The 144,179-nt window shown below is 34.6% G+C and overlaps 4 protein-coding genes and 2 pseudogenes across 6 annotated transcripts; 3 read left to right on the forward strand and 3 right to left on the reverse strand.

The window, feature by feature from the left end:
• The first annotated feature begins 38,856 nt into the window (after positions 1–38,856).
• LOC120172919 lies at positions 38,857–48,574 on the forward strand. Its single transcript, XM_039180247.1, has 11 exons — positions 38,857–39,228; positions 39,712–39,755; positions 40,080–40,197; positions 40,317–40,443; positions 40,895–41,538; positions 44,498–44,503; positions 45,564–45,840; positions 45,918–46,197; positions 46,354–46,518; positions 47,407–47,865; positions 48,087–48,574. The coding sequence occupies exons 1-11, from the start codon at positions 39,009–39,011 to the stop codon at positions 48,375–48,377; spliced, it is 2,631 nt and encodes an 876-aa protein (XP_039036178.1). The 5' UTR covers positions 38,857–39,008; the 3' UTR covers positions 48,378–48,574.
• Positions 48,575–66,911: 18,337 nt separating this feature from the next.
• On the reverse strand, positions 66,912–69,261 carry LOC120172958 (annotated as a pseudogene).
• On the forward strand, positions 68,129–89,992 carry LOC120172960 (DNA-binding protein DDB_G0278111-like). 3 transcript variants are annotated; one of them, XM_039180275.1, is made up of 9 exons: positions 68,129–68,132; positions 70,294–70,303; positions 78,023–78,031; positions 88,147–88,212; positions 88,330–88,379; positions 88,493–88,557; positions 89,417–89,508; positions 89,625–89,696; positions 89,804–89,842. In XM_039180275.1, the coding sequence occupies exons 3-9, from the start codon at positions 78,029–78,031 to the stop codon at positions 89,840–89,842; spliced, it is 387 nt and encodes a 128-aa protein (XP_039036206.1). In that variant the 5' UTR covers positions 68,129–68,132; positions 70,294–70,303; positions 78,023–78,028. The 3 variants fall into 3 exon arrangements, with proteins under 3 accessions (XP_039036206.1, XP_039036207.1, XP_039036204.1); XM_039180276.1 differs by lacking the exons at positions 68,129–68,132; positions 70,294–70,303 and adding exons at positions 68,725–68,729; positions 72,946–72,952; XM_039180273.1 differs by lacking the exons at positions 68,129–68,132; positions 70,294–70,303; positions 78,023–78,031 and adding an exon at positions 87,778–87,914 and having other exon boundaries at positions 89,804–89,992.
• LOC120172959 lies at positions 74,837–76,498 on the reverse strand. The gene is made up of 2 exons (XM_039180272.1): positions 75,360–76,498; positions 74,837–74,871 (listed from the first exon to the last, which is right to left on the reverse strand). The coding sequence occupies exon 1, from the start codon at positions 76,496–76,498 to the stop codon at positions 75,389–75,391; it is 1,110 nt and encodes a 369-aa protein (XP_039036203.1). The 3' UTR covers positions 74,837–74,871; positions 75,360–75,388.
• Positions 89,993–129,610: 39,618 nt separating the features above from the next.
• Positions 129,611–130,859, forward strand: LOC120172921 (annotated as a pseudogene).
• An 8,277-nt stretch (positions 130,860–139,136) lies between these two features.
• On the reverse strand, positions 139,137–140,201 carry LOC120172922 (major pollen allergen Ole e 10-like). The gene is made up of 5 exons (XM_039180248.1): positions 140,072–140,201; positions 139,893–139,921; positions 139,703–139,820; positions 139,426–139,560; positions 139,137–139,324 (listed from the first exon to the last, which is right to left on the reverse strand). The coding sequence occupies exons 1-5, from the start codon at positions 140,136–140,138 to the stop codon at positions 139,299–139,301; spliced, it is 375 nt and encodes a 124-aa protein (XP_039036179.1). The 5' UTR covers positions 140,139–140,201; the 3' UTR covers positions 139,137–139,298.
• Positions 140,202–144,179: the final 3,978 nt, after the last annotated feature.

Genomic DNA, 144,179 nt, shown 5'->3' on the forward strand with positions numbered 1-144,179 from the left:
CAATGTCACAATCAACTTATCACTTCACATTTATTCAATTTATCCATAACATTTTATCTAATTTATTCAAACTTCACATAACGTTTTAATTTAAGTTATTCTTAACTTGCTGAACTTTCAAAAGAAGTTAAATTTTGGTTATAATTTACCTGATTTACTGATATATCTAGTGTCCCCGAGGGACATGAGTGACATAATAGGGCAATGATAACATAATTTCTGACAAATAATGGAAGGCGCGCCCCCGGGAACGCGCCTTCAAGTCCCCTGAGAAATAATAGGTACTGATATATCTAGTGTCCCCGAGGGACATGAGTGACATAATAGGGCAATGATAACATATTCTCTGACAAAATAATGGAAGGCGCGCCCCCGGAAACGCGCCTTCATGTGAATAGTGAAATAATATGTACTGATATATCTAGTGTCCCCGAGGGACATGAGTGACATAATAGGGCAATGATAACATATTCTCTGACAAAATAATGGAAGACGCGCCCCCGGGAACGCGCCATCATGTGAATAGTGAAATAATAGGTACTGATATATCTAGTGTCCCCGAGGGACATGAGTGACATAATAGGGCAATGATAACATATTCTCTGACAAAATAATGGAAGACGCGCCCCCGGGAACGCGCCTTCATATGAATAGTACTCCGATTATAGACACTATTATATGCAACATATTATAAACTTTCAAAACAAACTTCAGTTCACAAGCTTTCAAATTCTCAAATTCCCAAACTCTAAATTCTCAAATTCTCTGAAAATGAGTCGTCTTTCTGCTGTTGTTTTGTATGATGGAGAAATTAAGGTAGCTGAAGAGGGGGTTGTTTTGAGTCAGATCATTATATCCCCTTAACCTTGAAGAGAAACATCACAATTGAGGAGTTAATCACAAAAATTTAGTTAAAGATTTGTGTAGCAGGCCAGAGAATACTATCTTCACTTCAGTACAGATTTCCTACTGAACTTTTTCCGCTCACGTATACATCATTTCAGCTTTCAAACGATGATGATGTTTCTATGATGGTTGATGCTCATATGGGGAGTTCACAATCTCTTATTGAAATGTATGCCACTTTTTTTGAGGTTCGTACAACTCATGGTCTCTCATATTCCTCTCACTTTGGCATTGCATATCAAGCTGATCAAGTTGATAGCCCGACACAACTGATCTGTAATGATTTCACATCATTAATGGCAGATCCAACGCCAGATACCATGCCATCAAGTTCAATAGGAAGGCATTCATCTGCAACTGCTTATGATCTCAACCCACGTGGCTTCACCAATAATCCATATGGCAACATCTCTTCTACTTCAAGGGGCAGACATTCATCTGCCAATGTTTTCGACTTACATATGGAAATGCCAGCGAGACGGCAGTCTATTCACATCCCACACGATACAATGGCCTCAAGTTCAAGGGGAGGACACGCAAGCGGGAACTTATTTGACCTCAACATTGGATTATCGGAGGAACCCTCATCTCCACCAGAAGAACCTCTACGAGAGTCAGGTGCCGATGGTGCTGAAACGGGATTATTCGTTGAACCTGACTCACCACAGTTTAACGTACATTCTGATTATGATGAGGATGACGTTCCGATAAATACAACACCAGCCGAACTTCCTGCACATATGTATGAGGCTGATTATGATGCAATGTATGAGGCTGAATTTCCAGATCTTCCTGATGTTGGCAACTATGGACTTCAATCATTAGTCAATGACAGTAATTTACATATTGGAATGGAGTTCGCATCGAAGGAGGAAGAAATGATGGCAATAAAGAGTTACAATATTCGTAACTCAGTTAAGTCCCGAGTTGATCGATCTAACACGGAGAAATATGTCTGCTACTGCATCCAACGTGACAACGAATGTCAATGGATGGTTCGTGTATCAAAGAGGAAGAACAACTTATGGGAACTAACCAGATACAACGGTCCTCATACATGTTGTGCAACAGGTATAAACCAGGATCATCCCAACTTGGACTCCAACATTATTTGTCAAGCAATCATGCCCATTGTGAAGAAAAGCTCTCATATAGCTGTTGCAGTGTTGATTTCTGCTATACAGTCACAATATGGGTACATTGTCTCATATAAAAAAGCGTGGTTGGCAAAACAGAATGCCATTTGCAAACTTCATGGCGAATGGGATTCCTCTTACAACGAGCTGCCCAGTTGGTTTCATGTTGTGCAAAGACTTAATCCCGGGACAATTGTTGAGTTCGAAACTCAACATCATTACGTGAATGATCGAATGGTTCGCGATCACTGCCAATTTTACCGTGTCTTTTGGACTTACCCTCAGTGTATTAATGCAGTCAAGTACTGTAAACCAGTTGTCCAAATTGATGGTACTTTCTTGTATGGGAAATACAAGCAAGTTTTATTATTGGCTGTGGTCCAAGATGGAAACCGCAATATTCTTCCTGTTGCGTTTGCCCTCGTTCAAGGAGAAGATACTGAGTCTTGGGCTTTTTTCCTTAAAAATTTATGTTTACATGTTGTCACCAGGGAACGAGTGTGCATTATTTCAGACCGAGGAGCTGGAATAAAAGCAGCAATGGACTCTTTGGTACAATGTATAGACCTCCACATGTTCAACATCGTTATTGTGTCCGTCATATTGCTGCAAACTATTACAGAAAATACAAGAAGAACGATGAACGTCAGTTAGTCGTGCGGATGGGTATGTTACTTTTTCCTAATTTTTCTATCAATTTCTTATTACTTATTTATACTTTATATTAACTATTACATATTTCTAATGGCTTAGGTTATGAACTCTTACCTCAAAGGTTTGAGTCGATGCTACAAGAGCTGTTTGGCAAAAATAAGAAGAGGTGCGAGTACATTATGGACATCAGCAAAGAAATGTGGACAAATGCTTATGACGGGGGTATCGCTATGGTCATATGACAACAAACTTGGCTGAAGAATAAATTCAACCTTAAAGGGGGTGCGTCATTTACCAGTCACGGCGTTGGTTAAAACGACTTATTTTTGTTTGGGTCAACTCTTTGCAAAGCTCGGTGGACAAGCTCTTACTTGGATGCAAAACGGACATATTTACCACCCAAGACTAGTAGTTGATTTACATAAAAAAGTGGCTGCATCAAATGGGATGTTAGTTACAAATTTTTCTCGCACCCGTGAATTGTTTCGTGTAACCGAAATGCCACGTCCGCTGCAAGGGATTGGAGCTAACTCTTTCAGAGTTAATCTGCAAGAGAGGTGGTGCGATTGTGGTTTCTTTCAAGTACTCAAATATCCATGCTCTCATGTCATTGTGTTTCTCACATTCGCATTTGGACTACAAAAATTATGTTGATCCCGTATACCAACTTTCACAAGTATTCAAGGTATATGAATTTGAGTTTCCGCCCATAGGAAACAAAAGACCCAAATGAGATTCAAACTTGGCTTACAATTGTACCAGATCCATTGCTATTGAGGGACTCAGTCGTCCAAAATCTACTAGAATACATTGTGATATGGATATTCGGGAGAAGTCAACAGAACAAAAACGATGTGGGCATTGTAGAAACATCGGGCACAATAGAAAAAAATGTCCAGCTCTGTTATCATCATATAATCGTTAACTCTTATGTAATTAATATTGTATTTAAATGAATGTTTTTGTTTCTAATAATTTAATGTTATTGCATTTATATAATTTGTCAATGTATGTACACCTAAATAATTTTTTTTAACTTTTAAATACATAAATATTTTAATATATTATTTAATATAATAATTAATATTATTAGTTATAATTTTTTTAAATATAATAATAATTCCACCTTCTAAGTATAGAAAAATATTAAATTAAACAAATTAAAATTTATTAAAAAATTTATGTATACGATGACACATTTCATGTTCTGATTGGAGGATTAAATTTATTAAATTAAATTTTCAATAAGACTAATTTCATAAAATATGTAAGTCTTGAAGATTAAATATGTAATTATACTAATTTATTAACTTATGCATCAATATTTTCGTTAAATATTGATATGAGATGACTAGATTGATAACATTTAAATAATTAACTGATAAAATTAATAGATCGACAATCAAAATAAAAAATAATAATATAACCATATGTGTAATATTATAATTTCATACATTTTTCCTATAACTACAATAAAGTCAAAACTTGTTTTCATATATTGTTATATCATATTAATGTAAATAATTCCCTCCACCTTTAACACACATTAACAAAATATATTTGATAATTCTTACATTATAATCGAAACACTTTACATAATATATTATTAATTTATAATAATAATAAAAATAAAATATTTATTATTAAACAAAATACGTGGCAGTCGAGCTGGCGAAAGACGTGTCCCCGGGGATGCGCCTTCCACACGTGGCATCCAACTCAGCGAAAACACGGATAAAGCGCGTCCCCGGGGACGCGCCTTTCGCAGCTCAGCCGAATGGGTGCCACTTCGAGAAATATATATTAAACGGTACCAAAAAAGTAAATATTCGTTAAAAGCGTGTCAGTTTGGTCAAATAACCCCGCATGCAACGACTGCTAGCGTAATTTCCTCCGAAATCAAATCCACCTTTTCTCTCTCGTCCATATAACAAAAAGCAGAGGAAAGGTGTTTTGTTTTTTTCCTCTTTCCTGTAAACCCAAAATCGGGTATAAAACCCCATCAAGACAGTGTAATAAAAGGGGGAGAAAGTAGCTTGTAACCATTCGGAAAAAAATCAATACACAAAAAAAATCAGATCCATAAGCAGTATTTTCTCAAAGGTATTTTCATTTTTTTTACATGCATGTATAGTTTTGAAAGGATAAAATAAGAATAGCGAGTTCGGTTTACCTGGCTGCTGGTGTGCTCGTCGGAGTAACAACGTTGCCGGGAAAAGGTTTATCGTTCGCCAAGATTGAGTTTAAGTCGTCTGCAATTTGACCTTTGTTTTCTGGCCAATGTTGCGTGAAAAGGGGAGGGGGCAAACTGTTTGGTTTTGCTGGAAACAAATATAGAGAATGCTTTAAAATCAATTTTGGGTTAATTTCACTATGGTCCTCCTTTTCTTGTCATTGTTTTACATTGGATGCTTAAAGTGTTGGGTTATTCACGATGAAACCCTCCTATGTTTAGAGATTTTTACGAAATGGCCACCAAATTTCTGCATAAAATCACATTAAAACCCCTCAAATGTTGCCGTGTTTTTACATTCCAGTCCTAAAGCTTTATATTTTATTTATTTCATTTTAACATTTTAGTTTCATTATTTTTTTATTTAGTCACTAACATGTTATATTTCTTACTTTATTTATTTTTGATTTAGACACTTTTCTTTCTGTTATTTTATTTTAGTTACTTACTAACATTTTATTTTATTGCATAAACTAACCCCCTAACTTTTAAATTTATGCAAATTATCTTTGTTTCTTTTACTTTATTTTATCTATTTTTTAGTACTTTAAATTTCAGCACTTTATTTTTCTACTTTTTAATTTTCCAGCATTTTATTTCAGTCTTTTTTATTTCCAACACTTAGTTTTTAGTATTTGCACTTAGGCATCTTAACTTATTATTTCATTTTTATTTTAGTCATTGATTTTGCTTGTGATATATTTATATTTATGTTTTAGTCTTATTTATTCACACTCTTGTTTATATGGTATTTTAAATCTTGGTGGTTAATTTAGGAAGCTTGTATATTATCCCTTATTTATGTACATATTTGGATTATCATTTACACCCTTGTTATAAATCATCATTGTTTTCTAATATACAAAGATAAAAATAAATTTTAATATGAGGGAAATCTACGAAGATATCTCCCAACTAAAGGGAAGGTATATTTTCAGGGATTTTTCGCATAAATGTTTGTTTTATATCTGATATTTTTCTTTGTTCATTGTTTAGTTATTTCGAGTATTTTTCATCGCTTTTGCACTTTTATTTTGTTTTATTTTATTTTATTATCTTTGCGAAAATTGCGAAATAATGTCTTTCTATGAGGGGAATCCATGGGAAAGTCTCCTAACTACAAAGGAAGTACGTTCCCAAGGATTGTTTACTCAAAAGCGCATTCGTTATCCGAAAGTTGACACTTTTTGAATAAAATCAAATGAATAACATGATCGTATTTTAAATATATTTTCGAGTTTGAAATTCCAAATATTAAAACAACATATAATCGTTTAGGTACCAAAATTTGGGCGTTGTGGGGGTGGTCACCCTTCCCCACACGTAATCGACTCTCGAACTCTTAAAAATAAATTTTTGGTAAAACGCAGATCATTTTTTGTCGTTTAAGGTTTTCAACCTACCTAACTTAAAGGTTGATGGCAACTCCAAAATCAAACTGTTTTCAAAATTGAATTTCACCGCCTTCCCCGAATTTAAATTTATTTCAAGTCTAACGGATCCTCGAGGGAGACGTTATGACAGCTTGGCGACTCCACTGAGGACTTCGAGAGTCAGGCCATGAACGATTATACCCTGTTTTGTATTTAGGAATTACAAACTTAAATTGTATTTAATTTCTAATCCTTATATTTATTTTGAGTTTCAACATTACATGCATTATTTTTATCTTTAACTAATTGGTTTTTTATTTTAGTGGTCTTCAGATTTGAACAGATTTTTGGGACTTGTGAAAGATTGTTTTTGGGTAATCTCTTCACATACAACACGTGCATTTACATAACATTAGTTCACTTTGTCCCTTTAAGTTGAGGTGAAAGCTTAGCCTACGTGAGATAATTTGTTTCTCCGTATGGGTTTTAGCAAGTATTATTTGGGGTTTATATACCTTATGTCTACGCGAGATAAATTGTTTCTCTGCATGGGCATAAGGGAATGTATCCTCTCGAATTGAACTCGATCCGCACGAGCCTATAATGGGCCAAGATTGAGGGTTTGGCAGCCTAAAAAGGCACCAACAAGGACAATTTGAGTACCTTTTTCTCATAGTACCGAAACACTGCATATAGTGAGCCTTAGTAATCCACCCTTATAAATTTCACGTCGAACCTCTGTCCGTCAGTAGGTACCCAAATTAAGTTTACACAAAGGAGAAGCGATTATGAACCTTTCCTTTTTCTTTAAATTTTGTTGAACAAAAGCATGCGAACTAGATACCATGCGGTTAGGATCATTTAATTGAAATTAATCATTTTTGGGTAGAAAACATGTTCGAGTAGGATTTTTATTTATTTAAAGCATGCCCAGGTAGATATCATCATTGAGTAGGTGTTATATTTATCTTTAAATAACATCTTTTAATTTTATTGATTATTTTGCCCACACTAACTTATCTTGTTTCTTTTGCTTGTGATATTTTCCATCCCTTGTTGCATTGCATTTTAGAGGATCATCAATTTTGCATCTACATTTGCATCTTCGCATTCTACATAATGCATTGCATGCCATATGATCATCACTTTTACATATGCATTTGCATCTTCACATTTTGAATGATCGTCATAAATAAAAGAAAGGTGTTGATTAACTAAGTTATCATCATATTAGAAGAGTTGTCTTTGAAATGGAAAAGAATTTTCATAACAAGGAAGAACTCAATCTAATGATTCAAGCTTAGTACGAAGAAACACAAAGGGCAAAAGGAGACAATGTATCACATATGTCCACAAATGTCAACGTCAGTTTCAAACAAAATGATCTTTTCAAGAGTTGATAGATATTTGGAGAATAGTTACCAAAGAAAAATTTCACAAAGAAATATAGAGATATGGTCTATCTCCTTTGTATAAAGATAGATGATCTGTTTCTTAAAGCTCTAGTCCGATGCTGAAATTTCGCATACAACTGCTTCATTTTCAAACAGACAAGATTTGACATCAACAATAGAAGAGTATGTAATTTTATTCAACTTCAAGAACCTCCAGGTAGATAGAATTCATTCCAGACTACCGAAAGTCCAATCCTTTAAAAGCAAGTTGGCGAAGATTACAAATAAAGTTAAAGATTGGATAGAAGAGCACATTCAACAAATGAGAGTGTCTTTCCGGGGCATTGTCTCAAGAAGATTTCTTTAACAGATTAAAGGGGTATAAGTCATGTATTGGCTATCTTTGAAGAGACTTTTTTATCCTTAAATGATTGCCATAGATTGGAGGGAAGATGATTCAGATGCTGCTCTCAACTACCCACCGTTTGGATTTGGAATCATTTCTAGAAAGAAAAGAAAGTTTTTGGGATCATGACTGAAAACATGGAACTAATTAAAAGGGTCGAACCATATTCATAGATTCATCTTTCTTGTAAAGATGAAAGTTCTTTTGGACGAATGGAACTCTTTCTAAGAATGATTACTTTTGGAAATCGATACTTTTTGCATTTGCATTCTGCATTACATTCATTCAAGAATTTTTTCATACATCATTTATGACAACATGTAATTAATATGTGGAAGATTCAATGATGTGGTTCTAACCACGTGATACCACATGAAAAAAAGAAGCTGAAATCAGTACAGTTGAAGTTTGTTCAGCTGATTATAGGACTGAGCCTTCTAGAATGATCTGAGAAAAGAGTCCCCATATCCTGAGGGTTACGATGTTGATCTCATGTACAGTTACCACATAGGAAGCTCCAGACATTCCGTTGAGAATTGTAAGGCACTGAAACACAAGATCCATAACCTGATAGATTCAGGAGCATGGACAATCAAAAAAGGATGGGGCATGGCATCTACCATATTGCATTGCATTGAGGGAATTGTGTTGTTTGTTCTGTCTTTTATATTTGTTTAATCTTTTAAACGAATGAACTTATGCTACCTTCTAAGGTTGAATAATTGAGCAAATTTTAGTCTTTAGTTCTTCGAATATCGAATGAATTGTTGAGTTAATCGATTGACGGAATCAGCCAAGAGGGGGGTGAATTGGTAATAAAAAATTTGGTGAAAGCTTTTGCAGAAAATTGAAAGAAATTGCACAGCGATTTAGAGTTGTTCGACTTTCTCAACCAAAGTCTACGTCCACTACCTTAGCTATCCACACTAAGGATTTTTCACAAATTCACTAATTTGTCTTTCTTTTGAGGACAAAGAGTAACCTTACAAACCCTCAAGAATTATACCCCAAATTCTTGAGAATACTCTCTCCCAAAGAGAACAATACAAATTTGCAAACTTATAAGGAAATCTTCACAAGGTAGATTGTTTGCACAATTCTAGAACAAAGAAAATAACACTAAAAAATGAATACAATTGAGCACAATAAGTGTTCTTGAAAGCAAAATGAATATTGAATGAAAAATAGGCTTGAAATGCTCAAACTTGAGGTTTGATGCTTTCTCTTTGATTCTCTATTGATTCTAGTTGCTTGATGTTTCTTGTTATTCATCAATGGCTTCTAAGCTTGCTTAAATACACCTTGAATCACTTATGAACGTTGGGGATGATTAGTGAAGATAATATAGCCATTTTAGTGTGAAATCAATTAATAAAACGGCTTGGAGTGTGGGGGGAATCGGTACCCCATAAGGGGAATCGGTTCCCTAAGTGTAAAATTCAAATATTTCGACCGTTGAACAGTGAGGGGAATCGGTACCCCCTGGGGGGAATCGGTTCCCTCCGAGCATACTAGAATTCTTGGATCCAAACCATTCAGGGGGGGAATCGGTACCCCCTTGGGGGGAATCGGTTCCCTCTGAGCAATATGGAAGTTTTGGCTTTGAGATGGTTCAAAATATTTTGTTAAATCGTTTTGAAATTGTTTTAAGATTAAAACTTAATTTTACACTTGAGTAAGGATTAAAAATGACTTTTGAAAGATTTAGAGTAATGTTTTGATATTCGAATAATTATATCGAATATACTTAGAAAACTTTTTGGAAAATCTTAAAATTCATTTAACTTAATTTGTTATATCAAAATATCAAAATGTTTTCAACAATCTCCCCCTTTTTGATATAACAAAACATTTTAGTAATTTTAAGATTTTGAAATCAAGTTTTGAAATTACTCCCCCTTACTTTAACACTTCTCCCATTTAAAACATTTAACACTTCTCCCATTTAAAACATTTAACACTTCTCCCCCTTTTTGTTAAATCAAAAAGACATTTTAAAAGAATTTAAACAAGGTTTTCAAATCATTTAGCCAATTTGATTATATATAGTTTAAGCTGCTAGGATCACAATCAAGAGAAACGTTAGCCATTAGTTTCATAATCAATATTCATAATTAATGTGACATGGCAAAATTGGTCATATATCTAACATGATGTAAATGATGCAATAATGAATAAATTTAACCACACCAAATATATAAGTTCAAACATCCAAACAAATCCAAAGTTTAACAATCCACAAAATCAAACATTCCAAAATATTCAAAATGTTGAAACAATAATCTTTTAGTTCAAATTTCTAAAACTAAACACAGAATCAAACATCCGGATCGGGAGGAGGAAAATTGAGCTCGCATAGTGGCCATCTCATGTGAGAGTGCATCAATACGTTCATTCATCGAAGCGTTGTTTGTGCGCATTTCTTGGAGAATTTCTAATTATTGAGATTCCATTGTGGATAAATGAGACTCTATAGAAGTAAAGCATGAATCTATGGTAGCATATTGGAAATCGAATGTCTCCATAAAAGATTGAAAATATGGAGGCATTTGATGCGTTTGTTGTGCTTGCTCCTCAGGCTGTTCAGGCTCATTTTCGGCTTCATCGATGTCTCGCATTAATTGTTCAAGCTTGGGATCGTCGTCAGCTTCTGGTGGAGCTCGTGAAGAACTAGCTCCCGGAGTATTTTCAGACGATCGAACTCATTCACAGGTTTCCTTATCCTTTATCCATCCCGCTCTCGTTAAGGAAAGAAGATTAATTTGTTTCTTTAGAGGAAAAGAGGCATCTAGACCAACTCTAAGCCCGGCTTTTGAAAATAGATTACTCAAAATGCAACCGTAAACTAGAGATGAACAAAGTTTCTTGTTAGAAACAAGATTTACGGTTTCAACAATTTCAACAAAAATGATCTGAGGTAGGTTTATTTTAATATTGTTTTCAAAAAAATGTAACCACCAAAGATCCAAGGCTCTAAGAGTAGAATAACGACCTCCGGATGGTCGAAACCACCAAGAAATCATTAGATGAAGAAAACGTTCATGAAGGTCTAAGACACTCGCACTATCCCTTCTTTTATAACGAGAACCTAAAATTTGTTTTTCATTTGAAATACCATCGTTATCTAATCCTAATGCCTTGGCTATATAAGCTGAGTTAATATGTAAGAATTGTCCTAGGAGGTAGGAACGAACTTCTATGGTCTCAGTTTGAGCTCGGTTTTTGACACAAACGGCATTAGAATAAAAGATACGAATAAGTTGATGGTAAACTATAGGTTCAAGGTCACAAAGTTTATCAAATTTCCACTCTTGTAAAAGAGGAAGATATTTAAAATTAATATCTAACATAGCTTGACGAGAAGGGATATGTTCTTATCTAATTTTGTAAGAGTCGAAATATTGATAATACCAAAAACGATGATTTCTAGGACCAGGATGATTGAAGCAGGAATTTTGGATAGTTATATTGGGATCAATTGGATTAGGATTAAGAATTGGAATTTTAGGAATAGGATGAGGATTTGGAGGTGGATTTGGTTGACGGTGTGAGCGACTAGACGATGACCTAGCACGTTTAGGATTGGACATGATTTAGGAAATCGGAATAGAATGGATAACCTGCAATTTAGAAAACACAGGTATGCAATTCAATCAATCCCAAAACTCAGTTGAGTCCTCAATATTTCAAGGTTCTCTAAATCAATCCTAATAGGAAAAGTTTTTGAAAACTATTGAAAAATAAGATTTTGAAAAACAATATATGTATAGTTTTCATAACACCAACATAATTCAATTAAAACACAATAATTTGAAAAATAATTTTTTTCTCGAAAATTTCAAAATTTTTGGAAAATTCTTGTGTTTTAGATGAAATTATTTGTAATATCTAGTTTCTAATCACTAAACAATCAATGCCCGATCACTATTTCTATCTAGAACTAATTAAAACTAGTCTTATGTTCAAAATCAATGAAATAGAGAGTTTAGAAAAATTTACCTTGAAAGATGAGATTGAGTGGATTTTGATGTTGTTTGCACGATTTTAATGATGGTAGCAAGTTTAGAAGATGATATTTGAAGAGACTTCCGATTAAAAATGTTGTTTTGAGGCAAGAATGGAGATATGGAGAGTAGAGAGGGGAAAAGGCGGAAGAGAAGAGAAGAGAGGTTTTGAGCCAAAACCAAGGGTTCTGCCCGATAAAACCATAACCCCAGGGGGGTATCGATTCCCCTGTGGGGGGAATCGGTTCTCCTTCAAAGGGGGTATCGATTCCCTCTGCACCAAAATGCTAAAATCTGATTTTAAACACACAAAATGTTAAATTAATTTTCTCTAGTGGTATTGGCAACTCATATATTGAAAATTAATCATGTTCAAACAATCAAATTAATCTTTAAACGATATTTGAACATAAAATTAATTTTTCATCAAGAATCATAAACTCCCTCTAACTAATAGCAATGAATGCAATCAAAAATTAACATTTTTCATTTAGTCTTAAAAGTGCTAAAATTATTTTAAACACTAAGTGAAGATAGGTTGGTCAAACCTAATTATCTCCTAAGTGTCCAAAATCTTTCCTTGTCTAAAGGTTTTGTAAAGATATCCGCTAATTGGTGCAAAGTATTAACAAATTCTAGAACTACATCTTCGTTAATGACATGGTCTCTAATGAAGTGATGTCTTATTTCAATGTGCTTAGTTCTAGAGTGTTGGATGGGATTTTTAGTGAGACAAATAGAACTAGTATTGTCACACTTGATAGGAATGATACCAACTTCAATTACATAATAAAAAAGTTGTTGTTTCATCCATAAAACTTGTGCACAACAACTACCAGCTGAAATGTATTCGGCTTCAGTGGTAGATAATGCAACACAATTTTGTTTCTTTGAAAACCAAGAAATTAGCATATTTCCAAGGAATTGGCAAGTACCGGAGGTGTTTTTCCTATCTAATTTGCATCCTCCATAATCCGCATCAGAAAAAGCATGCAAGCTAAAGCTAGAGTCTCTAGGATACCAAAGTCCTAAACTAGGAGTGTCTTTAAGGTATCTAAAGATTCTCTTAACAGCTAGTAAATGTGATTCCTTAGGACATGATTGAAATCTAGCACATAAGCAAACACTAAACATAATGTTCGGTCTACTTGCAGTTAGATAAAGCAAAGAGCCAATCATTGACCTATATAATTTAACATCTACACATTTACCTCCTTCATCTAAGTCAAGCTTTGTTGAAGAGCTCATTGGAATATCGTGAGGTTTGTCATTTTCCAGTCCAAACTTTTTGAGCATATCTTTGACGTACTTAGCTTGATTGATGAAGATGCCATCTTTTCTTTGCTTGATTTGGAGTCCCAAGAAAAATGAGAGCTCTCCCATCATGCTCATCTCAAACTCACTTTGCATTAGCTTAGAAAATTCTTGGCAAAGAACATCATTAGTATAACCAAATATTATATCATCAACATAAATTTGAACTACTAATAAATCTTTACCTTTATGCTTTAAAAACAATGTAGTGTCAATCTTCCCTTTTAAAAAACCTTTTTCAATTAAAAAATTTGATAATCTTTCATACCAAGCTCTAGGAGCTTGTTTTAAACCATAAAGCGCTTTTGTCAATTTAAGAACATGATCCGAAAATTTTGAATCTTCAAAACCTGGAGGTTGTTCCACATAAACTTGTTCCTTTATAAAACCATTTAAAAATACACTTTTAACATCCATTTGATATAATTTAAATTCATGAAAACATGCAAATGCTAATAACATTCTAATTGCTTTCATCCTAGCCACGGGAGCGTATGTTTCATCATAGTCTATGCCCTCTTCTTGAGTATACCCTTGAGCAACAAGTCTAGCCTTGTTTCTCACTATATTACCACTCTCATCAAGCTTATTCCTAAACACCCATCTAGTACCTACAGTAGATTTATTACTAGGCCTTTCAACTAATGTCCATACTTTACTTCTCTCAAATTGATTTAATTCTTCTTACATAGCCATAATCCAATGTTCAACATTTAATGCTTCTTTAATATTCTTAGGTTATATATGCATGAAATAAATGCAACATAATTACAAATATTTCTAAGAGAAGATCGAGTTGTTACCCCTTTGGATGGATCACCTATAATTTCACCATCCTTGACATAGTTGTACTCTCTTGGATAAGATACTTCACTTTCTTCAATGGTTGGATTTTCAAGAGGATCATGAGTTTCCTCATTTTTTGTTTCTTCCTTTGATGATGGTTCTCCAACGTCATTTCTAACGTCATTTGTATTTATAATACCTACATCATCATTCACACAAGAATCCTTCCTCGGAAGGGGATTATCATCGAAAACAACATGTATAGACTCTTCTACAACTAAAGTTCTTTTATTAAATACTCGATAAGCTTTAGAATTTAAGGAATAACCCAGAAAAATTCCTTCATCACTTTTAGCATCAAATTTGCCAAGGTTTTCTTTACCGTTGTTTAAAACAAAACATTTACATCCAAAAGGATGAAAATAGCTAATGTTAGGATTTTTATTTTTAAAAATTTCATATGGATTTTTCTTTAAAATAGGCCTAATCATTACTTGATTTACAACATAACAAGCGGTATTTGTGGCTTCCGCCCAAAAGTATTTTGACAAATTATTTTCACAAAGCATAGTTCTAGTCATTTCTTCTAAAGTTCGATTTTTCCTCTCAACAACTCCATTTTGTTAAGGGGTTCTAGGTGCTGAAAAATTGTGACTAATACCATTAGAATTACAAAACTCAGTAAATCTAAGATTTTTAAATTCAGTGCCATGATCACTCCTAACACTAGTTATAGAGTAACCTTTATCGTTTTGGATTACTTTTGAAAACGTGATGAATTTTTCTAATGCTTCATCTTTAGTAATTAAGAATAGAACCCAAGTATATCTAGAATAGTCATCTACCAAGACAAATGCATATTGTTTTCCACCCAAGCTAGTAGTCCTAGTTGGCCCAAAAAGATCTATATGGATCAATTGTAATACTCTACTAGTTGATACGTCATTAATGGATTTAAAATAAACTCACTTTTGTTTTCCTTTAGCACAAGCATCACAGATTTTATCATTATCAAATTTAAGCTTAGGCAACCCTCGAACTAAATCACCTTGAATTAGCCGTTGCAAAACACTCATACTAGCATGTCCTAGTGTCCTATGCCATAACAAACTATCATGTTCATCCTTAGCAACTAGGCACAAATTAGTCATATCAATAGAATCTAAATACACCATGTATATGTTTCCTATTCTATGACCATCAAGCATAATCTGATTAGATGCAATGTTAATGACTTTACAACCATTAATATCAAACATGACATTGAATCCCTTATCACAAAATTGACTAATACTTAATAGATTATGCTTTAATCCATTCACATATAAAATATTCTTAATTTGTATGGAAGAGGTATTACCAATAGTACCAATACTTCAATGTGACATTGAATCATCACCAAAAGTCACTTCTCCTTCATTTTTGGCGTTAAGCTCAATGGACCGGTTTTTATCTCCGGTCATGTATCTTGAGCATCCACTATCAAGGTACCATGAATTTGGATTTGTTTCCCATAACTTGTAGCAATGCTCCTTTTTCTACAGACATAGATTAATTTCTAATTTTTGGTACCCAAATTCTTTTGGGTCCATATTCATTAGTTTCCAAAATCCTAGTCCCCTTAGGTATCCATTTGTGTAGGATATCCTTATCTTTAGTAGTAATGAGCTCTTTAGGAACTCATATACTTTTAACGATTTATCCATTAGAGGTTCTTTGGGGACCTCTATGATTGTAGTTTTTAAAACTTTTTCTAACAAAGTTGGATTTTGAATTTTCTCCATTTTCAAAACGTTTTGTTCCAACTTTATCAAAAGAAGTTTTAAGATCATCAATTTTCTTTTGATGATCATCATTGACCTTTGAAAGTAAATTTTGCAAATCCAAAATTTTCTTTTCAAACTCTTCTAGTTTGATTTGCAAATCTTTGATTTTACTTTCAAGATCGTTGTTGGTTTTGGATATGAGTTTATTTACATTTTTCAATTTTGAAACATCATTTTTATATTTTAAAAACATTTTCTCATAATCCGAAGCCAACCCATTATATTCCTCTAATAACTCATCATAGGATAAATCATCAAAATTAGATGAGTTAGAGGTTACCTTCGAATCTTCTTCGAATGCCATCAAGCACAAGTTTGCTACTTCTTGTTCCTCTTCATCAGAACCTTCTTCATCGCTCCATGTAGCCACATGAGCCTTGTGCTTATTCTTTGATTGACCATTTTTCTTCAATTTTGGGCAATCGTATTTGACATGCCCCAGCTTTTTGCATTCATAGCAAATGATCGGGTCCTTCTATTTTGGTTTATTTTTGAGGCCTTCATTTCGTTTGAATTTTCTTCCTCGGTAAGGTCTCATTATTTTTCTGAACCGTTTGGAAAACAATGCCATTTCCTCGTCATCATCATCTTTATCCGAATCACTCTCATTTTTTGTGGATTTGAGAGCAACTCCAATGTTTTTCTTCTTCTCCTTCTCCTTTGGTGTCTCTTCAATCTTATCAAGGTCCACCTCATCTTCAAGCTTCATTTCATGAGTGAGGAGTGAACCGATTAGCTCTTCAAGAGTTAAGGACGTTAGATCCTTAGACTCGATGATTGTCGTCTTCTTTGATTGCCACGATTTTGTGAGGGAGTAGACTAACTTCCTCATAAGCTTTTCATTTGAAATGATCTCTCAATATGATTTGAGACCATTGACAATCGTTGAGAATCTATCCGTCATAGCTTTGATATCTTCATTTGGTTTCATCGTGAAATTTTCATAGCTATGCGTTAGAATACTAATTTTAGATTTCTTTACCTCATCGGTACCTTCATGAGTGACTTGAAGTTTGTCCCATATTTCTTTGGTGGTTGTACAAGATGAAACTCTTCTGTATTCATCTGGTCCAAGAGCACAAAATATGATATGGATAGCTTTGGAGTTGAGCTGGAACATTTTTGTCTCTCATTCACTCCATAATCTTGAATGAGTGAGAGGATTGAAGTATCTTTCTTATACGATATTCCATGCTCCCATGTCACTTTCTTGAATGAAGTACATCATCATATTTTTCCAATAGGCATAATTAGCCACATTAAAGAAAGGAGGCTTATTGACGGGTATCGAATCGAGACTGGAGTCGAAGTTTGAAGTAGAGGCCATTGATGACTTTGATTATCGATGTAACTCTTCCCGAATTGACTCAATGGGCGATTAAACCTTCAAATGAGTTAGGCTCTGATGTCAATTGTTGAGTTAATCGATTGACAGAATCGACCAAGAGGGGGGTGAATTGGCAATAAAAAATTTGGTGGAAGCTTTTGCAGAAAATTGAAAGAAATTGCACAACGATTTAGAGTGGTTTGACTTTCTCAAACAAAGTCTACGTCCACTACCTTAGCTATCCACACTAAGGATTTTCCACAAATTCACTAATTTGTCTTTCTTTTGAGGACAAAGAGTAACCTTACAAACCCTCAAGAATTATACCCCAAATTCTTGAGAACACTCTCTCCTAAAGAGAATAATACAAATTTGCAAACTTACAAGGAAATCCTCACAAGGTAGATTGTTTGCACAATTCTAGAACAAAGAAAAGAACACTAAAAAATGAATACAATTGAGCACAATAAGTGTTCTTGAAAGCAAAATGAATATTGAATAAAAAATAGGCTTGAAATGCTCAAACTTGAGGTTTGATGCTTTCTCTTTGATTCTCTCTTGATTCTAGTTGCTTGATGTTTCTTGTTATTGATCAATGGCTTCTAAGCTTGCTTAAATACACCTTGAATCACTTCTGAACGTTGGGGATGATTAGTGAAGATAATATAGCCGTTTTAGTGTGAAATCAATTAATAAAACAGCTTGGAGCGTGGGGGAAATCGGTACCCTATAAGGGGAATCGGTTCCCTAAGTGTAAAATTCAAATATTTTGACCGTTGAACAGTGAGGGGCATCGGTACCCCTGGGGGAATCGGTTCCCTCCGAGCATACTGGAATTCTTGGAGCCAAATCTTTCAGGGGGAATCGGTACCCCCTTGGGGGGGAATTGGTTCCCTCTGAGCAATCTGGAATTTTTGGCTTTGAGATGGTTCGAAATATTTTGTTAAATCGTTTTGAAATTGTTTTAAGATTAAAACTTAATTTTACACTTGAGTAAGGATTAAAAATGACTTTTGAAAGATTTAGAGTAATGTTTTGATATTCGAATAATTATATCGAATATACTTAGAAAATCTTATTGGAAAATCTTAAAATTCATTTAACTTAATTTGTTATATCGAAATATCAAAATGTTTTCAACATGAATTAAGGATTATTTTAATTCTTCAAGAATTATAGATTTTTGACATATGGCAAGATCAAACCTTTCTTATCCTATCTAAAAAAATCCCTCGATTCTTTACCCAGAATAATGCTTGGAGATACAAAGATTCATACCCATACCTTTGAGTCAATTAAGTCACACCATCGTCTTTTTAGTTGTAAAACTGACATTTTTATATCAATAAACCCTAAGCCATTAAGTTATTCACTTGAGCATAAAACCTTCCTACCATAAGAAACAATGTGGGGCATCTGGTATCAACTTCCTGAAGATGAACCTAAACAATTGAGATCTGCTGGTAGCAATAAGAAGAAAAGGAAAATTACTTCGAAATAATTATATCATGCATTAATTATATTTTTTCATGTGAATATAATTAGTCCTGAAAATTTATCCCCCTAGGGATACCTCTTCTGCAAGGACTTTTGTGTATGAGATGATGAACAACTTTGTTTCATTTATCCATATATATATATATATATATCTCTTGTTGTCCCCTTTTGAGCCTATAGTATTTTTCTTCTGATTCAACCCTAACCAATGATCACCCTCCACATTGGGGGGTAAGGTGGAAGAAATATGATCACATTAATGAAGACATCAATCCAGAGTAGATAACGAAAGGTGAAACAAATGCCAAGTTCAGATGTGTGTAGACTACCGAGATCTCAACCGAACAAGCCCTAAAGATAATTTTCCACTGCCACATATTGACACATTAGTTGACAATACAGCTGGTCAAGATCTTTTCTCCTTCATGGATGGTTTTTTCAGGGTACAATCAAACCAAAATGAACACTAAAGATAGGGGAAAGACAACGTTTGTGACAATGTGGGGCACCTTTTATTACAAGGTGATTCCCTTTGGACTTAAGAATGCTGGAGCAACATATCAAAGAGGTATTGTTACTTTGTTGCACGATTTGATGCATAAAGAAATAGAAGTATACGTTGACGATATGATTGCCAAATCACAAACTGAAGAAGAACATGTGAAGGTCTTAAGGAAGCTATTTTTAAGATTGAGAAAATACCAGCTCAAACTTAATCCAACCAAGTGCACTTTCGGAGCTACTTCAAGGAAATTATTGGAATTTGTAATCAGTGAAAATAGAGATTGATCCTGATAAAGTCAAAGCAATCTTGGAATTACCTACCCCTAGAACGCAAAAAGAAGTACGAGGATTTTTGGGGAGGTTAAATTATTTTTCCAGATTCATCTCTCAGTTAACTAAAAAGTGTGATCTAGTCTTCCGATTATTGAGAAATCAAAACCCAAGAGAATGGGATGATAATTGCCAAGAAGGTTTTGATAAAATTAAGAATTACTTGACTAATGCTCTGGTTTTATTGCCACCAATCCCAAACAAACCACTGATCTTATACTTGATTGTCTTTGAGAAGTCAATGGGATATGTGCTGGCACAATATGACGAAACTGGAATAAGAGAACGAGCTATTTACTATCTCAGTAAGAAATTAACTAACTGTGAGAGTCGATATTCCTCAAGTGAAAGTTGTGTTGTGCTACGAAGAGACTGAGCCAGTATTTGTTGTATCACACAACCTGGTTAATATCAATACTGAATCCATTAAAATATCTGATGAAATCAACTACTTTAACCAGAAGAATGGAAAGATGGCAAATGTTGTTGTACGAATTTGACATAGTATATATAAATCAGAAAGTAGTAAAAGGAGGTGTTATATCTGATTTCTTGGCAAGCAGAGCATTAGAAGACTATGAGCTAGTAAAATTTGATTTTCCAAATGAGGACTTAATGAGTATATTTGTGGCGGAAGAAGATGCTCCAAATAATAAAGCCTGGAAAATGAACTTTGATGGTACCTCAAATGTTGTGGGACATGGAATTGGGGCAATACTAGTTTCACCAGAAGGAGATCATTATCTTTTTGCTAATAATCTCGAATTTGAATGAAAAAACAACATGGAAGAATATGAAGCATATATCCTGGGTATTCAAGCTGTAATTGAACGCAAAATTAAAAGTTTATAAGTATTTGGGGATTCTGCTCTGGTTATTTATCAACTTCGAGGGGAATGGATGACTCAAGACTCCAAATTGATAGAATACAAGGACTTGGTGATGAATTTGATCAAAAAGTTTGAAGAAATTTCTTTCACTTATCTTCCCCATGAAGAAAATCAAATGGTGGATGCTCTGGCTACATTAGCAGCCATGTTTAAGGCTGATGATCAGTCTCGAATCATAGCTATTTGAATGAATATAAGAGAAATGCCAGCTCATTGATGTAACATTGAGGAAGAGGAGAAAAGACGGTCTCCCTTGGTATTACGATATTTTTTAGTATGTGAAGTATCGAGCTTATCCAACTGAAGCAACTGAGAATGACAAACGAACTTTGAGAAGATTGGCAATAAAGTATGTTCTCGATGAAGACATTTTGTACAAAAAAGAGCAAAGATCAGGTTCTTTTGAGATGTGTGGATAGAATTGAGGCCAAGAAAAATACTTAAAGAAGTCCATGAAGGGGTTTGTGGAACACATGCAAATGGATTCACAATGGTTAGACAGATCATGAGGTTTAATACTAGTGGTCCACTATGAGATTGATCAAGTACAATCATTCCAGAATCACTTCACTCGAAGATCATGAAGCATCTAGAGAACATCAAGAGAAATACATACGAGCAGATTAAAATTGAGCAAGACAGAATTGAAGGCATTAGAATGAATTGATCCTTGGTTTAATAACCCTTAAACACTTGTTTGGGCCTTTTATCTCTTTCTTTCATAACCATAAACCATGACCTACATTATGTATCTTAAAAAGTCCCTTTTAATCATACATGGATTTCTAAACAGAAGAGACTATTTTCAGATTTCATCCCGCACATCAGGATTAATATTTATTTGCAAAAGGTTTTCTAAAATCTTTAATGCATGATAAAAAATAACAAAAGGGGGGTTCAAGACGTAAATTTTGAATGACGTTTTGAAACCAAATGAGGATTTGACTTAAAAACCTGAAAAGGTGAACTCGAATATAAAAATTGTGCAACTGAGGATGTAATACCCCAAAAATTTAGACAATGACCATAATGAAAATTTGGAAAGTTTGATGGTCAAAGTAGAAAATTTGGGAAAAAGTTTAGGGAATTAAGTGATAATTTCCTAAAAAGAATTTTATTCCATAAATATATGGTTTACTCTTGAGATTGGAGTTTTATGGAAATCATATTGTTGGATTTGGAATTTAGTAAAGAAATAGTTAAAGCCGGTAAGGAATCGGTAAATTCCGATCGAATTGGAATTTTACAAAAATTTGAAGGATGTTATAAAATGGTTGGAAATATTATTATAATATTTTAGATCAGAGAAATTTGGTCTGGAAATGTGCAAATTTTCAGATTTAACCGAAACAGTAAAATTTAATGACTAAAATGCAAGTTTTGAAAATTTCAGGGCATTTTCGTAGGTCAAAGTCAAATTAAATTATATTTGACTTTGTAATATCAGATGACTTGGTTTTATGGTGATTTTGGAGATTCATTAAGGGTGATTTGGTCTTATCACAATTAAATGAATATTATATTCATTTAAGTGGAATATAGAGTAAAATAAGATGAAATGCATCCAACATTTCATTCAAATTTGCTATCTTCTTCTCCAGCCAACGTGGTCTTCTCCTAAGGTAAGAACAAAGCTTCAATTCTATTTTCAAGCCATCTCTTTAGGATTATGAGTATGATGAAAATAGAAAATGGTTATTTGCGAAAAACGCTATCATTCGGTACCAATATTGCATGATTATCTTGCTTGATTTCAAAATCCCCAAATCTGGAAATTTGGGTTTATTCAATGGTTTTTGAAATTGATGATGATTATTGATGATTTTGAGGTTGTATGAATTGATGAAGAACATAAGGATGAGGTTAAAGAAAAACAGTTTAGATTTTGGGAATTACAGTAGGTTCGAAAATTCACCAGAAATTAATAAAAATAATTTGGAGGTTCTTTTTATTTATTGTGTTCATATATGGATCTAGTTTTGTTTAAAATAAACGGGGATCAATTTTAAGTTGTATAAAAATATATATGAATTTTTAACTGAGGAAAGGTCAGAAAGTCGGACAGCAGAATTCTGTACAAAACAGATTCTGTTGGTGAACTTTGAAAATTCACCATAAATTGTACAGAATGAATTAGAAGGAATTCTTTATATGGATAAATTCATATTCGAGTCTAGTTTTAACGGAAAAACGGAATTGAATTCTAGTGTCTATATCAATACAAAATAATGATTCTGTAAGGGTAGTGCGAGTTGGATGAATTCTGGAAATTTATGGGTTGTTGTGTAAGTGTTGTATAATTGATGTACTAGGCTGGAAATTGTTGTTTGAGAATTAAAAAGAGTGTTAGATGTGAAATTGATTATTTTGGGAAGATTGAAATGATTGGTGATTTAAGTACAACAATTGCATAGTTGGGGTACTTAAATGTATTTATGCTTTTGTAAAAGCATTTGAATGGAAATAATTTCAATGTTGGAATTATTGGTATTAAGAAATTAAGTGGTAAAATGGTGAAGACCATTTTTAGTAAATTGGAAAAGTGGGTTCCAATGTTATAAGGAATTATTAAGAGTTAAATATTTTGATAGATGATGAATTTCAAACATAGTATGAAGATATGGTGGAATGTATTTATGTTAGTAAAATACTAACATATGGATTATTATGAATTGATGTTTTATACAGATTGTGATTGATTTGTAATCGAAGCAAATCAAATATAAAAGGGCTTATGGTGGACAATAGTGAGGCTTATATATTTTGAAAGACATAAAGTTTCAAGGTGAGTGCAATACATGCATGAAATTATACATGGATGTTTTATACATCATAAGGAAGACTTGCGATAAGTCGACCTTGTTTATATCGGCATGATTTTATATCATTTTTATAAATTGACATTGAGATGTCAGAGTATGAAATTAAAATGCATTGATCATGAAAACAAAATGTGATATTTTACCATGAATGTTTTCGGGTATGAACTGCCCAATGTTAAATTTGATAATATACTTTACCATGAAGGGATCGAATAAAATAGACTATATGCCCAAGAAAGTCATTGAGCGACAGGGTATAGATGGCATGCCATAGAGTATAGCAGCTGCAGGTTTATAATACACTTCGGTGTATATGGTGGGCACGACCTTATGTGTAATACACTTCCGTGTATATGGTGGGCACGACCTTATGTGTAATACACTTCGGTGTATATGGTGGGCACGACCTTATGTATAATACACTTCGGTGTATATGGTGGGCACGACCTTATGTGTAATACACTTCGGTGTATATGGTGGGCACGACCTTATGTGTAGCACTACGGTGCAAATATTACTCGAATACCTAGGGTCCTCAAGGTTTAATATTGGGCTATTGGCTATGGATTATGTTTTATTGGTTAATAAATGGTAACCATGCAAATAAGCTTATGAGCTTACGGAATAATGGCAAGTATATTGAAAAAAAAATAATAAGCTTACGAGCTTATGGAATTTAAATGGTAAGTATTTTGGTAAAAATAAGCTTATGAGCTTATGGGATGAAAGGTAAGAAATTTTATATTATTTTGATCGTGGTAAAATATTGAAGATACTATTAGCATGGTTTTATGGCATTGGATTTGAAATCTAAATTCATGCATGAATTGTATTGCACTATATATTGTTTAAATTGCCTCACTAAGTTTATACTTAGCGTGTGATGATTTTCACGCGTAGGTAAAAAGCCTGTAATGGAATAAACAGTTCATAACGACAGCAAGCATCGAGAGGTATATTTAAATATCAGTAAGACATCCTACGATGGATTTTGATTTAGATAGTGGCATGTAATTTGATAATGTTAAATTTATTTTGTTGAATAAATTTTGGAAATTTTTATAGTGATGAAAGGTTAATTTTTATGAGATTTATATGAAATTTTCGAAAGTTACTGTAGCATGAACAATAACCCCGTTTTAAACCAAATTTTCCAGATTGTAAAAGGGATATTGATTCCCCTGTTACAGGGAATCGATTCCCCCACTGTTCACTTTTTGGGTACTATTTACTATTCATAAATAAAAATATTTTGAATTAAATTGGTTACAACGAAACGTAATTTTTATGATATGATAATTTTATAATATCATTTACTATTTTAAGAAAATAAATTTTAAATCGCTCTCAAATTATGGAATGGTTTTAGAAAATACAGGTGACATCTATAATCTGTATATGTATAATTATACGGGTTATGGGTGTTACATTTATTGGTATCAGAGCTACAGGTTTAGCCGATTCTAGGACTAAACCGAGGTTGTTTTGAGTTAAAAGTGTATACATGCCACTAGGATGTCAAAAGTTACTGATATTTGTATATATATTGTGATGATGTTTATTGGGAGTAAAGTTACTTTTAATAATGTATGATGATTCTGACTATGTTCAGATGTTGAAATTAAAGACAAAGGTAATAAAGTCGAAATGGTTGAAAAGAATGTCGAGATTGAAATCGACAAAAAGGGAACATATATGACTTATATAAAACACCTTAGAAGGGTGGATGTTATAAAGGATTTTCTCCATTTTGTGGAAGAATTGATTTAAAAGTTTGAATGGCTTACAAGAAAAGTCGAATCGGATGAGGATCCAAAGGAGATTTTTGAATCTGTGATGATTCTGAGGTTTATCCAAGTAAGATTAAATAAGTGAGAAATATTTAAGCTAAGCATTAAATTATTTAAATCATTGATGATTTGAGTAAGAGAAATTGAGTAAGAGGTAAATATGATTTCCGCTTAAAGTTTAAAGAAAGTTGAATTATTAGGGAATCAATAAGAATAAATATCAAGTCCATAAAATTGGATAGAGTTACCTTGTGAAGGCAAATATGTGAAAATGGATTGTCCAACTTTCCACGCTACAATGTATTATTGTTTAGATTGAGATGAATTCTCAAGAACTTTAAAAGTGTCAAGTTCGTAATGATAAGAAAAGGAGTAAATTTGTTTACTAGTGTGATATTAGCATTAACTGCTATGAAGTTATTGCTACAAATTTATCAAGTTTTCTTATTGAACGATGTGAACATTAAGACTTTCCTTGGAGATGGAAAAGGTTTTAATTATTCAAGAATAATTTCTATGGATCTGGAAAAGTTATAAATATTTCCTTAAGAATGAAATAAGGAATTCTAAAGTAGAAATATTCAATTCTACTTGATATCGAGTGATATTATAATGGAAGACCCATAGGTCATGGTCATGGTCATGGTCACAGTCATGATACAAGTGTTAGTCGAACAAATAGTAAATGTCTGATAAAGATTCAGGCTTATGTTACCGGTGAATCTTATGGGATTCAGGAGTGTTATTGATGAATTCGATGGGATTATCATTAACGAGTTTAAGATCATTTTGATAATGAGTTGGTTGTCTCTGCAATAAGGTTGGGTTAATGGTCACAAGAAGTGATTAATTTAGAAAAATGCGGAGAAAACAAAAGTCTTAATGATTGATGAAAAAGTGAAATTGTCACTAATGTGATATCAACAATGGTTATGATTAAGATGATGTAAAAAGGATGAATAGCTTTTCTAGCTAAGTTGATAGATACTTAAGTATCTGAAGTAAGATCATATGATATTTCCATAACTTGGGAATTTCCATAAGTCTTTTTAGATTTATTATTATGGGTTACCTCCAGATTGAGAGGTGGAATTCAATATTGATGGTTATCAAGACATTAATCTTGTATCTATGAGTTCATATTGAATGGTTGCAATTGAGTTAAGAGAATAAAGAACCAATTGCAAGAATTGATAGATTGAGGATGCTTTAGATCGAATATTTTACCTTGGGGTAAATCGGTATTGTTTAAAAAAATGGATATATGTGATTACGCATAGACTATCGATAGTTAAACAGAGTAACTATCAAGAACAAATATCCTATTTTGATGATTGATGACTTGTTTTATCAGCTTAAAAGGAAACCTCCAAAGAAGGTTCAAAGATCCAAAGTTTTTGGGATTTGTTGGTTATTATCGAAGGTTTGTGAAAAACTTTTCGATGGTTGCTTCTCCTTTGATCAAGCTTTGGAGAAAGGATGTTTCATTTGCTTGGACTAAGAAATGTCAAGAGCGTTTTAAAGCTTTAAAAAATATTTTAACGGAAGCACCAGTGTTGGTACAAACGGAATCGGACAAAGAGTATGTGGTGTTTAGTGATGCATCTCATAATGGTTTAGGTTGTGTACTTATGCAAGAAGGTACGGTGATAGCCTATGCTTCTTAATAACTAAAGGCTCATGAGAGCAATTATCCTACTCATGATCTTGAGTTAGCATCGGTTGTTTTTGCTATAAAGATTTGGCGTCATTATTTGTATGGTGAGAGATGCCATATCTACATGGATCATAAGAGTTTGAAATATGGGTTGACTCAAAAAGAGCTCGATTTGAGACAACGAATCTGGATATAATTTTTAAAGGACTATGATTTGATCATTGATTATCATTCAGGTGAGACAAATGTTGTAGCAAATGTACTTAGTCGGAAAACTTTTGCAGCTTTGCGAGCTATGGATGTGAGATTATTGTCGAAAGAAAATGGTGCATTATTGGATGAATTGAAAATAAAACCGATGTTTTTATATCGTATAATAGAGAAAACAAAATGATAGAAAAAAAATGAGACTAACGACTTTGAAGTCAACTCTGATGGGTGTCTATTTTATCGAGGAAGAATTTGTTTCCCTCATAATGATGAAGTGAAGAAAGATATTCTTTCTCATGTATATTATTGTTCACTGACTATGCATACAAGTGGGAACAAAATATATCAGGATGTAAAGAGTCATTTTGGTGGCCAGGTTTGAAAAGAAACATTACGGAGTTTGTTGCTACATATTTGACATGTCAACAAATAAAAGCTTAGCATAAAGTGCTTTCATAACTGTTGCAACTGATTTTTATTCCAAAGTGGAAATAGTAAAGAGTCACTATGGATTTTGTTATTGGACAACCTTTGACATCAAATAAAAAGGATTACATTTGGGTGATGGTGACTGGTTAATTAATTTGGCACATTTCATTCCGATGTGAATGGATTATGCATTGGATAAATATTCAGAGTTATATATCAAAGAGATGGTTCGGCTACATAGAGTGCCAGTATCCATCATATTGGACATGGATCAAAGATTCAATTTAAGATTTTGGAAATAATTGCATAAAGTTTTGGGTACTCGATTTAAATTTCAATACGATTTTTCATCCACAAACGGATGGTAAGTCAGAAAGTACTATTTAGATATTAAAAGATATGCTGAGAGCATGTGTGATTGATTCTAAGGAATCATGGGAAAAGAAAAGTAATTGTTTTTAGTAGAATTTTTCTACAATGACATTATTAAATTAAGCATCAAGATAACTCCGTGTGAAGTTTTATATGGGAGAAAATGTCGAACACCATTGAATGGTTCAAATTAAAAGAGATTGAAATTTCATGAAGGTGATAAAGTTTTCTTAAAGTATCACCTTGGAAAAAGATGTTGCGCCTAAAATGCAAAGAAAAAAACTAAGTCTGAGATTCATTGGAATTTATGAGGTATTACAAAGAGTTGGACTGATGGAGTATCAGTTAACATTAACTCTGGAGGTATTTGGGAGCCAAAGTTGGACAAAGTATACAATATTTTTCATGTGTTGATGCTTAGAAAGTATCGATTGGATATTTCATATGTTTTTATCAGAGGAAATTAAGATACAAACGGATTTGACATATGAAGAAGAACCAGTTCGAATATTAGCTTGAGAAATTAAAGAAATACGTAACAAGATGATTTCTCTAGTTAAAGTGATTCAGAAAAATCATAATGTAGAGGACATTACTTGGGATAGAGAGGATGATATGAAAATGTGTAGATATTTTTAAATCAGATTGAAGAATTTGATTAAACAAGTTCAAAATATAATGATGTGCGTGATCTTTACAAAATTCTCAAAGTAAAGAGGAAAAATTGGAATTCAAGAAGTTGATAGAAGAGGTTTTTGCATAAGACGAGATTATGTCTTACCAGTTCGTATAACCCTAAATTAGGGTTATGAATCTATAATGGAAAGTGCAATCCTCATAAAAGAGGAGTTAGTGTTTTCATAGAAAGTTTTAAAATTCGAGGATGAATTTTCTTAAGGAGAGGAGAATTGTAATACCCCAAAAATTTAGACAATGACCAAAATGAAAATTTGGAAAGTTTGATGGTCAAAGTAGAAAATTTGGGAAAAAGTTTAGGGAATTAAGTGATAATTTCCTAAAAAGAATTTTATTCCATAAATATATGGTTTACTCTTGAGATTGGAGTTTTATGGAAATCATATTGTTGGATTTGGAATTTAGTAAAGAAAGAGTTAAAGCCGGTAAGGAATCGATAAATTCCGATCGAATTGGAATTTTACAAAAATTTGGAGGATGTTATAAAATGGTTGGAAATATTATTATAATATTTTAGATCAGAGAAATTTGGTCTGGAAATGTGCAAATTTTCAGATTTAACCGAAACAGTGAAATTTAATGACTAAAATGCAAGTTTTGAAAATTTCAGGGCATTTTCGTAGTTCAAAGTCAAATTAAATTATATTTGACTTTGTAATATCAGATGACTTGGTTTTATGGTGATTTTGGAGATTCATTAAGGGTGATTTGGTCTTATCACAATTAAATGAATATTATATTCATTTAAGTGGAATATAGAGTAAAATAAGATGAAATGCATCCAACATTTCACTCAAATTTGCTATCTTCTTCTCCAGCCAACGTGGTATTCTCCTAAGGTAAGAACAAAGCTTCAATTCTATTTTCAAGCCATCTCTTTAGGATTATGAGTATGATGAAAATAGAAAATGGTTATTTGCGAAAAACGCTATCATTTGGTACCAATATTGCATGATTATCTTGCTTGATTTCAAAATCCCCAAATCTGGAAATTTGGGTTTATTCAATGGTTTTTGAAATTGATGATGATTATTGATGATTTTGAGGTTGTATGAATTGATGAAGAACATAAGGATGAGGTTAAAGAAAAATAGTTTAGATTTTGGGAATTACAGTAGGTTCGAAAATTCACCAGAAAATATATAAAAATAATTTGGAGGTTATTTTTATATAGTGTGTTCATATATGGATCTAGTTTTGTTTAAAATAAACGGGGATCAATTTCAAGTTGTATACAAATATATATGAATTTTTAACTGAGAAAAGGTCAGAAAAGTCGGACAGCAGAATTCTGTACAAAACAGATTATGTTGGTGAACTTTGAAAATTCACCATAAATTGTACAGAATGAATTATAAGGATTTCATTATATGGATAGATTCATATTCGAGTCTAGTTTTTAACGGAAGAAACGAAATTGAATTCTAGTGTCTATATCAATACATAATAATGATTCTTTAAGGGTAGTGCGAGTTGTCTGAATTCTGGAAATTTATGGGTTGTTGTGTAAGTGTTGTATAATTGATGTACTATGCTGGAAACTGTTGTTTGAGAATTGAAAAGAGTGTTAGATGTGAAATTGATTATTTTGGGAAGATTGAAATGATTGGTGATTTAAGTACAACAATTGCATAGTTGGGGTACTTAAATGTATTTATGCTTTTGTAAAAGCATTTGAATGGAAATAATTTCAATGTTGGAATTATTGGTATTAAGAAATTAAGTGGTAAAATGGTGAAGACCATTTTGAGTAAATTGGAAAAGTGGGTTCCAATGTTATAAGGAATTATTAAGAGTTAAATATTTTGATAGATGATGAATTTCAAATATAGTATGGAGATATGGTGGAATGTATTTATGTTAGTAAAATACTAACATATGTATTATTATGAATTGATGATTTATACAGATTGTGATTGATTTGAAATCGAAGCAAATCAAATATAAAAGGGCTTATGGTGGACAATAGTGAGGCTTATATATTTTGAAAGACATAAAGTGTCAAGGTGAGTGCAATAAATGCTTGAAATTATACATGGATGTTTTATACATCATAAGGAAGACTTGCGATAAGTCGACCTTGTTTATATCAGCATGATTTTATATCATTTTTATAAATTGACATTGAGATGTCAGAGTATGAAATTAAAATGCATTGATCATGAAAACAAAATGTGATATTTTACCATGAATGTTTTCGGGTATGAACTGTCCAATGTTAAATTTGATAATATACTTTGCCATGGATGGATCGAATAAAATAGACTATATGCCCAAGTAAGTCATTGAGGGACAGGGTATAGATGGCATGCCATAGAGTATAACAACTGTAGGTTTATAATACACTTCGGTGTATATGGTGGGCACGACCTTATGTGTAATACACTTCGGTGTATATGGTGGGCACGACCTTATGTGTAGGACTACGGTGCAAATATTACTCGAATACCCAGGGTCCTCAAGGTTTAATATTGGGCTATTGGCTATGGATTATGTTTTATTGGTTAATAAATGGTAACCATGCAAATAAGCTTATGAGCTTACGGAATAATGGCAAGTATATTGAAAAAAATAATAATAAGTTTACGAGCTTATGGAATTTAAATGGTAAGTATTTTGGTAAAAATAAGCTTATGAGCTTATGGGATGAAAGGTACGAAATTTTATATTATTTTGATCATGGTAAAATATTGAAGATACTATTAGCATGGTTTTATGGCATTGGATTTGAAATCTAAATTCATGAATGAATTGTATTGCACTATATATTGTTTTAATTGCCTCACTAAGTTTATACTTAGCGTGTGATGATTTTCACGCATATGTAAAAAGCATGTAATGGAATAAACAGTTCAGAACGACAGCAAGCATCGAGAGGTATATTTAAATATCAGTAAGACATCCTACGATGGATTTTGATTTAGATAGTGGCATGTAATTTGATAATGTTAAATTTATTTTGTTGAATAAATTTTGGAAATTGTTATCGTGATGAAAGGTTAATTTTTATGAGATTTATATGAAATTTTCGAAAGTATTGTAGCATGAACAGTAACCCCGTTTTAAACCAAATTTTCTAGATTATAAAAGGGGTACCGATTCCCCTGCTACAGGGAATCGATTCCCCCACTGTTCACTGTTTGAGTACTATTTACTATTTATAAATAAAAATATTTTGAATTAAATTGGTTACAACGAAACGTAATTTTTATTGTATGATAATTTTATAATATCATTTACTATTTTAAGAAAATAAATTTTAAATCGCTCTCAAATTATGGAATGGTTTTAGAAAAACGGGTGACATCTATAATCTGTAGAGGTATAATTATACGGGTTATGGGTGTTACAGAGGAGATCGCACAAATTCTTTGATATGGCATTGCACAATCCGAGTGTGACCATGAGAGCTGGGAGTCGGAAAACACTTCCAGTAGAGGAGCATACAAGCTACCCCATAAAATCAGTGAACATCAAAAAGGCCAAACCATTGACTAAAAATAATAACCTGAGACATTTTACCATTTCCTCACCTAACCATTTCCCAAAGATAGATTTGATCTTGACACATGTCAAATAGCTATAATTTATTGAAGGATTAACAGTGTAATTAATTCTTTGATATCCAATGAACTCTAGTTTTATGAGTTGTCTCAATTGTTAAACCTAGAAAGAGGTAATATTTTCAAAACTTTTGATTAAATATTTTTCAAAACTCTTCTAATTGATATTTTCATAACTTTTGAAAATAAAAAAAGAAGAAGAAAAATACTTTTCAAACAAGACAATCTCTCTAGAGTGGATCTTGGTAGATGACATGTGGTTCTCAGACATAAATCTCATGTTTAGAATCAGTGCTGAAGTAATAGAGGGCATCTTTAAAGATTCAACAGCAAATGTTGGGGCATATTTGGAGATTCAACATTGAATATTAGGGCATCTTTGGGGATTCAACATCCTGATGCGAACGATTAGATCTTCTAAAGGCATCCGAAGATCATCTCACTTGATTCAGACCCGTTAAGGGGAACTACCTGAAGAATTATGACCGGCTTAGACCAGTGAAGGGGAGTCATTTTTTCGCTTAAAGGAACTATTCACACATACCTCAAGGCGAGAAAGGCTATCTGCCAACCAAGATCTTCGAGTTCGACTACACCCAGCTCAAAGGCATATCAAATTTACATCATAACTCAAGGCGAGAAGGGTTATCTGTCAACCATCCTTCGAGTTTGATTACATTTAGCTCAAGGACATGTCAAATTTACGGCATAACTCAAGACGAGAAGGGTTATCTGTTAAAAAACACCTTCGAGTTTGATTCCATTCAACTTGATGACATATCAACCGCATGGTAGCAATGAGGAACTAATTTCTGGTTGAAGCCGAGGTTTTCAAGTCAAGAAGAAGATCTGAGGCAATCTTTCCGCTCAGTGCAATATAGCTTAAGTTGAGAAAAACTATTTGTCAATGAAAACTTTCGAGTTCGATTCCATTCAGCTCGATGAACTACTTTCCAGTTGAATTTTCAAACCATGGTCTTTAAACCGAAAAGAAGACAGAGGTTGACTACGATCGAGCAACAAGAAGTTACCCACGATTTCAACTTCACGAAGAAGGATATCGTGCCCAATGGATCGACTTAGTGTCACAACAAACAGTGTCAACTCAGATAACCAGTTGTCCCCAACAGAGTGGAACCGTGTTATCATCATTCCTAAAGATAGCATGCCGTCCTTATCACATAGGAATCGTGTCATCCCCGACCAGATCTCCTCATCACATAGGAGTTGTGTCACCTCTAGAAAACCAGTCGTACTCATCACGTAGGAATAGTGTTGTCGTCGCTAAAGATGGCATGTCGTCCTCATCACGTAAGAACCGTGTCATCACCCTCGTATCGTATCACCCTTCGATGAGCAGTGTCGTCCTCAACAACAAACAATTTACCTAAAAAAGGACCAGATCTCTTCAACAAGGATGAGCATCGTCGTCTTCAACATTAAATCATCTCCAGGTTGACTCGATCTCCTCAACACGAAGAATCAACATCATCCTAAGACAATCAGACTTCCTCAACACGAATGAATCGTATTGTCTCCAAATTATCTCCAGATTGACCCGATTTCCTCAACGCGGAGGAACATCGTCATCTTCAACAAACAATTTACCTGAAAATGACCAGATCTCTTCAACACGGATGAGCAGTGTCATCCTAAGACAATCAAACTTTCTCAATACGAAGGAACCATATTGTCTCCAAATTATCTCCAGATTGACCCGATTTCCTCAACGCGAAGGAACATCGTCATCTTCAACAAACAATTTACCTGAAAATGACCAGATCTTTTTAACACGGATAAGTAGCGTCGTCTTCAACATCAAATTATCTCTAGATTGACCCGATCTCCTCAACGCGAAGGAGTAGTGTCATCCACAGACAATCAGACTTCCTCAACGCTAAGGAACCGTGTTATCTCCAAATTATCTCCAGATTAACCCGACTTCCTTAACGAGAATGAACAACATCATCTTCAATAAACAATTTATTTGAAAGTGACCAGATCTCTTCAACACGGATGAGCAGAGTCGTCTTCAACACCAAATTATCTCCATATTGACTTGATTCCCTCAACAAGAAGGAACAACGACATCTTCAAAAGGCCAGACCTCTTCAACATGGATGAACAGTGTCGTCTTTAACACTAAATTATATCCAGATTTACTCGAAGTCCTCAACATGAAGGAACACTGTAGTCTTTAAATTCTCTATTTCCATACAAAGAATTGGAGCTCCAGATACAGAGCTAACATCAGAGCTAGACAAAATTAGGCCATTATTTGTCTTTGCTTCATCATTGTTTACACAACAGACGAGCAAAGAGGGGAAGCTGTAATACTCTAATTTTGTCTAGGGACAAACAGGGGACCACTTCAACTTCCACGCTCGCCTGACATCATCACCAGCGAGATTCGCGCCGATCACTCCTACATGCACTGACTGTTAGCGTGATTTTCGCTGAAATCAAATCCCCCTTTTCTCTCTCGTCCATGTAACAAAAAGCAGAGGAGATGGGTTTTGTTTTTTCCTCTTTCTTGTAAACCCAAAACCGGGTATAAAACCCCATCAAGACAATGTAAAAAAGGGGGAGAAAGCAGCTTGTAACCATTCGGAAAAAAATCAATACACAAAAAAAATCATATCCATAAGCAGTATTTTTCTCAAAGGTATTTTCATTTTTTTACATGCATGTATAGTTTTGAAAGAATAAAATAAGAATAGCGAATTCGGTTTACCTGGCTGCTGGTGTGCTCGTCGGAGTAACAACGTTGCCGGGAAAAAGTTCGTCGTTCGCCAGGATTGAGTTTGAGTGGTCTGCAATTTGACCTTTGTTTTCTGGCCAGTGTTGCGTGAAAAGGGGAGGGGGCAAACTGTTTGGTTTTGCTGGAAACAAAATATAGGGAATGCTTTAAAATCAATTTTGGGTTAATTTCACCTATGGTCCCTCATTTTCTTGTCATTGTTTTACATTGGATGCTTAAAGTGTTGGGTTATTCATGATGAAACCCTCCTATGTTTAGAGATTTTTACGAAATGACCACCAAATTTCTGCATAAAATCACGTTAAACCCCCTCAAATGTTGTCGTGTTTTTACATTCCATTCCCTAAAGCTTTACATTTTATTTATTTCATTTTAACATTTTTGGTTTCATTATTTTTTTATTTAGTCACTAACATGTTATATTTCTTACTTTATTTATTTTTGATTTAGACACTTTACTTTCTGTTATTTTATTTTAGTTACTAACTTACTAATATTTTATTTTATTGCATAAACTAACCCCCTAACTTTTAAATTTATGCAAATTGTTTTTGTTTCTTTTACTTTATTTTATCTATTTTTCAGTACTTTAAATTTCAGCACTTTATTTTTCTACTTTTTAATTTTCCAGCATTTTATTTCAGTCCTTTTTATTTCCAACACTTAGTTTTTAGTATTTGCACTTAGGCATCTTAACTTATTATTTCATTTTTATTTTAGTCATTGATTTTGCTTGTGATATATTTATATTTATGTTTTAGTCTTATTTATTCACACTCTTGTTTATATGGTATTTTAAATCTTGGTGGTTAATTTAGGAAGCTTGTATATTATTCCCTTATTTATGTACATATTTGGATTATCATTTACACCCTTGTTATAAATCATCATTGTTTTCTAATATACAAAAATAAAAAGAAATTTTAATATGAGGGAAATCTACGAAGATATCTCCCAACTAAAGGGAATGTATATTTTCGGGGATTTTTCGCATAAATGTTTGTTTTATATCTGATATTTTTCTTTGTTCATCGTTTAGTTATTTCGAGTATTTTTCATCACTTTTGCAATTTTATTTTATTTTATTATCTTTACGAAAATTGCGAAATAATGTCTTTCTGTGAGGGGAATCCATGTGAAAGTCTCCTAACTACAAAGGAAGTACGTTCCCAAGGATTGTTTACTCAAAAGCGCATTCGTTATCCGAAAGTTGACACTTTTTGAATAAAATCAAATGAATAACATGATCGTAATTTAAATATATTTTCGAGTTTGTAATTCTCAATATTAAAACAATATATAATCGTTTAGGTACCAAAATTTGGGCGTTGTGGGGGTGCTCACCCTTCCCCACACGTAATCGACTCCCGAACTCTTAAAAATAATTTTTTTGGTAAAACGCAGACTATTTTTTGTCGTTTAAGGTTTCCAACCTACCTAACTTAAAGGTTGGCGGCGACTCTAAAATCAAATTGTTTTCAAAATTAAATTTCACCGCCTTCCCCGAATTTAAATTTATTTCAAGTCTAACGGATCCCCGAGGGAGACGTTATGACAAACGACATTACGACATGGCACACGATATGAAAGCGACATTATTTTTAAAAAAAACTAAATTTATACCAAATCAACACCGTTTTTTCATCTATATAAAATCCAAAAAATCCTTCATTTTCCTTTTTTCTTCTCTTCTTCTTTTTATCTCTTTTATTTTCTCTCAACATGGTAGAACTCTGACCACTGTTCGTCGTAGCTGACCACCGCATCGGTCACCGTCGATCATCGTTGATAGTGATCAATTAGCCCCAAAAGTTTTCACCTCGTTTTTCCCTCTTCAACGCAAATCTAGTATCCAATTAACCTAAAAATCTCTTAAATTTCATGGATCTAGCGTTGAATCTTTTGATCTCTTTTTTGCCTCTTTAAATGTTATAGAATTTGAGTTCAAACTTGTAAGCATTTTAAATCTCTTGTGTTCTCCCTTCTTTCATTTCTAAAATTTTTTTTGCTTTTAATTTCTCTTCATTTTTGTTACTTTTGATTTTCTCTTCTGTTTCTTTTAAGTTCTCCCCTTCGTCCAGGGTTACTAAGTTCTCTTTTTCCCCTTTGCTTTTAAGATGCTTACTCTGGTTACCGTGACAAACAGACAATAACATGGTGGGAGTTTGAGAGAGAGGGATGGGTTGTAATTTGGTATTAGGGTTTAAGAATAAATTTTAAGAATTTTTATTTTCTTTTGAATGTTACATGTCATAATTAAATATTAATATATATATTTTTATATATATCATTATATATTAATAAAAAAAATGTCATGTCAACCGATCATTACAAGTTTAACGTCTGAGAGGGTAAAATAATTTAATTTATAAAATTCAGTGAACAAAATATTAAAATTAAAAGTTATGTGAGTAAAATAAAAGAGATAATAAATTTTAATAAGAAACGATATAATTTACCCTATAAAAACAGTAATCGAGTTGTAAGTAATCCAAAACATGTTTAATGACCTAATTCGTATCCACTAACTGTAATCAAAGTTATATGATAATTAATAGGAGAGGAAACAAAAGATATTATTGAGAATGTATGGATCAGAATTTTATATTAAAATATAACTTTTTTAAAATAAATTAAAAATTTAAGCATATAAAATTATAAAAATTTAACTCAGCCATAGGCAGGCTTAGATCAAGTAGTCCAAACCTCAGCTATTTGTAAGTATCGTCTTTCAAGCCTCGGAAGTGATTCAAAAGAGGGTTCAACTATGAATTTATTATAGTAGAAATTAAAATATTTTTTATTTTTATAAATTTAGATTTTTAATTGAGTGATTGGTAAATTTTTTATTTAAAAAATATATTTCTAATGTTAATTAATATTTAAAAATTAATTAACAGGGCAAGGTTCCTTAGCCCATGAAGTTTCGTCACTGAGCTTAAGTTGTTCTTACTCGTATTATTATTGTCAATTGAAGAATATATATATATATATATATTGGGTTGATTTGTTAAGTCTATCGATTATTAAAAGTTACAAAATACTTATTCGATTATTCATTTATTTTAATGTCGCTTTTTTTTATTAAAATATTGATAGTCGTCTGAATTAGACGCTAACATATCAACTAGTATATGATATTATTTTAAGATTATGAGATCATATTTTATCATATCTCAGTTAGTAAGTTAATTTCTAACTTAGATTGTAGACAATTTTTAACCAAAAAATGATGAGTTTGAAACATATGAATAATTTAGTGACTATTTTATATCTTTTAATAGTTACGGACTCAACAAGCAATGTCTTATAATTAGGAAATTATTTTATAATTTTTAACAATTAGAAAATTCAAAATAACATCACCCTATTAGGGGTGTAAACGAGCCGAGTCGAACTCGAGTAATGTTAAGCTCGACTCGATTCGAAAACTCAGAAATAGAGCTCGACTCGACTCGAAAACTCGCGAGCTTTAAATTTTTAAGCTCGACTCGAACTCAAAATCCTGAACTGAAGCTCGTGAGCATCTCGAAAATATTCGAAATGAAAAAAAAAATCTTAAACTTAACAAGATTGAATCCTCAAACTCAAACTCGAACTTGAACTTTAAATACATGAAAGCCTTATTGTATTTTTTTAAAAAAAATCAACACATAAAATGTTAATATTATTAATAATTTTTTTTAAAAAAAATAAAATCTTAACGTATTATATTTTCGAGCTGCTTACGAGCTTTTCGTGTCGAGTATCAATTAGTTCCTTTCGACTCATTAAGAATTCGAGTTGAGCTCAAGTTCGAGTCGAATTCATTCGATCTGAGTATTTATCTGATTTCATTTAAAGTCCTATACCTTATAATTTGGGACCATTTGTGTACTTGTATATTCGTATGTGTAATTAAAAAAAAATAAAGAGCATTTTCTACTTTTTAAAGCGTCGTTTCAAGAATTGTAAATTTGTAATTCCTTGTTGCTATTTGTATCTGGAGCAGCTGCCCTGAGTTTCTCAAAAGAGAAGAAACACACAAAATAACCTAAAACCGTGACACGACATCGTTCCCCGTTCTCAGATCTGACGGAAAGAGCGAACTGAGACTGTTTGTTTGTAGAGGTGTATCCCGGAGAAAGGATGAGCGGGAAAGGAGGCGGAGGCGGCGGTGGCGGTGGCGGAAATAATGGGTTAAGGAAGGGTAATAATAATACTGGACTTTCAGGTATTCCGCCTGGGTCTCGGAAGATGGTCCAGAGCTTGAAAGAGATTGTTAACTGCCCTGAACCCGAGATCTATGCTATGCTTAAAGAGTGTAACATGGACCCTAACGAGGCCTTCAACCGTCTCCTCTCTCAAGGTTCTCCTGCCTTTTCTATTTTATTTTTATTTTTTAGTATTTTCTTCGATTTTAGTGGGTGTTTTGTTGATAAAAACCATGTTTAGTTCTTGTTATGCGAAGGGTGACTGCTGGGTTTCTGGGCTCGGTGTTTAGCTTAGAGTGTAAAGATAAAATCTACTTAATTGCTAGGGTTCTTGGTTGGCTCGGAGGTTTTTAGCTTGAGTGTATTTCCAGTAATAACATTATTATAATATATAAGCATTTGCTGATAGTTTATTTGCGTATTCCATTTCCATGAAATAATGTTATTTATTTCGGAACCGGAAGTAGAAGCCTAAAGACATATATTTCGAGGAGATATCATCACTAATATAATTCTCGATTGAATGCAAAAGTATGAGTTACTTTGCTTCATAACAATGGGGCAGCTGAAGTTTTGCGTTTTAACTCTTCTAATGATACTTTATTTCGTTGCTGATAAGATATTTGCGAAACGTGTAGATCCTTTTAACGAGGTGAAGAGCAAACGGGAAAAGAAAAAAGAGGTGTGTGCCGGTCCAAACTATGCTAAATGGTTGTTTTTTGTGAATCTTGAGTTTGCTTTGAGAACCAATAGACCATACTATATTTGCCGCCTCGTATTCTTCCTGTTGCACCATTTGAGCAAAATATAGGGCTGAGTGTCAATCATATAGGTCATGCATATGTCACAGATTGTCTGTTGCTTTTAGCATTTCAAACTGAGTTTTAATTGAATTCACTTTTCAGAGGACAACCTTTATCTTTGAAAGCTTCTAATATTTTGTAACCATTGCATTTGGTGGTTCTTGTTATCTATGTTGACCTTTTTTTCTTCCCTTTTGTTCCAGAGCAAGGACACGGTCGATCCAAGGCCTCGTGGTGTCAATAACCCTGGGAGTCGTGGTGGTAGGAGTGGTTCAGACCGATATATTGGGGGTGGTGGCTCATCCCATTACTATTCAAATGGTATGACTATGAACATACTCTAATGCTGCTTTGGAGAACTGTTAGTTATACTCCATTAAAGAAATTATTTAGAACACTTATAGATGAATTCTTATTGATTGAGTACTTTTTCTGGTTAGAGTCTGGCCCATCACATGGTAAACCTTCACAGAAGAGAGAAAATGGAACTCATGCAGTTGCAGCCTCTTCATCCTATGCATCCAGTATGCAAGGAAACAGCAAGAATCATCGACCTACATCGCACAGGTATTTACTATTAACAGTCTCAAAAGTGAGAGTTCCACCATGTCTAGTCAACCAAGGAGCTGAAAAGCATCCATAAGTTTTGAATTCTAGTGAGTAATGACTAATGACCTGAATGGGTTGTCTTGCTAGCCTTCTCTTTTTTTCGTTCATGCCATTGTATTATTTATTTTTCTAATATGATACCTATTTATACCAAATCATTCTTAATGAAATTAGTTTACTTCCACCATTAATCCTCTCTGGGTAAGTGTTTGAAATGATCATTGTGTCAAAGATGGCTAGTTTAGGAAGGAAAGATGGGAAATAGTTCCTTATAATTCTCAAAGCATCTTGACAGGAGTTTGGAAATGAGGCACTCAAACATTTGTCAATAACATCTTTTCAGAATTTTAGTTGGCCGAATTTAGTTTTCCTTTCCCTATCTTAACTAGAGTTCTTGCTGGTTTTGCAGTGAAGTTGTGGTTTCAGAACATAAAATGTCCACAGTAGGTTTAGGTGATGTGATTTCTTCTGCATCACAGCCTACTGGATATCAATCTGCCTGGGTGAGGGTTCCAGGTCAGGTATCAATGGCTGATATCGTGAAGATGGGCATTCCACAAAACAAGGCTTCTGCCCTGCCAAACTCTTCTCAACAAAGCACTAATAATAGGCAACATGCGGTACCTCCTTCGGCCGCATTACATTCCAACTTACAGGAACATGTTTCCAAGGTGTCAGATATTACTTATGAGCCTGATGTCAACAAAAACCAGCATGTTTCTCCAAGGGATGAATGGCCCCCCATTGAGAACCCATCTGCTGCTAGTGTGACCTCTGTCATAGAAGCACCTTCAGAATCTGGACTTTATGCTAATGCATCTAACTTGCCTTGGGGTAGAACTAATCAACACTTAAAGTCCCAGTTGGAGGAAGCTCATGCAGTAGATGATGGTCCTCTTGAAACCATCAATAGTGACCATGTTAGGTCCCCTTCTATATCAAGTAGAAATATACAAGAGGATAATTCTAGAGGTTCATCACTTTATGATAACGACTCGTATAAGGATATGGATTCCTATCAGCCTCAAGGACATGCCTTTGAGAATGATGACGGTTAGTGTAGTGCTTTTAATCACTCAATTTTTTTCATTTCATGATGAAGGTAGTATACTGCTGTATACTGATGAAGGCATACACTGATTCCAATTTCTTTGACAACCCATTTCTGATTGTCTTGCCATGTGGGTGTGTATGTTTTATGGCTGCTGAATTATTTATGTTGCCTCTCCCTTCCCAATGACAGTATCATATGTTCCTAGCTTCTGAATTTTATCATTTCCCCTTTATATACTGTATGAATTTGTGAACCTGAACTAAAAAAAGCTATCGGATGGATGATAGAAACAATTGAGTTATTTGGTTTTATTAGGGGGTGGCAGCTAGGGAAGGTTTATGAAATACTTGCACCTTTCTTGGCTCCGTCCTTTTTTATCCCCCCCCACCGTCCTCCCCAAATAATGGATTCATCATGAGTATAGATTTAGTTCATACCTAATTGTTATCTGCTATGAATGTTTTTTGGACTTAACACCCTTCTTTCTTCTTACCTCAGCTGAAGATGGTTCTTCATCGAACTCTAAAGCTGCCATCAAGAAATGGTCAGGGAAGAAGAATCAATTTCCGGGAGTAGCAATATCAGATTTGGAAAAGAAAATTCAGAAGCTTGAGGAAGACGCCCAGCAGCTGAATAACAGCTCTGTTCAGGGGATTGCTAAAGAGCTTAGTGTTTGTAGAGCAGAGTTATGGAGACTTCACAGAATTGAGGAGCAGATTTGGCTTCAAAATTCTAGGAAGAAGTGGCTTAATGATGGGGACCGAAACACAAGATTCTTTCATACTTGTGCTTCAGTTAGGAGGAAACGAAATGCTCTGAATGCTTTAATTGTTGATGGGAATACTACTCACGATCCAATTGTTATTAAAGCCAAGGTCAAAGATCATTTTTTCAAAATTTATAATGATCGGTCTACTTTAGAAGTTGAAGATATTGGTTTGGTCTTCCCCAGAATTTCTTTTGAACAGAATATGCTTTTAGAGAAGGAGTTTTCCGAGGAGGAGGTTTGGGAAACTCTAAAGTCTTGTGATAGTAATAAAGCTCCGGGGCCCGATGGATTGAATTTGGGTTTTTTTAAAAGGTTTTGGTCTGTTCTTAAGGGGAATATTATGCAGTTTTTTCACAGATTTTTTGTAGGGAAAGAATGGGAACATGGTATTAACCATACTTTTATTACCCTTATTCCTAAGGAATCTAACATTGGAAGTCTTGATGATTATAGACCTATAAGCCTAGTAGGAGGAGTGTATAAGATATTATCCAAGTGTCTTTCAAGGAGGCTTAGAAGTTGTATAGAAGATCTTATAAGCCCGACTCAATTCGCTTTTATTCCCGGTAGACAAATTTTGGACTGCTCACTCATTGCTAACGAGGGTATTGATTATTGGAGGAAGAAAGGGCTAAAGGGTTGTGTGTTTAAAGTTGATTTCAAAAAGGCATACGATACGGTTGACTGGCCTATCTTGTTCAAAGTGATGGAAAAAATGGGTTTTGGTTTCACATGGATAAGTTGGATTAGGAGATGTGTTTCTACAGCTTCAATCTCAGTGTTAGTTAATGGGGTTCCATCCGAGGAGTTTCCAATGGCCAAGGGTCTTAGACAGGGATGTTCACTCTCGCCTTTACTTTTTAACTTAGTGGGGGAATTATTGAATCTTTTAATTCGAAGAGCTGTTTCGGAGGGTTTATTTGCTGGTTTGACAGTTGGAAAGGAGGAGGGGTCTTTTAATCTTTCACACTTGCAGTTTGCGGATGACTTAATTATTTTCTGTGGAGCTTCGAAGACTCAAATTATGAATGTGAAGAGGGTGCTTAGAGTATTCGAGGTTATGTCAGGGCTGCAACTAAACCTGAAGAAAAGCAGACTCTTCGGGATTAATATATCCCAACAGGAGGTTAAAACTTGGGCAGATTCTATCGGTTGTTTGGTGGGAAACTTTCCATCTAATTATCTAGGCCTCCCTCTAGGTGCAACTAGGAATTCCTCTGTTATCTGGGAACCAGTGGTACAGAATTTTCACTCTAAATTAGCAGGTTGGAAGGCTGCTACTCTTTCTTTAGCAGGGAGACTGGTTTTGATCAAATCCGTTCTGTCCTCACTACCTACGTATTTTTTGTCTATTTTTAAGATTCCAGCTTCTATCCTCAAGACTCTCAATTCTATTATGTCTAATTTCTTATGGGGAGGGGGCAATGGTATTAAGAAGATACACTGGGTTAAATGGGATGATGTCTGCAAATCAAAGACTGAGGGAGGCTTGGGAGTTCGGAATCTGATTTTTATGAACAGAGCATTGCTAGGGAAATGGTCTTGGAGGTTTGCAAATGAGAGAAATTATGTTTGGAGAAATTTTATTTGTAGCAAATACAATATTGACTCTTCTAGACTGTTGTTTGACAGCAAGATTCCTTCTCAATCCTCCTGGTTGTGGAGATCAGTGGTTAATAACCATTTCAAACAAGACTCATTTGGTTGTAAGTTTCGTAGTTTGTTCAAGTTTTATGTCGGAAATGGTAAGCATGTTCGATTTTGGCAAGATAGTTGGGCTGCTGATTTTCCACTTCAGATTCTATTTTCTAGACTGTTTTCACTGTCAACTAATAAATTCGGTAAACTTTGTGAGTTCGGGGAATTTATTTCTTCGGGTTGGATTTGGGATGTTAAAGTTCGAAGAAATTTAAACGATTGGGAGCTTGAACAATGGTGCAATTTGGTGAGCATCATTTCTTCTTTCTCTATATCTATTGATTCTAGCGATGGATTGATCTGGAAAGGCAGTGGGGATGGGGTTTATACAGTCGGTTCTTGTATTAAGAGTTGTGCTTCAATTTCAGAAGAGACTCATTTCTGGAACAAGATTGTTTGGAGAGGATTGGTTCCCCCTAGAGTTGAAACATTAGTTTGGCAAATTGTGCTTCAAAAAATTGCAGTTAAATCCGAATTGGTTAAAAGAGGAGTTCAAGGTATTGAGGATGGCTTATGTCCTCTTTGTAAAATGGTTGAAGAATCTTCTTCGCATCTGTTCTTCTCCTGTTCGGTTGCGTGGTCTTTGTGGAATAAATTTCTAAATTTCTGGAGATTTAGTTCTGTGTTTTCTGCAGAAGCAAAAAATTTTCTTCTTGCTTGGGATGAGTTGAAATCTAATTCGGTAATTTGGACTTTCATTCCAGGGGCTGTTATTTGGACAATCTGGAAATTCAGGAATTACATAGTTTTTGAAGGGGGGAAGCTCGATCAGACTGAATTATTCTTCTTAACAAGAGTTAGGCTGGCCTCTTGGTATTTAGCAAAGAATAAGGATGTTTCTATTCCTAAGGACTCCTTAATCTCTGATCCTTCTATAGGGGATTCTTACTCGTCCTACAATTTCTTGAAGTCTTCCATAACCCCTTGGTTACCTCCCCCTACGGGTTTCATCAAGTTGAATGTGGATGCAGCAATTAGTTGTGATTGGGAAAAATCAGGTCTGGGTGGTCTTATGAGGGATCATTCTGGTGCAATCCTTGGTTCTTTTCAGGAACCGGATGGTTCTGGACCTCCAACATTGAAGGAACTTAAAGCTATCCAAAGGGGTATCTCTTTCTTTACCTCTGTCCTAGGGAGAGTTCAAGATAGGTTGATCATAGAGAGTGATAGCAGAGTTGCAGTAGACTGGATCAATAAGGTTGTCCCATGTCCAGCTGTTTATGGTTTCATTGTTAGAGATATTGTTGAGTGTCTTAAAACCGTCGGGGGGGTTGTTAGATGGATTGCAAGGACAGCTAATGTGGATGCCGATGCTCTAGCAAAGGCTGGTATAGGTTGATTATTATGTTGTTCACTTCTATAGTTCGGTTTTAAGGCTCAAGAATTGTTGTAAGGGTATTTCTTGGATTTTTCTTTCCAAGGTTGTAATTCTTATTTTCTTCAATGAAATTATAAGGCACTCTTTTCCTCCTTCCCATGATTAAGGAGCTTCTTTACAAGCTTCATTAATCAAGAAGGAGGTTTTTAAAGAGACCTTCAAATCTTATCAAAAAAAAGATGGTTCTTCATCGGTTGCTGTAAATTTGCTGCAACTTAATTTAGATAATGATGATCGGGAGCCCCCAACTGAAGAGGATAATCCTTCTGTAATAATTCCAAATCATTTACAAGTCCACACCCAGAACTGTTCGCATTTGAGTTTCGGAAGTTTTGGACCTGGCATTGGTTCTGCATTTTCTGGCCCATTTGCATCAATGGCCTCAAAGAATAATTTGGACAAGGTTCCTGAAGCAGCAGATGCCTCATCTATGACTATCGGGCACTCAGATAATAGGTATGCTCTTCTTAAGTTCTGAGTTCCTTGTTTTACTTATTTGTTCCTTACAATTATGTAAAAACTTTTGCTTCCAGAGATACCGAGTATTATGGTGACGACCATCTCAGAAGTAACTCGGAGGGAAATATAATAAATAGAAGTAACACGAGCACTGGGAATTATGAGGTACCTGAAGATTCTCGACCAGAGATTTTGAAACAGGATGCTTCTGAAGCTGCCCAAGGGAGCCAATATGCTTTTCCTCCGTCTGCACCTGGTTATAACTATGAAAACCCAGAGCAATTAAACCCTGCTTTCACTCACATGCAGACAAGCGCTCAAATGCAAAATCTCAATCCTTTCTCAAGTGTAATGGTAATGCATCTTTACTACACAAAAAAATTATCATTCCATGCTGACGATTCAACCATATTCCTTACAGTTGGATTTGAAAATTTATTTCATATGTAAATTTTTGCTAGATAGCAGCATCTTGATCGTCTCTTCTGAACATAATGATTTTTGTTACAGCAAGGGCATACAAACTCATTGCCAAGCACCTTGTTGACATCGACTTTTCAGTCTGCTAGGGAGCCAGATCTTCCATATTCACCCTTCCCCGTGACTCAGTCAATGCCAATGAAATACAGCAATGCCGCCTCTTCCATCAGTGGTCCGACCATTACTACGACGGAGGTATGCTTTGCTTTATTTTATTGTTTTCTCGATTCTTTTACACTTTTCGAGGTTCTAATTTATTGTTGAACGTATTTAAGGGTTCAAGTGGCCCATAAGGAAAAACATATTCATTTATTCCTCTTTTTTCGCTAATATTTGCATGTGAGCATTTAATGATCATTTAAATTGAAAGAAAATGGAAGAAAAACTTGGGAGAAGTTACTGTGCTCATTTGGTTTTGGTTTGTGTAAAAAGAGAGGAATAAGAGACAGACAAGAAAGGACGAATATAAACTATAAAATATATGTCCTTCATGCAATTTAAAGTTATTTGCATTTTTTTTCAGAGGGAGTCTTATTCAAGATTTTATGAAGCAAGATGAAACTTCATATTCTTATAATTAGTAGTGTCATTGTGTATGTACAGTCATGCATTTATATGTGACCTGATAGCTTTTGGTTTTGAAGACGCATTCTATGGTGAAATGCAAACACACTTGGACTCTTCTTTCCTATCATGTTTTTTTCAAACTAGTTTCTCAACATGTAACGTGACTTTTGACTACTTTTGGCCTTCCCTTAGGGCATTCCTCAATTCTGCATCTGTTTCTACCTGATACGTATTTGATATTGATTATTGTGGGATCCACTTTTTGGGGAATGAGTCACAACAACTAAAATATTTCTTGTGGAACACCTTTCACAATCCATGGAGATATAATAGTTCACTAATAAACGAGTCAGAAAAGGGAGTTAAAACATGTAAAACAATAAAAAACAAGAGAGTTAGGAGTGGGGGTGGTAAAAAGGGAAAAGAGAAGTCCTATTTGGACGCCTAACTTGAACAATTCTGTGATTGGTTAGATTTAATTGTTACTTGCCTGATTAACTTATTGAACATGTGTAGGCTCTAAGAGCAGCTAGAATTTCTGCACCACAGCCTACTCTACAGTCCTTGCCTGGTGCCAAAGTTGCCACAGGACCTGCACTTCAGCAGCATCTAGCCATGCACCCTTTTTCTCAACCTACGCTTCCTTTGGGACACTTTGCCAACATGATTGGTTATCCTTTCTTACCTCAGAGTTACACATATATGCCATCAGCTTTCCAGCAAACATTTGCTGGTAATAGTAACTACCCTCAGTCCCTGGCAGCAATGCTTCCCCAGTTCAAGAACAGTGTTTCTGTTAGCAGCTTGCCTCAACCTGCTGCAGTCCCACCTGGATATGGGTTTGGGAGTTCTACCAACATCCCTGGGGTACACTCTCTCAATCCTCCTACTGCACCTGCAGGCACAATCATTGGCTATGATGATGTTCTTAGTTCTCAGTATAAGGACAACAATCATTTGATGTCACTTCAGCAGGTAATTGCTCTACAAAGCATTGAGAGAGCTCATTTGAATTGAATGATTTGCACTTATTACCAAATGATTGCGTATGATGAAAAGTATGTCCTTCCATTTTCTCCCTTTACACCCAAGGGTCCATGATATCTTGTAGTTCTACAGTATTTATGAATTTAGTTGTTGCCTTCTCTATATTGCTTTGAATCTGAAGGGGGTCCTTTTTATTTATTTGTGTATAGAATGAGAATTCGGCCATGTGGATTCATGGACCTGGCTCACGAACGTTGTCTGCTGTTCCTGCAAGCACATATTACAGCATCCAGGGGCAGAACCAGCAGGCAGATGGGTTTCGACAAGGGCAACAACCACCTTCACAGCATTTTGGGTCTCTCGGATACCCAAGTTTCTACCAATCACAAACAGGAGTATCGCTGGACCATCAACAAAATTCTAGGAACGGGTCCCTGAGTGGGTCTCAAGGCCAGCCACCATCAAAGCAGACCCAACAGCTATGGCCAAACAATTACTAATCTCGTCACCTCCTGGCTTTTCAGGATCTTGTAGTGAGTATAAAAGTGGTCAATCGAAGGCCCTTCTAACGATTGAGAATAACTATATGTACGAGTATGAATATGTATTATCGTCGATGAAGGGTCTGAAGTGACCTTGACTGGCTACTGCCCTGCGATACGAGGTTGTATTCCACTTTACTTTTAGTTCATTGTTCCGTTATGGTGTGGTATGTTAACTTGGGAACACAGCGTGCTAATTTTGGATGGTGGACTTTTCACCCTTTTAATTAATCTGTTGACAAAGCATATGAAGCAACACCACAAATTGCCAGCACCATTGATATCCCCTTCACAACATTTATTTTATCACGGAAAACCACCGTGGCCGCTACCCAGTTATGGACAACCCCAACCCTCCAATTACGTTTGTGAACAAAGCTGACAACTTTGAACACCAATGCCAACCCTCGTAACCTGCCAAGCAATAGCAGTCCAAATCAGAGTCATCAAATAGGAAACACTCCCTAGTGTGTGTAAGTATCCATTTCGAACGCCTCAATTTAAAAAGTGTAACACTAAAAGAAATGTTCTCGGTACCAATTAAAAACTAATAAATCAATTTGTGAACGCATATTACATGTATTAATATTTTAGTTTGTGTAAATAAACAATTTGATAATTAAAATAAAAGAACAATATATTTACTTGAGACTTCTTTTTTATATCTTTAACTAAACAGACTTGATAGCGTTGCACTATTACTTAATTGTAATTTTATTATTAATAAACAATACTAAATATATATATATATATATATATATATATATATATATATATACACACTTGAATCTAAGAACATAAAAGTGGATAAATCAAGACTTGGAATCTGTTTGTTCCCTGCAATTGGTTCTCTAGAAAATGTTTTCCTCATTTTTCAATGTTTGGTTGGTAGAAAACAGATGGTCAATATAATTCATTTCTTTTGTCAACTGAATTTTCTTTGTATTTTCTAGAAAATGACTTACGGTTTAATTTTTCCATAAGTGATTTTACGAACTTTTCACTTCAAATCATAAACAATCAAATATTAATATTTTATATACTTAATATTAATATATTATTTTAGTATCATTTTTATAAAATATTAATTATTAAATTATATTTATTGATAATTTTTTTATAATATAATATAATATTTTTATTTTAATAATATATAATTAATTATTAATCAGATTAATATTATTTATTAATTTCATAAAAATAGTATTATTGAATTGTTAAATATTTAAAATATATTCCTTAAAATATAATATTCTTATTTTAATATTATAATTTTTAATAATTTAGTAATAGTATTATTTACAAGTGAAACAGGAAGCGGTAGCTCTACTGCCTTTTCCGAATGCAGATTCAAGCAGTTTAGCGAAGAAGAAATGAGATCTTTGATCATGGGAGTGTCGAACAAGGAGATAAGATCTACCATTTTTAATATGGCTCCGTTGAAAGCTCCTGGTGCGGATGGATTACATGTTGCATTCTTCCAAAAGAATTGGAATATGGTGAATGTTTCAGTCTTTAATTTTGTGCATGCGTTCTTTGAAAATGGTGTCTTGGAACCTTGGGTGAACAAAACCTTACTGGTGTTGATCCCTAAAGTCAATAATCCAACAAATTTTAGTCAATTCCGACCAATCAGCTTGTGTAACGTGTTGTATAAGGTCATTATTATGGTGAACCGGCTGAAACCATTCCTTCAAGATTAGGTCACTCCGACTCGAGCAAGTTTTGTTCTCGGACGACAAATTACGAATAATATCATCCTTGCTCAGGAGGTTATCCACTCAATGTCAAGGAAATCTGGCGGTAAAGGGTGGATGGTGATTAAGGTCAACGTGGAAAAGACGTATGACAGATTGGAACAAGATTACATTGAAGATACATTATGTAACACCTCAAATTTTGTCTAGTGACTAAAATGTAAGTTCTGAAAGTTTAGTAGCTAAAGTATAAACTTTGTAAAAGTTTAAGGATCAAAAATGGAATTTGAAAAGTTATATATTTTAGCCGAACATTTTGGCCTAAAATAAGAATTTTTGTGATAATCAAATTTTCAATACGGAATTTGTGTTAAAAGCTATAAAGCGATAAAGTTCGGTATTGAAATCGGATAATTGGATCGAACTATAATTTTACGAAAATTTGAAAGATGTTAGATAATGGTGAGAAATATTATTTCCATATATTATATCGGAGAAATTCATCACAGAGTAGTGCAATTTTTCAATTTGGGTCGAATAGTGGAATTTTGGTGACTAAAATATAATTTTTGAAAATTGCATGATCAAAGTGAAAATTCAAAGCCAAGTTGATTCATATTTGACCAATGAATATTTTAATGGAGAATATGAAAATGACAATTGGTAATTTTTAAGTTTCATTAATCGTAAAAATAGAATTTCTTAATAATTGAATTAAAAATTCAATTATATTAGTTTTTAAGCCAAGTGTATGATTAAAATACATTAGAATAATTAAGAATTTTTTACAATTGTCAGCTTCCCTCTTCCACAAGGCCGAAACCTCCATTGTTCAAGGTGAGAAAACTTGTTTTGATTTTTAAAGCTATTTGAATGATTTTTGGACTAAGTTGTGAAATAGAGAATTATTCTACAAGAAATTCTCTATAAATTGGTACCAACATCTCATGGTAAAGATGCTTGTGTATTGAGATTTAATGATCATGGTTTATGTATGGTTTGATTATTTTGAAGAATTGATTAAATATTTTTATGTTTTTAAGGTTGGAGATTAATTCTAAGGTTTTTGTGGTGATTGAAATTATTTATTTATGCTTGTATGATGTTCGACCATACCTAGGATTTATGGGGATGATTGGATTATGATTTAATTTGATGTTGCGATGATTGGAAATGCATGAATTTGATCATAAGAGGTTAAATTCATGCTTGAAATTGAACAAAAAGTTCACCCTAGACAACATGAAGTATTCGGCCATAGGGAAAATGTTGGGACAAAATTATTGAAAATTTTCCTATGGTCTATAATGAATATTATAAGTGTTCCATGTGATTTGGAGGTTGATTTGAATCAATTTGGAAGCTTGAATTAGAAAAAGGGCTAGTTTGTAAGTTATGAGAATTGTGAGACTTAAATGTATCAATGTGCAATTTGAGATACTTAATGTTGATTTTTAATAAGTATATTCTGGAAATTTTAAGATGAAAAGTTAGTTGGACTCAAATCACAATTTGGTTAAATTGTGATGGTGGAATTCGAAAGGTCCCAAAACCTTGGGGACTTGTTTATGATTTTGCAAAAGTGTTGGTACTGTTTTGAACAGGGAATTTCAATGCTGGAAATATTACTGGAATGCTGATTTTTAAGTTTAATCATTGAATTGGGAAAAATTACAAATTTATAAAGTTAGGTGTTGAAAATCAAGTTTAGCAAAGTTTGGGTTGAAAATTGTAATGTTCTTAATGTTGAAGTATAGATTTGGGTATTCTATTGAAGTGCTGGAATTTTAGTTATGAGAAAATAATCTCAATGACCAAAAATGTCTTATAATATACGATTTTAACCAACTTTTTTTGGATTTGCCAAAATGACCAACTAAATCGCAATGCGATCGATAATTCGCAACGCGATCTCCGGTATCGCAAATCAGTTTCCATATTCGCAACGCGAACTTCGACTATCGCATTGCGATTTACATATTCGCATTGCGATAGTCCAAGTTCGCGTTGCGATAGTCGAAGTTCGCGTTGCGATTTTCCAAATTCGTTGCGATAGTCGAAGTTCGCGTTGCGATTTATTCCAAATTCGCGTTGCGATTTATTCCAAGTTCGTTGTGATAGTCGAAGTTCGCGTTGCGATTTATTCCAAATTCGTTGCGAGAGTCGAAGTTCACGTTGCGATTTATTCCAAATTCGTTGCGATAGTCCAAAATCGCAACGACTGGTGGTATTGCATTTGTTTCTTAAGAATTTTCTCTAAAAATATAGTATTCGCGTGGACGTGTCGAAGACACGTATTACCACTACCACTACCACTACCACTACCACTACCACTACCACTACCACTACCACGACCACGACCACGACCACGACCACGACCCGAGACGAGACGGCGGCGGCGGCGGCGCACGAGATTCCCCCTTGTTCTCTATCACTCAACAAGGAAGTGGGAAAGCCAAGCCTTAAATACCATTCCCAATAGTGTTTCCAATACTATGTAGGATTGAGCATTACCAACACTTGTTCCCAATACTATGTGGGATTGAGCCTTAAATAGTGATATTATTTTTGAATGTTTTGCTTAAAATTGCAATAATCGTGATTGATTGTAGATTGACTTTTAATTATGACATATTTAATCGTATAATACTAATGCAATTGGTTGTTGATTCAGTTGTTTTAAGGTGCATGATTGTTAATTGTTTCCTGAATAATCACATTGTATTGGAAACAAGTGTTGGTAATGCTCAATCCCACATAGTATTGGAAACACTATTGTGAATGGTATTTAAGGCTTGGCTTTCCCACTTCCTTGTTGAGTGATAGAGAACAAGGGGGACTCTCGTGCGCCACCGCCATCGCCGTCCATCTCGTCTCGGGTCGGGTCGGGTCGGGTCGAGGTCGTGGTCGTGGTCGTGGTCGTGGTAATACGTGTCTTCGACACGTCCGCGCGAATACTATCTTTTTAGAGAAAATTCTTAAGAAACAAATGCAATACGCAACGAATTTGGAAAATCGCAACGCGAACTTCGACTATCGCAACGAATTTGGAAAGTTTGATATCAATTTAATCTCAATTTTTATTTTATAGGTTTTTATAATGTTAAATGTCGAAATGGGTTTTCTAAAAAAACAAATTTAATTTTTAAATGTGATTTTTTTAAAAGATCTAATCTTGAATAATTTGGTGATTCCTTTTAATAATAAAACATGATTCGAGGAGTCACCACTAATCTTTGATTAGGGTGTGATTGAGCACCTAAAATGTTTTGTCATTTCAATAAAATTTAATTTTAATTAAAATAACAATTTTACAGTCTGCGTTACCAAAAATTTGAGTTCGAAAGTCGGTTACATGTAGGGAAGGATTAGCACCCCCACAGCGCCCTAAATCGGTACCTAATCGATTAATTAGTTGTTTTTGCAATAAAATTTACGAATTCGAGTTTAATTTAATTCAAGATCCCATACAAATAATATTCCATGAATTTAAGAACAAAACACAATAATATTTAATTATTTCCTATCGAGAAGAATATACCCCTCATGCCTTAAAGCAGTTAATTCATGCTTCAATCGAAATAAAGAAATATTACAATTTCATTTTAAAGTTCATTATTAATTCGAATGCATGAATGATGATAAAAATAAAAATTAATTAAATACGAATTGTCAATCCTTTTAGAAAGAAGAAGAATGTTCGATTATTTTAATACATCGAGATCGGAACTTTATAAGTTCTAACGATCTTTTCTCAATAAATTTAAATAAACGAACATTTCTTATACATTAAGACATTCATTTCACAACAATTCTAAAGCGAACAAATATTACCCTTAGTCTAATTATTTTGATTCGAGTCAAGTAGTGCTTATGAGAATATCATATGAATTATTTAAAATGAACCTAGAGTTATATGTACAAATAAAATATATTTACATACATATCTAGTTTAATGATAGAATATATCTAGTTTGAAATGAAATCATAATTGAAAAAACTTGATGGTGACTAAATCTAATGAATGGGAAAATTGAATAATTGAAAGGAAATAATAAAAAGAGGGATTATATGAGTTCCCCTAAAATAACGTTGTCTTGCTTTATCAAAATATAAAACAATAAAAAGAGCGAAGAAAAAATTGTGTTTAAGTATAATAATATGATGATAAAAAACATTCAATAAAGTATGTAGACAACATGTTAGTACATATGCATAATAGATAAAGCATATTTAAGGAAACTACAAAAAAATTATTAAAATATATGGTAAACAAAAAAAACGAACCTAATCAAATTTACATGCAATAAATATAACATATGAATACACCAAATGCTTAAATATGTATGGAAAACAAAGCCAAAGTATCAATCACATGCAAATATAAAGGAATATGGAGACAAATATATGGTAATTAGAAAATAGACAATAAGAATCAATAATTAATAACCTACACAAAATGTGATTGATAAAATATGAGAGATGTGAACAACCCATTCACGTGCACCATTATAGCCAAAGGGTTAGTGTGTATATACATATATACATACTAATATGGAAGACTAAAGCTCAAATTATGAAAAACATAAGGGCAAAACAAATAAGTGACTGAAATAAAAAGAGAGTAAGGGGTTGTTTGTTTGCCTCTTAATGGAATCATTCAGCGCGTTTGTTTCGCACCTCTGAATGATTCAGTGCTGACTGATTCAGCAAAACAATGCTGAATGATTCAGCACAGAAGTACATTCTGAATGATTCAGAGCCATTATCAAACAACATGTCACGTTCAGAGCTAATTCATACAGAGCCTCTGAATCATTCAGAATTTGAATCATTCAACACTTAATCATTCTGAAGTAAACATATAGCCCCCAACTTTGAAGTCATAAATATTCAGAGCTAAAATGAAATATAACTAAATAAGAAACCAAAATTGAAAGAAATGTAAAATAAAAGGTAAACATGCATAAAAGACCAAAATAAAATGCAAGTAAAATGAAAGGCCAAAAAACAAAAACTAAAAGTTGTATTTGGTGACTAAAATGAAAAAATTACAAACTTGGAATGGTTGGGTATATAAATATTCCCAAAGTGGGTGGTAGCACTCCCTACTCCACTAAACGGCGTCGTTTCAAACCACCCATATAAGCTTTTATTCTTCCTTTTTTTATTTTCATTTCATTCTTTTTTCTTTCTCTCAAGAAACTCTCTCAGCCCAGGTGATCCTCCGGCAAGTGGATCCGCCGCCAGTTGTCACATCGGCCATCGTTCGCTACCATACTCCGGTGACATTTCGAGCCCCGATTACATCGAGAGACTCATCTCGACGAAAGGAGTCCAGGCCTGGGTCCTTTTAGGTAAGGAATGCTCCGAACGTTGCAAAATAACCAATGATTGTTTGGTTTCTCTTTTTTTCTCTTTTTGTTTTTTTTAATCTGTCCTTTTTCTTCTTTTTCTTTTCGATCTCTCCTTTTTTCTGTCTAAAACCCCCTGTTCTTTCTCAAAACTGAGTTCTCCTCCTTTTCTTTTTTTAAAAAATAGATATCTCCTCATCTTTTTCTTTGATCCCCCTCTTTTTTCGCCCCAAACTCATTTTTTTGTCTTTTTCAAAAACCCCTTTGAACCGAGTGGTTCTCTCTTCTTTGTGTGTTTGGTGATGCTACTGGAAAAGGGGTGACTTCTCGATTGGTGGAGATCCTGGATTTTTTGGGATCAACCCTTTTTTATTTGATTTTTTTATTGATTTGGTTGTTTTTTCACTGTTTGCAGAGATGATGATGTTGGGTAGTTGAAATGGCAACGGTTAGATTGACGAGGGTGGGTGGTCAAAAAATGGTGGCGGCGCGACAGGAGTGACTCCTCGGCAGCATTGGCGATGACGGGTGAATATGGTTACCACTTAAGGTTAGGTTTAGGTTTAGGTTTGGGCTTAGGGTTTTTTTTGTTGGGCTAACTGTTGGGTCACTTGTAATTGGGCCCAACTTGGGCATGTTGTAATGGACCTGTAAGAATAGAAAATAAAAATAATTAATAATAATAATAATAATAGTAAAAACCCGGACAAAACGGGTGTCTACATTAAAATCAGCTTATGTTAGTACGATACTAATATGTAGTTCGAACACTTTATGTTATTATTTGGTATTGTCAGACGAAGATAAGCCTAACGATCTAAAAGATCCGAAAGGAGAGGACAAATCTCATGATTAGAATTACCGTATACAAGTTCTGTAGTGAGGCAAATGTGAGTGTAATTTATTTATTTAATAATTCTGATTGAGGACGACTTGCGATAAGTCAACCTGATGTGATTTTATTTTAAAAGTTATAGTTCATGTTTTAATTATAGAATTATTTCCATAATATTTTACTAAGTTTTATGAAATGATTTTGGGTATGAAATGCTCATGTTATATTTTGCGACTGTGATTTGAAAATAATTATGGTTTTGACATGATAATTATTAATTGAATTATGAATCGAAATAAAAGCTCATTGTATGTTGCATTGAGAGTCGTAGGTACAATTGGCATGCCATGAGGTGGAGTGGATCTGCTTCTGATTGGTACATTGATATATTGTGTATAGTATCGTTGGTGTGAATATTGCACACACTCATTTGACTCACGTATCTTGCATTCTATTAAATATACTTTGGGTTGTAAAAAGAAAATATAAAGTTCTGAAATTTGTCTGGATGTAAAGGAATATTAATTGATTATTCTGTCTGACATTTGATTGTGATGATTTTTGAGAAAATCATGAGATAATTATTTTCAGGTTTATGATGAATAGAAAAGCCTGAGATATTCGGCTTGAATGTTTTATGATTTTGTTTGAATTATTTTAAATATTTTAATATATTTATGATATTTTATATATTTTGTCTCACCTTTAAGTATTACTGCCTCACTAAGTTATACTTTGCGTGTGATTATTTTCATGCGTAGGTTTTGATAGGAATACGAACTCGTAGTGAGGGGTCTCATAAGCATCTTTTGGAGATCATCTATAATCAGTATCAGTAAGACATCTTTGATGTTACATTTTGACTAGTAGTGGCATGTGTATTTATGTTATTAGTCTGCTTATCAATTTTATTTAAATAGTCTGTAATAGTAAACTATGACTGTTTTATTTAGACTAGCCTAGTTTTATCAGTATTTTGCATGAGTAGAATATTTATATATATACATACATTATTAAATGGATTGGAAACTCAAGCAGTTCTAAATAGTATATGAAACTCATTTAAAGATGTTTAATTATTATTTGAAAATAGGTACTTTTTATAATAAATATTAATCTATAATTTCTAATAAGAAAATAGTTTTAAAGATGAATTAAGATTGGTTTTAAAAAGAAAATAAATTTTAAGCATTTGTGTTCAGTAAAAGTTAGTAAGTTGATGTGACATTTTTAGCTCGTATTCGAGATGCATACGGGTTATATGTGATACATTTATTGGTGTAAGAGCTGGAGGTTTAGCTGATTCTTGGCCTAAATCGAGCCTATGTTATGTTGGAGATATGTACATGCCACTAGGATGTCGAAATTACTGATCTGGTATAGTTTGATGATTTTATATATGATGTTTTCCTTACTAAAGCAATGATATGTGATTGTAGTTTAGATGTCGGGTTCGGAGGGTACGAGAAAAGCCATCGAACATGAAGTTCCTAAGGTTACCGACAGTGGGAGTAGTAATGAGGTTGAGCACGTACCTCGGTAACAGAGAGCACGGGCACATCAATGAGTGTCGGCTCCAAACCAAGGGGTGTTTTTATAGGCATTAAAGATTATCCTGGCTTGATATCAATCGACAACAGTGCCGAGAATATCAATTCTGAAGGAATTAAATTTTTAGGAGCTGCAGAATTTAATGTGAAACAAATGAAGGCCTAGTAGTAGCGGATATATAGTTGAATGACGTGAAGGTCATGTTGGATAGTCTTCGTTGTTCCGAAGAGAAAAGACTTGAGGGTGTAGTTTCACTGTTATGGGGCCAGGCTCGTATATGGTGGACGAACGTGATGACATGTGTTTCTTCATATCAGATTTCATAGTAGTTTTTCTGGAGGCTTTTCAGAAGAAATATATCAGAGAGCAGTTTATTACACAGATGAAGCAGGACTTCTTTAATCTGATTTAGGGTAGTAAATTTGTATATAAGTATGAGTATGAGTTTAATAATGTTGCTCTATATGCCTCGGAGATGGTTCCTACCGAAAGTGATATATGTCATAAGTCTATTCGAGGCCTTCGCCCTAGATTGAGAGGACTTTTGTTGAATGCGAATTTAAAAACTTTTTAGGAAGTGGTAAATAAAGCAAAGGACTTAGAGATGACACAGAATGAGAATTTTATGATTGAGCGGAGGTGACAGTCGAAGAGAGTAAGAGCATCATCTTTATCTCGGTCTAAAAGAGGTTGAGGTACTGGTTATCAATATCAGAATAAATCAGAAAGTGGTGTTTTTGATCGTAAAGGATTTGAAGGAAAGATAAAATTCGAAAGACTCAGACGACTGCCTCAGGAGTTGGTAAATCAGCTACATCACAGGGCCATATGTTATCATGTCTGCATTGTGGTAAAACTCACCCTAGAGTTTGTAGAATTATTTCTGAAGCATGTTTCCGTTGTGGAGACACTGGTCACTTTGTCAGAGATTGTCCATTAACAAGAGAAAAATCAGTGTAGACAAAGATGTTTGTAGTAGTGTCTCAGAGAGGTGGTCGAGGAAGACGTAGAGAGAGGAGGTATTCAGAGACAACCTCCCAATCTGATGTATGTACTCCAGCCATAATTTACCATATCAATACTTCGGAAGATCGTGATGACCCTGAGCTTATAATAGGTCATTTCCATATTTATAATGAGCTTGTATTTGTTTTGATAGATCTAGGTTCTTCAAATTCCTATGTTAGCTCGAAATTAGTCAGAAAAAGAAATATTCCATTAGAACCTATTGATAGTGACATGATAGCTATAAATCCACTGGGTAATAATGCTAAAGTAAAGTGGATTAAAATAAATTGTTTGATAAATATTCAAGGGGTTGTGTTCCCGGTGAATCTTATAGAATTGCCATTTTATGAGTTCAAGATTATATTGGGCATGAATTGCTTATTTCCATATTATGGTTGGGTTGATTGTCGTATGAAATGGTTATTTTTGAAAAATACGGAGGGTGATGAAATAATAGTAATTAGTGAAAAAATGAAATCAATGCCCAATGTAATATTAGCAATGATGGTAATGAAAATGATGGCAAAAGGTTGCATAGCTTTCTTGGCAAAAGGTTGCACAGCTTTCTTGGCAAATGTGATTGATACCCGAGCATCTTAAGTTCGAATGGAGGATATTCCAAATGTTCAGGAATTTCCAGATGTTTTTCCTGATAAATTACCTGGATTACCTCCTGGTCGAGAAGTAGAGTTTAAGATTGATATTTTTTCGGGTATTGTGCCTATCTCAATGGTTCTATATAGGATAGTTCCATCAAAACTCAGAGAACTTAAGGCACAGTTACAGGAGCTACTTGATCGAGGGTTCATCAGACTGAGTGTGTCTCTTTGGGGTGCACCGGTATTGTTTGTTAAAAAGAAAGATGGATCAATGCGATTATGTATAGATTACAGATCATTGAATAAAGTGACAGTGAAGAAAAAATATCCTTTACAGAAGATCGATGATTTGTTTTATTAGCTCAAGGGTGCTTCAGTATTTTCAAAAATTGATCTTCAGTTTGGATATCATCAATTGAAGATTAAAGAAGAAGATATCCTGAAGACAATTTTCAAAATCCGATATGGTCACTATGAGTTTGTAGTGATTCCATTTGGATTGACTAATGCTCTAGTAGCATTCATGGACATAATAAATCATGTGCTTCATTCGTATTTGGATCAATTTGTGGTCGTGTGCATTGATGATATTCTAGTTTATTCTAAGACCAAAGAGGAGCACGATGCACTTTTTCGCACTATACTTCAGATATTGCAGGATAAAAAGTTGTATGTCAAATTATCAAAATGTGAGTTCTGACTGCCATAAGTTGTTTTTCTTGGCCGTATGATTTCATCAGAAGGAAACATAGTAGATCCTAAGAAAATACAAGCAATAATGGAGTGAAAAACTCCGAAGAATATTTCTGAAGTTCATAGTTTCTTGGGATTAGTTGGCTATTATCAAAGATTCGTGAAGAGTTTTTTGATGATTGCCTCTCTCCTTACTAAGATGATCAGGAAAAACGTACCATTTATTTGGATTGATAAGTCTCAAGAAAACTTTGAAAGGCTTAAAAATATTTTGATAGAGACACCAATTCTAGTACAGCCAGAGTCAGGTAAAGACTATGTGATTTACAGTTATGCGTCCCATAATGGGTTGAGATGTGTTTTGATGTAAGAAGGTAAAGGGTAGCTTATGCCTCGAGACAATTAATGACACATTAACAGAATTATCTGATTCATGATTTAGAATTAGTATCGGTGGTGTTTGCTTTGAAGATTTGGCGACATTACCTATATGGTGAGCAATGTTATATTTATACAGATCACAAAAGTTTGAAGTATTTTCTCACTCAAAAAGAGTTAAATCTAATTCAAAGGATATGGATCGAGCTTTTAAAGGAATGTAATATGATTATTGATTATCACCCTGGGAAGGCTAATGTGGTAGCTGATGCACTTATATAAAAGGCATTCTCCGCCTTGAGAGCTTTAGATGCTCGATTAACAATGAAAAATGATGGTGCACTTGTGGCGGAATTGATATTGAAACCTACCTTATTAGATCGAATCAAAGATCATCAAAGTAAAGATAAAAAGTGTTTAGAAAGAATCGAGCAAGTGAAGAAAGGTAAAATGAAAAACTTCGAAGTTAAGTCTAAGGGATATTTATATTATCGGGGTCGAGTTTACATACCCGATGATGAAGAATTAAAGAAAGATATTCTTTCTAAAGCTCATTATAGTCCTTTAACTATGCATCTCGAAGGAAATAAAATGTATCAAGATTTGAAGAGTCGATATTGGTGGCCAAGTATGAAAAGAGCTATAAATGTTTGACCTGTCAACAGGTAAAAGCAAAGCATCAGGTGTCATCGGGTTTATTACAACCTATTTTCATTCCTTAGTGGAAATGGGAAATATTTACTATGAATTTTGTGACAGGTTTACCTTTGACACCCAATAAGAAAGACTCGATCTGGGTAATTGTTGATAGATTGACTAAGACAACACATTTTTTTCAATCTGAGAGGATTACTCGATAGATAAGTATGATGAATTATATATCAGATAGATAGTATGATTTCATAGTGTACCTATCTCGATAGTTTCTAACAGAGATCCCAGATTTACTTCGAGATTTTGGAAGCCTTTGCATGAAGCAGTGGGAACTCGATTGAACTTCAAGACAACTTATCAGCTTTAGACATAACCATTCAGATACTTCAAGACATGTTAAGGGCGTGTGTTATTGATTTCAAAGGATCATAAGAAAAACATTTGCCTTTAGCAGAGTTTGCTTATTATAATAGTTGTTAGTCGAGTATCAAAATGATTCCTTTTGAAGCCTTATAAGGAAGAAAGTGTCAAACGCCTCTAAATTAGTTCGAGGTAAAAGATCGAAATATAATTGGTCCAGATCTGATCAAGGATGTGAAAGAAAAAGTGAAAATAATTCAAGACAATCTCAAGATAGTTGCTGACAGACATAAATCTTATGTTGATTTAAAAAGAAAAGAGATTGAATTACTTGAAGGTGATAAAGTATTCCTTAAAATTTCATCTTGGAAAAAGGTTATAAGATTCGGGCGTAAAGAGAAATTGAGTCTGAGATTCATCGGGCCGTACAATGTTATAAAGAGAGTTGGAACAGTAGTTTGTCAGTTGGTTTTACCTCCGAAGATGGATAAGATTCATAATGTATTTCATGTATCGATGCTTTGAAAGTATCGATCAGATCCTTCACATGTGATTACGTCAGAAGAAATTGAAATTCAGACGGATCTATCATACGAAGAGGAGATAGTAAAGATTTTAGCGCATGGAGTCAAATAACAGAGAAATAAGACGATTTCACTGGTAAAAGTTCTTTGGCGGAACCATAAAGTTAATGAAGCGACTTGGGAACAAGAAGAAGATATGAAAAAAGAGTTTCATCATTTGTTTACGTCAAGTACGTAGATACATATAGAAAATTCGAGGATGAATTTTCTTTAAGGGGGAGGAGTTGTAATACCCCAAAATTTGTCTAGTGACTAAAATGTAAATTCTAAAAGTTTAGTAGCTACAGTCTAAACTTTGTAAAAGTTCAGGGAACAAAAATATAATTTTAAAAAGTTATATATTTTAGCCTGTAAATGAAAAGTTTAGCCTAAAACAAGAATTATTGTGATAATCAGATTTTTGGTAATGGGTTTGAGTTAAAAACTATAAAGCGATAAAGTTCGGTATCGAAATCGAATATTCGGATCGAATCAGAATTTTACAAAATTTTGAAGGATGTTAGATACTGGTGGGAAATATTATTTCCAAATTTTATATCAGAGAAATTCAGCATAGAACATTGCAATTTTCAATTTGGGTCAAACAGTGAAATTTTAGTGACTAAAATGCAATTTTTGAAAATTATATGGCCAAAGTGAAAATTAAAAGCCAAGTTGATTCATCTTTTACCAAGGAATATTTTAATGGAGAATATGGAAATGGAAATTGGTAATTTTTTAAGTTTCATTAATCACAAAGATAGGATTTCTTAATAATTGAATTTTTTATATTAGTTTTTAAGCCAAGTGTATGATTAAAATACACTAGAATAATCAAGAAATTTTACAATTTTCAGCTTCTCTCTTCCACAAGGCCGAAACCTCCATTGTTCAAGGTGAGAAAACTTTGTTTTGATTTTTAAAGCTATTTGAATGATTTTTGCACTAAGTTGTGAAATAGAGAAATATTCTACAAGAAATTATCTATCAATTGATATCAATATTTCATGGTAAAGATGCTTGAGTATTGAGATTTAGTGATTAGGATTTATGTAGGGTTTGATGATTTTGAAGAATTGATTAAAGATATTTATATTTTTAAGGTTGGAGATTAAATCTAAAGCTTTTGTGATGATTGAAATTAATTTATTTATGGTTGTAAGAGGTTCGGCCATACCTAAGATTTATGGGGATGATTGGATTATGATTTAATTTGCTGTTGTGATGAATGGAAATGCATGAATTTGATCGTAGGAGATTGAATTCATACTTGAAATTGAACAAAAAGTTCACCCTAGAAAACATTAAGTATTTGGCCATAGGGAAAATGTTGGGAGAAAATTATTGAAAACTTTCCTATGGTCTAGAATGAATATTAGAAGTGTACCATGTGATTTGGAGGTTGATTTGCATCAATTTGAATGTATTATGATTTCGTTTGAATTATTTTAAATGTTTTAATATATTTATGATATTTTATATATTTTGTCTCACCTTTAAATATTACTGCCTCACTAAGCTATACTTAACACATAATGATTTTCATGCGTAGGTTATGATAGGAATACGAATGTGCAGTGAGGGGTCTCTCGAGTATCTTTTGGAGATCATCTATAATATCAGTATCAGTAAGACATCTTCGATGTTACATTTTGACTAGTAGTGGCATGTGTATTTATGTTATCAGTTTGCTTGTCAGTTTTATTTAAATGGTCTATATAGTATTTGTATGTGTATTTATGTTATCAGTCTGCTATTCAGTTTTATTTAAACGGTCTATAATAGTAAATTAGGATTCGTTTTATTTAGACTAGCCTAGTATATATATATATACACACACGTTTTTAAATGGATTGGAAACTGCTTAAAGTTGTTTAATCATTGTTTGAAAATAGGTACTTTTTTCTATAATAAAATATTAATCTATAATTTTATTTCTAATAAGAAAAATAGTTTTAAAGTTGAATTAAGATTGGTTTTAAAAATTAAATAAAATAAAATAAAATTTTAAACATTCATGTTCAGTAAAAATTAATAAAATTGATGATTATTTTTAACTCGTACTTCGAGATATACAGATTATAGGTGTTACATGCTAGTTGTATTTGGCCTTCCAAATAAACTTATTGCTTGCATAATAGCTGTGTCTTCGGTTTCTACTCAAGTCCTTTGGAATGGAGACCTTACCAAGACTTTTAATCCGACGAGAGGTACCGCCAAGATGATCCGTTGTCCCATATTTCTTTGTTCTCTGTATGGATCAGCTATTCCAAGCGATTGACACCCAAATTATGTTGGGTAAGTGGAAACAATTACGTCTCTCAATGAACGGACCGAGGCTGTCTCATCTCTTTTTTTGCGGACGATTTAGTGCTCTTTGCGGAAGCTACGGATGATCAAGTGGAAGTTATTAAAGAGGTGCTGGATCGATTTTGTGGGGAGTCCGGCCATCGTATCAGTGTGGCTAAAACAAAAATTTTCTTCTCCAAGAACTGTCCAACAAATATACGTCACAGTATTGCACGAAAATTTGGATTTGAGATGGTGAATGATTTAGGAAAATATCTTCGTACTCTTCTCCTCCATAGTAGGGTGACCAAAGCAACCTATAGCTATTTTTTGGATAGAATGAACAAACAGTTGTCCGGTTGGACGGCGAAAACTGTGTCTTTCGCGGGACAAATTACCCTTGCCAAGGTAGTGCTTCAAACTATACCGATTTATGTTATGCAAGCTACATGGTTGCCGAAAAATATTTGCAAGACGATGGAGAGCATTATTCGGAGGTTTGTTTGGGGAACTTCAAATGGGAAGGTTGGCATTCATCTTATAAGATGGGATACAATGCAAAAACTGATTCTTGATGGTCGCTTGGGCTTCCATGATATGGAGTCACAAAATCGAGCCTTTATGATGAAGATAAGTTCCCAACTTATCTCGCAGCCAAGCAAACTGTGGGTCAGATTGGTTCGAGCTAAATATCACTGCCAGGAACCATTTCCGTTCTCTCTTAACAATAGGAATGGGCCTCGATTTTGGAAAGGTATCACATGTATTTGAAATGATTTTCTTGAGTGTATTGCTTGGAATATTCGGGATGGATATGGAACAGACTTTTGGTATGATCATTGGCTAGATGATGAAGAGCGGCTTGTCTTCTCATTTAAAGGGTCGGGTTCTCCTGCTCCTCTTCCAGTCAATGCGATGACGACTGCTTCCGAATCATGGGACTGGAATAAGCTGTCAAAGGATTTGTTGGAACAAATTTTAGATCGCATTGCAACGGTCCAGCCTCCAAACCCTCAACTAGGCCAGGATTTGCAGACTTGGAGATGGGAATCGGATAGAAGATTTTCAGTGAAGTCGGCCTGCAGGTTCATTACGAATCAGGAGTCGGAGGTATGCTCAGTTGATTGGAAGAAGCTTTGGAAACTAGAATTTCCTCGGAGGATTAAAGTTTTCTTCTGGTTGAATCTTCAGGATCGTTTGCTAACCAATATGGAACGTTCATCGTCGTCATCTGTCTTCAATTGTTATATGTGTAATATGCGGGGCAGGTCCAGAAAATTCTGATCATGTTTTGAGGCAATGTGTAAAGGCGAGGGAAGTCTGGAACCGGGCAGTCATACAGAATAATGCCCATCGTTTCTTTAGTACACCATATGTGGAGTGGTTTCATTCTAATTTATTCTCGAGCAAACATTTTTTCTAATGGTTTGAGATGGAAAACTTTTTTTGCTGTCATATGTTGGCAACTCTGGAAGCGGATGTGCAGTCGGACTCTCGATCCTAACTATGTTCAAAGAGAGGATTTCCTCACTCTCTGTATCCGGATTGCTACTGATTATGTTGGGGTTTCGGTGAGTAACAATATGATTCATAGCCAGCTAAGGAATTCGTTGAACTGGAATCGGCCAAAGGAAGGGTGGATTAAAGCCAATGACGATGGTGCTGTGAGAAACAACGATTCTATGGCGGCTGCTGGATTTTTGCTTCGAGACTCAGCCGGTATTTGGATCCACGGTTTTTCTCGCAGCCTACGAAGATGCTCAGTTCTTACTGCAGAACTATGGCTGTCCATGATATTCTTTCTATTGCTTGGAGGTTGGGTGATCGTCGAGTAGAATTAGAGTCGGAAAATCTAGAAGTTGTGAGGATTTGGAATAATTCATCTGATGCGTTGGTCGGTAGTGCCCTTGTGGCTGCTCTACATGAATTACGAGATAGAGATTGGACTATGGAGGTGCACCATGTTAAGCGCGAATAAAACGCTACTGCTGACTTCCTAGTCGTGTGGAGTCGGGGCCAACCTGTTGGAAGAATGGAGCTGCTGGAACCTCCGAGGGACCTGCTGCCTGTTCTGCAAAAATAAACGTTTGAATCTTGTTAATATTGGTTTTACAATGTATTAGAAAAAAAAATATTGACATAAATATTATTAGATCAATTATTCTAATATTTGAAAAATAATATTATTATTTTGTTAATAAATAATATTATTTATTACATTTGATGTTTATAATAAAGAATTTTTATATAACCAACCATTGGAAAATGACTGTAAAATGAATTCCAAAAAATCTTTTCTAAGAAATGTAATTCATTTTACGGAATTCATTTTTCGGAATCAGTTTTATGTGAAACAAACAGACGCTTAATTAACCAACAAATCAATGTTACAGTTATAATTAAAAAGTACGTTAACCCAGCGGTTTACTCTGTTACCAGCATGGGCTCCAAAATAGCATCACGAATCTCAGCACTCAGACTCGACATTTCAATAACACCAATGTACCTAAGCATCTGCATTTCTATTGTACCCAAAAATGGTACCAAAAAAGATATCCCAAGCAGGTATAGCATCGTTACAAAAAGGATATATCCTCCGGCTCTCTCCCGCCGTTGGTGTACGCGTTTATGTGAGGAGAGATCGTGCAAGACGTTCGCGTGCAGTAGCCAACGCTTGAGTTATTGTCCGTACAAACATCGTGTTAATATGCTGACAATAGTTATTGGTGTGTTCCACTAGTTACAGAATTCAATTCTGCATTCTGGTGTATGATATAATCTAAAGAAAATGAGTACTATGAACAAGTATTGCTACTTCGAGAACAAGGGTTATAGTACCTGCTCCGACAATGGTGCTCCGTCATCCATGCTATGACTAGCAACCTTCCCGGTGTTAACATTTGCATCGATTTCAAGAACAATACTGCCAATTTATAGAAAACAATCAAAATGGATGATAAGACAGGCATCCAAAGGAGCCTATCTATAAAGTGTTCCGTGAAAGGGAACAGGACTGAGAACTGGGAAAAAGGATTCGTCAAATAGCGGTATCCTAATCCATGCTCCCCCGAGGCACCTTACTCTTATTTTTATGCTTATTTAACTGACCTCCCACTTTCTAGTTTCTTAGATAAGAATTACGAATGCTAGAGAGCCTTGGAAATGTGTTTAGAAACACAGCTGAAAAGATAAAATACGAAAACGGATATGACTTGTCAATCCTATACAGAGAAGGAGAAGCAGAGAAGATCCGAGGCTTAGCTAACAGCTCTTTTAGTCTCAATCTAGATGAAACTCCATGACACTTTTGCAAAATTTGTTTGAACGTTGTTTGACCAAATTCTATATATTTTCTTTCTCAATTCAATGCATCCAAACATAACAAGTAATAAAAATTCTTAATGCCAGTCTTTTTTTATTTTTCTTTTTTCTCTTCTTCTGCGCACCTTCTCACTGGCATCAAGGGTTAAAATGTATGATTATTGCAAAGTCAACCAAATGTTTAACCAACAGTATTTAAAAGGAAAAAAAAGAGAGGGAGGGGGTGGAATCTAGGGAAATTTCAAGCCCAGAGTTGTCCTAGAGACATAATAACAATTACAAGGAAAGAAGAATGGCCTATTCAGATAATCGGGAAAGAAAAGTATTTAACTTCAAATATAATAGTACAATGAATGATAACTCATACCCGCCATCAACAATCTCATCAAGGCACAAGAAAATGAGATCTAAGTTTTCCAGCACCTCCCTCTTGTCCACGGCTCCTCTGGAAAGAGGAAAGAGTCAAAATTAGGCATGATGATATCAAAAACGGTAAAAGTAGAAAGTGTAATGAAAAAACCTGAGGATAAGTCCAACTGCATCAAAAAAAACCCTGGAGCACCGAGGCCAAGATTATCTCATTTTCATTTTCTCCTCCGGTAACAAAAAAGTGTAGGTCTTGAACAAACTTGTAGACGACAACATAGTCGTCAAACATCGTTATATCAGCTTTAAACAAAAATATAAAAATCAAAAATCAAAGCACCATGTTAAAATCGTAGCATGAATCAACACTTAAACCAATACCAATCCAGGATTTTCTTTTCCTCATTCACCAGCATAGAGCAAAGCTCAAATGCTAAGTCCTTGGATAAACCCTCTATCCACAAGCAAACAAAATTCTATATTCTCAAATCTAATGAATTGATTAACTCACAATTGGACATATGTCCCAAACAAATCTATTTGATTTACATTATACACTCAGATCAAACGAAAAGTAAGGAAGCATTAACAGATAAAACAAGGTGCAGAGAAACAAGTAAAAGCTTCCTTAGCAGATCAAACGTGCCTTCGTTACGGGCGCTAGTCGTTTGGGTTTTGGTAAACACGGTTTTCTCAAAAGCTTCCTTAGCAGAATTCGTCGGCCAGTCATCTGAGTAGTACTTCACAGCTACTCGTTTTCCTTCGGAATCCAGAAGAAGGATGTTTTTAATTAAAGTGCACAACTCCTACAGACAAAAGAAACAAAGATCGTGAAATTTTCAATTCAGAAACAAAGCTCATAAAGATTCAACTAATCAAGCTAACTATAAACCAAAGATAATGCCAATTTGGTTTCGATCTAGCTCTAAAATTTACGTTAAAGCTTGAAATCTTCAAGTCTTTTCAACTCTAAAAGAAGTGACTCGCATCTGAATATAATTCAAACTAGAGGTGAATAAGTTCTGATCTGCACTAGATATAGCCAAACAGCATAGCCAAAGCAGATCTCCGAAATGCAAATAAAAAAAAAATAGTTGCAAGGTACGTTTAATGCAAATTTGAAAGATTGAGAAATTAAAAGACAAAAGCTGTCCATTTTTTCTTGTTTGGCAAGATTTTCTCCGAAAATATTGAATTATTGTTTGGCAGAATTTCTCGACCGTAGCTGATAGTTTAAGCGACGATAGATCGTTGGGTCGACGGCGTAAATTATAAAAGGGTAAACTATGTCAATGGTCATTAATGTTTGGGTAAGTGTTCGTTTTCACCACTAATGTTTGAAAAGTCACAAATCAGCTACTAACATTATTGTTTGTTACAAATGGTCATTCAATGTTAATAGCCGTTGCTACAGTAATAGACTGCTGACATGGCATGTTAAACCAACTGACTCAGTATGTTTGACCGACCGTTTGACTATTCTTCTTCTTTTTCTTCTTCAGCAGCAAATTTTTGATCGATGAATTCATGTTTCGATCGATGATAGTCACAGGAAAGCCACTGCAATACCAGTCCCAACGGTATTTGCCTAGAAAGAACCAGCTGGGACGGCACATGTGGAGGTTTCCCCTTTGCTTGCTTTGTTTCAAAACAGGTGTGTTCTTGTCAATGATGCACAGTGATGTTTTTTGTTTTGTATCTATACATCATATATATGTATATTTGTGTTTTTTTCCCAAACTTTAAAGGCTGATTTTGCTAGTTTTGTTCTTAAATGATAATGCCTTGATGCATGGGGATCTTTCTTCATAGTCAAATACTGTGATAAGTTGTTGAGTGATTTGCTGTTTCCTTTTTTTTATTTGTAAGAAGTATTATCATAATCATACTTGAATTAAATCACAGTGAAATCATTATTGATTTTCTACTTGTGAAGTTTTAACCATCTCCATTTCTATGGTTTTGTGTTTCGGTAAATGCCACCACCCTAAACAAATAAACAATCTGTGATTGTTTCAATCAATGTAATCTCCATGCCTTACCGCCACTACAAGCATCATCTGTAATTTTTTCAACCAAAAGCAAGCATTCCAGTTAAGGGAAATTGGGGGTTTCATTGCAGAAAATTTTTTAGAAGTTACCACCGCTACATGTGCCGCCCCAGCTGGTTCTTTCCAGGCAAATACCGTTGGGACTGATATTGCAGCAACTTTCCTGTGGCTATCATCGATCGGAAACATGAATTCATCGATCGAAAATTTGTTGCTGAGGAAGAAGAAGAAGAAGAGGCAAACGGTCAGTCAAACATGCTAAGTCAGTTGGTTTAACGTGCCACATTAACATTTTGTTATTGGAGTAACGATTATTAACGTCGAGTGACCATTTTATAACAAACGATAACATTAGTGACCGATTTGTGATTTTTGAAACATCAATGGTGAAAACAAACACTTACTCAAATATTAATAACCATTGGCGTAGTTTACCCATTATAAAAAGTAGTAAAATGAAATTAAAATCTAAATTAATTGTGAATTATAATTTCAAAAAAATAAAATTTAAATATCAAAATAAAATAAAAATCATATTTTAAATATTAAACTTATAATTTATCTTTTTTTTATTTGACTTGGTATATTTAAAACTTTAATAAACACAGTGAGGGCATATTTTAATTTATTAAAAATTAGTACATAAAAAATAAGATAGGGCATTGCATGATTAACCTCCCTCGAGCTCATTTATTTTATGAAAGATTAATTGCATCAAATGTCTTAAAATTATTACTGATTTTAAATTATTCTTAAAGTTTAAACCTTTTATTTTATTCATTCACGTATAAATTGAATATAAAATATATTTAAAATACATAAATTAAATCATAATTATGTGTCCTTACAACATGACTAACTTAGATCTAATCTATTATAATACATACAAAAAGACTATTTCTATTGTTTAGCTCAACATATTTTAAATCGGATGAGTATGTTACGCTTAACGAGTATTGATGAACACCATTAACGACGAGTATTATTAATTTAATTCATAAAATTTAAAAATTCTAAAGGAGTCATCATATAATTATAAATTAGTTAGAAATTTAAAGGTAAATTATTTAAATTAAAGGATAAATTATACCAGTGACCACCTAACTATTGTCCCTTTTCATTTTGACCACCATTTTGAAATATTGTCAATCAGGTCGCTCAACTATTTAAATGTATTCAATTAAGCTTCTTGCCGTCAATATTTAATCGAGAAACTGATGTGGCAGTTAAAATATTTATTATAATTACACATTTAGTCACTGATACTTATATATTCTATCAATTTGGTCTTAATTTTAATAAATTAAAATAAACTTAACCCTCAAATTTTTCTCAACAACTAGAGTGACTCCCTCCAAAGGAAAGTAAATTTTGGACGTTCAAATGATACCCAAGGGAATTGAACATGCAATTCTTGGGTTGTAGAAGCAATACTCAACTATTGAACCAAAGTAGTTAACTGGTTCGAATTTAACTACATATGTTATTTATGTTGTATATTAGTGTAAATTTAAATTCTAAATATTTTATATATCTTAACTTAAATTCATATATTAAACTAATTTTACATCTTAACATTAAAATTTTATTTTATTTTTATATTAAATTATTAAATATATTTTATTCTTGTCTTAACCTAAAAGTATATTTTATTCTTATTTTAGCTTAAAATATATTTTAATATTTATCTTAACTTAAAAAATATGTTTTATTCTTTTCTTAACTTATTACATAAATTATGTTCTTAACTTAAATTCTTAAATATATTCAATTCTTACCTTAAATTATTAAATATAATTAATTCTTGTTTTAACTTAAAACATATCTTTATTCTTATCTTAACTTAAAAATATATTTTTATTTTAACTACAAAAATGTATTTTATTTTTATCTTAACTACAAAATTATATTATATTTTTATCTTAAATTTAAATATTATCAAAATAAAATATAAATAAGATAAGAATAAATTGTATTTTTTAATTTAATATAAGATTAAAATATATTTTTAAACTAAAATAAGAATAAAATATATTTTTAGGTTATGAAAAGAATAAAATATATTTAATAAGTTAAAATAAAAAAAATAATGTTTAGATGTAAAATTAATGATAAGATATATAAAATATTAAGAATTTAAGTTTACACTAATATACAACATATATAATATATGTAGTCAAATTTGAACCAAGTGTTACTTTGGCTCAATGGTTGAGCCTTGTCTTTTCAACTCAAGAACCATATGTTTGATTCCCTTGGACATCATTTAAGTGGCCAAAATTTTCTTTCCTTTAGAGAGTGACATGTGTCACCTTTTGGTTGGTGAAAATATATTAAATTAAAAATAAATTAAAATAAATTTAATTATCTAGTCGGATGGTGACACATGTCATTACACTTGGCACCATTTGATTTGAGAGTTAAGTATATTTTAATTTATTAAAATTAGGATCAAATTGATAGAATATATAAGTAACAATGACCAAATATGTAATTATACCAAATATTTTAACTGCCACATTAGCTTCTTCGTTAAATGTTAACATCAAGTGACTTAATTGAATGTATTTAAATAGTTGAGTGATATGGTTGACAAAATTTCAAAAAAAAATGATGGTCAAAACGAGAAAAGGGCAATAGTTAAGTGGTCACTGGTATAGTTTATCCTTTATTTTAAATAAGTTTCCCTTAAATTTTTAACTAATTTATAATTACACGTTGAGTCTTTCAAAATTTTAAAATTTTACAAATTAAATTAATGGTGTTTATCGTTAGTTGTACTCATCTGTGCTCGTCGAGAATTGTAGAATTCTTGTTTTAAATCTACATATGTTTTTAGGATGATTTTGCCACGCTCGACAAGTACCGATGAGCATAATTAACGATAAGCACCATTAATTTATTTTATAAAAATTTAAAATTATATAATACTCAACGTGTAATTATAAGTTAGTTAAAAATCTAAACGTAAATTATTTAAAATAAAATATTAATTAGATTATCTTTTATAAATCTTATCTTAAATAATAATTAGATCAAATATTAACCCCTAAATTAAAAAACTCTAAATTCTTTTTTTACTTTGAAGTCGTGTTCCTTGTTGTCATTGTCGTTGTTACTGTCGTCTTCGTTGTTGTGGTTACCTTCGTCGTCGCCACCACTGTTGTCGCCACGTCAAAGCAAGAAAAAAAATAAGGTTTTTAATTTAGGGGATTAATATTTGATCTAATTAGTATTTAAAATAAGATTATAAAAAATAATACAATTAATATTTTACTTTAAATAATTTATGTTTAGATTTTTAGCTAATATATAATTACACTTTAAGTATTTTGTAATTTTAAAATTTTTATAAATTAAATTAATGGTGCTCATCATTTGTGGTGCTCGTCAAATACTCGTTATAGAATTTTACTATGCTTTTATATATATTTCACATCACGTTTATCTTATATTTAAATTGAAACTAATAATTAGAGTAACTAAAAGGTTTAATTAATACAATACTACTAATTTAAAGATTCAATTAAAACATACTAAATTTTAGGATAAATTATGTGTTTAGTATCTAAATTATCAGTTTAAGTCTGTTTTAATACGTAAACTTTAATTTTTTTTCAAAATCATACCTAAAGTTTAGTTTTTATTTCATTGTAGTATCCGCGGTTACAAAAATTAGTTTTTTCTTTCATTTTAGTACCCAGCGGTTCAAAAAATTAGTTTTTTTCATTTTAGTATCTCATTCAAAATTTAACATTAAATTTTGAAAAAAAATTAAAAGTTTAGATACTAAAATATATCAAAACTGATAGTTTTTGTACTAAACTCATTAAGTTTTTAAAGGCATGTACTAAAATGAAATGAAAACTAAACGTTAGGTATGATTTTAAAAAAAAATAAAATTTAAATATTAAAACAAACCAAAATTAATAATTTATATATTAAATAAATAATTTAGCCTAAATTTTAAGTAATCCATCTAGTTTCCGAGATCTACAAGGGGTCCTAATCTTTGTATTGGACTTTGCCTTCCTGGTAACCTTGACGATACCTGATGCCTATGTCTAGCTTGATTATAACTGATGATTGTTTAATAATTGAACCCACTTTTGGAGTAGTTATGCCGTATCCAATTGTCAGCTAACACGATTAAAATATGAGTAAATTACATAGTAAGTCATTGAACAATACTTAAATAATTATTGTGATCATTGAATTTTCAAAGATCACAAAATGATTATTAAATGTATAACTTTCAAAAGCTATAAAATATAGATATCTATTTTGTAACTTTACTTTCAAAAGTTCAATGAGCGTGACCTATATGGCTCTACTATTTCAAAAATTGTTCAGGACCCCCCATGTGAAATTTAATGCAATGTTCAAACTCTCACTTTCTATGTTCAAACATCTTAGAACACTGTCTCCTCTTCTCAAAACATTTAACATGCACCGACAAAAATAGAAAGAAACAAAGAAATTGTATTAGTCCATTATCAGTGATTGTTCTACAGATTTTCATTTACTTGTAGATAACTATGTTGTAACGAGAAGTTTTGGGGGGGATTAATGAGGTCCATGAGCCATCTACTTTTGACCATTTTTATGAGTGAACTTTTGTGGATTATACAATACTTCTGACTTTTTCGACCGCAGATGTTAACTTTTCGACAGGAACTGGCCGGTGGGCATGTTTTCTGAATCAAAACAAAGAGTGGTCCGACATCAAATACCTGGAAAATAAAACATTGGTTATGATCAGAATAAGAACTAATAAGGATTGCATATTATTCAGTTCATAACTTCATACACAACTCCATTCTCAGAAGGCATTCAAAATCCCAATCACATATACTCAACTATGCAAAAACGATCATATCATCTTGGTCTATTTGTGTTTTCCTTTTTCAATCTGAACAAAGCTAAAGAGCCACACGCAGACACACCAACATCAGATAAAAACTGCAGATCTAATCAGAAGAAAATCAGGGAAAAGGAGCCAGAGTCCATTTGGGTTCAACCATGTTTTCTTGCTCCACAAGATTCGACCCGAGATGTTACGTACATCAACAACAAATTCACTTCTAAGTCCTATAGAGTCATGTCACTATTAGTACACAAACCCTAAATCATCAAACAACCAACTAACCCTAAAAAGATGCAATAAAATGCAGCAACATGGAAAGTGTTTTCTTCCTTAATATTTCTGGTAAAAACTTACCTAAAAATTCAATGACTCTTCAATTCCCATTATGACTTGGACACAGGCTTTTGCAACAAAGCAGTCAAGTAAACTTCCCCATGTTTCAAACCACTGGGATCTGTCTTGTTAGCCACTGCCCACTTCACTTTCTTATACCCAGGCTTCCCTATCAAAGGCCAATAAATTTTCTCCAGATCCACCGCTTTGCTAAAGAACCGGTCCACCCACAAATACCCTCCGGCTCTCAACACTCGATCCACATCATAGAACATGAATTCCATCACCGACACCGGTATCCACCGGTTCACGGCCCTCCCACACCGGACCAGATCCATCGTGCCGTCGAAAACAGGGAACCTCTGCTGCAACGGCACGTGTAAAGGCACCAACCCTCGTAGAGCCACGGCCTCATTGTAAGGTGCATTGACGTTCATGGTGGTGGTCAGCATGGTGACGTTGTAGGATTTCTTCATTACGGCGGCGAAGGTTCCGGTGCCACCGCCTATGTCGATGCCGAGACGAACCGCCGAGTTAGCCAATTGCATGAACTGGGAGATTGGAAGATCGAGCTCGGAAGTGAATCTAAGCAATGAAGAGCGTTGAGCGTTGAGATCGAAGCTTGTGGGGTTGTTTTGCAAAAGGCAGGCAAAGGATTTACACGAGTATTTGTTCCATATGACGCCGGAATCAGAGAGGGAAGTCGGGAAAGGAGTTAAAGGCAGAGAAGAAGGCTGTTTCGATGGGGTTTTCGAAAAGCACCGCCTCCGTGGAAGCGGGTGGCAACCGTTAAGAATAAGTGTTTCCTGGAGGTTAGGGTCGAAAGGACAAATCGAAAAGGGAGTGTAATTCATGTACCTATGGAGAAGGTCGGGCTGGTTATGGCAGGAAGAAGCAATGGGGCCGATCTGAGAATGGAGAGTAAGATCTTGAGGTACGACGGAACTGGGTTTCGCCGTCGAGGCTGCAGAGGATGGGTTATGGCGCGTGAGGTTGTTAATGGCGGCGCGTATGGTGTTAAGCTGCCGTATGAGGTTGTCGGGGACGGGGGTAGGAGGCGGAGGTGGAGGCTTGGGGGACTGAACGGTTGAGGAGAGATGATAAAGGGAGAGGTTGTTGGTCGCCACCATGACCAATAGGAGGATGAAATTCAAACCCATTGAATTTTATCCGGTCGTCTTCTACTAAGCTTTACTCATGGTTTTTCAGAACGAGACCGGTTAGCGAACCGATCATATTACCGGTTCATTGATTCAACCGGTCGAATCAGTCCGACCGGTCGAAAGAACCGGACGACATCATAATTATTTAAAAAATTAAATAAAAATATCAAAAATATTTAATAAAAAATAATTTTTTATATCACAAGTCATATTCAAAGCAAGTCATAACATATATAAGTTAAAACCATAAGATCAAGTGAAACAAAATGATTCAAATTAACTACAACATAATATTTAAGGTAAAACATATTAAATAATAAATATAATTATATAGCTATAATTAAAAAATAAATTTAGGGTTAAAAAAATCATAACAAAATTATATAACTATAATTATATAACTATTCTTTTACTTCAATCAAGCTCGAATTTTAGGCTTCAATCGAGCTTCTAATTTTTTTTTGAGTTCAAGCCTTTTTGAGTTCAAGTTTTAATATTATATTTCGAGTTTGAGTTGAACTTGATAATTTTTAGCTTGTGATTTTGAGTTAAGTTGAGCTTACTTTTAAAGTTTTCAAGTTCGAGTCGAGTTCAGCAATACTCGAGTTCGACTTGGCTCGTTTAACAAACGACGTTGTTTGGTTTATTTTTATAAAAAAAACAAAAACAAAATTCCCGGTTTTTCCCGATTTTCCCGGTTTTTGGCCGGTCTGGTTTGAACGGTTCAACGGTTCTAACCGGTTCACTAATAGCGGTTCAACCGATTTAGATTGAACCAGATTAAACAATTATTCCCGATTGAACCGATTAAATCGGTCGGTCCGGTCCGATTTTCAAAACAGAGCCTTTACTTCTTTGCTTCTAACGTGCTTCGATTCTTTAGGTCTTTCGTATTTTTCGATTCTTTAGGTCTTTCGTATTTTTCGATCTTCGTGCCACACCTCGCTTGTTTTCAGAGGTTTAAGCTTGTTTTTAACTTCTCTCACTGACTCCTCCCCTCATTTTCTGGGTTCCATCATGGATTTGTTTTGTTAGGCAATTTTATATTAAAAATCCCCAATAAATTCAAAATTATTTAGAATAATAATCCCTAAATCATTTGCATTGGACGACTTCACATCCTACAAATCGTGTGTTAAATCCTCGTATCCTTCGACATACGAGATAATATAATATGGGTACACTTTTCACGTAAACCAATAAAATAATTAAATAAAATGATCTCGCTTATTGCGAAACACGAGATAGCATTTATGATTCAAAGTATCGCGAGATTTATGGGGATCTCACGGTCTACAAAACGTGAGATTCTTTCAAATCCTTACCATCCCTTTGGTGTTCATAGCCTTATTTAGATACTATTTCTGGGTGGGAACTAATTTTTTAAAATTTTTAATTATAAACGCATAGTATTGCAATTTATTTTTAAGGTGATTATAATATCAACATATATAAGATATTTTAAGCAGTGTAAAAATGACATTGAAATTGTTAGAAATCATGTTTTTGTGAAGGAAGAAGAAAAAAATGGTTTGATAGACATATTGGAGTGTTATTTTTTGCTTGTAAATATGAGTAACATGTGTTGTTAATTAAAAAATAAATAATGCAAAAAACCCGATTTAATTTATATGTGGGCCTGAACAATTGAGACATTTGTTATTCATGTATTCAGGATTTCTATATATAGAGCATAATTTTTGTTGTTCGGTTCTTTCTTGAAGTTTGACCAAATCATCGTCACAAAAAATTTGGGTTGACCATGGACGATTTGGTTTTTTTGTCATAGTGCATAATCTGGTCGTATTGTAGGTTAATCATCAACTTCATCTGGATCCCATTCATTTCCAATGGGAGGGAACTCATATTTATAAACCTTGAATATAGTTTCAAGTAAGTAAACCCGATCAACAAATCTCATGTAATGTATCTGAACAGAAGAATCAACAACAATGGTGTGCTTACAAGGGTATTTGAAAGTTTGAAAGAATCCACACTCGCATGTTTTTTCTCGTAAATTAACCATATATGCATTGTGTTGTATGCCTTTCAATGGGCTCGCAAATTCTGATACACAGAATAATGACATTTTGTGAGAAAAGCATATGACATTCATCGAGTTGGAATGGTACTGGAATGTTTTCTATTTTTTGAGGAGGTCTGGGTGGATTTGGTGGTCACTTTCCATCCAATCAACTGCTTGTCTTCCCAAGGTTGCAAAAAGGGTTGTCAGTCGATAATATGTTGCATTGACAACGGACGTGATAGGCAAATTGCACACTTCCTTTAGTGATGAATTTATTGCCTTAGCCAAGTTAGTTGTCATGTGACCATACCGTCTACCCCCATCAAATGATCGAAGCCATTTCTCCTTTGGGATTCTAGAAAAGTAATTGAAGCCCTCAAAATTCATGTGTCTCAGTTCCTACGTCAGGTCCTCACACTCACGTACGGACTGTGTGTAACCTATCAAGAAAAAGTGGAATAATTAATTTGAAATAATTTTTGTAAAGATATGGTAAACCGAAAAAGGTGAAAGATGTACATATTCGAAGCATCATTAGACGTTCATATTGATTCTTGAACTTCTGTAAATAGTTTGCTACAATATGTCATAAACAGTACCAATGATAAATATTAGGGGGTTGGCAAGACAGTCTCATACGCTGAAGTATGTATTTGATATCAGATCCTCTATCAGAAATAAGATAAATCTCATTATCTCTGTCCTGCATCATATGTGATAGAACATATGTTTATAAGTTCGTAAGGAAGAATTCTCAAGAGTTAATATATTTCTTTTCGACAATTGCGAAGACGATGGGAATATTTTTTGTTGTCGTCTTGTGCAACTGTCAATAACATTATTTGAGTGTATTGACCATATAACCAAGTATCGTCGATTTGAACAACCGGCTTGCAATGTCGGTATACATTAATGTATTGCAGAAAAGTTTAAAAGAGTCACTAAAATTGGCAGACACCTTGTACAACACGATCATTTTTGTACGCTAGGACTGTTTCCAATTTCACAGTTTTTCCCGGAATGTGTTTCTGCATCAGTTTAAGCAATTGCCACAATTCATTGTATGATTCCTTCTATTGGCCAAACAATTTTTGTTGGGCCTGATACCATGCATACCATGCTTTGTGGTAGTCAACTGTGTACTCATATAGCGATGTAAATGAAGCAATATATGTCGTAACTGTAATATGTGGGTTTGATTTGAGCAGCAAATGAAGGCTTCATATAGAACGTGCACATCCAAGTTACGGTGATATTCATTCAGAATGTTGGCGGTGCATGTATGTGGTTGAACGTATTTTGTAAGTTTCTAAAGGTTGTTCATCGTCTTCAACCGTTATACATAAACCCTCAATTACATCACTACTTCTTGTGGAGGCATTAAACGATGTACTTATATGCATCAGTTTTTTTCACAGTTGACGTGACGAAACGTATGTTGTAGTTCTTGATTGCAGCCACAGCTTGTTCTTTTGTTCTAAAACTCATTCGTAAAAAGAGTAAATAAAATTGCCAACTTACCAATAAACAAATCAAATAAATAACGAAAAATTAAAACATTATATTAACCTAAAAACCATTCCAACATAGAGATCACCATCAGTTGATTGTGTTGCTCAATGTGTAGGAATTGGGAAAATTTCAGAGCGTTGAATGCTTCCATATCAATTGTTGTAAAGTGTGATAGTGGCTGGTACTAAGAAATATGCGTTGCAGTATGTGGAAATGTTGTAATAGTGTCGTATTCTTCATTGTCTTTTGCTTCTGGTGGCATGTTAAGGTTTTCTGGTTCTTCATAGAAGGGGCCTAACTCATCATCATCGGGGTCAGGCTCCCTTATTGGTTATTCGTTAGAATGATCCCCTCAAAGTGGAATAGATCAACCTCGTTTAAATCAAAGTGAACAACTGATGCATGTTTTCATCGATCATGAGACTTTCACGAACTGATTCAATAAGATTAACGTCACGCACACTAGTAAAAGAATGTCTCCCCATATGTGTTGAGACGTTATCCGCAGAAGTGATATACCTTGAATATCGTCCAGATGAGAAATCATCGAATGATTTAAACGTGGATTGTTGTATTGGTGGTATGTTCAAATCAAACTCAAATATAGTAACACAAGAATGCCTTGGCATCAAAGACGATGATGTACCCAAATCGTTCTGTGTACGGTGTGTGTTTAACAAATTAAAGTCGTTTATGAAATTTATCGTCAGATTGTCAACAGTTGAATCAAAGCCGAAATCCACTCGTCTCTAACTTGGTACAATGGTACCATCATCAGCATCGGAAAACAATGCATACAACTCTATCGACCCTCCAAATGAATATTGCAAGTGAGCATCAACCATTGTATGCATATCACTATTGTTCTCAACGGTGTATATCGTGTACGTTAATGGTTCTAACGACGTTGGTAGTTGATAGTTCAAGGGTAACAATTTTATACCGCAAGCATGTTGGACATTTTTCTTCACTTCCTTCATCAACTTGTTATACATTAACTTCATTGGTAGCATTATTGTCACAACATGTGTGGATTGAAACATGACACTGAGAGATGCATCACCTATTATTTCGCCATCGTAATATATCAAAGCAGTAAGGATTTCTCTCCTCCACATTTTAGCTGAGTTGTTGCCCGATAATACTGAATTATGATTGTTTTATTACAAGAACCTCGCGGATTGGAAGACACAATTTCCAAATAACGCGAGTTGCAGGGTGTAAGATCTTGGTATCTTGCGTTTTGCAAGATACGTGGTTATCCTAACGTACTATAGATATCACGGGATGCAGGGTGTGATTTTCACTGAAAATATTTTGATTAACTCAAAATAAAATAGTTTAGTACAAATATTTCAGTTTTTAATTTAGTAAAAATAGTTTATTTTTGAAGAACAAAATAAATAAGAGCTAATAATGCCTATGTCCACTAGTTCCGATCGTGGTGGACGACGAATCTGACGCGGACGTAATTATGATTCATCTTCATCTTCAGTAATATCATCATCATCAGGACAGAAAACTGTATATGGAATCGATCCACCACTGGCACTGTAACTGGGACCGGTGTAGAATATGTTATGCGGTGGCGTCTGGTCAATAATACCGGATCCAAAGTTAGCCACTAATTGTGTCGATATAATTCAACTGGCCAAAGATATCAGTGAAGAAACCTTCCGAGAACTTCCACATTTGCTGAAATGTTGATTAAGTCGAGTGGGTGAAGACAGGGTCAGGGTGTGTTAGCGGTGTCTGATGAGGTCTTTGTGTTGTTACCGATGAGGATGATGCACCTTGTTGTCTTCTTCTTCTCTGCCTTGACTCCCCCCACGTTGTCTCCCAATTCGTGGGCTACTCTGTAGAGGAACATATAATTCTCGCGCTCGTTCCTCATCGGTCAATATATATGGCATCCCATATTCTTGGTACCACTACATATAATCGTATGTCATGCTATGGTCGAATATGGTTGAGTCATGAGCGTCCTCTCGAATCTTTAGACCCACTCATTCAGATTTATCGCATTATGGTTCGCCCAATTAATTTACGTCTTCCCTTGCTGTGTCAATCAATGCAACTCATCCAAGCAAGATGGATATGACAGAATCGATTGGACACAATTAAATTGTTAAAGGACGCGCTCGTTAGGATACCACTCGACTATCTCATACAAGATCAACGGGACTGACACGATGTACACGGCGTATTAGTCACCCGAATCTCATATGGTATACAGTCGACAATAGCAGCTTCGCAGTAAGGCGTCCTCGGGAACTATACAATTAAAATTACATAATTTTGTTAGCTAAAAACCTCAAATAAATTAAATTATTCTCAAATTATAAGATAAAATTCGAAAGAAAATATTTTATTACCTGATGTCCAAACTTATCGACCAAGAGTTTGAAGTCTCGTCGATGTGTTGGTAAGTGGGTGTGAGAGGTTTCATCAATCCACCTATCATTAATACAATAGAATTGTATTATTTGTTAGTAATATTATAAAAAACGGATAAAAAATATCTTTTACCTTGTAAGTAATGAAAATTCATATGGGACATGTGTTTTAAAGTCTGGCATAAAAATGACATTCGGATACAGGCCCACGACTGCAACAATAATAAATATCCTCCAATGACAATTTTCGTCGGATCTATGGCTCTACAAAGCTGTCAGAACAAAAATGCAAAAACTACTAACCCCTAACTTATATTTTTTGAATCACTCAAATTTTACAAATGATTCAACCACATCAGAGGCACTTTATTTCGGGATTTGTTTGGTATTAAAATCCCCTCAATAACTTGTAGTATATGCGCACGAGCAAATCACTTCAAAAAATTAATAAAATAATATAACTACTTAATTTCCAAATAAATAAATAAATAAATTGAAATATTAATAAATATTCATAGATAAAAACATTTATATTTACCTCCATCACTTCATGCTCCGCATTCTGGGATAGGTTCATAAAATTTTCATCCAAAATTTCAATTTTTATTTTTCCACCATCGCGTGCATCATCAAGCGGATAAATTCCAAGCAATACATCACATATGTTTCTAGGGGCGCCGACAACACCAATAATAACTACTCCATCAATAGGAAGTCCCAAATGAAATGCAACATCTTGCAGAGTAATAGTTGCCTCCCCACACGGTAAATGAGACGTATGTCTCTGGTCTCCATCTTTCCACCAACACATTTATAAGTGGAGGATGCAACTTCACACAATCACCAGTTATACTACTGATATATCCGAAACCCGCTAAATGTAAATAGTCAATAATATCCACATCAGGTGATTCACGTGATTTATATGACACTATAATACACGTTCATATCCCTACAAAATATAAATATTTAAATACCAAAATAAATAAACTAAATCAATAAATCAATAAATAGTAAAAATAAAAAATAATATTAATTAATTTACTTCATTATTTCGCTTCCAATAATCAAATACGAGACTTCGAACATGTCTTAATATACTCGCCGTCATGATATGAAATCTTTGAATATACGAAAGGGTGTGGTGATGAATAGGAGTGGATGATCATATTTATATCCCTTCTCGCACATAGGGAATCATGATTTTAAATACAACTCGCGTACTACAAGATGCGAGTTACGTTGAAAACACGCGAAATTTATTCTATTCATAGTATCTTGCGTTTTGCAAAACGCGAGATTACTATCAGATTTTATCTTTTAAATTTTAAAATATATTATAATTATTTTTTTTATAAAATATATATTTTAATTACTATATTTATATATTATTATATTTTAATTATTTATTATGATTAATAATTAATATTATTAATAATTAATATTATATTTATTTATTATATTCATTTAATTTCTACGTTTTAAATTAAGATGTTGAATTCGAAAGAATCTTGCGCTTTGCAAGCTGCGAGATCCTTCATAAATCTCGCGATATTTTGGATCAAAAAAACTACCTCGCGCTTCCCAATGTGTGAGGTCATTTTATCCAATTATTTTATTGGCTTACTTGTAAAGTGCACCCACATCGGATATATCTCGCGTATTGAATGGTACAAAGATTTAACACACAATTTACAAGCCGCAAGGCCGTCCAATATAGACGATTTGAAGATTATTATTCTATATAATATTTGGCGGACTCTATTTCTTTAAATAATTATTATTAGAGGTTTTTAATATAAAATTGTCGTTTTCTTACTAGCTTTGGCCTCTTGTGTACTATTTGGGGGTTTTAATTAGACGTGGATTGATATAAAAGTTTTGGGCTGGGCTTCAGATTCGATCTGGGAGGTTGAATATGAACCGTTTGATACGATCAACTGGAGTCATCAAATCTGGTTTCGGGAAAGAATAAATTCCAAAGGAAAAGGACGTCTTGTTGGAAATTTCATTGGTCTTGGTAAAAAGAAAACAAGAGATAAAATGATTTTGATTCTTGATCATTTTTCTTAATTTTAAATATAATTTTAAATATAACCTTTGAAAATAATTAAATTATTATATTTCCTTTTAAAAATTTCATAATTTGTCTTTGTTGTTATTTTTTGCCTATTAAAAAGTTTAGATTTGTTTGAATAAATTCCTCATTTTATTATTCAAGAAGCAACAAGTACGTTGCTACAAATCAATACAACACAAAATCATAATCTCTAAAAGATTGAATCCCCAAACTATATAGAGATCATAATTATCAGTATCACTCTCGATAACTATCCTGAGCATCTTTGTCATGTCTAATAAATATTACAAAATAATCATTAAATTTTATAGATATTTTAAAATATTATTGTCATTATGTGGAAAAATGATTTTGTGTAAAAATACTTAATTTAATTAGACACGTCTAATAAATTCATTATCAGGTTGTTTACATCATCCAACAGCTTAATATTTATTTTATAATAAAATTTAATTTGATATTCATAGGTTATTTGATAACTATCGAAAAATATGGCGTTATTACTTAAAAAACAAATAAAAATTAATCTTTTGAAATAGTATCTCTCATCAGTCGTTAATCAAATAAATACCTCCTAAAATGTTCATATAAGACTAATACCTCCTAAATTGTCCATGTAAAACTACCTAGCCTTCTACAAAACACAATTAAATGATCTCATTTTTTGCAAAACACGAGATTTAATATTAAACTTGAGAAAAAAAACATCGCGTCATGTAAAATGCAAGAACAACAATAAATTAAATTTATCAGCTATATCAAAACAAATTCACTTTCTAAAAAAAAAACAGTTCCGTTGAGAGCCCAACACATCTAAAAAAATGTACTTCAATCAAATTAGACAAAAATAATAATATAAGGACTAAAGATGTAATTTAATACATTTTAACTCCACAGTGGAAAAACGTGGCAGTTTATATAGGCATAATGGAGAGTTTTAAGACTATGTTTCTTAGTAAGGTGTAATAAATGTTAACATGAATTCTTCTATCTTTTCTTCATGTAATTTTTTATTTATTTTTACTTAACCTATATATGAACTAAAATTAAATATTTTAATAAATTTTTTATTAAAAATTAATTTTTGTTAATATTAAAAATATAAAAAATTTCGTGAAAGTTTGTTAAATTTATGTTAATAAAAATTAACTTTTGATAAAATTTCGATAAATTTTTTCATGAAATTTTATTTTATCCTTAATGTTAATAAAAATTAAATTTTAATAAAAATAAATTTATCAAAATATTTAATTTTAGCTCATATATAATTTAATAATAAAATTTTAATGGATTAAGTAAAAATAAAACTAAAAATTATATGAGAAAAAGATAGAATAACTTAAATTAGCTTTTATCTTAGTTGCTAATATACATAGTCCAAACACTCTACCATGCCTATATAAACTAATACCGTTACACCTTTCAACTTATAGTGTTATTTTTGTCAAATTTAATTAAAATGAGCTTTTAATATGTATTTATGTGGGTTGTCAATGGAACTTGCTTTAGGTAGAAAGTGAGTTCGTTTTGATATAACCTGAGAAGAAATTCAATTTCTTATTGTTCTCGTGTTTTGCATAATATGAGGTATTTTCTCAAATTTAATATTAAACTCCACGTTTTATAAAAAATAAAGTTTGACCTCACGTTTAAAAAAAAATCTATTTAAATGCGTTTTTGTAAAATATGAGGTAAGTTCATATAGATAATTTAAATATAATTTTTTAACTAATGAATGATGGGTATTGTTCCAAAAAAAATAAATTAATTTTTAAAATTTTTAAGTAATATTAAGGTGATTTCATGCAGATATTATAATGTTTACCTATAAAATAATCTTAGGGTGCGTTTGGTTCACGGAATGTAAGATTACCAGTGGAAATAAAAGATTATCAGGGAATAGGATTACTGAGAATGTTGTATTTTTGTTTGGTTGATTTAGTAAGAATGTAAGATTACTGTGTTTGGTTAAAGGAATAAAAGATTATTGAAATGCATATTTGACCAAACTGTCCTTATTATATATTTGTATAATATTACAAGTTGTAAAAAATTTATATATTTTATTTAAAAAATTAAATTCATAATATTTATATAATTTGTTTAGAAAATTAAAATATAAAAAAGTTTAATGAAAGGGTAAAATTTTATTCAACCCCTGAACTTCATATAAAATTTTAATTATAGATTTTTTTTTGTAAATCTAAAATAATTTAAGGATAAATTTATAATTTAACCTTCGTAGAATTTTTATTATTCAATGACATAAGAATGATATTTTTTATAAAAAAATAAAAATTTAAGGACATTTTAGTCCAAAACGCCGGTAATGTTACAATACCTAAGGGAAGGGAAATAATGTCATTCCCGGTAATATACCCAAAAAAATTCACTATTAATAATAAAACATTACCAGGAATGACATTCCCAGCCAAACCAAATAAAAAAATGTAGATTCTATTTTCGAAAAAATCTCACATTCCCCATACAAACGCTCATTATTGTGTATACTTGGTAACGGTAATCTGTCAGCCTGTCACCCTCTTGTACGCATAAAGGGACAGGACACTGCTGCCTTTCCTTTCTCTTGTGGAAAATACCATCGCTAGGGATGAGCAACGAAAAAATCGAAAAACTGATCTAAATCGTATACATAATTTAGTTAGATTTGAGTTTTTTTATTTACATTTCAGTATTGATTTGATTTTAAAAGGTAAATATACAATTTAATTTGATTTTGATTCTTGATATAAAATCGTTTGAATAAATCAAATTAAGTTTAAAATTAAAAAAAAAAAAAAAATCATTTTGAATTGATTATAAAATAAATTTAAATAAATAAAATATTAAAATTAATAATATTTTTTTATAAGTTTAAATTTATATATTTACACTCGATTTAAATTTTTATTTTATTTTTGAAAATTAAATTTCAAAAATAGTAACTAGTCAAATCCGTAAAATCAAACTGAATTGAAAATCATGATTTTTGTACCTTTCAATTTCAATTTTAATTTTAATTTTAATTTTAATTTTAATTTTAAAAACCTCCAAAATACAATTAAATTCATATTATAGTGAAAATAGAGCTGAACCGAATACACCCTACCATCACTTCCCTCCAAGATTTTAAAGCAATGGCTCGAAGTAAGTTGGATTGTTTGTCTTAGAACTGGACTTGTAAGATTCAAGTTGAACCCATTCAAGCCCAAACCCAGAAACTCTTTTTGACTGATAATTTAAATTGAGAAAAAACAATTGATTTAAAGGAAAATCCAACATAAATCGCATACTGCTGAAGCTAAAAGTCTGCGGGAATCTCTCCCTGGTGAAGAAGCCTTTCAACCTGCTCTCTTTGGTGGTGTGTAGGAGGGATATCCAGTAACTCTTCAATCAATGGTATCATTTCAATTTTCCTTTCGATTCGTACTAAATGTCTCGCCAACCAAACATCTCTTTAGGGCTTTTAACTTTTCTGTTTGTTTTTGGTTATAGTAGTGGTCCTAGTGGATGAGTTTTAGTTTAATAATAACAAAAGAGGGATAAATTTAAGTTCCTTTGGATTATTAAGTGGATTAAATTTCTTTTGGGAATCCAATGGATTATAATTTTTTCCTTTCTAATTTTGTAGGCTGATCCTGAACTAGAAGCAATTAGACAAAGAAGGATGCAAGAGCTAATGGCTCGACAAGGGACGGTAATCTATGTCATTTTTCATTTTAATTTCAGCTAATTCTTCCTCTTGAAGAATTCGGAATTGTGCTTGTTTGTGCTTTTACTTTAATGTTACTAATTATAATCTATTGATAAACAGGGGAGTCAACAAAACCCTGAGCAACAGAAAGCTCAGGAAGAGGCCAAGAGGTTAGTTTTTTTTTTTATGTGTATGCGTATTGTTTCTGAATCATTCATGTTGTAGTATTTATCTTGGGATCAAATTAATTCTTTGATTTGACGAGTAAAAGCTATTAATTTAGGGAGGCCGATGAACGGAGGCAAATGATGCTTAGTCAGATTTTGTCCAGTGAAGCTCGCGAAAGACGTAAGCTTGTATATCGATTCATCGTTTGAGTCACTTCAAGAAACCTACTCTAATTGCTTGTTTGCGTGCTAGAATGCCCATTCTATCATCGGATTGCTTGCTATTTCCCATTTTTTTTGGTTTGACTATTCATTTTTAGTTTTGCCTTCTATGTTCATGACATATCAATCTTTGAATTTAATTTACTTGTTTGAAAATGGCTGTGTTATTCGTCATAGTTTGGAAAAGTGAAACTTGTGCTTCAGTGAGCAAGGAGAATTGTGTTCATATAAGAATTTATTTATTTTAGAAAGTCCTATCTTAAGTATGGAGCTCAAAAAATTGTGGGGGGACATATGATTGAAGGTCCTACAATGGAAGATTTTATGATGGACGTGGCTATATTTTGGTTTCCTGAACACCTTGTTTGTCAAAGGCCGAATTTGATCTGTTCTCTTCTTTGGTCTAGGCTCAGCTTCCATTTGAAGTATGTATTGTGTGATTTGTAAATTTAAATAGGTCTTGAAAATCTGAATTTAGTAGGATTTAAGGGTCTCGTTAGGATTGTTTGGGTGGAAGGATTAATTGAGTTATAAAATGATAAGCATGTTATATAGCAGTAGTATGCGAGTTTCTCTTTTTTTTGAAAAAGTCCTACCAATTATGATAAACCCTTTATGCGATTACAGCCCCTTATCACCTTATTGAAATGTTTAAACCAATTATAAACAAGATAACTTTTTTAAGAAAAAAGAGGAGAACAACTTAGTGGCAGGCATAGATGGAGTTAGGGTCATCGCTCAATACTCTTACTGCTCTGTTTCTTACCTTCGTGTAATTCTCGTCTTAATGATGTTCTTTTCTGGTATATCTTGTCCAGTTGCTAGAATTGCCTTGGTAAAACCTGAGAAGGCTAGGGGTGTGGAGGATGTTCTACTTAGAGCTGCTCAGACAGGTCAGATAGTTGAGAAGGTATGCTGAAAAGTTGTGGTCCAACTACAAATTGTTGCCTTCCTAATATTCAATACCACATTTGTTAGTAAGCTTTGATAAAGAACTGATTTGCATACGGTTGAACCCGTGTAAAGGTTTCCGAGGAGAGACTTATATCACTGCTGGAACAGATAAACACCCAAACAACTAAACGGACCAAAGTCACGGTAAGTTGATTTTATGCATTGCCGACTTGCCTTTTGTTTAATTTATGCAGCCCACAGAACTATATTTGATGTGGTATTTTGGTGCCATTGTTTATCTGGTTTTGCAGATCCAGAGGCGCCGGAGCGTTCTTGATGACGATGACTAGTTCAAACTCTAAATGTGAAATCTTCTGCTTCATTCGTAGACCCCATTTTCAATGGATTTGTATTTTCAAACTGTATTTACTTTGCAAGCCGTATTAATGCTATCCTGAGCAATAAAGCTGGTGTGTAAGTTGAAATATTATTGAGGCTGAGATTGAGGTTTGCCAAGTGATGCATTATGTCTATCATGATATGGTTTAGGATAAATAACACCCTTGATCACTTAATTATAGATACTCTAATTTGAACATTGATCTTTTAATAGGAAAATTCAAGTTGGCATTGGGAGTTAAATAATGATGTTGAAAGCATACCTAATCCCTGTATACTATTCAATCCTACAATTCCAATTGTAGGATTGACCTTAGATTGGAAAATAATATGGCGAGAGGGAATATTCCCCCCAACTAATCTAGATGAGCAATGATGCCTTACAATTGGTTTAGTTTGGAATAACGTTTCACTTTTGTCGTAACCGTCCCTCGAGTGGGCATGAAGTCGGGTTTCAACTTCAATTGATCTGTGTAGAGTTGCCATCGATCAAAACTTAGGTTGACCGCACACCTTAACTTACTATTTATCTTATCCGTGTTTTACCAGAAAGTAATTAGATTCGAGAGTCGATTACCATCAAGGAAAGATTAGCACCCTTGTACTACCTTTTCAGTACCAATTTGATTTTTCGGTTTTCTTAATTTTCTTAATTACGAAAATTAAAAGTTAAATTAAGATTTAAGAGTTCGATCCGAATTATTTACATTTGGACAATTAAAATTGTCCTAAAAAATCAAATTAATGTTAAAGAATAAAATAAAAAATAAAAAATATTAAATTAAGAGAAATATTAAAGAAGGATTAAATTGGAAAACATTTGAAATTAAGGGTCAAATTGAAGTTAATTGGAAGATGCAAGGAGAAAAATAAAAGTTAAGGGGTCAATTTGCGAAATATAAGAAATATAAACAGGGATTAAATTGAATAAATTCAAAATTCAAGGGTAAATCTACAACAGACGACTAAAATGAATTACACATAAGAATTAGAGAGACTGCGAAAATAATTAAAATATTTGCTATTTACCCTTCGGTCCCCCTCCCTATAAATAGTCGAAAGTTCCAAAAAAAAAATCATTTCATCCCCATTTCTAAAATATCACTCTTCCCAACTAAAAAAATCCTCTCAACCCAAACCCCCAATCGACCTATGGACGACCACATCCTCGTCGCCCGGTCCACAACCGACCGTCGTTCCAACCACCACCATCGGTGGTCGAAAAAGTACAAACCTACCAAAATGTTCATCTATATACCCTAAAACCAAATCTAGCCCCTAATTCTCCAAAATCAACCCCGAAAGGAGTAGATCTAAAAAAAAGAAACTCTCGGTTGTTACCTTTTCTGATGATGCATTTTCAACTCACGGTGTCTTTTCCTCTTCCGACGAGGCTTCGATGCGTTTCTGGCGTTCTTTGGCGAGACAAAGCCTTACACTTTGTTTTTTTTCCTTTCGATTTTGAAAATTTTTGCCTTTGGGTTTTTATATTTGGTATACTGCTTTTTTGCTGTTCTCTTCGATGATGTTCGTGGTTTTTGTTGTTTCACTGGTATTTTTGTGATTTCATCCGTATGTTGCTTGGTTGCTTGATCATTTTTTTTTGCCTATCTTCGATGGTTTGTGTGGGGGTATTTATACCCCCTCCGCCAGTGGTTGTTTCCGATCCTATCGGGGGTTGTTTCCCTCGTCCCCATTTTACTCGAGCCGACTTGTTCGTGATGGCCAGATATCCTGGGATGATTCAATCCCAGGTTGCTCCGATTTGCTCTACCCTGAAATCTCAGCCGGTTGCTGCGCGTGGCTTCCACGCGCCATTTGTGCAACACCCTTGCTAAGTTTGAAACTCTAATGTGGTTCAAGTCTCTTTATGGGCATGGTTTAGCGGTATACTGGGTTAAGCGGGTATGCTATTTGGATCTTAACTTCTTTGGACTTGATTTGGACTATGACCTTAATTTTGTTGGGACCATGGACTTTTACTATACCATTTGAACATGAAAATTAAAAAAAATAAAAAGAAAATGAATAATAATAAACTTAATATATATATATATATATTAAAAAACTATATAATATATTATATTTTCAAAATCATAATATGTTTTCAATATATATATATATTACATATGTCTTTCAAAAACTATGTATATTATATGTTTTCAAAACTATATAACAATATGTTTTAAAACTATACTATATATTTTCAAAAACTATATATTATGTGTTTTTATAACTATATAATATGTTTTCAAAAACTATACTATATGTTTTAAAACTATACTATATATTTTCAAAATCTATATATTATATGTTTTTTCTAAACTATATAACATGTTTTCAAAAACTATACTATATGTTTTTAAAAACTACACTATATATTTTCAAAAATCATATATTTTTTTTGACTAAACTATATATTATATATTATCATATATTCTATATACTATAAATATAAAAAATTATAAAGTCTCGGACGAAAATGAGTGTCTACAACTGCCCCTCTTTGCCCGTTATCATGCAACGAGAATAGAGCAAAGATAAAAGACACTATTTTCATTCACCACGGATGGGTTGCTGAGTCCAATATCCTCCATTGATGAGTTGAAATTCGACTTGAAGATTTAAGTTCGAAATAGCTCCCTGATATTGAATTACGGGTGACTCCTTTGTCGTGAAGTTAAGTCGACTTTGAAATGTCTTTGAGCACGATATCCTTCGTCATGAAGTTGAAATCGAGGTTGAACCCTTCAACGTGAAGTCGAGTTAATCTTGAATGTCTCGAGCATGATATCCTTTGTTGTGAAGTTGAAATCTAGTTCGATGCATGGGTTAGGCGAAGATTCCTTGCCATTAAGCGAAGATTCCTCGCCATTAAGCGAAGATTCCTCGCCATTAAGTTAAGATAAACCATAGTTAATTTTGGGTCTTCTTCTAGTCTAAAGTCCTTCATCGTGAAGATGAAATTTAACTAGACGACCTTAGTTGAGAAATAGTTCTTCGTCGTTGAGTTGAACTATGATGTAGATGACTCATTCACCGTGAAGTTGAGGCGATCTCTTGGGCACGATATTCATCGTCGTGAAGTTGAAATCGTAGGTGACTCATTCATTGTGAAGTTGAGTCCCAATAGAATGTTACCATATATTATTTTTTTGACAAAACTATATATTATATATTATCATATATTCTATATACTATAAATATAAAAATCATAAAGTCTCAGACGAAAATGAGTGTCTACAGCTGCCCTCTTTTCCCGTTGTCGTGCAACGAGAATAAGGCAAAGATAAAATACACTATTTTCATTCACCACGGATGGGTCGCTGAGTCCAATATCCTCCATTGATGAGTTGAAATTTGACTTGAAGATTTAAGTTCGAAGTAGCTCCCTGATATTATATTACGGGTGACTCCTTCGTCGTGAAGTTGAGTCGACTTTGAAATGTCTTTGAGCACGATATCCTTCGTCATGAAGTTGAAATCAAGGTTGATCCCTTCAACTTGAAGTCAAGTTAATCTTGAATTTATCGAGCATGATATCTTTCATTGTGAAGTTGAAATCTAGTTCGATGTCTGGGTTAGGCGAAAATTCCTCGCCATTAAGTTAATATAAACCATAGTTAATTTTGGGTCTTCTTCTAGTCTAATGTCCTTCATCGTGAAGATGAAATTTAACTAGACGAACTTAGTTAAGAAATAGTTCCTCGTCGTTGAGTTGAACTATGATGTAGATGACTCATTCACCATGAAGTTGAGTCGATCTCTTGGGCACGATATCCATCGTCGTGAAGTTGAAATTGTAGGTGACTCATTCGTTGTGAAGTTGAGTCCCAATATATTATTTTTCTGAGCCATATATCATTCGTTGTGAAGTTGATATCCAACTTGAATGTTCTTTTAGTTAAATATCATTCATTACAAAGTTGAAATTGACTCTTACAAGAAAAATCTGTAAAATTATGCATGCGTACGATGCTATGGATGTAATTTTCTTATGGATGCCTAAAATGCATATGAAAAATATGCTATTTTAGGACTTTAGAGAGAAATCTCAATCTCTTGTTGCCAGTCTTGATTTTTTTGATGTTTATTGATTCTTGCCAATCTTGATTTTCTGATTCTTGGTTATGGATTCTCTAATCTTTAGTAGATTTTGATCTGATACCCTCTTTGGGATTTTTATTTCATAAAGAAGTCTTAATTTTCTTTTGTCAATTTCGATTTGGATGTCTCATGATCTTTAATCAATGTCTTTCCTTGAACTAGAGCCCATGTCATTCTTTCGAGTATTGTGCAAGAAACTCTATCAGTTTCCAAGCACCATTATTTTTCAGGAAATCTTTGTGCAATAATACACAATTATCCTTTTCAAGGTGAATACATCATTCTTATTTAAATTCAATATAAGATGCTAGGAAATTGATTTCTCTCATATAAATGACAATATTTATTTAAGGGAAAAAATACATGGCAAACATTCTTAAAAAGAAGATATTCAGAAAAAATACAAATAGGCCCTAGATCCCGAAAATGTGGATGTCTTTGAACTGGAACACCGTTAGATAACTTTGAGTGTAGCTTTTGTCGATGGGATTCCAAAGGTTGTGACAATGTTCGGAAGAGTGCAAAATCCCTCCCAAATTATTAAGTCTCCGGAGACGTGGATGTCGTGATGCTTTATTGCTTTTATCGAGGACCTCCCCGTGAGCGAATCTCAGATCATTATCCAAGCCTCCCTTTCGAGTTTTCATCTTTGATCCTCCCTTGGTTTCAAGACACCTTTTGCGGGTTTTCATATTTGACCCACCCTTTTATTTTTATATTTCTTTTTGTTTCTTTGTTTTTTCTTTTTAAATTTAGAGCGCCCTTTTGGGTTTTCACTCTAAGCTTTTTTTTAATCTCCGACTTAATGCGCCTTTTCGGGTTTTCACCGTAAGTGAAACATCTTTTGACCGTATCAGAGTTAACAGGATTGGGTAGTTCGGGACCGTCTATTTCAGTCAAGATTAGTGCTCCTCCGAAGAAAGCCTTTTTTACGACATAAGGCCCTTCCCAATTCGACATCCACTTTCTTCTGAAGTCTTTTTGAATTGGTCAAATCTTTTTCAGTATGAGATCTTCTTCATGAAATATTCTTGGATGCACTTTCTTGTTGTGTGCTCGAATCATTCGTTTTTGGTAGAGTCGACCATGGTGAATGACTTTCAACCTCTTTTCTTCTATTAAGTTCAGTTGAACATAACGAGTTTGTGCCCATTTTGCATCATCTAGCTTTACTTCTGATAAGGAGCATTTCTGGCCTCATCCTCCTTAATTTTTGCTGTACAGGTTGGCTTTCTAGCTTGATTGGTAATTTATGGACTACCATATCCTTTTCTAGCCTAGACATGTCTTGGTATGACTATGCAAACACATACTTGTACTCCTGAAGTAAGTCTATCAAGCTTTGCCTCGCTTTGGACGAAAGTGTTGTGCAAATTTTAACCTCATTCATTTCCTCTTCAGTGCCTAAATTCAAAATTTCAATTTTCTCTTCATGGGGCAAATTTTTTTTCTCTTTCCACCGTTCTTAATAGCTCGGGAGGTAAGTTGCACTTTTTTTTATTGTCACATTCATCGATTTCCCCTAAACACTTGGGCTGATCAAAATCGATCTCCGGGTCAGAATCATCATTGTCCTCATCATTAATATCCAAAGATCTGAAAGGAAAGAGAGAAAATATATATATATATATATATATGTTAGAGGAAAATATCCGACATAGAATGCAGAAACAAATGTTTTATATGGATAGAAAAAGAAGTGAAAGGAAAAAATGTTTGCCAAAAAGGAAAATTGCATCTTTTATTGAAATATAAATAAAAATAATTCATTAACCCTTACAAAAGATTACCTATTGCCCCTGGTATAGGCAAATAGGGAAAGTTTGAGTATTACTCTGAAAGAGCTTTGAAAACCACATATAGTTCTTCAGCAGTCCAGTTGTTAAGCACGAACCCCGACGGTAATGGACAAATTTCAGATCTATCAACTTCCTCAGTGTCATCCATTGTTATGAGATTGATACTTAAGTTTTTCAGAGCTTTCTCCAGATCAGATAAGGCCATCATTGTTTCTCCTTCAAACACATAACCATAAGACTTGAATGTATTGTGAAGAGGTGGAAAAACCATTGGTTCCTATTGAATTTCTTCCTCAGTCAATCTTGACCTTATTCTTTCTTGGTATTCTAAATTTCCTTATTTCTCTATTGATGACTGGGATAATATCCAAGCCCAAATTGATCCAGCTTGGTAACAGGGAAAATGGGGTTGATTCTTTCTTGTAGAGAACTCTCGAACACTCTTCTTATCTTTCCACCTCTCCTCAAAGTCTGATGCTTGATTTCTATCTTGGTGCATTCTAAGAGTCTAGGTTTGAGAATCTTACCCCTTTTGGCCACAAATATGGTATTGACAAACTCCAATGATCGGAAAGAACACTCTAGATCCTCCTCATTTACATCTATGCAAGGGGCACGCTTGCCACTATGTCTTCTTCATCATTGATGATTACAAAAGCCCCGTCAATAACAAACTTGACTTTCTGGAGTAGTGTTGATGATACTGCCCTATCTTAATGAATCTATGGACTTCTAAAAGGAAGTTGTATGAAGGCATAATGTCCATCACTAAGAACTCTACGTTATAAGTGGCAGGCCCAATGGTAAATTATTCTTCAATTTTGCTGAGCACCTCCCTCTTTATTCCGTAAAATGCTCGAACCACACCTTGGCATATTTTTATGTGGGAAGTATCCATTGTTATCCCCTTGTAATGAGTAGTGATATGTAATGCTTTGGCTTGACCCCTTCCTCCAGACAGAATCTCATTATCAGAGATTGAGATAAGGTTATCAGTTTGAATATTGTTAACCAGTCGATCCATCTTATTGACCGGTATGTACTTTGGTATAAATGTCTAATTTAAGACCTTTAGGAGTTTCTCTTTGTGCACTTTCGAACTTAGCAGTAGTACCAACATTGATATACGTGCTGGTAGGTTATTTAATTTTTCCACGATGTTATATTCATTGTGCTTTAGAAACTTTAAGAACTCGACAACTTCCTCATCTTTTATGGGCTCGTTCACTGTCGATTCATCCCCTTTGAATGGTTCAAGTTTTCTCTGGGTAAGCTAGATTTTTGGGAGTAACACTTTACAATTGAATGCCCCACTTCATTGACGTATGTTACAGAGCTTACTTGACATCCATACTTCTAAGGCACTTGTTTGCTATCTTTATAAGGGAAGGGTCTTGGTGCTACAATTACCACTTTTGCCAGCGCCTTGCTTGTCATCCTCACCTTGGGGGTGATTATCAAAGAGTGACCTGCGCTGTATCCCTTGTCAGATGAATCTCCAATCGCATAGACATCTAATTCTGGAGTGTCCTTGACTTCCTCGTAGAATCCCAACTCTTTTCTTTCCATCACTAGCTGGATCAAGGTCTTAAATTCAGAGTATTCTTGCACATCATGTCTTTCTTCATTATGATAACAATAATGCTTGCTACTTTCGTATTCTAATATGCTAGAATACGGTGCAAGAAATCTTGTCTTTACCATTTGCCTCCATACCCAAGCTAAAGGATATTTCATTTCAGAAACTTTGGTCTTGAACCTCCTTCATCTCTCATTGATGATTACATTAACCCTATTTTCTTGGTGGTTATACAAAGGGTTATGTGCAACGTTGGGTGATTCTAAGTTGTTGAAATGAATCCAGTTTCTGTTGCGCATATGTGGAACAATTCTCTTGAAGGCAAGGCAGTTTTCAATAGCATGCCCCGGGACACCACTATGATACTCACAATGTGTGTTTTCATCATACCACTTGGGATATGGTGGTTTTAGTGGTTCTAATGGGTATGGTGACACCACATGTTTTTTGAAAAACTGCTAGTAAAGTTCCTTGTACGTTATGAGAATTGGATCGAAACACATATTTTCTCTCTTTGTTTCCCTCGTATCTTGTCTAGAAGTACATGACGGTACAACTGCAGTTGGTTTTAATTTAGAGATTGTAACACTTTTACTGGTGTTAAAAGTATTGGTATTGTTGATCTCTCATTCTCTATCTTTCATAGAAGGTATTCTACTTGACTCTCCTCCTTTAATCTTCTCTTGCTTAATGTCGTTTCCACCATCTCTCCGACCATATCCAAATTAGAGAAATCTTCGGACGTAATCACAACCAGATGCCCAAAGAAATGATCCTTCAAAGTATGTACGAAAAGATTCCTTATCTCATTTTCATCCAAAGATGGATAAACCTATGCAGCTAAATCCCTCCATTGCTGTGCATACTTCCCGAAAGTTTCATTGTGCTTCTTCTCCATACTTTGTAGCATGGTCTCATGTCATTTACATGCTTGTATTACTACAAAAACGATTTGGCAAGATCTTTCCATGTCCTGATATGTGAACGATTTAGCTAATTGTACCACCAGATGGTTGAACCTGCCAAGCTCTCCTAGAAACAATGAATCAAAAACTGGTCATTCCCAAGATATCCTGTCATCTTTTGATAGAAAATGGTAATGTGAGATGAGGGGAAACTATTCCCATCAAACTTCTCGAAATCTTTGACTTTAAACTTAGGAGGAAGAAGCAAATCTATGACCAAACTTAGTTCTAGAGCGTCAACTCCATAATAAATGTCTTCTCCTGTAACTGTCTTCATTTGATCTTTCAACTGCTTGATATTTTCCTTTATTTTCTTTGCTTTGTCTTCCTCATCAAAATCCAGAATGCGATAATCATCCGGGTTATTCTAGGGGTTGGTTACAGAGGCGTGTGATTTTGCAGCAGACGAAGCTTGCACTTTTGTAGCAGATGAAGCTTGTGCTTTTGCAGTAGATGAGTCCCTTAAAGGCCTGGTAAGATTCCAGGTGAGATAACCAATTACAGAGTATGTAGTACAAATACCTCTTCGGATGCTCCTTCCCCAGAGGCACTCATTTGATTTATGCTAGATAACTTTGCAACGATCTGATCAACCAGTGACTCTTGGTTCCTGGTGATAGAATCCAAGGTATTTTGATTATTCTGGCTCATTTTCTCCTAAAGCTCTTTTTGCAATTTTAGCATATTTTTATCAAGATGAGCGATCTTAGCTTCCATCTTCTTCTTCTTTGAACATGTATTGTGAGGATGAGGTCTGTTCAGTGCTTGATGAGGTGTGTCCAATATTTGTTCGTTTATTTGATGAGACATTTTCTGTTAGTTAATTTGAATTTGAAGAAATGAAAAAAATACAAAGAATATGAAAAAATGCATGATGCATAAAATCTCAGAGGCTGTAACACCCCCAACCCGTATCCAACCCGGATCCGAGTCCGAGGTATCACATTGACTTTTCAAAACTTTTGCTTGTACAAAATTAGTGAATAATTTAAAACTTTTTATAACATATAACTTATTCAAAATGTTTATAAAACTATTCAAAGCTTATACAATACATTATTTTGAATACATGCCAACTAAAACTTTAGTTGTTAACATACATATTATTCATCTTTCTTCTGATCTGACCTTTGGTAAGGGGAACTGACCTGTCTTGCTCCACATTGCTCTTTACTCTTCTCACTTCTGTAACCTACGTGTGAAACAATCACACGCTAAGTCTATGACTTAGTGAGGCAATAAACATATAATGTAAACATTTACTAGTAATCATTTCTTACAACTCATATACTGTTATTATCATTCATATCTCTTATCTCATGTTCCTATGATCTTTTATGTCCATATTATATATCTGATAGACTTGTTATTATATCATCATGTCAATCAATTATACTCATTCACATATACCTTAACAGGTACTCACGTATACATATAACATATATATATATCATGTCATGTAAAACATATATCCTATCGTAAATCAAACACACAAGCAACTATATCATCATCTTCATTCTTATCACTATCATTGATTCCTTTTATCGTATAATCTTATAATTACCATTTGTACCATCATATATAACACATAACCTTTCATAAGGAAGCAAACATATCATCATATCCAGTTTATTAATATTATCTCTTTATTAGCCCATGGTACACATGTGAGAACTGTAGATACGTGAGTCTATTGAGGTTGTGCACCACTATGCTGTCACCACAGCTCGTATAAATATCCCGAAGGACCCTATCCAAAGGTCACAAAGACCCCGATAACTATCCAGAGGTCATAAAGAACCTCGGCAACTGTCCATAGGTCCCGACGAACCTAGGTAAACTGTCCATAGGTCCCGAAGAACCTAGGTAATCTGTCCATATGTCTCGAAAGACATAGGTAAACCCTCGACTCTTGGCATGCCAACTATACCCCTAGCTCTCATATCACATAACATGGGCATTATCATTTATAACATTTCATATCACTTGTTATTTCTCTTCTGTCACATACCACATGTATGTGTAACCATATATATCATATCGTATCACATGTATCACAAGTGCATGTATTCACGTAGATCGTTTCATATGACTTATATCATTTCTCATTTGTTCATGTAACTCGCATGTCATATCATGTAACATATAACACATATACCCATAACTTCATATCACATATTTATATCAATTCACACTTAGTCACATGAGTCATTTTTTCATAACATATATATTCTCATATAACCTATGACTTATTATCAAGTACTCAATTAATGTTCCTATATGGTTCCATCTTTATCATATAACCTATGAGCTATTCTTATATTACCCTATATCAACCATACTTTGTTTATCTCACTTTTCATATCATTCATTTATCACATATATGTCACTTATCACTTATCACATAGTTTACATCCTATGATCATAGAATCATATCAATAACACATATACTCATGCACACATATAAATCATAACAAACACATACCTCTATGAATTCATGCATTTTACTATTGGAAATAGACTTATCATAAGTCTTATTTTCCATTTAACATCATATACTAAATAATGTGCACTCACCTTGGCCTCACTAAGTTTCAATCCACTTTATGATTTCCTCTCTTCCGATCGAATCTTAACTTGATACACAACCTGGAACTTGTTCATGTTCGATATCTACATAATTATACATTGATACATATCAATATCCCATTGTTATAATCTAATCTATCATTTTCTTAGACCAGAAGAAATGTCAATTTCAATTTCCCCTTGAAGTGCATCGATGCATGCTACAGTGCATCGATGCATTCTTTAACATGTGCATCGATGCATTCTTTAACATGTGCATCGATGCACTACCCATGCATCGATACACAAATTACCTTCGATGTTTTCATTTTAAAGGGATGCATCGATGCACTCCTTATGCATCGATGCACCATTTGCATTCGATGTTTCTTCTTTAAAGAGTGCATCGATGCACATTGAATGTGCATCGATACACCTTGCCCAGAATTTGCATTTTAAGCCCAAAAATCCATTTAATTCAACTCAAATGCTTCACATTTCATCCCCTTTCATATTCCTTACTTACATATACATATTTGCCCTCATTTCTACTCAATAATCACTTCTTTAACCTCCATATCCTATTCTTCTTAAGAAATTCAAGAATCATACCCAAATTTTAACATGTTACAAATCCAATTCTAATACTTCATACATGTTAATTAGATTGATGACAAGTCAAATTCACTTTAAAACCTCATTAAAGAACCCTCTTTCAAGATTTCACTTATTCTTATCTTTTCTTTAATCCCCTCTATTCTCTTCATCTTATTGTTTCAAGATAATTTAAGCTCTTCTTATGCTTAATTATCACCTAATAATCAAAACTCAACCTTAAATTTCAGCTAATAATCAACAAATAAAGAAACTCACATTTGCCTAGCTTGAGCAAGTTGGAGAAGAAGAAAGCAAGTGAAGAAGAAGAGAGTTTTCATCTTCCTCTCCCCCACGTGTTAATCTCCTAATAAAGGGGATAAAATATCTTTCCTTGTCAATTGACTATTTTACCCTTTACTTCATTTAATAATTACCAATAACTTTTATGATTTATTTCCAAATAAATCATTGAACTAATCCATGGTTCTACTCTAGTCACCAAATTCTGAAACTTTACAATTTGATCACTAACCCGGTATTGAGGATGTTGCAGAGGCATTGATCCAAAACGTGTATGTTATTATAAATAGTCTTTATTGGGAAAAAATGTTATTTCTAAGAGACCAAAAAACAATTCAAAGGTACATGCTAGCTAGATCTTCTAGACTCCGAACGACTTCTAATATGTTGACAAGTCTTCTTTCTTCTTTTTTCACTAGCTAAATACCTTGTCGAATTACCCCGACTTCTCTTGCCAAACCATGCAAGTGGTGTGCCGCTTTCTGTACCTTCCCTAAGAAGTCCTGAATGACTGTATCTCTAGCATTCACCCTTTGTTGAGCTTTTTCCCAACGAAAACTTCATTGGAGTTCTCCATCAAAAGGAACTATTTGGAGCTCATTTGCTTACTTTTTGAACTTATCCACGATGACCTCCAATTCATATATAGTTTTTCCATCATGTTCCTGCTGCTTTTGAAGGGATCTTTTCAAATCAATTATCGTAGCCTTCAACCACTTGTTATGGTGTTGACTTTCGGATAACTGTTTTTTGGGAAGTCTTTAACTTGTCATCTTGTCCTTTAATTTTTTTTTCAGGTTGTCGGTTTCGTTTTTCCAATACTCGGAAGATCTTTCAGGCTTGCATTTTTCTGGACATGCTCTTGATATCCTTTTCTCAAATCTTCCAGCTCAAAACAAAGTTTATACCCTTTTTCTATAATCTTACAACTCAAAAATAGATTTTCCTCTATTCTTTTTCTAATATGTCTTCTCGATCGTTTTGAGTATCGGCATCTAGGTTCAATTAGAATTTTTCAGCTTCTAGCTCTCTCAACCTTTGCTTCAGTCATTCCTTTTTCAACTTCGAATTCCTTCTTTGCTATTTCCAACTCATAGGGGATTGGTTTAAGATGCTCTTCAATAGTCTGAACATGTTCATGTTCTGGTATGAGAACATTGTAATTTCTCCTTAACTTCATTTATTTTATATAGTCTTGAGTAAGCATGTCTTTGGCAGCCACAACATCTGTACGAAATATCTTCTTCCATAACTCGACTATATCTTTGAGCTTCTTCTTGTAATTATCTTCATGATATGAGGACTCAGATCTAGATATTTTATGTGTAACTGAGACAAACTGACGTGCCCTATACTACCGAAGTGCTAGGAGTGGATAATAACAAACTCCTCCCCACAGCTCGAGTAACATTATTACGACTGAATCTTCACACTGATACTGAATGTCACTATGAGTTAACCAAGGGGCTCTCCATACAATGTCCCTGTCCTGGAGGTGCATAAATACCTTCACCCACATTTCCTTTGGAACACCTTTTCGCCATTTTTGTGTAAGAAATTCCTCCAAGAGTGATGTCACTTCCCAAACATCGGGTTAGTGACCAAATTGTGAGATATTAGAATTCAATGACTAAATTAGATAAATTGAAAAGTTTAGAGACTTAATTGAAATATTTTATGTAGGATAGTTTAGCAAAGAATGAGGAATAAAAGGGCACATTGGTCATTTGAGCAAGGAAATAATTAAAAATTGGTTGTGGTTATTTTATAACCACGTGGAGTTCATAATTTGGTGAAAAACAAAAGTTCCAGACATCTCTTCATCTTTTTTCCTTCTCTAGCCGTGACCTCCATAAGCTAAGGTGAGTTTTCTTGTAAGTTGATTATTCGTTGAATTTAATTTTGGTTTATGATCCTTAGAGGATAATTAAGCTTAAGGAAAACTTAAGTTGTCCTAAAACTATAAGATGAAAGAGTTAGGAATGATTAAAGATAAGGGGTCTTTAAATAAAGTCTTGGGAGAGAGGTAACAATAGATTTTGAGACTGGAATTGACTTGTCAATAGTGAGAATAAGAAGTAATAAGTGTTAGAAATGAGTTTGGATTATGTTAACAAATTTTTAAGATTCTTGGTTTTAAGAATTTGAATGAGATATTGAAGTTAATAAGGTGTTAAAATGATAAAAGATAGTTAAAGTGCTTGTAGTTGGGTTTGGTGGTATGAAAGGAACTTAAAAGTGGAAATTAAGTGATGTGTTGATAATATTCGGATGTTGGGAGTATGTTATGGGTTGGTAATATCAGTACTCGATGAACAAGTACCGATACTACAAAGTTATTGTAGGTTATAATATTCATGCAGTATCGATACCCGAAGGATATTTTAGACAACATCTTCATGGGGTATCTATACTTAAGGTGGAGTATCGATACTAAGGGTACCAATACTATTAGACCAATATCGATACCATTTTTGAAATAAGGATCACATAATAGAAAATGGGTATCGATACCAAGATGTATCGGTACCATTCATAGGGTACCGATACCACTCAAAGAGGAAAATCGAATTAAGCCTTTCTTTTAAGTTAAGTTATTAAGGATCGAATTATGATACTTAGGATTCTGATATGCATATTAAATGTATGATTATGTAGATACCGAGTATAAACAAGTTCCGGGACAGTTGACAAGTAAGATCGATCGAGGAAAAGACAAAGAGATATAGGTGTTGCTTGGAATAGTTAGGTGATAACTCCGTAAAAGGTCACATTTTGAGACCTTTTCACTTAAGTTATTGAGTGTCTAATAGCTCATTTAGGACCATGTAGATGCATTTAGAAGCATTTAGTTGCATGTGGTGGAATTCAGTATGCCGCGGCATTTTATTTTTAAAGCGGTGCTGCCTTATGGGAAAGGTGCTTGTCTGATGATGTGCATGTTTTAAAAGTAATGAAAAGAGGAAAAGAAATGCCATGATATAAGTATATTGCTAAGCAGAATAAAAATGCCAAGTTCAACCGGCATTTCAAAAGTGCTTAAAGTGCGAGAAGATATTTTTGAAGCCAGTTGTATCCGACTCTCCGAGAGCTCTGCCCGAGAAATCTACCTCGAAGACCCGCCTGAAGGGACCGATGCTACAACCGCCAGTCCTACTGTTGACGCCTTCTGACCCTATAGATCATGTTTGTCCTTGGGCGCCTGCAACGGGATTATGTTGGTCACTCAGACAGCTACCCAGGCTATATCATTGCCTGTTCATCCCGACTCCCAAGCAACTGAACCATGGTTTTGGGATTCCCTAGGAAAGTCAACAACAAGTCCTAGGATTAATTTTCCCCTATAAATAGAGGATGAAGCCACAATGTTAGAGACTTTGGTTCCACGACGTTTTAAGCTTAAATAGAGAGGGAAATCTGTCTATCCTTTTCTCTATCAATCCTACTTGCCGTGGCATTTCTCTGTGATAAGCCTGAGGGAGTGGCGTTCTAGGCATCCGAGAGGAGCTAGTTCGTTTGGGGCAGTTCATGGTGGTCGAGGGAAGCTCCGATAGTACACGTCGAAGGCTTTTTCTCCTTCCCTTAGTTATTTGCTTTCATATTTTGTTATTGGGTTGTAAGGAACGGATGAAACTTGCTTTGTGCTTGTTTATTTCGAACCCACCATGAACTAAACCTATTTGGTGGGAGTTCACTTGGATGTTTAAGTGTTATTTTAATGAATGGTTTCTTTTCTATGCTATAATCTATTTTGTTTATGAAACTTAGTGCCTTAAGGTTATAGGAGCTACGAGAGTAGCCATTCCTTAGGAGATTCTTTGGGTTCGAGAGAATACCGAGATAACACATCCTTAGTATTCGAGAGAAACTAGGGAGGAGCTGCATAAACAAGGGGTTCTAGGTAGTACTAGACCTAATCCACCTTAGAGATAGGTTAGGATTTCATTTGACTAAAAGGAGTTGTGCATGAACGATAGATTAGATGTTAATGCTACCGCAAAAAGGTATTGCGAGACATATTCTGTTATCTGGACCAATAGGATCACTGCAGGGGTTTACGCAAACCGGTTTTACTAGGGCATCTTCAATCTGTCGAGTCCCTTACTATAGATAACATAGGGCACCTTAGTATACTCTGTCGGGCAGAAGATGCATAGAGATAAGATCATTCCGAGAAGTAAACTTAGGTTTTCCAGAGTGACTCCAATCACTCATTCGCATAGTAGGTTGTCGTGCGAGAAAGACAAAGTCCTACTAATCAAATCGTATATTTACATTTCATTTTGCCTTGACATTTCCATTTGTTTGCACTCAACACAATTTAATTTGCCACGAAATCTCCATCCACTTTGCCACGACATATCCATTTGCTACCATACCACCATTCCATTTCCACAACATCCATCTCATTTTGCCACATCATTATCATTTGTACATACCATCACTAACTTTACTTAGGTGACAAAGTAAAGTACTTTGATAGAACTTATTCGACTTCCTCCAATCCCTGTGGAGACGATACTCACTTATCACTGTATTACTTGTTTGATTGTGTATACTTGCACATATATCCGTACTTATTTTATAGTACCCACAAGAGCGGACAAGTTTTTGGCACCGTTGCCGGGGATTGGCAACTAAAGTTAATTTGTTTTGTCAAAGCATTTTATTTTACTTGTTCAGTTTTTTGTATAGTTTTACTTGTTATTTTCCTTGTCTTTTTCAGGTTTTTATTTTACATGCTCAAGCAAATATGTATCAGATCAGAAATCAAGGAATTGGTCAAGAGGAATATCAGAATATCGAGGAAATTCCGAATGCAGGGAATGCAGCTAGGCCTCGTACTATTCGATATCATTTAAACCTTATCATGGACGACCTAAATCCTGGAATTGTGGTACCCATGATTCAGGCAACCGACTTTGAGCTCAAACCGGCTATGTTCGACATGTTGGACTTTATTGGACAGTTTGGTGGTACTCCTCAGGAGGATGGAAGGCAATATGTTCGGGAATTTTTAGAGGTCTGTGACTCATTTCGACAACAAGGTGTGCATGAAGATGTGTTGAAATTGAAGTTATTTCCATATTCTTTGAAAGATCACGCCAGGGCATGACTCAATGGATTACCTTCCGGCTCGATAAGATCTTGGATTGACTTGTGCAAAAAATTTTGCTATGGCATAATCAACCCAATATGAACAACCATCTTAGAAATGCCATAGAATCTTTTCACCAAGGTGATGAAGAGTCAATGTATGAGTGATGGGATCGATACAAAAGTTTGCTTCGCAAGTGCCCTAATCATGGATTTCACGACTGGACTCAAGTTGTGATGTTCTACAATGGAGTCAATGCACCCACGAGGATGATGCTAGATGCCTCGGTAAATGGGACATTACTTGACAAATCACCAGCAGAGGCATTTGAAATTCTGGATAGGATTGCCACCAACAATTACCAATTTTCATCTAAAGGCTTGGCCTTGGGCGAAAATCACATGGAGCTTTCGAGCTAGATTCTAAGGATTCGGTGTCTGCCCAACTTGATGCTATCACCAATATGTTGAAGAATTTGCAAAGGCCAAGTGAGGTGAGAGAAGTGAAGACATCCAGTTCAACATGTTTATTATGCCATGACAATCACAATGAGAGCGAGTGCCCAACCAATCTGGAATCCATCCACTATGTAGATAACTATAATCGAGGTAACAACAAGCCCTATTATAACAATCTTGGATGGTGTCAGCGTCTAAACTTCTCTTGTGGAAATCAAGGAACCAACAATGATAGTCAGCCCGCTAGGCAGCAGAACTTCAGTGACTCCTAGGGTTTCCAAATGAATATGCAATGGCATAATTCTAATGAGGGAGTATCATCTTCATCTAGAACAAGCTCTTTGGAGACCACAATGCTAGATTTTATAGCAACCACGAAGACCATGTTGCATGACCATGCGACCTCTATAAAAAACCAAGAAGCTTTATTTCAAAGCCATAACTCATCTTTGAGGGCCTTGGAGGGTTAGGTTAGTAAAATTGCCACGAAATTATAGTCTCGCCCACATGGCGGTCTTTCTAGTGATACTGAAGTCACTAAGGCTCAAGACAGGGAGCATTGTGGTACATTCACCTTAAGGAGTGACACCAAAATCTACAAATATACTAAGTTTGGGGGGGTAACACTTGGAGAGACCGGTCATGAGATTGTGCACGAAGATCTGAAGGTGCAAGAAGATTCACATTCACTAGAAAACAATGATGAAGGTTTGAAGAGTGCAGCCAATGAAGACAAGAAAATTTTTTCCACGGCAGAAGAAAAGCCCCCATCAGTAGGAGTTGATGACCAAAGAAAAGCTGCAGAATTTTGTCGCAACAAATTTTTATGCACTGATGATCACTTGAAGCTTGATGGAGAAGATAAAGAGGAGCTCGAGGATATTCCAAAGGAGATGAGTCAGTCTAGCTTACCCATAGCTAGACCAGGTATAAAATTTGAACCTTTGGATTCTATTTAACTCACTTATCCTAAACCCCAAGTGATTGATCATCTGTCTAGGCTAGAAATTATAAAAGAATTAAGGAATGAAATGGAGATTAAGGAAAAATTCCCTAATGAGAAATTATTATTTATCACGGTAATTTTGTGGCATGCTAACATTGTTAATTTTTTCGTTAGTGTTGTTTTGCTTCCTTACTTGACTAGCCTAGAAAAGAACAATGTCATACACGATGGTGGCTACTGCATAGGGATGACCTCGACCTCTCCAATGAATTTGCTGCCCAAATGATTTCAAGTTGCCGTAGCAAAAATGAGTGAAAAAAGATCTTATTCCTCTACCATTCATCTTCACATAGAGAATACTTTGAAGAAGAAATGACTACTGCAAGGGTCCTACAATACAGATGTAAAAGACACGAAATGTCAGGGCAAACTATTTTGAAGGCCTAACTATTATATGTATGGGGCATTTTGGTCTACACTGATGCTCCAATCGAACGAGACAAAAATGCCATAACAATTTGAGATGTTTTGAAAAACACAGACTCTTAAACATGCGAACAAAGGTAAATGCCCTACAGTAGCTGCACCCACTTAGAAAGAAGACTCAATTGGTATTGGCACAAACAATGACATTGCTAATGATGTCCACCCATATGTACAAATGCCACGGCAAATTACAATACTTCTGGCCAATAAGACCCAAGATCAAGTGGCGAATCTGACCAGCAACCTGATGACTTCTTTGCCTATATCATGTGACGGGATGAGGATGTGGCAAAACCTTTATAGGGCTCATTCCGCAGCCCATCGAGTCAACGGAAGAGACACAATCCGAGATTCCATGGCAAACTCCTTTGCGTAGGAGCTGATGCCGCCTGAAGAAGGCATCTAAGCGCACGGAGCCCCAACTCTCAACCGTTCTAGAAGGTCCCAGTACCCCTCCGGCTGCACCCGCCTCTGAATCTGAACATTCCAGCCCCGCCAAACTGAGAAAGCGCACCTGTGGCACGACCGCCGCACCACTACACGCATGAAGTCAAGGTACCTTGCATTGCATTGCATCCATAGCATGTAGTTTCATTTTCCTTAGTTTTAGTAAATATTGGGGATAATGCTTCTCTCAAGTTTGGGGAAGTAGGGTTCTCGCATCATTGCATGATAGTATTTGTAAAATAAATATGCCATGATATTAGTAAGTGTTTGAATAGTTTTATGGAATTAGTTAAGGATGCCCGATGATGATGAATTCTTGATGGCTAGGATAGAATGTACATGACTGGTTGAGGATGATAGAACCAACTCTAGGACTTACTTCTTTGAAATCCTTGAATACACGATTGTATTTTTTCCATGCTTGAGAAACTTAGAAATTTTTATAAGAGAATTCTTAAATGTCGTGGCATAAAATTTTGAACAATGAAAAACCCACTAAAAAAATTGAAATGAAGAGAAATTATAAATAAATGCCTCGGCATATCTGTAGAGGGACACTCCGCTATGCCATGACATATGAGTGAATGAAAGTAGTCACAGGATGACTCTACCTGACTAGCTCGGGGGTGGAAGGTATGCTCCCTTTCATCTAGAGTGTGGGATGGTAGAGTGATAGGCTGACTCTCCTCGTAGTAGAAATAAAGGAAAGTAAACAAGGTGGGAGTAAAAACACTTTCTAAATGTCATGGCAAATTAAGAAAGCTTGCTTAGAAAATTTTTAAGTTTGTTAAGCATAGACTAGATACAAACACGCATACACCCACACAAAGAATCTTTCCCTAGGGGACAGTACTAGATTTCTCGACCTAGTCTAACATGTTGAAGCCATATGTGTTGAGGGCTGAAATTTTATCCCATAAGACTATTCTGCTTCTGAACTTGTCATTGTATTTTTGTTTTGCTTATTACTATCCATTGCTTGAGGACAAACAATAGCTTAAGTTTGGGGGTGTGATAACTCCGTAAAAGGTCATATTTTGGGACCTTTTCACTTAAGTTATTGAGTGTCTAATAGCTCATTTAGGACCATATAGATGCATTTAGAAGCATTTAGTTGCATGTGATGGAATTCAATATACCGTAGCATTTTATTTTTAAAGCGGTGTTGCCTTATGGGAAAGGTGCTTGTCTGATGATGTGCAAGTTTTGAAAGCAATGAAAAGAGGAAAAGAAATGCCATGACATAAGGATATTGCTGAGCAGAATGAAAATGCCAAGTTCAACCAGCATTTCGAAAGCGCTTAAAGTGCTAAGAAAATATTTTTGAAGCCAGCTGTATCCGACTCTCCGAGAGCTCTGCCCGAGAAATCTACCTCGAAGATCCACCTGGAGGGACCAACGCTGCAACTGTCGGTTCTGCTGCTGATGCCGCCTGACCCTGCAGATCCTGTCTGTCTTTGGGCGCCTGTAACAAGATTATGCTGGTCACTAAGCCAGCTACCCAGGCTGTATCATAGCATGTTCAGCCTAACTCCCAAGCAACTTAACTATGGTTTTGGGGTTCCCTAGGAAAGTCAACACCAAGTCCTAGATTAATTTCCCCTATAAATAAAGGATGAAGTCACAATGTTAGAGACTTTGGTTCCATAACGTTTTAAGCTTAAATAGATAGAGAAAAAAGTCTCTCATTTTCTTTGTCAATCCTACTTGTTGTGGCATTTCTCCATGAAAAGCCTGAGGGAGTGGCGTTCTAGGCATCCGAGAGGAGCTAGTTCGCTGGGGGCAGTTCGTGGTGGTCGAAGGAAGCTCCGGCAGTGCACGTCGAAGGTTTTTTCTCATTCCCTTAGTTCTTTTCTTTCATATTTTGTTATTGGGTTGTAAGGAACGAATGAAACTTACTTTGTGCTTGTTTATTTTGAACCCCACCATGAACTAAACCTATTTAGTGGGAGTTCACTTGGATGTTTAAGTGTTACTTTAATGAATGGTTGCTTTTCTATGCTATAATCTATTTTGTTTATGAAACTTAGTGCCTTAAGGTTATAGGAGCTACGAGAGTAGCTATTCCTTAGGAGATTCTTTGGGTTCGAGAGAATACCAAGATAACACATCCTTAGTGTTCGAGAGAAACTAGGGAGGAGCTACATAAACAAGGGGTTCTAGGTAGTAACTAGACCTAATCCACCTTAGAGATAAGGTTAGGATTTCATTCGACTAAAAGGAGTTGTGCATGAACGATAGGTTAGATGTTAATGCTACCGCAAAAAGGTATTGCCGAGATATATCCTGTTATCTGGACCAATAGGATTACTGCAGGGGTTTACGCTAACCGGTTTTGCTAGGGCATCTTCAATCTGTCGAGTCCCTTACTAGAGATAGCATAGGGCACCTTAGTATACTCTGTCGGGCAGAAGAGGCATAGAGATAATATCATTCCGAGAAGTAAACTTAGGTTTTCCAGAGTGACTCCCATCACTCATTCCCATAGTAGTTTGTCGTGTGAGAAAGATAAAGTCCTATTAATCAAATCGTATATTTACATTTCATTTTGCCTTGACATTTCCATTTGTTTGCACTCAACATAATTTAATTTGCCACAAAATTTTCATCCACTTTTCCACGACATATTCATTTGCTACCATACCACCATTCCATTTCCACAACATCCATCTCATTTTGCCACATCATTATCATTTGTACATACCATCACTAACTTTACTTAGGTGACAAAGTAAAGCGCTTTGATAGAACTTATTCGACTTCCTCCAATCCTTGTGGAGACGATACTCACTTATCACTGTATTACTTATTCGATTGTGTATACTTGCACATATATCCGCACTCATTTATAGTACCCACAAGAGCGGACATGAGGCTAAAATGAGTCCATACTTATAGAATATATATAGTATGATATTAAAATTAGACTTGTGATAAGTCTAGTTCCAACATATTTAATACATGATTGCATAAGTAGAAGCATAATCATAAATGGTAGGGTGTAAACATGTCTTGATTTCATTACACGATATGATATATGTCACAAACTCATATGATATGCATTATAAGATAATGATCTAAGTGAATATGCATGAGAAATTTACATGAACTATGTGATAAAAGCTACAAACTTATATGTCTATAAGATATAAACTATGTGAATTGTGAAAAGTCCATGTTATGTAGATGAGAGCTATATGTATAATTGGCATGCCAAGAGTCGAGGGTTCTGCGTGGTCATTCGGGACATATAATAATCCTTTGGAACATATATACGAGTCTTTGAGACATATATTTGGTCATTTAGAATATATATATGGTTCTTAAGGAGATTTTTATGTGGTCATTCGAGACATTTTATATGGAACTTAGGTGCATTCATTCGCGTCACTTCGGTGTATTTCTACGTGGAACTTCGGTGCATTTTATACGAGTTGTGGTGACAACATTTATGCACAACCTCAATGCACTCACATACCTTTAGTTCTCTGTATTTTATCATTGGCTAATAAAAGATATAATATGAAATAACATTAAATACTGTGATAAGTTACGATGTGTAAAATGCATGATTAAGTAGTTTGCATTGAATGAATATATAATTTCATGTTATTACATTTCATTATAGTATCATTATATATATTGTGCCTCACTAAGCCGATGACTTAGCTTGTGAGTGTTTCACACGTAGGATCAAGAAAATCAACTAAGCAAAGTTAGGCATCTGAGATAACATTACTCCTTCACATATCAGATCAGAAGAAACTTAAACAGTAGGTTATTTTGTTATGAAAATCAATGTTGGCATGTAATAAAAAGTTTAAGTTGTATATGCTCTGATTTTTTGTGAGCTTTTGTATTAAACTCATGTAAATTGTTGGATTTCTTAATATAAGTTTAAATTTTCTACCATTTTGTACAAGTATATTGCTTTGAAAAGTCAATGTGACATGTCAGACTCGTATCCGGGTCAAGTACGGGTTAGGGGTGTTACATTTAATGGTATCAGAGCTATGGTTTAGCCAATTCTAGGCATAAACAAGAGCCTATAGCGTCTTTAAATGTATACATGCCAATAAATAGTGATAACTTATGATCTGATAGAATAATGAGTATGATGTCTTGCTAATAGAATTATCTGGTTATGTTTTATTAGATGTCCGGACACGATAGCTCCCGAAGTGAAGCGGGAGATAATAGGCCAACCGATAGTAGTAATTCACTTGCTCTGGCCAGGCAAGGTGAAAAACAAACACCTCAGGGAGTGCCTGTGCAAGATCAAAATATGTTCTTTAGGACGCTGGACGCTATTCTGATGCGTATCCAACCTCTTGATCCATCAACTCAAAGAATAAATGTGGTGAATGAGTTAAAATGATTGGGAGCATCTGAATTTAAGGGAGAAGTCGAGGAAGGTCCGGTTACGGCCCACTTCTAGCTTAATGATTTAAATATCATGTTGGATAGTCTACATTGCTCAGAAGTGGAGAAGTTGGATGGAGTGGTTTTTTTGTTTAGGGGATAAGCTAGGATATGGTGGGCGAATATCACCATGAGGTTGGCAAATGATCAAGTGACTTGGTCTCTATTCTTGGAAGAGTTTAAACATAAGTACATCGAAGATCAATTTATCAGGAAAATGAAGAAGGGAGTTTATGAGTTTGAAGCAGTTGAATCGCACTGTATATGAATATGAGTGTGAGTTCAATAAGTTGAGTCGGTTTGCTGCTGAGCTTATTCCTAAAGGCTTACAACCTAGATTAAAAGAGATGCTGATAATATTGAATCTGTCCTCATTCTAGGAGGTGGTTAATCGTGCCAAAGCTCATGAGAGAGCTCAGAATGAGAGGTTTGGGGAAAAAAGAGTTCATACCTATAAGAGAATTGATGCTTCTTCAAGCTCAGCACCATAAAAAAGAGGTAGAGATTTGGGATTCTGACCTCAAGCTAGATCTGATTCAGTTGCATCCTCTGCTAGAGGATCAAGTTAGATGATAGCTAGACATACACAATCAGTGGGATCTGGTGTTTGGGAGATCAAATCAGGGCCAATTAAGACAGTGTCAGCATTGTGGGAAGAATCATTTTGGAATGTGTCGGATGGCCTCCGGAGCCTGTTTTCGATGTGGGGACGTAGGATATTTCATTCAGGATTGTCTATTAATGGCTGGAGAATCTGCACCATCCGAGAGAGTCATTTCTGTATCGCAAAGAGAACGAGGAAGAGGTAGATAAGGAAACTAGTCCAAATCCTCTACACAACCTGAAGTACGTTCCACTGCACGACTGTATAATATAAAGACAAATGAAGACCGTGATGATCCAGAGATTATAACAGGTACTTTTCAGTTGTTTGATAAATTGGCGTTAGTATTGATTGACTCGGGTTCTACTTATTCATTTATTAGTAGTAAAATAGTAAAAGAGTTGAGAATTCCATTAGAAGCTACGAGTAATGAGGTGATAGTAATGAATTCTTTAGGACATAGTACTCGGGTGAATAAAGTTTGTAAGGGGTGTCCCATAAGGATTCAGAGAATTGAATTCCCTGCTAATATGATGGAACTACCTTTTGATGAGTTTGAAGTAATTTTGGGGATGGATTGGTTGTACCATTACCATGAAAATGTTAATTGTAGATTGAAGAGGGTAATGTTAATCAGTTCAGAAGGATTGGAAGTGATATTGTTCAGTGAAAGATGGAATCCACTGGAAAATGTAATATCGACGATGTCAACAAGGAAATTGTTGCTACAAGGATGTTGGGGTTTTCTTGGAAATGTGACTGATAGCATAACTAAAGAGAAAGGTTTAGAAGAAATTCCAATAGTCAGAGTTCCCTGATGTATTTCCTGCAGAGTTGCCAGAACTACCTCCAGATAGAGAGGTGGAATTTCAAATTGAAGTGATGCCGGGAATAGGTCTCATTGCAATGGCACCTTATCGTATGGCTTCGAAAGAATTGCAAGAGTTGAAGGTTCAATTACAAGAATTGTTAGAGAAGATTTATAAGACCAATTTTGTCTCCTTGGGGAGCTCCAGTGTTGTTTGTTATAAAGAAGGATGGTTTAATGCGTCTCTACATTAATTATCGACAACTCAATAAGGTGACCATCAAGAATTCCCCTCCCAAGAATTGATGACTTGTTTGATCAGTTAAAGGGAACTTCGGTATCGTATCATGGGCTAATGAAAGATAAAATATGAAATAACATTAAATATTGTGATAAGTTACTATATGTGTGAAATGCATGATTAAGTAGTTTGCATTGAATGAATATATAATTTCATGTTATTACATTTCATTATAGTATCATTATATGTATTGTGCCTCAATAAGTCGATGACTTAGCTTGTGAGTGTTTCACACGTAGGATCAAGGAAGTCAACTGAGCAAGGTTAGGCAGCTGGGATAGCATCACTCTTTCAGATATCAGATCAGAAGCAAATTAAACAGTAGGTTATTTTGTTATGAAAATCAATGTTGGCATGTAATTAAAAGTTTAAGTTGTATATGCTCTGATTATTTTGTGAGCTTTTGTATTAAACTTATGTAAATTATTGGATTTCTTAATATAAGTTTAAATTTTTTACCATTTTGTACAAGTTTATTGCTTTGAAAAGTCAACGTGACATCTTGGACTCGTATTCGGGTCGGGTACGGGTTGGGGTGTTACAGGTGAATACATCGTACTGAATCGGCGGTAAGAAATCTCATCCGTTTTCCAAAAATGACTATGGATCCAAACTTGAAGTAGCTACGTGCATCCTATAAAACATCCTCCACTAGTCCTTCTACAGTGGTTTAGTGAGTGGAAAGTTTTAGCTAGGATTGCTGGTGCATGATTCACTCACTTTGGCAGTTATTCGAACAATTCCACCACAGCTGCCTCAATGTATCCCAAAGTTTTTTGGAAGATAGCCAAGCCATAAATACCGAGTGAAAAAAGATCAATCACCTTCTATTCGTCAGAATGATTTTTCATTAACTGCTTGATGTGAGTCCAAGCAATTCCTTTACCTTTGCCTTTGTGTTGAATCCGATTAGTTACCCATTTTTCATCGACCCCTGCAAGCTTTGCCAACCCATTCTTCAAAAGCTGACTCTTGATAAATTTGATGAAGACTCGGCCCACTCTGATTCTTTCGTAGTGTAACAGAGTTGTATACTCCTCAATTGTGGGCACCATGTTTTCTTGGTTGAAGGTGAAGTAGCTATACCCCAGATTCCAAAATTGTACCAAAGCCAGCTGGCAAAACTTCTATTTTCTGTTAGTTTTCCATCTATCCCAGATGTTCTGCAACTCTTGTGTATCATTTTGTTTGAGGCTGATAGAAGTGTAGCCAGCCAGATCTGACACATAATTGTCTTGCAAACTATCCCCTTTTTCCTTTTGAGTCATTTTTGATGATAACTGTACTTCTGCATGGCATAATGAAAACAAATACCCCTAACATTTGGCACTATATGCATTTGTCCCCAAATCATTTTTTTGGAGCAGTTCTACCCACAACGTTTGTTTATGAGGCATAAGTCCCCCCGTTGGATGGAATCCGTCAGTCAACTGACGGTTAACGGGTTCATCTGACTTGGCATGCACATGTGGTCATCTATGATGACGTGGCATTTTTATGTCATTATTTTTTGCTGACATGGAATTTACACATCATATTTTTATAATAAAATATAAATTTAAAATGTGAAACAATAGGAAAGTGACACGTGTCGCTCTCCCATTGGTGCGTATTTGATAGAAGGGATGAAAGGCTCATAATGCGGTGGATGGGGTTTAAACCTGGGGTAAGGGCGTGAAATGGGATGACCCTTTCCACCAAGTCAGGCATGTTACTCAATAATTATGTGTAACATTATGCTAATAAAACAAAAATAAATGTCCAGGTTTAAAAAAAAAATTATACGCGCGTTTAGCATACATATACGCTTCAAATGGTATTTCCCCCCTAAACCTAAATATCCCCAAAAACAGATCAAACCAAAACCATAATCGCATATCCCCTTTTAATTTCTACTCCATCAAATCTCCTCTACAAGAACAGATTTTCCTTCAAGCAGCATCCTCAAACCGATCAATTAAGCGTATATTTTGAAGGTGAGTTTATTTGTTTGAATGGAATCATAAATTACATGAAATCGCAAATACCCTTTCACCTTCGACTCCATGAAATCACCTCAATTTCGAATCGGTTTTTGATTAGTTTTGTTAAATGTTTTGGGTATGTGTCGGTTTCAAATGGGTTTTCGATTAAGTTATATTCATTCAAGTTTTATTTGGTTTAGTTCGAAATGAACATTGATTTGTGAATATCACTTGAATTAATTTAATAATTAACGTTGTTTGTTTTTTATTTGGGTTTTATTAGAGATTGTGTAATGGACAGGTTCGCATGTCCAACCATTGTTAGTGCTTCGCAACGAGATTTCGTCTACGACGGTGACCCAAAGAAGTGTTATTGCAATAAATTGGCATCTAGGGAAATTTCATGGAGCGATTTAAACCCTGGAAGAAGGTATTACAGTTGCTCAAATTTTTCGGTAAGAATATATTTATAATTACCTTGTATTATTTAGCTTGAATGATAAAATGTTGTTGCATATATCGATTGATAATAAATATGCATTTTCCCCTTATTGTAGCACGGTTGTAGGTATTTTGAATGGTATGATGGTAGCATTCCAGATCGAGCTAATTACTTACTACGACAATGTGATAGCGAGCAAAATTTAACGAAAGAGAATGCAAGACTTAGAAGACACATTAGAAGTTGTTCCTGTACTGCTCAAAGGAATATGTGTTATTGGAAGAGAGTGAAAGTGAAAGTGTTCAAAGCAAAGTTAATGAGATTGGAAGTGTGCAAAGTAAAGAAAATAACAATGAATTAAAGGCAAAGATTAAGAGCTTGAAGGAAAAATCTAAAACAATGAAGAAAGAAAAGGAATTTTATAAGAAAATGAGTATTTGCTCAATGGTGTGTATTATATGTATCTTTGTGGTAATTGTAGTTGCAATAACACTTTAGGTGTTTTGTTAAAGATTAAGTGTTTATGTATGTGTAATACCAAGTGTATGACTGTTACCTATTGAGAAGAAATGACTATGCATAATATTAAGTGTTTAGTGTTTTCTAATATCTTGGCTAGTTAATATGCTTAAACCGAATAAACAAAAAATAATCGAAAAGAAATGTTATTGATTCTTGAGTTAGGCATATATTTCCCATACACAAAAAAACATATATTACTGCTACAGGGTATATCATATGAAGTTAGGCAGATATTTGCTATACACAAAAAGAAGCTCAACCCAAAACATATACCCTAACAAAAAGCAGCACAACCAAAAGACCCACTCGATCAGACAATTCATTTCTTTTTTTTTGGTGCTACTGATTCTTGAGTGCCCAAATGGTCCTCAGTTCCTTTCATTTTCTTTGGTGCTCTTGTACCAGACTGATAACATATTAGAAATTTCAAACATTATTTAAGTTTTCGAAAAAAATACTGTTACTTATTTAAAACGTTCTTACATAGAATGTCTGCTCTCCAGTCCTCAAGTTTGTGTAAAGGCCTATCCCTTCATATCTTTTTTCCTCATTGATCTATCATAAGTAACACATGCCTTTTCCTTCTCATTTCCTTGCCTTGATACGTGTATTGGGTTTGAATCGATTGTACTTGGTGATCTTATCGAAGAATTCCCATTAATATTAAAGTCCTGCAACAAAAACTTATACTATAAAAATCTAACATTAACTTGAACTTTTAAAATAATTTGAATACATAAACTATAAATACTTGGTTTACAGTACATGATCTTTTATTATGACCTTGTCCACCACATCTTTTACAAGTCATAATAAGACCAATCCTGCTAACATGTCCAGGTTTGACTTTTTTTGGTTCATCTTTTTGCTTCCTTCGATTTTTCTTAGGCCTTCCAGGCATATCTCTATCAACCGGTGGAAGAACTTGTTCAATTCCAGATTTCTTCCAATCTTGAGGCCCATTAATAGGTTGCAAAGCATATTTATATGCTTTAATGTATGTGTCTTTGTGATAGAAGGAATGTATCCATTCATCTGGGTCCCCACCAGTATGCCATATTGCACAACAAGTATGTGGACACGAAATCCCACTTAGTTGCCACCTTCAGCAGGTACAGGTTTTTTCATTCAAGTCTACAATGTACTGCTTATTCCCTTTCTTTACCTCACATCCATTATCTCCATTCCAAATCATTCTCCACTTAATGTTGTCTTTCTTTATAATGTCAAAATTTTTATTGATTAGTGGCCCAAAATTGTACTTCCATGTAGTGAGGAATCTCCTCTTTTCAACTATTCTTGTCATTATCTTCACTCGAATCTCTTCAAGCATTGTAATGATGCTCTTGTACCTTATATCAACAATGCTCGAATTAAAAGCCTTACACAATTATTGTCCACTATATCTGACTTGGAATGCATCATTTGAAAGGCCTTGGTCCACATTTTCTCTTTTTTGCTAAACAATTCAATATCAAGTACGCTATCAATCTTTGAAAATGCGTCTTTGTTCTCCTCCCATTCTCTCTCAGTCATAGACTTCACAATTTGCCAAAAGGCAAACTGATATGATTTTTCTCTCTTCTTTCCAGTCCAATTGACAAACACGTGTCAAGCACAATTTCGATGTTCTACTCGTGGTAGAATATCATTTACAGCAATCTTAATACCCTGTCAAGCAAAATTTAACCAAGTTTGAGATTCTATTCAATTATCATAGAACAACATGTTATATAACAGCAATAAGTCAGACTGTGTACAGTAAAATAACAACTAGCATCAATTAAAATAATACATTGATTTACCTTGTGTTGGTTACTGATGATGGTGTAGCCAAATCCATCATCCAATCCCAAGTCTGTTACCAGTATATTTAGAAACCAAGACCAAGAATCTGTACTTTCACCCTCGATAACAACCCATGTGATAGGGTACATCTGATCATTTTCATCTCTCCCAATAGCAGATAAAAGTATGCCTTTGAATGAGACCTTAAGGAAGCAACCATCTAAACCGATTATAGGCTTACACCCTTATTTCCAACCTCTCTTCATAGCATCAAAGCATACATAAAATCGTTTGAAGTGAGGTGGAGAATTATCTGACACCCTATTTACTGCCATCTTTATTGTACTCCCTGGATTCTTTGACCGTAACTCATCTGCATAATCCCACAAGTTTGCAAATTCTTCCTTCATGTTTCCACCTAACTTTGATGTTATCATATTCTTTTCTCGTCAAAATTTACTTAGATTAACATTTACATGTATTTCAGATTGCACCCTTCTTTGTATCTCTTTAAGATTCATTTTTGGGTGGTCTCTAATTGTATCTTCAAAATGTTCTGCAATTACCTTTGCAGTCACCATCCCGTTAGTAAAACTAACATGGCAGTTGTGTTCATCTATGAAAGTCTTAACCTGTAGACTCCCTACCCTCTTATTTCTACTCACATAGATTCTCCATGGACAACTTTTAGATGCATTACATTTGTAACTAATCCTGTTAGTTTCATAATGTACAATTCTTAACTCTCTTCTACTGCATCTTGAGTATTTATGGATGGCAGCTTTGAATTGTTTGCCATCTATAAATATCATCCCCAAATAAAATGAGACTCTCTGTATTTGGGTTGTAAATAGGATATCTTCCTCTTCTCCTAGCACCTTCTTCATGTTCATCATCATCTGACATAATCAACTCCCATGGTCATCACTATCATAGTAATCAGTATCATTCCCACCTACATCTTCTGTAACTCCATTATTACCTCCTTCATCTACTCCCTCATCATGGAAATCAGTTTCATTTCCTACAAAACCACTATCATTTCCCTTATCAACATGTTTTTACCTTTATTCTTCTCTCTGGAAGATTTCAGTTCATCATCACCCTCATCGTCAGATAAATATGGAACATCTATACTATATGCACTTTGTTCCTCACTATAACTCTCTTCATCAACTTCATTTGTATTCTCAAATTCTTCGACACCCTCGCCACCACCACCACCACCACCAGTAGCATCAATACCACCCTCTCCTTCAGTAGTAATATCCTGAACACCACCATCCCATGTAGCAGTATCATCAACACCTCCCCTATCACAATCTAACTCATCCTGTTTCAACACCTCCCCTATCACAATCTAACCCGTCCTGTTCTGCAACATCTCCAATATCATCAAGACAAACAACATCAACTACATTTTCAGCAACACTCTCAGCAGCACAATCAACAACACCCTCAGCAACACCCTCAGTTACACCCTCACTAGCACCCTCAACGGTTATTCGTAAAATATCATCAACAATAAAAGGAGTGTCTACTTCATGCTCAACATATATGTCTATAAAACCATATTTTACCCAATAATTCAACATGGCAATTGCACTTGTATCATCCCAAAGCACCCTAAGATTATCTTGTAAACGACCACTAAATGGTTCATGGAAGTATATAATTTGTATACTACTAAAATATAACACATTTTGAATAATTTTACAAACTTCAAAATACGAAATTGTATATGGATCCTCTTTCAACCTAATCAACTCACCACCTACATATCGCACGTATGGATCGCGGACAAATTTGCCACCAACATGTAAATTCATGTAATATCATTTTCCTCGTCCATCTGTATTTATAATAAAACAAATTAATTTTAGCATGCATATGGAGGGACCCAAATAGTGTAAAAATAGATAATTGATACTGAACATGGGGACCACTTTCCCAATAAAAAAACCAAACATGCAATCCCCACCACTAAAGTACCTACAAAATGCAGTCCCCCACCGATAATATATGCATCCAAATTGAGCTTTCCACATTCGATTCATAACCCTAAACTCAAGTAATAAAGCCTCAAACCCAAATATATACCCTTTCATGCAAAACCCACAAGTTATTAAGATCCAACAAGTTAGAAAACCCAAATATTTTACAAATGCTTCGACACAATGACATAAACCAAAACATTTAACCAAACCCATTATGCGAAACAAACCCAAATAATCGATGTTATTCTTTAAAAACTAAACTCACATTCTACTGCATTTAAGAGGGAGAGATTGAATGGGGAAAAGATTTGGAATTCGTTCTTGTAGACGAGATTTAATAGAGTAGAAATTGAAAGGGGATATGTGATTAGGGTTTTGGTTTGATTTGCATTTGGGGATACTTGGGTTTGGGGGAAATACCGTTTGAAGCGTATATGTATGCTAAACGCGCGTATAATTTTTTTTAAAACCTGTACATTTATTATTGGTTTATTAGCATAATGTTACACATAATTATCGAGTAACATGCCTGGCCTGGTGGCAAGGGCCATCCCATTTCATGCCCTTGTCCCAGGTTCAAACCCCATCCACTGCATTGTAAGCCTTTCATCCCTTCTATCAAATATGCGCCAATAGGAGAGTGACACGCGCCACTTTCCTACTGGTTCACATTTTTAATTTATATTTTATTATAAAAATATGACGTGTAAATTTCACGTCAGCAAAAAATAATGACATGGAAATGCCACGTCATCATAGATGACCACATGTGCATGCCACGTCAGATGGACCTGTTGACCGTCAGTTGACTGACGGATTCCATCCAATGGGGGGGACTGCCTCATAAACAAACATTGTGGGTAGAACTGCTCCAAAAAAATGATTTGGACACAAGTGCATATAGTGCCAAACGTTAGGGGTATTTGTTTTCAGTATGCCCTTTTGCATTCTTGACCTCTTGCATTATAACCCTTGTCCATTAATGCCAATTATTCAGGTTTAAACAAAGACTTTGTAGATTAACACCCCTTTAAATGATGCAAATGATAAAGATGGAAATAAAACAAAAATGAAAGGAAATAAGTTAGTAAAATAACAAATAAAAATCAATATAATAATGAAAATAAAATAAAAATTTCTACCCTACATGATATTTACCCCACATGCTTTTATTCCTACCATGCATGATCTCTATCCCGCATGCTATTTTCTTGAACAAATCCTAACCGCATGTATTTATAATTTGCATGCTTTAAAAATAAAGCAAGAAATAGATCAAGCTTCTTAGGTTTTGAATGAAGTTTTGGGGTGGGCTCTAATTCCTTGTAGTATCACGGTTTGGTTCTAAAAGAGGTACCCGAGTTCTCCTTGCTGGTGCCCACTTGGGCTTGCTAGACCCTCAATCATAAACCCATCACAGGCTCATGTGGACCGAGTTAAACTCGAGAGGGCACATTCTTTTATGTCTGTACGAAGAATAAATTCACACGAAAACATAAGATATATGAATCCCAAAGGTTACTTACTAGGCATATACGGAAAATAAATTCCCATGAAGGAGTCGTTTTCACCTCCAATTAAAAAGGTTTGGAGCTCGAGAATAGAGCCTGAGATGAATGATTGCTTTAAAAAAGTTAAGATCATTAGAAAACCATCAGTATAACTATTTATTTGAGAAAAATAATAATCAAAGGTAAATAACAAGGATCGAAAGGATAAATTATAATCTAAATTTACAATTTTCACTTAAAAATACAACCGGAAATCAATTTTGGTCTGACTCTCTTACTTGTCCCCAGTAGAGTCGTCAAGTTGTTGTAACCGTCCCTCGGGTGGGTTTGAAATTGGGTTCCGACTTGAATTGATGTGTAGAGCCGTCATCGATCAAAATTTAGATTGACCAACACCTTAACTTACCATTTATCTTATTTGCGTTTACTATAAAGTAATCAGATTCGGGAGTCGATTACAGTCAAGGAAGGATTAACACCCTTGTACTGCCCTTTCGGTACCAATTTGATTTTTGGTTGTCTTAATTGCGAAAATTAAATGTTAAATTAAGATTTAAGAGTTCGATCCGAATTATTTACCTTTGACCAATTAAAATTGTCCTAAAAACCAAATTAATGTTAAAGAATAAAATAAAATAAAATGAAAAATGAAAAATAAAAAATATATATTAAATTAAGAGAATATTAAGAAGGGTTAAATTGGAAAACATTTGAAATTAAGGGTCAAGTTGAAGTTAATTGGAAGCTGCAAGCAGAAAATAAAAGTTAGGGGGTCAATTTGCGAATATAAGAAATATAAACATGGATTAAATTGAATAAATTCAAAATTCAAGGGCAATCTACAACATGTGACCAAAATGAATTACACATCATAATTAGAGGGACTATGGAAATAATTAAAATATTTGCTATTTACCCTTTGGTCCCCCTATAAATAGCCGAAAGTTCCAAAAAAAATCATTTCATCATCTATTTCTAAAATATCACTCTCCCCAACTAAAAAAATCTTCTCAACTCAAACCCCCAACCGACCTATGGGCGATCACTTCCTCGCTGCCCGGTCCAACGCCGACCGCCAGTCCAGCCAACACCACCGGTGGCCGAAAACTACAAACCTACAAAAATGTTCCCATCTACACCCTAAAACCAAATCTAGCCCCTAAATCTCCAAAATCAACCCCAAAAGGCGTAGATCTAAAAAGAAACTCTCAATTGTTATATTTTTCGATGATTCCTTTTCAAATCATGATGGTTTTCCCCCTTTCGACGAGGCTTCTATGCGTTCCCGTCGTTCTTTGGCGAGACAAAGCCTTACGCTTTGTTTTTTTCTTTTGCTATTGACTTCGATCGCTTTTGCCTTTGGGTTTTTTATATTTGGTATAATGCTTTTTTTGGTGTTCTTCTCTTCGATGATGTTCATGGTTTTTTCTATTTTGCTGGTATTTTTGTGATTTCCTCCGTATGTTGCTTGGTTTCTATTGGTTCCTTGATCGATTTTTTTCCTCTCTTCGATGGTTTGGGTGGGGTATTTATACCCCATCCGTCGGTGGTTGTTTCCGATCCTACCAGGGGTTGTTTCCCGCATCCATGTTTTACTCGAGCCAACTTATTGTTCGTGCTGGCTGAAATCTCGGGATGGTTCAGTCTAGGATTGCTCTGATTTGCTCTGGCCCGAATCTCGGTGGTTGCTGCGCATGGCTTCCACACGCCATTTTTGTGGCACCCTTGTTAAGTTTGAAACCCTAATGTGGTTTGGGTCTATTTATAGGCATGGTTTAGCAATCTGCTGGGTCAGGCGGGTATGCTATTTGGATCTTGATTTCATTGGACTTGATTTGGACTATGACCTTAATTTTGTCGGGACCCTAGACTTTTACTAGACCATTTGAACCTGAAATGAAAAAAATAAAAAAAAAATAATAATAAGCTTAATATATATATATATATATAAAAAACTGTATAATATATTATATTTCAAAATTATATAATATGTTTCAATATATATATATACATATTTTTTTTTCAAAAACTATATATATTATATGTTTTCAAAACTATATACAATATGTTTTTAAAAATTATACTATGTATTTTAAAAACTATATAGTATATGTTTTTTAAATTTATAATATGTTTTCAAAAATTATACTATATATTTTTAAAACTATACTATATATTTTAAAAAATTATATATTATATGTTTTTTAAAAACTATATTATATTTTCAAAAACTATATATTATTTAAAATTATATATTATATATCTCTATTTTATATACTATAAATATAAAAATTATAAAATCTCACACAAAAATAATATCTATAATTTTTTTTATGTATTACTTCAATTGTGAATGTCAATACAACATGTCATGTCTGTCTATTCATTAACAGGCCTAATTAATGCCAAAAAGTGAAGGAGGGTCATGAGATTTATATGTATTAAAATTGATTTTTCTTCGTATTTTTCTAGAGAAAAAAGTGGAAAATTTTAATGTTTTAAAAATAAATACTTTAAATGTGGGTACGGATTGACTTTTTCTAAGAGAAAAGAGGTGAAAATTATTGTTATACAAATATATTTATAATCGAATTGATTAGATTATCTATTTAATTAATTTGAAAATTATAATTATTGATCTAATGATAATTAAAAATATTAAATTTAAAAAATCAATAAAATATTTCATTTTGATGATTCATATTATCATATTTTTATCCGATCAATTTACTGGATCACTAGATTTAATTAGTTTAACCAGTCAATCTAATTATTTGATTCAACCGACTCTATGAGAACAAAAAGGATAAAACTGAAAATAAATAATAAAAAGTAAAAAAAAAATAATGTGTTGGTAGGTGTAGTAATTTGACCTGAAAAATGCACTTTCATATGCTCCATAGATTATATACAGAGATGCATACATGAGTACATAATGACTTTCACAGTCCCATATATGTGTTGGGGAATTTGAATCCAGACTATAGATTTAAGAATGTGTAAAGGTTAATAGTTTTTTAATATACTAATGTTATTAATTATCACGTTATTTTTGTGAATTTTTAAATGAAGAAAATCAATTTATAACTTTCTTTAAGCTTATCTTTGCCTATAAAATGCTATCTGAATATATTTTGTTTCCAATTTAGATTGAGTTCCTACGAAATATAACCTCTAAGCTTATCTTTGCCTAACAAAACTGATGAGCCCGACCTTTAATCATTAGATCAAAGACTATAATGACTGCAATTTTCTTCAATCTTGGATTCTTTGAGTTTTTGCAGTAATGCAAGCCTCTTATTTGACATTCATAAATGGATAAAGTTAAGCATCCTTTGTGTTCATAAATAGGATTAAGACCATTGACCAAACTATGCCGTTTAGCTTTGGAAGAGTTCAGAAACTATCCCATCATTGCTTGTAGGGCAAAATGGAGCCCCATCAAAATTTGAGAAACTTTACTTACGAGTCAAGTCATTGCTTTTTCTTATCTCTAAATTGAATTATTTAACTTTTTTATTGTTTAATATATATATATATATATATATATATATATATATATTGTTGGAAAGGATACTATTGCAAAATGAAATTTTAACATTGATTAAAACTAAATTAATACAAATTAAACAAAACTTTGTTCACATTGAAAAATAATTATTATCTTAGAAGTAAAATTATCTTGATTGGTGTAATTCTCGAAATAGATGTTGTTTCCTAATGTTAAGACCATCCAATCTATACACCCAAATATGAAGGGGAAACCGCTTAAAGATAAGTGTACAGAGAGGAATGTGTTTGGATATTTGAAATGCGCAAAAAAAAAAAAGCTCTCTATTTATAGGATGATATGAGTTGTCTCCAATCAAGTGTCAGTAACAATCAATCAATTATTGTATAATTGAGTAACACCAAATAGTTATATTTATCATTTGATTTTCTCGTTCTAAACTTAAAATTCTAAATTTTCTCTAGAAAGATTATACACGCGTGATATGTGTCGAACACATAATTCCCTTGAGCTGTCAACGTACAAATAACATGTCCACCAATATTAACTTTCTTCTTATATTTAAATGTATTTTGGTATAAATTCTCAAAAGCTCAACTTTTCTTATGCAGCCCATATGAACATCACCCTAAAGTTCAGTTCAAAGTTAGAAAGCGCGCGCATATGTGTATGTATTTTGGTATAAATTCTCAAAAGCTCAACTTTCTTATGCCCATATGAACATCACCCTAAAGTTCAGTTCAAAGTTAGAAAGCGCGCGCATATGTGTATATATATATATATATATGCATAACAAGCTAAGAACTCTTTCTTTTAGTTGTAGTTAGTGAAGTAGTCTTGACCATGTGACTAAGACCTTGAATTTGATTAATCTACAATTAAATTATTCACATAATTGCATAATATAATATAAAGTAGGCATCACATAATTGCCAAAGTCACTTAAGAAATTAAATTATGAGAGTTGATGACCTTTTCAAACAAATATCAATACAATATATGGTGCTTTTTTTTAATAAAAAAGTAATAATTAAAAAAGAAACAGTGAATTCTTTTAAATAAACTGATTACTAATTGATGAATCAGTCTGCTTGAAAGAATCAAGCAATGGGTAAGAGCTTTCACATTTCAATTTGAAATGCTTTGGGATGCTTTAGTGGCTTCGCCAGCCTTTGCAATTCTATTTTATTTTATTTTACAACCATAATTAAATAAATAAAATTTTGGTTTATTAAAAAATAAAATTGATATTTTATCGTGTAATCATTAAGTACGTTATTATTAATTGATTAATTTAAATTAAATATTGTAGATATTCATTCTTAGAGTGATCCTTCTCCATTTTGCTTCATTACAAGATCAAAACTCAACTAAGAATTATTTAAGGGACGTAATTCATCATCACACTATATTAACTGATAGTTAATAATGATTCAAGTTGATAATATCAATTTAATTATTAGTATTCACATGATGACATTTTTTTAAATAATTTTTAATATTCAATTGTCGTGAAAATTTATTAATATTTTCAAATATGACTAATTAAAATTTCACATTATGATAAAAATAATAATGAAATCTCACATTATCCGTACAATTAACCATGATACTACTTTGAATCTACATATAACAATATAAATATTTTGAAACTAACAACAACAACAGAACCCAATTCCCATATGCAATGGGGATTTTGAAACTAAATCATGCCTAATTAAAGTGAATAGATTAAATTAAGATTTCATCATAATAGAGGGATTAAAATCAGAATAAGACCCAAAATTATTACGAAGAGGTGACAGTGTTGCTTCTAGAAAATTTGTTGGAAGAAAGGGGTAAAAAGGGGAAAGTGGAGGGCAAAAAGGAAGCATGGGTGACGTGGGACAGGCATAAGCAGAAGGAGCAAAGGGTCTATCCACGTGCCGGTACCAACAACGACCGTGTACGCCTAATACTCAAACATTGTCGAGACTTCTTCAAGTTTGAATGTTTGACTGCCTTTTTGTTTGGTCTCCTCTCTCGGCCACTTCAATTTGATATATATATATATATATATATATATATATATAGTCTTTGTAATTTTTAAATTACAACTAAACATGACTTGATGTATAATTCTAAGCACAACGAAACATTCAAGCATTTAATTTAAAATACAGACTATCTACCACTAATTCTATGATTGTGCAATTTTTTATTCACCCACCATATAATATGTGGCAATGTCTATTCGTACATCACAGTACCATGACTATATCTAATAAGAAACTTATATAGAGACTTATTCTTTATTAATTAAAAATGAAAAATGATTATATTAAAATTACATGATTAATGTTTCCACACTAGAAGCCACCTTCCGTTCTTCCCATTGAACCCTACTTTAAAATGGCGAAATGAACCCAAAGTCGCATTCAAAGCTAACCCTCTCTATTTCCATTCCTTCTTCATTATATATATAGCTCAAACAGCATGATGATGTAGAGGTTCCATGAAGCCCTGAAAGTAAAATCCCTCCTCATTCCTCAAGAACTTCAACCTTAATTCGTTTGATCCCTCTCCATGTCGGATCAAGAATTTAGAGACTTCTACTACCATGGAAGCACAATCTTCAACAACGATCACCACGTTGAATCCGACATGTTTAGGGTTTCAACGGCTGATCATCCTTCTTCATACATGAACTTCATCGACCGCTTCAACAATTTGATGGACGATTACGGTCCACTCGAAAGGCCTTTGGGTTGTCACCGTCTTCATCATCGAAGTGTTTTCTCCGACGATAAAGAAGAAAGTTGCTGCTAAGAGTAGTGAAGTTATGATCACTAATCCTAATCCTTCCATTTCTTCTTCCTCAAGCGAGGTTGTCGGTAATTGTGAAGAAGATTCAGACAATAATAAGAACAGCAGCCGAAAGAGTCGGATGATGTAGGCAAAGAAAGCCCTAAGAAAGGGTAACTTCTATTTAACTAAATTTTTTTCTTCTCATTTTTTTCATTGATATCTGAGATTTAGAGATTAATTAGATATATTGCATCTGTGTTAGGAACAAAGCAGCTAAAATAAAGAAGAAAGGAAGAAGGAACCACGATTTACTTTCATGACCAGAAGTGAAGTTGATCATCTAGAAGATGGATACAGATGGAGAAAATGGACGAAAGGCTTTGAAGAACAGCACTTATCCAAGGTTTGGTTTCTTTTACCTTTCTTGGTTCACAACCAAACAATCTTATCTTAAATGACATGCAAAACCATGTCTGAAACCAGATTTGTTAGGTCTGTGCTTGGCTGCTTGCATACTATCCTTTCGCCCCTTTCTTTGACTTCAAGATGAATCTTATATGAAACTAACCCGCAAGTAATATTAATTGACCTGATTGACAATTCAGAAGCTATTATCGGTGCACTACTCAGAAGTGTACGGTCAAGAAAAGGGTAGAGAGGTCATACCAGGACCCATCGACGGTGATCACGACGTACGAAGGGCATCACAACCACCTGCTTCCGACATCACTGAGAGGGAACACAGTGGCGCTGCTACAGCCTTCGATGTTTCCGCTGGCGAGGAAGATGATCTTCCCGCATGAATTATTCATGCAGATGACAGCGCCTCATCACATGAATAACCAAGCCGGTTCAGAAAATTTTATCCCTTTTCAGCAGTACTACCAGCATAAGGTCCCCGACTGTGGGCTTCTTCAAGACATGGTTCCTTCCCTGTTCCTTAAGCATGAACCATGAATCTCTTTCTTATATATATGTATGTATGTATATACATATTTGACTATTGTAGTATCATCTTACTTGAATTATTCTTCAGTTACTGGTTCTAAAATATTTTTTTTACATAACCATATCTAAATATGTGGGATGGAAGATTCAAGTACATTACAAACCATAATATTTTATATTTTTAATTATATTGCAGAGGAGATCAACATTGGTGCGGCAATACATTTTCGTTAGAATCTTGAATCATACCATAAATGTGTTGTTTGGGAAGTGAGAAAACAAAGGAAAACGTAAGAAGGTGAAGAGAGAGAAGGTGAAGAACAACAGAAATCGTCTCCAAAATGTAAATTAATTCTGATAGAAAATAAAGTATAAAGAGACTTTAGCTACATTTATTACACACTAAACCCAGAAAACCTTCAAACAATGCCATCATCTCCATATCAGAACCCCTCATGCATAAGACAGTTACATAGCCTGTAAGAAAAAAAGAAACCCAAATTATGAACAACGTCAACGTATGAAACTTCAACAGCATAAAGAAAAAAAAATGTTTTAGAACATGATTAGGGTTTACAGAGGCTTTCTTACTTGGATCGGTGACAGTGACGAGAGCAGAGTTAGTAAAGTAACATATGTTCCTGACGGCCATAGGCTTGGTAGTAAGAATTCATGACAAAAGATGCATGGTTGATGAGATTGTTTGGCTCGTAGCAGGCTCCACAGGCTGTATCAAGCTGCAGTTCGATACCATGGATCCGAGGTAGTTACAGCCATAGTTAATGTTGGAAAGCAGTGCTGTATCATCGGTGGATGGCTTTGCAACACACCACGTTTTTCCCTGTTTATTATCAAAAGCATTTAGAAAAAATCGGAACGTTCCTTATACTCGGAATTGTTCATGGCCTACTTTTGGATTAGATAAGGTCCAACACCTAAATTTATCTTTCGAAATTTTGTTTAAAACATGAGACAAAATCATAGTAAGATCACAGTTAAACATTGGTTTTTTACCTGCACATTGGCCAACTTCAGCAATATCCCTGCACAAATGGGTATAAGAACTTTGATAAGTAATCATAGTATAGGGTCCAAAACCGCAATTTCCATTATTAAGCCATAAAACATAAGAAGGAAAAAGGGTGCATACCAGAGCCAAATGAAAGGAGGAGCAGAAGAGAGAAAACTGGAGAGAGCACTATATTTAGTCATTGCTCTTTGTAGTATGCAATGAAGATGGGAACTCATATATATATATATATATATAGTGAACTACTAAACATTTCTGACACTAGAAAACATCTTCCAGTGGAGTTTGGTAATGGTTTTAACGTCTAAAAAAGCCTTAAATGGACAGTTTTAAGTTTTAACAGAGAAGTCGTAAGAACAAAGACGAACAACATAAAAGGGTCTCTTCTAAGTAATGATTATTGAAAATATGTTTTAACCCCATAATTAATTTTGCATTTATCTTCATTAAACCAGAAACATAAAAATCCAAAGGAGCTAAACAGGTTTATGACATGGTCAAAGGAAACGTAAGTAACTGGTCCGAACCAGACATTAGCCAAACATTGTCTCTGCCAAATTCCAAACCTTAAAAAACGAGATATGAAGAGTCAATTTAACAAGGAATTTGGTGAGAATGACGCAGAGTGCAGAGATTGGTGTAAAAATTTGAACTAAAGAAGATTCTGTCTCGTTTATAGCTTTGGGCTTGATATTATAAGTCGTAAATCACAGTTAATTATGCAAAATTTTAGAACAAATTCTCTATTAGTGTAAATGAGGATGATATTTATGTCAACACGACAATTTGATCCGATCTGATCTTATGTTCAAATTTTAAAGAAAATTGTGTTGACTCGGATAAAATTTATGAAGATATATCATTTAATTCGAGTTTAGGGTAAAAACATCATTAGAATATGTCAAAGACCAATAATAAAATAACCGTAACGACATATTATTTTATCTTATTTATTAATATAATAATTACTGTTATTATTCAATTATTAATAATCTAAACCATAATAAAGTCTTAAAAATATATAACAATCTTAAAAGTTCTTAGTTAATTATTATTGTAGACTTGGACATCAATAAAAATATTAAGACTGATGTGTAGTTGATTGATGATAATGATTTGTAATTGACATAGAAATGTCTGAACTAGTATATAGTATTTGTTGGAGAACACCATATCGATTGACCCACTATAAGTATGTTTTTTTGGATCATTAGTGATAGTCACAACATTACAGTAGTGATAATTATATGTATGATCCTTAAACTTAAGATCATCATTGTTTCACATTGTGAGTCGAGTGTTTCGATGCAATCAAACGCGTGTCGTATTGGTTAGACTATGAAAATTGATGTTAGACATGTCATAATCTATGTTGTGGTATGTGGGTCATATAAAATTTCTCTCTCCTATGTAATGGAGTAATATATTAGACCATTTGATTGAGTGAGATTAAGATGTTCTCGCATCCCTCCAGGAGAAGGTTACCAGACTCGAAGGTTCCATGAAGGAAGCTAGGGTAGTGCTGGACATGCTGGAGTCCGTAGACCTTGAAAGGCTGGGTTTGATAGATCTCGATAAGCTAGATTCCTTGGATTCTATCAAGGAGGAGGTTCAAGATTCACTCAATGAGTTGGATGCAAGGACAACCGATCGTGGTGATTCTTTAGAAGCCATGGTCGTGGCTTTAAGGAAGGAAGTCGAGTAATTCAAGAGCGAGTTCCGATTCTGATGTGGCAAAGCTAAAGAGGGAGGTCGAGTTGCTCAAGACTGAGTTGTTGGTGTGCAAAGCTGCGTTCAGAAATAGCAGCCACAGTTGCACCCAAAGCCTTGGGCGATATCCCTAAGCCGGAGAAGTTCAAAGGGTCCAGGTCAGCCCAAGATGTAGAGAATTTCCTTGGGGGGCTGGACCAATACTTTGCGGCCACAGGCATCACAGAGGATACCAAGAAAGTAGTATCACTAGCGTTTACTTGTCCGAGGTTGCCCTCATGTGGTGGCAAAGTAGATGCACGATGTGAAGCGTGGTAACGTTGCCATCACAACGTGGAAAAGTTCCAAGCGGAGTTCAAGGAACAATTCTACTCGAGTATGCCGAAGACGCACGATCCAAGCTGAGGCATCTCACAGGAAGGGTCATTGAGGGAGCATGTTCGAAAGTTCGTCGAAGTAAGTCTCCAAGTCCCAAGTTTAAGTGAAGAGGACGGGTTCTTCCCCTTCATGGATGGCTGAAACCAGTCATTGAACTTGGCGTCAGAGTGTGGACTCCAAACCAAAGCCAAAGTTCTGAGGCAGCAGTGGTGATAGGGACAGGGTGTCCAGATCCGACAAAGACGAGCGAGTGGCAGTGGAATGTCAAATAGTAAGCACTTCGATAAGAAAGATAAGCCGATTATCCAATGTTACAACTGTAAGGGCCAAGGGCACTTGGCGAGGGACTGTCCGCAGAGGAACAAACTCTCAGCTATCAAGGAGAAAGATGGGGAAGAGGGTGAGACTCTTAAGCTTGGCTCCATTCTGAGCACCATGGAGGTCAAAAAGGTCGAAAGAAGAAGGGGTTGATGTTCGTGGAGGTCAACGTTGCTGGCCAAAAACTGAGTGCACTAGTGGACACTGGTGCCTCAGAATTGTTCATGTCCGAACCAGTGGCCAAGAGACTTGGCCTTCATATAGAGAAGACGAATGGTTCTATCAAAACCGTGAATGTCGAAGAAGTTCCAATTGCGGGGGTCGCAAAAGGAATTGAGCTAACCGTCGGAGGTTGGTATGAAAGAGAAACCATTAAGGTAATTCCTCTTGATGATTTCGATTTTGTTCTTGGCTTAAGTTTCTTGGACAGGATCAATGTTTTCCCGGTACCTTTACCGATTGCTTGTGCATCTTGGATCCAAAGCAACAATGCATAGTCCCAGTAAGCCGAGGGTCAGAAGTAGGGTCCAAAGTCTTGTCCACGATTCAATTCTCGAAGGCAGTGCGCAAGGAGGAACCGACCTTCCTAGCGATCTTGGTGTGTGACAAGACATCCACAACCAAGGATGTTCCCGACGTGGTGAGCCACGTTTTGGCAGAATTCAAAGATGTGATGCCTGTCGAGTTGCCCAAGAAGTTGCCTCCAAAGAGGGAGGTTGATCACAAGATTGAACTTGTGCCAAATACGAAGCCACCCGCTCGAGCCCCTTACCGAATGGCTCCGCCCGAGTTAGAAGAGATGCACAGACAGTTGAAGGATCTCCTCGATGATGGTTACATCTGACCATCAAAGTCCCCCTACGGTGCCCCGATGTTGTTTCAAAAGAAGCACGATGGTTCCTTGCGGATTTGTATCGAATACCGGGCTTTGATAAGCTCACGGTGAAGAACAAGTACCCAATTCCCCTCATTGCAGACTTGTTCGATCAGCTTGGTGGTGCAAGGTGGTTCACCAAGTTGGACTTGTGATCGGGCTATTACCAAGTAAGGATAGCCGAGGGAGATGAACCGAAGATAGCCTGCGTGACCAGGTACGGTTCGTATGAATACCTTGTGATGCCCTTTGGCCTCACGAATGCTCCAGCCACTTTCTGCACCTTGATGAACAAGGTGTTGCAGCCCTTTTTGGATCGATTCGTTGTTGTATACCTCGACGACATCGTCATCTATAGCAAGACGTTGGAGGATCATGTCGAACACTTGAAGCAAGTGTTCTTGGTGTTGCGAGACAATGAGCTCTATGTTAAGAGGATAAGTGCTCATTTGCCCAAACAGAAGTCCCTTTCCTTTGCCACATTGTTGGAGGTGGCAAGATCTGGATGGACAGGGACAAGATTCGAGCCATTGAAGAATGGAAGGTGCCAACCAAGGTGATAGAGCTGAGGTCATTCTTAGGGTTGGCCAACTATTACCGGCGTTTTGTCAAAGGATACTCTAAAATCGCCGCCCCCTTGATCGAGTTATTGAAGAAAGACATGAGGTGGGATTGGAGCCCGAAGTGTCAAAGTGCCTTTGACGAACTCAAGCTTGCTATGATAAGCGAGCCAGTCTTGGTATTGCCTGATCACACCAAGTCCTTTGAAGTATTCACCGATGCATCTGACGTTGCTATTGGTGGCGTCCTAATGCAAGAAGGACATCCGGTTGCTTATGAAAGCCGGAAGCTCAACGAGACCGAAAGGCGATACACGGTCCATCAGAAAGAGATGACGGCGGTTGTGCACTGCTTGTGCACATGGCGACATTATTTACTTGGGTCCAAGTTCATAGTGTTTACCGACAATGTTGCCAACAGTTACTTCCTAACCCAGAAGAAGTTGTCGTCGAAGCAGGCTCGATGGCAAGAGTTTCTTACCGAGTTTGATTTGTCATTCGAGCACAAATCTGGGAAAGTAAATTTCGTAGCCGATGCCTTAAGCTGAAGGTACGATATAGAGTTCGTCAGTATGCCGACAGGGCAAATGCGGGAACAGATTAAGGAGGGGTTGCCACATGATCCGATGACCACTTCGTTGATGGAGCTTGCCATTGAGGGTAACACTCAAAGTTTTGGCTCGAGAGAGGCTTATTGTATGCTCGAGGACACCGCCTCTATGTGCCGCAATTTAAAGGATTGCGAAAGGAGCTCATGAAAGAATATCACAATTCCAAGTGGGCGGGACATCCGGGGATCCACCGGACTTTGGCCTTAATAGCTGAACACTATTACTGGTCGCACATGGGCAATGATGTTGAGGCCTATGTGAAGACATGTCTTGTGTGCCAACAAGACAAGATAGAGCAGAAGAAACCAGTTGGATTGTTGCAGCCTTTGCAAATCCCTGAAAGACCATGGAAGAGTCTTTCCATGGATTTTATTATCGGTCTACCGGTTACCGATGGATTTTCTAGCATCATGGTAGTGATAGATAGATTTTCCAAGTACGTACCTTTATCCCAGCATCCAAAGTATGCCCAGCTGAGGAAGCCGCTCGTCTTTTTCTAAAGCACGTGGTGAAGTACTAGGGCGTTCCAAAGACGATCATCAGTGATCGGGACACAAGGTTCACTAGGAGGTTCTGGAAAGAGTTGTTCAAGTTGATGGGATCAAGCTTGAACTTCTCGACGAGTGTTCATCCACAGACGGATGGGCAGACCGAGAGAGTGAATGCACTCGTAGAGACTTACTTAAGGCACTATATGAGTGTTACGCAACGCGACTGGCCGAAATTGTTGGACGTAGCCAAATTTCCTACAATTTGCAAATGAGTGAAGCAACCAATCAAAGTCCATTTGAGATTATAACCGGGCAACAACCGCTCACACCAAATGTAATTGCGACTGGGTACAAGGGGCCGAATCCAACAGCATACCAATTTGCCAAGGAGTGGCAAGAACAACATGAACAAGCCCGAGCTTGTTTACACAAGGCCGGAAGCGAACCAAGAAGTGGGCGGATCGAAAGTGTCGGGACGTCAATTTTAAGGTTGGTGACCTAGTCCTTGCCAAATTAAGTGGGATCTTGCGCAACCCATATCACAAAGGGCTTGTACGAAGATACGAAGGGCCATTCAAAGTTCTAAAGCGAGTAGGCACCATGGCCTATAGATTGGAGTTGCCTCAGACCATCAAAGCTCATCCTGCGTTCCATGTGAGTTTGTTGAAGCCATACCATCAGGATGAGGAAGAACTAGATCGAGGCAAGTCACACCGAGCGCTAGTCGGGGTAAAAGTCTCTTAGGAGAAGGAAGTAGAGGCCATCCATGCGGAGAGAGCCGTTCATCGAGTGGGACATCGACCAAGGCATGAATACCTTTTCAGTGGAAGGGACTTCCAGAGAGTGAAGGAAGTTGGGAGCCTTCCAAAGACTTATGGCAATTCCGAGATAAGGTAGACCAGTTTCACTCTAGCCGCGCAACGAGGGCGTCGCTAGAACTAGTGGGGGAGAATGTCCCAGACCGCCAGCCCATGACCGAACACAATACAATCAAGGCTGCCAAGGATTATCTTTACCAAGTTTTGGGCCTTCTAGAAGATCCAAGTGAGCTGATCCAATCCACCTTGGAGACATGATAATTATTTAGCTTAGAAGATAATGATGCAAACTCATTGCCCACTTGTTGTAAATAGTGTAGAGCTCTCATCTTGGCCATTGATGTATTTTAATCCCAACCGTTCATTATAGGGGACTCCAACTATAAAAGGAGGCTCACCCCCCTTCATTTACACACCTCAAGTTGAGAAATACAAACTAGTATTCACTCTTAAATCTCTCTTCTTCCTTTAGCTCGCCTATATCTTTATTTTCCCCAATTCCTTTGGGTTAGCAACTTTCTAAGCATTCTTGCTTAGTGAAGGTTCGGGTCACTTAGCCGATTTTCGACCAAGAAAATGTCTAAGGCCGCACGAGCTTGCTAACAGCAGTCTAGCCCCGTGACACGTGCAACTAATCATTCCTGAATCACCTTGGAATTCGACGAGATGGAGTGTTGGAGGCCTTGCCTTTCTGGGCTTGGATAAATTGGCCAGTTTAGAAAGATAATCCGACGGATGAGGAACATATTTCCAAGGTTGAATGGCGCACTTTGAATCTGTGAACTCTAGAACTCAGTGAAATTCTGAGTACGATGCCACCCGAGGCTTGTGATTCTGGAACTGCCGTTGCTTTCGGTTTACGTCCTCGGGGAAGGTGCCGTGGGGATTCATTTTGTCCCCATGAAAATATTGACAGTAGCCGAATGTTTTTAGTTTGGTACTGTTTCCGGGCGTATCAGTTGGTAGATAAGAAATGGTTGCACGTCCAGTGGTTATCTGACTTTCCATTACCAGCTGAAAACTTTGATATTATTAAGCTGATTCATTTGGGCAATGGCCGAATGTTTTAGTTTGGTACTGTTTTTCGAACTTTTGCTACATAAAATTCAGTGTGCGCTTCAAATTGGGGAGATTTATGCAACTGCGGAGACTAAATCTACCATCAGTGTTCCGTTTGAATGCAACATAAAATTCTAAGTTTATGTTGCTGTAAATGAAGTATTCTTAAACTCGAATCGAACGATGATATAAAAATATTATACTTGAATTAAATTTGAATGACCAAAAACTTGGTTCCTAGTGTCACTATTAAGACTAGATTAACTTTTGTGAGGAACAAAGAATATCATGGTGTTTTTTCTTAAACTTTTGATATTCGATAATCACATTAGGTCATGATTGTATCCAGAATTAGTCTAGTAATCATTTTTGAAGTATCCAAACGAAGAAAAATTAATAGAAACTATATATTATAATCATGGTATAAATATCATATAGATCAAACATAACAACCCTTTAGTCCATTAAAACATACTATATGGAATCCAATCCCCTACAGAAAGAAAGCAAATTTTGGTGGAAAAATAAGTGCACGGAGACTTTAGCAACATTTATTACAGACGACACCCAGGAAAACACGTCTTCCATATCATCACCCCTCAGTCACGCATACTGGCAATTTCCATAGCCTGCAAGAACAAACAATTATGAACAACGTCATGAAACAGCAAAATTTAAAAACAAAACATGTTTTCTTTTTTACAGGATTAGGGTTTAACGAGCAATTTACTTGGATTGGATACAGTGATGAGACCGGAGTTAGTGAAGTGACATGCATGTTCCTGACCACCATTGTCTTGGTAGTAAGAATTCATGACGACCGAGGCATGGTTGATGAGAGTTTCGGGATCGTAGCATGCTCCACCTATGTAGGACAGAAGTATGATTTTATGTTAAGGATATATAGAAAGATTATCAATACAAAATATAAAAAATATCTAAATTATATGATAATTTAAAATTTTTAAAGCTACGATCCGGGTCCTCCTTGATTAATCCCTGCTGACCTGGCTGTATCTGGGTGCAGTTTAATCCCCGGGTTCCAAGATAATTACAGGCTGACTCTATGTTGGAAACCAGTGCTGCATCGTCGGTGGATGGCTTTGCAACACACCATGTTTTGCTCTGTTTACATAAGAAATTCGTGAGAAAATATGGGATTTTTAGGGGAAAAAAGGGAAAACATTGATTTTTCACCTGCCCCTTGGCCAACTTCAGCAAGATCTCTGCATAAATAAATTCCTGGAGTCAAAAGCAATTTCGCCATTGCACTAACATATAGTTTTACAATTCTTGAAGGGACCTAACCACAATTTTGCCATTCATGCTTCAATATCAAACCCAAAAGCAAAAGGAAAATGGAGAAAGGTACGTACCAGAGTCAAATGACAAAAGGAGCAGAAGATAGAAGAAAACTGGGGGAGAGACAGTTGATTTAGCCATTGCTCTTTGTGTAGGAATAAAGAAACTAATTAAAAATTTAGAAGAAATATGACTTGGGTAAAATGAAATGAAGATGGTTCAGTATATATATAGGGTGGATAATACTAATTCCAGTCCGTAAATTTCTGCTTCCTATGGTATTTTTCTCATAGGTGAAAATTGAAATACTAAACATTTTGACACATAAAAGAGCATTAAATGGACATTTTGACACATAACAACATTGTGATTTTTTTTAAATGACTTATAATTTACCGGTCTATTTTAAGTAATGATCGTTGAAAATATGTTTTTATCTTATAATTAATTTTAAGGTAGTTGCTGGCCATTGTCATTAGGTAACAATTTTTTTAAAGTCATTGAGCAGTCTCAACTCTCAATGTAGAAAGAAGTGATAGTTAGGTGATCAACTGAAATTAAAGTGATAGTTGAGTGATTAGATATGTAGTTTACCCAATAATTTAATGTGACATGTAACTTCCACTCCAAATAAAACACTAGCTGATTCTTTTGACATATTGATGGTGATATACACCATGCAACAAGATATACCATAACTAGAAAAATTAAAAAGAAAAAAGGAACATGAAAAAAAATCCATAGCTTTCACACTACCAAATTCCAATTGTTGTTTTTTATTTACGGATTAGAACAAGAGAGAGCAATCTGTTCTCAGCAAGACATAAAGCTAGGTTGGCATAATACCACCGACCGCCAAGGGAAAACTACTTAGTTTGCCAATAAATGAAGTTCGAAGCTTCATGCTTTGAAGTTGCTGATAAATATAAGAGGATTTTAAGTTATGATTTTTGTTGATCAGATGTATATTAATATGATAATGAAAGATAATTTTGGATCTTAAAATTTTGAATATTCAAAAAATGATAATTGATAGAGATCAGAATATTAGTCTAATTAAATTCAGAACTTCTCTTTGATAGTTGGAATGTAACCCTTCGACCTAGTCTAGTAGTTATAACTGAATTAAGGTAGCCTTGTTGATCACAAAAAATGGCTTACGAATGATTTTAGTTGATAAAGCGTCTTAAAAATATTTACTGAATATAAAATAAAAAATAAACTCATGTCACAATTTAAAGAAGTTAAAAGCTAAAATTTAACCTCACACGGTACAAAATCGAGATTACTCCTCTGATAGTCAAACTGATTATATATCTGAATAATCTAAAAATAGAAACAAAAATAGAGTGAGCTACAAAATTCAGTGTGCCCTCTAAATACAAATAACAATTCAAATATTTCAAGCATTATATAAAAACAATAAAATAATCAAATAACGGTATAATCCGAATCATACAAATTTTCTCACAACTTTACCTCTTATCATAGACGAACATAATGAAAAACACTACATGCTGAGAGGAACCTGAGATCTCCAAAGTGGATCTAGAGTAGAAAACAGAAATCAAGAAAGAGACGTTACCCTTCAAAGAGGAGCCTGAGTTAACCTCCATAGAGGAACTCATCATAAATCAAAAACAAGACGGGGACGTTGCTCTCCATAAAGGATCCCATGTAGAATTAGGACGTAGATTATGCCCTTTGTAGAGGATCCCATGCAGAATCAGGACGTGGATTATACCCTCTGTAGAGGATCCCATGCAGAATCAGGATAGGTATACAATCCCAATTAGAGTCAGGACGGGGATTATGCCCTCCGTAGAGGATCTCATGCAGAAACAAGAATGCATCAATGGACATATTTAAAATGATGCAACAATAATCAGAAGTTAGTTATAACTCAAATACATATAACTAGAATACATACATGCTTAAAAATAATATCATACATCATAATAGCAACAATATTAAAGGTAACAACCAGGTCAAATGGACATACATATAATAGCTAAACAACACGGACTAAGCCTTACGCTTCTTACTATTGATCATATTAGGTCCTGAGGAATGTGGACACGTATCTCGAGATGAGTGGGTAAAATCGAGCTGAGTGGAACGAGAGTGATCAATGTCTACTAGAGAGCGATCTGGAGACACGAGAGTACCCATGCATAAAACTAACAAAGATAATAGTGGCACAAAGATGAATACGATGCCAGGATTAATCGAAATATTCATCAAACGAATGGCTCGTGAAGATAACCTTTTACCATAATTATGACCAGAATAAAGACAAGAGACTAGCAATGGAGGCAATGCAACTCGAAATGGTAACAGTGATTAGGCAGCATGAATATATTCTCTAAGGCTTCTTTTTCTCGGATTCGACAACGGTGGCCGACGAAGAAACTTCAAAGGTGGGGTTTTGTTCAGAACGATGAGGGCAACACAATGAAACCGGCGGTGCACTCCATGACGGCCTGGCGATGAAGATTTGGAAACTAAAATGGGTAAAGAAAAGGAGAGGTTCACGCGACTACTGAAAAATAATTGGAAAAAACAAATTGAAAAAGTAATTGTTATTTCAATAACCTTAGATTAGGGTTAATCAGAAGAGAATTCCCTAAACTTTTAGGGAACATAACAAACGACAAAAACTTTTAAAAGCTTAACATTTGACCCCAAAATTGGGGTATGAGAACTTTCCCTCCCTTAAGAAAATTTTGGCCTTGAAATTTTACCTGACAGAAACAGATATGACCATACGAAGCCTTGTACAGTGTCATCTGAATATTGGCGTAATAACTATTATTATAGGAACACTCAACCAACAGTAAACAATCCACCATAATATCTTAGAACCCTATAATACAATCTTTCAACCTATCCTTAAGAATTTGAATAACCTGCTCTAACAGACAATCAGACTGCGGATAATAAGTTGCACTGAAGTTTTAATCGTGTATACCTAGCGTCAAGAAGAGTCTTTTAGAATCGTGACATAAATCTCAAATCTCGATAAAAAATTATGAATAGGGGAACCTGACGAAGACTAGTAATCTCAAAAGTAAACAATCAAGTTAGTTATCATATAATTAATTTGATCTGAAATAAAAATGAATTGACTTGTTGAGATGATCAATAAAACACATATTGAATCTTACTTGGACACAATTACTCACTTTCATTATCACTCTAAAACCTATATGATTTCTAGAATACTACTCAGAATTGGCTATTTCCCTTTAAGGTAGTCTAGATAAGAGTGATACAGATGCTATATGTTGAGTTAATCGATTGACGGAATCGGCCAAGAGGGGGGTGAATTGGCAATAAAAATTTTGGTGGAAGCTTTTGCAGAAAATTGAAAGAAATTGCACAGCGATTTAGAGTGGTTCGACTTTATCAACCAAAGTCTACGTCCACTACCTTAGCTATCCACACTAAAGATTTTCCAACAAATTCACTAATTTGTTATTTCTTTTTGAGGCCAAAGAGATAACCTTACAACTCCCTCAAGAATATACCCCAATTCTTGAGAACACTCTTTTCTCAAAGAGAAATACAAATTTGCAAACTTACAAGAAAAACCTCACAAGGCAAATATGTTTGCACAATTCTAGAACAAAGAAAGAACACTGAAGAATAAATACAATTGAGCACAATAAGTGTTCTTGAAAGCAAAATGAATATTGAATGAAAAATAGGCTTGAAATACTCAAACTTGAGGTTTGATGCTTTCTCTTTGATTCTCTCTTAATTCTAGTCGCTTGATGTTTCTTGTTATTAATCAATGGCTTCTAAGCTTGCTTAAATACATCTTGAATCACTTCTGAACGTTGGGGATGATTAAAGAAGATATTATAGCCGTTTTAGTGTGAAAACAATTAATAAAACAGCTTGGAGCGTGGGGGAATCGGTACCCCCTATGGGGAATCGGTTCCCTAAGTGTAAAATTCAAATATTTCGACCGTTATACAAGGGGGGAATCGGTACCCCCTGGGGGGGAATCGGTTCCCTCCTAGCATACTGGAATTCTCGGAGCCAAACCATTCAGGGGGGAATCGATTCCCTCTGAGCAATCTGGAATTTTTAGCTTTGAAATGGTTCGAAATACTTTGTAAAATTATTTTGAAATTGTTTTAAGATTAAAACTTAATTTTACACTTGATTATTATG

This window comes from Hibiscus syriacus, unplaced genomic scaffold, assembly GCF_006381635.1.
Source record: "Hibiscus syriacus cultivar Baekdansim isolate YM2019G1 unplaced genomic scaffold, ASM638163v2 tig00111917_pilon, whole genome shotgun sequence".
In the NCBI taxonomy this organism is placed as follows: Eukaryota; Viridiplantae; Streptophyta; class Magnoliopsida; order Malvales; family Malvaceae; genus Hibiscus; species Hibiscus syriacus.

Coding starts and splice junctions, on each gene's coding strand:
- LOC120172960 (XM_039180275.1), top strand. Junction 88,558..89,416: donor CAGTGAAGCTCGCGAAAGAC/GTAAGCTTGTAT, acceptor TATCTTGTCCAG/TTGCTAGAATTGCCTTGGTA. Junction 89,509..89,624: donor CAGGTCAGATAGTTGAGAAG/GTATGCTGAAAA, acceptor ACCCGTGTAAAG/GTTTCCGAGGAGAGACTTAT.
- LOC120172919 (XM_039180247.1), top strand. CDS start 39,009: ATGAGCGGGAAAGGAGGCGGAGGCGGCGGTGGCGGTGGCGGAAATAAT. Junction 39,756..40,079: donor AACGGGAAAAGAAAAAAGAG/GTGTGTGCCGGT, acceptor CTTTTGTTCCAG/AGCAAGGACACGGTCGATCC. Junction 45,841..45,917: donor ATCGGGCACTCAGATAATAG/GTATGCTCTTCT, acceptor TTTTGCTTCCAG/AGATACCGAGTATTATGGTG.
- LOC120172922 (XM_039180248.1), bottom strand. CDS start 140,138: ATGGCTAAATCAACTGTCTCTCCCCCAGTTTTCTTCTATCTTCTGCTC. Junction 139,922..140,071: donor CCTTTTGTCATTTGACTCTG/GTACGTACCTTT, acceptor TTATTTATGCAG/AGATCTTGCTGAAGTTGGCC. Junction 139,325..139,425: donor CATCACTGTATCCAATCCAA/GTAAATTGCTCG, acceptor TTGTTCTTGCAG/GCTATGGAAATTGCCAGTAT.
- LOC120172959 (XM_039180272.1), bottom strand. CDS start 76,498: ATGGGTTTGAATTTCATCCTCCTATTGGTCATGGTGGCGACCAACAAC.